At 43.9% G+C, this 108,578-nt stretch overlaps 1 protein-coding gene across 1 annotated transcript; it reads right to left on the bottom strand.

Moving 5' to 3' along the window:
- Positions 1-6,823: 6,823 nt before the first annotated feature.
- Positions 6,824-82,482, bottom strand: LOC126528061 (calcium/calmodulin-dependent protein kinase type 1-like). The gene is made up of 10 exons (XM_050175919.2): positions 82,268-82,482; positions 56,039-56,173; positions 48,956-49,030; positions 41,898-42,036; positions 39,154-39,277; positions 35,968-36,043; positions 30,587-30,699; positions 28,287-28,365; positions 25,207-25,294; positions 6,824-20,278 (listed from the first exon to the last, which is right to left on the bottom strand). Exons 1-10 carry the CDS (start codon positions 82,360-82,362, stop codon positions 20,117-20,119), a joined length of 1,086 nt encoding a protein of 361 aa, XP_050031876.1. The 5' UTR covers positions 82,363-82,482; the 3' UTR covers positions 6,824-20,116.
- Positions 82,483-108,578: the final 26,096 nt, after the last annotated feature.

The raw sequence follows: 108,578 nt of genomic DNA, 5'->3' as shown, positions 1-108,578 counted from the left end.
CACTTCCGTAAGGATTTTTTTACGACATTGCATTCTTGATATGGTGGTAGTAGTATGATGAACCTATAGCAAGGTCAACCCAAGAAAGTTTGCGGTGTGCTGGACTACTACACGTACGTTATTTTTCATTAGAAAGACACGCACCAGTTGAGAAAATAAAATTTTCCGAGTCGTCCTCTCTAGTCGCAGCGTGGGTCGACCCAAAGCGGACTGTGGGCGTTCAGGTCACCGAGTATGATGTTATAAGTTCTTTAAATTGGTCTATCAGATTTTCAAACTCAACCCTGGTTAGATGATGATTAGGGTTAATGTACGAAAGCAAACCGTTACCGACTTGTTAAAAGAGTATGGCACCGACTTCTACGGCTTCAATAGATGCCTGAAAGTTTAGGTACTGACAAGCAACCGATCTATCGGCAATTATAGCCACTCCACCCGAGTAGGCAAGACAGTTATCGCATTCTTTCGAAACACTGCGAGCTGTTGTGGAAAACTTTTTGTGGCATAGTCTTAAGCCTGTTTCCTGAACACAGACTATTTTTGGTTCGAATTCACATAAGAGCTCTTTTACATCATCTAGGTTATGAATACGTCCTCTGACATTCCATTGTAATATTTGCGCAGTCACTGCAGCAAGAATAAATGGTTCTGTGTTCAAGATAGCACAGCTGCTACTTGGCTTTTCACAGTCGCAGTCACTCTTGTGAGTTTTCCTGTACTGGCGCGCTCTAACGAGGCACGCCGATCCTTTGGCGTCAACGGCGCCGAAGGGCTTGTGGTTACCTCCATCGCCTCCTACGAGGCGCTAGACGCCCGCGCGGGCGGCAATGGGACGGGCCTCGAGTTAGGTTTGGGGAGTCACTCCCTCAGCGGCTAGCTTCCCACTTCTCGGATTCTCTCGCTTCAACGCGAACTAAGCGGAGAGAACCCAGCACACACGAAGCTGTCAGCTCTCGGTGCGCCTAGACTGTTCGCACCGCAGATTGCTTTCAAGATAGGGCCCGCGTGACCAAGCTCAGACTCGCCATTCGCAGCGCCGCCAGAGTAGAACGACCCCACTCCCCCTGCTGTCTTGCGTGCGATGGAAGACGGCGCGCTTCTTCCTCGCCTTCCTTCCTCGCGCGCGCGATATCAATCCACCATCCCTCTCGACCCACCCTCGCAAACTTTCACTCGCACCCACAGTATAAGGCGCACGGCCGCTATGTTATCCCACTGTTTTTATGCGGAACATCACGGCGATGGCGGAAATAACACGCTCGAAAAAGCTTTCATTTAGTACGTATTGAGCAACAGAAAGCTGTATCGGGAGTTTTTCATGTTGCTCTACAATTTTCTTATTAATACTTTTCATCTAATTATAACTGTGAAGTTCATTGTGTCATCAAGGCTAATTATCTAATTAGGCAGAATATAAAACAAATAATCTATGTGCAAGCAACAGCAAACATTACCTTGGTTCGATCCTGCTACGTGACATTTGCATATTTTTATCGTTTCGCTTAAGTTACGTGTAACACCCTGTAGGGTGTCCCAGCCAATGTCAGCTAAGCTGTTCAAAGAAACAAAATATTTATATTTGAGAAATATTGTGCAATATACGATATTAAGACCTACGGTGTTCAATCGTCATACCACTGACGACCTAACACTATGTTTATATATATATATATATATATATATATATATATATATATATATAATTCTTTGAACGGCTTGGCTAACGTTAGTTTGGACCACTTACTCCGTGGTTTGGACACACGGTATATACTCGATAGGCAAAAATACCAGTCAACCTCAAAAAGCATTGTGTGACGCTGCACAAGCAGACTGACCAACCTTAACACTTGAAAGATACTAGTTGAAACCAAAAATGTGTTCAACATTGGCAAAAAGAATACTTAAACATTGCTTGATTACTGAGCTATGTACTGTTCATTAAAGATTTGCTGACTGTCTCGTATGACCACCATGAAAAGGCTCTGACCTACACTACCAAAAAAATCGCGGTTGTGCCCGAAAGGCGAAGCATCGATTGCGATAGCAAATTAGTAGAGATATATATACGAAGCAAGGATAGCAGTTTTATCAGCCGTATAAGCTTACTAGAATTTTACTAACTAAATTAACAAGAATTGTGTCACGCGCGCACAAGCAAATATGCACACATCTCACCCGATGACCGCAGAACCTCCCTGTCAGAACGCTGGAGTGAGGAAGCGCGGCAGCAGCTGCGAGCGAATTGACTTTCGTGCTGCCTCTCGCTTCAACGTGAACTAAGCGGCGAAAACACACCGCATACGAAGCTATCAGCACTCGGCGTTGTCGTCATCGCAGATCGCTTTCAACACGGGCCGCGCCATATGCCGCAGTCGCCAGAGTAGAACGCCCCCCCCCCCCCACCTCTCTCCTTTCCCCCGGTGCCTTACGCGCGACGGAAGGCGGCGCGTTTCCTCCCCGATTTCCTCCATTGCGCGCGCGAGGTTGAGCCGCCATCGTCGGCTCACCATCCCACGCTTTCACTCGCGCCACAGCCTACAGCGCGTGGCGACGTTATTAACGCCCTTGGACATTATACAAATCAGGGCGGCGGCAGAAATGCGCCTGGAGCGTCCACATAATTGCTATCGGAATAAACATTTTCGCGATGTGTAATCTTAAAGTGTTCATGTAGCGGCAGCTAAAATACCGGTTGCGGTTGTACGTGCGCTGGTTCGACATGTTGGTGCCGCTGCAGCATGGGTAGCTCGGTCATGTAATCTATGGTCCGAAAGACGTAGTTTCGCCCGGAAGTCGAATCATTAATAACGATAGCAAATTATTAGACACTTAAACGAAGGTTCGTGGCTCTATCGGCGGTATAAATTACAGCAACAAGCATGCTGTCACGCGCGCACACCCAAGCACGAGCACATCTCTCTCGATGACCGCAAGTACTCACTAGCTGGCGCGACGAGCACCGGTAGAGGGGAGCAAACGCCTCGTACAGCCGCTAGCTTCACCAGCTCTCCCACGACATGAAGTACGCCTATTACGCGACCTCCAACACTAGGCGCGGGGAAAGACAGCGCGCACGAAGCTACCGGCCGTCTCGGCTCACTCTTGCATTCTCGCCGCTGGCATTGGCACCCGCCGCAGATTACCTACAGCATAAAGCACTCGGAACACGTATGCGCTCAACCGCGCGGACAGCCATGTGCGCTCACGAGAGAGCTAGAGGCGGAGATGCGTCTCTCACCTCCCCTAGCGCGCTCTTCATCTCGTAGACATCTAACACCGTAGACATGGGCGTGCAGAGACACGGCGTGCGTTAAGCCACAGTCTTCGGCTCACATTCGCATGCTTTCACTCGCCCCCGCCGCATACAGTGTGAGCGCCGCTCAGTCTTATCGCACTTGTACTGCTTGTACTTTATACAACGACGAAAATTTGCCTGGAGTGTCCATAAAAAGTTACCATGGCAATAAACTGCGGGCGATGAAAAATCGTTCGATGACTTCATTGCTTTTTTTTTATAAATCAGTCCTGAACCACCCCTCGGGCTTGGTGAAACAACTCAGTCCGCGGATAGCAAACACTGCTGTGAATATATCAGCCAAGTTTTGCTGTCATAGGCGGTGCGTGAAGCTCGCAAGTGCGAAGTCACCTTTCTCTCAAACGCTCGGTTTTCAACAGAAGCCTGCGTACCAGTTTCTTCTGGACGTTTTATTTTGTAGTAAAGCACATTTCGTAATAAATCGGTTGCTATTGGTAGCTGCGGTTAGCTAGGTAGCGTAGATACTGCGGCCGCCGTGGAGTGCTGCGACGAGTCCACTGGCTAACTGCGTTTGGCTTGCGTTTAGTGCGTCGAGGGCACCGAAATCGATAGTGGTGTCTACCTTAACACCCAAAATGAAATTTGAACTGCACACCATGGTGAAATTTACAAGGCGAAGCGCTGCGGGCATGCCGCGCTCAGCCATAGACTTCACAGTGCAAGGCATTGAAGGAGCGGAAGCACCACAAAGGCAGTGTTTGATTGCCAATAACCCCTCTTCTGCCGGTGAACACATTGAAGTACTTTATTGCAGCAAAGAATTTCTGAAACAGCCTATTTTAAATTGAAACCCATTTCTTTTCTTCGATAAAAAGTGGCTCAGGGTGCCTCTAAATTAGTTTCTGCTCTTAAATTAAAAATGAAATATTTGGTGTCACTGCGACAATCATAAACAAACTCTATAAATCGGGCACTTTATAATTACTATAAAAGCATACAAGTTGGCAGGTATACATGACAAGCATTCAGCCGCAGGCTCACCAAGAAAATAAATAACGCTTCCGAGATTTGCTGTTGCAAACGTGAATGTATCAGTAGCCCTAACGTGAATTTATCCCCTAGCCCTTTGGGCATGCCTCTCTGCCATGAGCCAACTGTCGAAATAATGCGCTATCACTGAAACCTGCCACGAGCTGCTTCATGCAACTTTGCGATGTGTGCTAAGGATAGCATCTGTGATTTCGCCTTGATTCGTCTTTACAGGGTGCTGTTTCCAAGTGAAATAATTGCCAAGATTTCCTACCAAGTTAGTAAGTAATAAAAGTAGAGATTAGTAATCACTTTTTGATGGGCTACTGCATCATGGATTAACTATTATCAGAGCAGTGCCCCCATATATACCATGTGTCCCAGCTACCATTAGTCAATATGTTCAACAAAAAGAAAATGATTTAAAATACACCATGGTGCAAGGTACAATTATGAAACTTGCGCTGTTCGGTCATCAGGTCTGATGACCAAACACTACAGGTCTTAAAATCGTAGCTATCACAGTGTTTTTCTATTGTTCTTTTTTTTTTTTTTGAACAGCTTGGCTAATGTTAGCTGGGAGACGCTACATCAAGCTTTGCAGACAAATACTTCTACATTAAGGAACAACAATTCTATGGCTCCTTGCTTGGAAGACAACTTTAATGGTTTGTACATGCTTAATGCTGTGAAAAAATATTTTGTAATCTTTTACACGGAATGTTTTCCCTTAAAAGGGTTAAATTTTCTCCTCGCATTACCATGCCATACCTTACAAATTTCTACATCTGATAATGCTTATATCTTATAAGTGTGCGGGCAATTAGCCTTAAAAGACCAAACATGTACAAAAAAACGAGGCTTTTTACAAGGCTACGTCGAGATAGTTTCAGAAAAAAGATGGTGTATTTCAATGATCCGAGGTCATTGCATGCTGTTATAACCAAGAATTTAAATCAGCCTGCAAATTTCAAGAGAAGATCTTCATTGAGTGGCGCTGCAGAAGAAACAAATTTATACTTTCAGAACAACAAAGATTGAAGTTTCAATACACACGAGAACCCAGAAAGAGCAAGGGATAAATTACTTCAAACATGTAGTAGTGCCCTCTTGAGCTTTTTATGTGATTAGCATTCTTAGAATACATCATGCGCTTTCTGGTGTCTGCCTATCTATCTATCTAACCGTATCCCTCCAATTTCAGTCAATAGTAGTCCTGAGGTCTAATGGGCAGAGCATCGGGCAGAGTTCGAAACCCAACCGCTGGACCAACTTGGATCATGAGGAATGTTACACTGGGTATGTACGCTATTCAATGAGAAAATAGGTGGTCCAAAATTTTTCTGATGCTGGGCCAAATCAGACTAGGCCATATTATGCAAACAATATCACACAGGCACCCCTAACGGGCTTCGTGGTGGCACCACCAGGCGGCAGGACATGTTCAGAGAGAAGCGCTAGAGGAGCCCCATTTATATACACGCTTCATTCCCGACATGCTTTGGACGGTGTCAATACGGCCTCACTACACTGCTGCAGTGCTAATCGCATTAACGCCAACATACATTGCGAGATATTTTTTTCCTGTCTTTTACTTCTTCATACTGACAATCGTTGATACACTATAGCTGAGATTTCTGTGTCCACACGCATGCGCCTTCACTTGCCTTGCATCTGTGGCACGCTAACCGTTGCTCCAGCCCCTTTTGCACGTGAAGCTGTCTCACGAGGCTGATAGTAATGGAAAAATGAATGCACATAATAGCAAAGTTGACAGAAATGCATAACAAAAAAAGCAAGGCGTTGCTCTTCGAGCGCTGATACTCGGCATAATAAATGTTAAAGAACGCATCAGGCTATCTTGTTGCAGTGTTTGTGAGAATTTAGATAATTTATACCAGAACATAGTGTTATATGTATCAAAAATGCAGTTATGCGAACAAAAGTTAAGAGTAAATTGACGTATCACTAAAGTGGGAAATAAAATTTATGAAAATGTGAAAACAAAACTTCTTAGTTTCGGTTTCATACAGCGTGGCAAATGCTACAAATTGTGATTTTTTTAATATGGCACAAAAGCATAATTACCCTTGCAATAAAGGACTACACGGTGTTATCTCAGAAAATAAAGAATGAAAAATGCCTTTTGAAGAAAACTTATATTTAAACCTAACATTCAGAAGCAACAAGCATTAACTTCTCTATTTATTAGCAATAAAACAATATTCAACTCGTACAAAGTAGCAAATAATTGCATTACAATTACCTACTTGCATAAGGACTTATTCAAAGGAAAGTTATTGTTTATTGCATGCAACAACTGTGAGGCACACAGAAAAAGAAACATAATGGAGAGATAACCCTTTTGCAACATGGATTCCCAAATGTATTGTCTATACCCTCTAGTGTTCTGCTTCCCCTGAGTAGCGTGCCTGGCTGTCAACCAGGCAAACATCTCCAGCTTTTACTAAAGACAGTGCCTCTCTCACATGAGTAGTAACACCGCAAAGTGTCCCTTCATCGACCAATGACAGCATGTAAAAATGGCAAAATTTAAATTTATTCGCTTAAAGAGGCTACAGCAGAGCAAAGAAATAAGGGGAGGGGGAGGGAAAGAGAGGACAGCATATATCTGTGTTAAGAAACAGATATTAAAGCTACAGTTTGGAAGAGGCAATGACTAGTCATTCATTGTTCACTACTTGAAGGTCAACCAGAAACCACTGCAGACAGGGCTCATACATGTCCTGTTTGGGTGTAGGCTTGGGGAGTATACACAATATATTTATATATATATAGATACACATATTTGTATATATTTATATATACTATTGGTAGTATGTGACAAGCCTGTGCACCTGTCACTAATACCAGGATTTCACTTTGGGACGCAGACATACAGTTCAGAATGTGGGTGGCGGGGGAGAGTAGAGAAATTGTTTTTTGCATTTTTTTTTCTTGTGCCACTACATGCCTTCTGTTCAAAATTGCGTCTGAAGAGACAGGAACTTGGCAAATGACACAAAGCATTGTGAATTCTCATTGATAGTGTCATAATACCATCCAGTCGTTAGCACCCTCGAACCTGGAACATTGCATGCTCCTAATTCCAACCAACACTTACTGGCACACCTCGACACAATACAATCTCAACAGCTTCACAGTGTCAAAACGTAAAGAAATGTTTACATTAGCACCACCGGGGGGAATCTTTTATGATGTGTGCAGTTGTTGCCAATGTCCATCAGTAGTTTGCCCACAATCTCGAATATTGATCTGACAAATAGAAAGCGATGTACTCCACTGATTTATATTTGTGATGCAAGTCTAAAAATTACCAATTGACTTTCCAATGAAGCTAAGTAGGAGACTCTCAAGGTAAAAAAAAGGGAAATATTCTGCAAAATATTTAGTGAAGCACTTTTATAATAATGAAATAATGGCAAATATAAACCACTTAGAGCACAATAATTATGTGAGGAGAGGAAACGCTTTAGGAAACTTTGGATAAGTCGCTACCTTCACTCTGGCACAAGCAAACATGGTCACAGAGAATTTGGTAGACACCATATGATCATATTGTGTTACATTGAAATTACATGAAACAGAATATTTTTTCTTTACTAACAGAATAGGAAGCTATAAATCAAGCAAATTATGGCTTTTCATTGCCCTTTCTCCCATAATTACTCTTACTTAAAGCTTGTCCCTTATCCTGACCTATTTTATGCAATGCTGCATGGGAATCCTGGAACATCATTTATCGTCAAATTGTTGCAAAACACCTTTAGCATTAAACACTAGTATTTTCCAACATGATCAACGTAGGTGAGCTTTCAACTTTTGGCATGTGAGAATTAATTTTCAAATCTGGAAATAGGTTCCTCTGCTCTACCCCGCCCAGAAAGCTTTTTATGCATTGGTTCAAAGGCTAGGCTTATTACAATTTATTTTTACTTTGTTTAAAGCCCGCATAGCCCAACAAGAAGATCTGAGGTATGAAATACTAACACGCATAGTGACATTGCGTTTTGATATGCTGGAAAGTTTAGCACTGTAGTAAAACTCTGGGAATACCCTGCCTCGCAGAAAGCTCACACTGGCTGGCACAATCCGTACAGTAGAAGCACACCTTTCAAAAACATTTTCTAGAGTAAAAAAACTAAAAACATGGGCAAAACATCACGAAAGCATTCGATGTGGTTGGCATCCAGGCATTCTTCTTTTTAAATCGTAGATTATAATGCACATTTACAGTGCAGAAAACATGAACCAGAAAGACACATGAAAAACTCAAGCACATGTATTAACAAATTTTCAATTAAACAATAAAAATGGCGCGGTTTTGACATGCTAATGGAGGTTTCGAAACACTTTCAATTTGTTTTTGTTTTTCTCTCTCAAGGTCAGCAGTCGTGTTGCCTTTTCTTCTTATACGTGTTGTCTTCTGCAGTGTAAAAGTATGCCGTGGATGACCAACAAAGACCTCTTGACAAGGTTTAGCAGACCGGCATACGCTCTCACACACAAAGTTATGTACATACAATCTTTAGCGCACGTGTGCAAGTCGTGACGTACCTGCACATCGGCACATAACAGCAAGACTGACACACAATATTTCAATCCACTCGTTATTACTCATAAAGTGCTGCAAGAGCTTGAAATACAGAGCAGTAAGAGTGAACTGAGAGTAATGGCTGCACTTAATGTGATGTGCTGGAAAATGTGGAGATTAACGAGGCACTCGGATGAGCCCCAGCCATCACGTGAACACAAGAATATTTTATATACCAGCTCATCAATTTCTAAAAATAAAGAACACTGGAGAGCAACTCCTTATAAGATACAAAAAAAAGAAAGAATTTCTTTCATCTGCAAAACACACTGCGGTTCTTTTTTTCCTCCCTCTGCCACAGCGCACGCCCACAAGTGTTATCAGCACCAAGTAATAACTAACGACAAAGTGCCCGCTCTTAACACTTACAAAGGCAGGTTGCTCAGTAGAAACACTTGTTAAAATGGCATGCTTTTCAGGCACGCCACTTCATGCCATAATTAAAGGGGCCCTGCAACGGTCATTTCAACACAATCAGTAAGCTGTACCAGACGTAATAAAATTACTGCACGAAGCAGAAGTGGCCACATGGCTGCTCTTATCAACAGACAATGTCTTACACAGCCTTAAACAATGGCCAAACGGGGAAAGCCTCAGGCTATAGCCAACGTTTCAACATGCGGACCTGTTTGCATCAGTTCCTGATGAAGACAAGTCCTGATGAACCTCCTGCTGTATAAGCCTAATGTGTGCCCAACGATCAGACGATCGAAGGAAACCAACGTGGAAGAAATGGGAGGCTAGAGACTTCAAGATAGAGCAGTGCTTCATTCTGGCAAAGGCTGTTACGTATCCGGTAAGGGGCGCAGCACAATCCAAGGCAACCATGCATGCATGATATTGTTGCTAGACTATGAAAGTAACATTCCACACGTGCATGATACTGTTACTAGACTAAGACGGCGGCATTAGCTATTAATTGTTGGCATGTTACACACAAGCAACAATGCATGTTTACAATACACAAAGCCAGAGGGTGCAATATCAAACCCCTTTTCTTTATGGCCTGATGAAGTCCCTTTTTCGAAAGAATAGCTTTGGCCTGAGGCTTTCCTCGTTCGACCACAGCCGATCATTTCGTCTTCATCGCCCATGACCGTGCCGTGTATGCATTTCCTATGTACTTTTTCAAGTTGTCCGCATCATGCTGACAAGGCTATCAGCTGTGACATGTGATCAGAGAGTGGTTAAAGTTTACTTATGCAGTGGAACCCTGCTCAACATTGTTAAGTTCTCCTGGTTGCTACATTGAGTGATCCTGGTCCCTGTGCCGAGTCCCAGTCTTTCTGCAGCCAGCTCTCTCACTAATGACATTTTCAAAGCTCTTACAGCCGTTCTGTGCAGCTCCCTGTAAGACGTAATAATGTGGTTCTACTGTAAAGTGCTTTATTGCAGCAAGGCAATCACCTTATGAAACAGGATAGGCTAGCATGCTAAATCAAAACTGCACCGGGACATCATGGGTCACTGAGATGACCACTAGGGACCATGTTTTCTACATGTTTTGAATGACTGGTGCCACAGTGTGCAAAGAAGTGAAGGAAACAATAAAAGGCAGGAGAACTGGAGAAGTCAAATCAAACAAGCATAATAGACTGCATGTCAAAAATCCAACACGCATAAAAAATAACAGGAGAGAGAGCACAGTGTAGCGACCTATGATTGCGTGATCATCAGTGGTTGAATAGGGGATGTCTCGGGCAGCTATATCCAATGTTTCGACAAAGGAGCTTGTCTCCTACGTCAGGGCAACAATTCCTCGCAGTATGAAGCTGTTGTTGCTCCAATAAAGACAAGTCCCTTTGGCTAAACGTTGGCTCCAGCTACCTGAGACATCACCTGTTTGACCACTCGACCACAAGTCTCAGTCTCCCTGCAAACCCGTTTTGTTTGAGCTACTCAGCAGAGTGTTTCCCCGCACAAACGTCTCCACCATACCACAAATTCCAAGAAGCAATGAATGGCACGAGACAGGACTTGTTGGCAGGGAGCCTTTGATGCAAACAGCGCACTTCCAGAACTACAGAAAGGAACTAAACACCTTCAAGGAAATGCTTTCGGGTAGTGAAGAGGGCAAATGTAATTAAAATAACCTTATTCCTTATTCCACAAATAACATCATGAGGCATGCTGTAGTGGGGGCTCTGGATAAATTTTGACCACCTAGGGTTTTTTAATGTGCACCCCATGCATGGTCCACAAGCGTTTTTGCGCTACACTCCTATCAGAATGCAGTAGCCACGGCTAGGATCAAGCTCGCAATCCCGATCCCAGCAGCGTGTGCAACGCCACGGTCACTGGGCTACCACAGTAAGCTCAGGTTTCTAGTGATGTTATTCCTGCAAAGCACCTCCGGCAAGTTTTTGCAAAAGGGAGTCTTCGTGAGCCAGTGCACTTTCATATGAGAGGTAACTAGAAATTTAGTTAGCCAGTCACAGGGCCCCTTTATAGTATGGCAGTATTTCAAAGAAACCATACAGCGAGTTTCACTGCTGAAGGGCACAAGTGAACACCCCTCTGCGGCACGCACAAATGATCTAGCGTATTCACCAGACGACCTACGGCAGACGACATCAGTTCCTTAACCACACGTGGAGAATGTCAGTACACCTGCCGACCTGTAGCTATACAAGCCCGATGATGGGGGTGGATTACTGCACATTCCCTTCAACAATGAACTAGACTGTAGATGCACATGGACGACTCTCTCCGGCACTTTGAACCGTGCTTGAAACACGTTGGCAAGCAACGAGTCATGCTCCTATATGAGCCCCAGTCTTCTTAAAGGACATGTGAGAACTGTGCCGGAATGATAACAGTAACGAGGCTTATGGGAGGGAGGGCTCAAGGAAGGGTAGGTAAAAGTTGATCAAGTTTCTTGACACAAAGTTGCACATCTCTCATGCACAATTTTCTTGTCCAGCAAACAAAAAAAGAAGCAATGGCGATACCATAAGGACAGTGCTACTTGCCCTTCGGAACATCATATGCACTGTGAAACCCGTGACTAGTGAATCAAAACAAGCGTGCCTCGCAGGTGTTGTGCGTCACCCTCGCAACAAGAAAATGCAACTTTCAATTAAAATATAAAGTGAACACTTTGAGGAGGGTTAGACCCTCAATGCAGGCTATGCTTTGTGACCAAATTCGAATGTGATATTCACACAGCTGACATACACATTGCAGAACTGAACAGGGCATTCAGTTATTTCGCAAATGAGGTTACCAGCAAAGCATGGCTTTGATGAAGAACACATTGGAAATATTTTCTCAGTGTACAGCAGAGAAGAATATGTAATGGGGAGCACTTGATCAAATGTCCTTATGAAAAACCAAGAAAAAAAAACACATGAGGACAAGCTTCTTCCAACAAGCACTTCAGCAGTTAGGGGGTCAAACCTTATACAAGTGAGACACTAATCATTGCTTGAGTATAGATCAAGTGTTCCCTTTCCATATTCAAACAACTGGCATGCTAGCATACAAAATTATCGTCTACGAGAAAAAATGCTTTGAAAAAAAATTTATGGGAAAAAGAAATAGACAATGAAAGCCTCAGTAAGAAATGTCCACGCAAAAATGGGCATGTCATCATGTTTGAGCAGGACAAGCATTAATACCATTTTATGTACAGCATGTTTCCATTGTGTGCTGCATCATAATCTGCACAATACATGTCATACTTTTTCTCATTTTGGGGTATTCGGCTACAACATTATAAGCATATGTAACACGCAAAGCCTATGTCAATTACATGGTGCACACTTATTGCTTCGCTAGGGGATTTCTTCAGCAACGAGCAATGCTAAGCAAGGGCCAGCTATCAAATATAATGTGCGTACAGTAACGCACAAAATGAAAAAACACGCAACAGCTGTCTCTGCCATCTACTTAATTATTATGCAGTGCTACAAAAAAAAAAGCAGAGAAAAGAATAGATGAAGGCTTTATGCGACAAGCAATGGGTCCTATCAAAGGTAACTTCAAAGTGCTTATCAAAGCACGGTATTCAACATGTACAAAATAAGAAGAAACAGAAACAAAGCTATTTACATCATCGCACAGATGTATGGTACAGTGTGGGAACAAAGGGAAGGGGTTGTCGTACGCCTCACCTGCTGGGTAATTGCTGTACAATTCTCTGCAAAGCCGTACATGCCACTTTTTATTTAGTCATTATTATTATTCTGAAAGCAAGCACCCACGAACACACAAATACAGGTAAAAGTGAAGGAAACGCTATGTGAATCGTTTCTCACCAATTTGAAACGGCCCAGGTAACGCAGCGAATTTACGGTAAGAACTGAAACGTACTTTGCAGCACGCAGGCATACAAATAATAAGAAGCAAGCAAGCAAGATCTACGTTCAGGATAATCCTGTTTTGTGTTCAATTCGACTGAACCGCACCGAAACTTAAGGAAATCGTGCATAGTGGCAATAGTTTGTACGCTCGGTAGAATATACTATACTTCGAGGGTAGCAAGCGAACACTTTCAAGGTGCCAACACAGGCTAGGATTTCCCAACCCACCATATCTATGTTCGTTACTTGTGAGGCATTAATTATTATTATATGTACTATAACCACAACGATCAAGCACCTTACAGCTGGTGGAAAGCTTTCATCTGCCCGGAGGACAGGAAACCTGTTTAGTTACGAAAAATAACTAAGCAATTAGTTACGTAAAGTAACTAAGCAATTGGTCGTTACTTTGGCCGCCGTTCATGCACCTTTATTAAGTAAGCTTTCGGAATGTTGGCAAGCTGCGAGTCTCTTACGAGCTTCTGCTAGCCTTTCTGAGCAAAAAAAAAATAAATTCCTATTGCATATGAATGTAATGCCCTTCAAATGCAAAAAGTGAAGAAAAAAAAACAAGGGTCTGAGGAACAATTGTATTCATTACTGGCAAGAATTTTTTGCTAAACATTTTCTCACATCTATTTGTCATCCTCAACAATATGCCTTTGGAATTAGTTACCTTTGACTATTGAAAACACAGTTCTCACTATTTCGCTGCAATTGAGAAATTATTTTATGTCTAAACTATTTTTTACAAATTCTCAGCTTTTCTTTTTCTTTTTAGATTTCTGATGCTAACCTTCTCTCCACTGTACTTAACATCTCAACTCGGGCCAAAAGCTTTCTCCATGTTTTTCATGCATCCCTCGTTAGCCTACCCTCCATTAATTCTTTTTCAAGGTGTTGCCTTTATCACAGGACAGTTCTTACGCAGTGCAATTCAACTATGTCATAACTACGAAACTTTACTCAATGCACGCCAGGCATCACGTGTCTGCCGAATTATTCATGCACTCCATTTGTCCATTTACTTTTCAGAGCCCCCCTCCCTCAGATGGTTTAATTTTGAGACATCCTCCTCTACATTAAATGTTATGTAATACTGTATTGCTAGTTACCAACCTACTGAGCTTGTTCCAGCGGCAGTTATGCCCGACTCACTTTGTTGAAAACGTCTTAAGTGCAAGGTAAAATGTAGAAGCAGTGCCGACAAATGCAACAACGGTCAATTTTGCTGCACTGTTCAGAGTTCATGATACAACTTGAAGCCTGCTTGATTTAGAAGCCGGATATCGTATTCAGACAGCAAACAGCTAACAGGGCATTTTAAAGACAAAGGATGCAACCCGTTCTTTCTTATCTTTTTTTTTTGAATTGGCAGTATTGGCACCCCCAAAGTGTTCGCTAGGGTCATTCACGCATAAGCGCGTGGTGTCAGGTGTTTTGACGACAAGAATGGGCTGCATAAAAAGGTCGGCATGCCGCTTGCGTTTTGCCAGGGGCTTACGTGAGCGCTCCCCGAGGTTGTGTGTTCGACACTGTTTCCTTTCTTGCTCCGCCGCTGCAAACGCCGGCGGCATTGTGGAACAAGAAAGGGCTTGTGGGCTACCCATACCCAATGGGTGGCAACAATAAAGAAATAAAAAAAGCCTGCCACCAGAACAAAAGGGCCGTTTAGGACGTCTAGACAAAAATGCTTTCAGAACAAGCGCCTAAGAAAGCTTAGCCTCGACGAAGCGGATAGAGAAATGAAACCGCACTTCAAGCAAAAGAAAGGAAGAAAAAAAATTCTGAAGCTGACCTTTCCTTTTCTTTCTTCTTTTCGTGTTTAGAAAATTAAACACAGCCACTGGTTACTCCTACACCAAATTTCTTACGAGGGCTCCAAGACAAGTGCGCAGAGTCCTATCCGCTTCTGTAAAACACTGCTGAAACACATGCGAGGGAAAAAGTGTGAACCCTCCTCCTGAAGCGCACACCAGTTTTCGGAGTGTTCTTTATACGCGTGCAAGAAACACGTGAAGAAACGGGATGCCATCAGTGACACACACGAAGGTGAAATCATCGGAACATGCTTTGCAGAGTGTGCTAGAGATGCAAGTGAAGCGTAATCAGAATATACATTGGAAAAAGAAGAAAAGAATACAGAATGTCGCGCAAATGTGCGTAAGAAAACCGCGAGCGTGGGACGAAAAGCTCCTCCTTCTCCTCGACGTTTTCTTAGAAACCTGCAAAGACTGGCATCCAAGCCCTCTGTCGACTCCGTCCGCTTGTCCGTCCAAGAAACACGGCTGTGTGAACACGTATGCCACAGTGCTTCCTGTTTGGCACATATCACATTGCTGCCAAGCTAGACTCCCTATTTGTCTTAGAGAAACGACGGCCACCTCTCCACTCACAAGAAGCAAAAGTTCAGATGAGTGTCAACATGACGAGGCAATGATGATGTTGGCAAACACTCACTTCGGCCAGGGAACATTCTCGCACCGACAAGAAAGGCTTTATGTAACTGCACCAAAGAGAAGTGGATGGCTGATGCATAATTTAAAAGGAACTCGATGAGGAAGAAAAGGCATGTGTCTCCCTTGGAGAAATGCAACTGTGCGTCCACCTGCCTTTGCCGAGGTGGGGGAAAGAGGAGGGAGGTGCTGTAAACCTTCATCGCACATAATGGGCAGTCATGGACTACGATTATGGCAAGCATGGCAATTGAGTTCTGCAGAATCCCACGAGGGTGACAAAGTTTCATGGATGGAAAGATTTGTCATCTGCCCAACACGAGCCCGAAGCTACAAAGGAAACCCATACAGATTTCTAAGAAAAGAAGGCGTTGCAACTGAAGAAAAATTAATCCTGATCTAGGAATCGAATCCAGGACCAACACCTTTCCAGCGCATTTTCTCTACCATCTGAACTAAAGAGGAGGTTAGCAGATTGCAGAGTGGGGCCAAATCTACCGACAACTCGAATAGAGAAACTGAATACATGAACTCGGTTCTGCAGAAATCTGCACGTTGGAGGAGATTTCATGAAAGGAAAGAGACTGTCATTTACCCAGTGGCAGCCCATGCCTACAAAGGATATCCAATACGAGTTTCAAAGAAAATCCTTACAGGTCTCCTTTGTCGCTACGTGGTACTGTCAGGTGGATGACAATGTTTCCCTTTTAGACTAAGTGCTGTACTAATGTACAGCAACTAACATACACTGATAGGCATCTGTAAGCCATTTGATTGTTCTTTATTTTCCTTGCTTGGCTTTTGCCCAAAGCCTATGAGTGGTGCGACCAAACAGAGAAATCAGAGCCCCTAGCAATCTCTCTAAGAGGAACTCCAGCCCACCGGAAAGCCACCTACAACAGCTTGCCGTTGCAGTTGAAACTAGGTACTATAACGAACAGCTGAACCAAGTAAGCTCAATCAAGTGCCACATGATCTTATACTGCCAACAGTACAAATTGCAAATGAAAAAGGGGGTAAAATAAGTGTTGATGTCTTTTCCCCTTCGACAACAACTATGAACGACACACCGTCTACCTGTGGCCACGACAAGACAGGTCATCGTGGTTGGACAGCATGACACAAGTGGTGACATGACAATGTGTACTGCAGACAAGGGGAGCCGAAAACAGTCCGCATGGCATAGGAACGATGAAAGGGGAGCTTCCAAAAAAAAAAAAAAAAAACAAGGCTCCAAGACTCGCTGACACAGATAAATTTCATTTCAAAGCATCGGACCTTCACATGTTGCTTCTGCAGTCATTTCAATGGCCATTTTACAAACGCTACAATGTTTGGCTGTGGCACAACAATGTTCACAGAATTTCCATGGGCCTTGCGTGTCCTCGAGCGCCATACTAAGGCCAGCATCGAGTTTTCTACCAAAGTTATTAAGGGGAACCCGCGCAGTAGTGTCTCTCACAACCACAAGTATGGAAGTTCAGCCAGCATGGCAATACACAAATTTGCCTAAACTTCACCCCTCTAGCTTTAAATGGCCTGCGATTCTGCAATTTTGTCGTTTTCAACAAGACGTCTTACACAAGCAACAACATGCTACGGTTATGCACTAGCACAGGAACTTATTGCATTCACACATTTTGAAAAATATGGTTCCTTGGAGCTTTAGAAAAGCGTGATAAATAACACCACAAGAATGACTGAAGCCACAAGAAGACTAGACGAATTTATGCACCACCCTGCTTTCCCATGGTAGCTGAAACATCACAGTGCCACAGCTCTCTCTATTAACTTCTGTAGGAAACTTTATGCATGTGCGTGCTCTGTATAATTGCAAAAGCCTGGCCAAAGTTGTGGGACAATTCTGAAGGACTTTCAACTGTGCCTGAAGGTGACCAGCTGTGACACAGTCAAGTCGCCTCATGATAAAGCCACACTTAACACGAAAATACCTTCGTCATATCAATAGTTGTTATAAGCAAGTATTCATTACATGCCGACATTAGCAAGAAAATGTCAGATTTACTTTATTAAATCTAATAATTTGTTATATATTTGGGTTCGTTATATCGAGGTTCAACTGTAATGGCTTTGGCTTTTCCTTCGATTCAGCACACGCCTAACAGCACTGCTTGGGTCAGGTTCTTTAATTACCATGGCTTGCTAGTTGCCATGGAAACGTTTAAACCATGCTGAATCGGACAATGCGCATGAATCAAGGAGAGAGCCGTACACTGTCTAAAAAACAAAACAAGCATGCAGCAAGGCATGACAGCCCAAACGTAGGGAACGGCTCATTTGGCAATAGAAGGAGGGAAAGCAACAGTCGACCCCCTAATACATTTTCCCACATCATTTTGCATCTTTAACAACTTTTCATTCCAGATAATGCACCTTGGACAGTGCACCCCAACTAACACTGCTGCATATTTTACACCCGCTGACAAGGCATTTCAGGGCACCTTTCCAATAGCGCCTAAAGAAAAGATGACACAGGCAGGATGCGGATAACATCATGACGGTGATGTGAATGCACACAGGTGTGAGGTAGATGACAAAGAAATCTGATACTTGAGCGCTCTAGAGTGATAAGAAACAAGCATTCACAAGCAACATAGAAACCATAGATGCCTAAACTGTGGTATTATCCCAGTCAATTTTTTCAGCTTCAATCTTTGTATGCGACAAATAATGATGCAATTTGCTTAAAGAGTGGTTCCACATCTCTTGCTGGGGAGTATCACAAACTTCCAAATAGATGGGGCCGGGGGGGGGGGGGGATGGTATGTGCATACGAAACCATCCCAGCACCACAATTATTCACGATGTTAACTCCAACTACTGAAATGTCAAGGAATTGTATAACTTACAGCATTCAGGGCCACAACTTCTGTGCACAGTGTTTTTAACCAGTACTAATTCGCAACTTTAGTTTCTCACATTACATTATGCTGGCTCCACGGTGGAGGTCAGGCAAGTTTGTATGGCTTCAGCGGTGAAAGCTGTCGCACTGACACTGCGACGCAATCTTCATGAGATCCATCGTTAAGAACAGCCAGCCACAATCGTGCTTGAACACAGGAGCAACTGCCGATACATTCAAGCATGGCTGCAGGCACGCAAACACACCGCTAATATTTCCGAACACAGCTTCACTGACTTTGATGCACCAGTAGTCAGACTGGCATACAACTGTGAAAGATTTTTTTGCTCTAATTTCTCTCTTAGCAGGCGACCCGTCATGGTAAGACTTACTTGCCTACTTGCAGCTACAAAAACGTATGGTAAAATCTAGTTTAACGTAGCATTTCCCTTTTTAAGCAACAAGTGAGTTAGCTGATGGGGGCATCACAGTTCACGGCGCACATGAAAAAGAAAACACTACAATATGCTTTGAAAAGGTGGGCAACAGAAGAGGTTCACAGTGAAGCGCATATATAGTATGTACAGTCGACGTCGAAAGCCTATGGACTGCGAAACCTAAAGAAAGCTGAACATTTCCGCTGCTTGGTATGCAGTTTCTTACCCTGCACTAGTATGTGCAACACAGTGTTGAACGGTTTTGCTGGCTACAGTCACAAACCACTCTGAAATTCATTGTTTTCTCAGATCCCGTGGTCTGCAACCTTTTGACTGTACAGCGAGGAACCTATGTGAAAGGCAACGCACATCTGTGTTAGTCCCTGCCTCCTTCTCTCGGTTTTTACCCTAGAATTTAAAAAGAAACACCTTACAGAATGTTCACCGGGAGAAATACTTAGCAAGTATCAGCAAACAAGGTATGAGCAGATACTGGTGCAGTAATGGTCGATTCAATATCAATCGGTAGTTTTATTTTATACTGAACCACCCTGTACTTAAAGGAGCCCTGCAACGCATTGCATTTGCCCTTCCCCTGCATTTCAATTCTTCGCTATCTTTTGTCAACACGTCACTTGCGCAGGTGGACAGCTGAGAAGAAATCCACCACTGTAGAGTCTCGCTCTTCAATTGAGATTGCAGCACATTTGTAGCTGTGCCGTTGAAAAAGGTTCAGAGACAGCCAAGATGATGCAGCAGGTATTGTAGGCATAGCGCCTGCCCCGCCGAGCCCAATTTGATGCACATTTGAAGCAACGAGAGCAGAAGAAGGGCTAAATATGCAAGGAAGCAGCTGCTTCAGTGAGCTGCAGGGCCCCTTTAGGTCTAAACCCCACTGGTCAACTTCTGCAAAGGTTGATGCAATGCAAGAACAATCCACGTGACAAGAACACATGCGTGACAATTATCAACCAAAAGCAGCATTCACTCAACTTCTTGTACGCGCACACACATGAGATGCGAAGAAAACACAGTCAAATGCAGCAAAGAACAGAACAGGAACCATGAAGTGGGAAAGGGCTGACGAGAGTGAATGTGAGATGGCGACAGCAGTCTGGAATGAGAGAGAGAGTGTGGCCGGTGGAGAGGAGGAGACTCATTCGGAGTTAGCGGGCACCGCGGCCGTGGACGAGGCCGCCGCCAGGGGCCGTCCGCTAGTGGACGCATCCGTGGGGGCACCGCCATCTTGGGACGACCCCGTGCTGCTCATGGCGAGCTTCCGCATCTGCCGGATTACCGCTGTTGCGTTGTAAGCTTGCTGCGAGGTGTAATGCAATGCAAATTAGTTAACAAGGTTCTGCCACTTTGCTTCTGCTAAGGCGTTATTAAAAGGGAGGCATAAAGTGACACACACACAATACATTTGTTGAAACTTGTGACATGAAACTGAAAACCATTCATCAATTCTTTTCTGTTTCTTTCGCTTCTATTCTTGTAGTTCTGTGTACTGTTACCACGGTAGTGTGTGTCACAGTGTTAGTCACATAGTTCAGCTTATGATGAGCCTTCATAAAACCATCCAGGTGCCTGCGGCAAGCTTCTAATGACGACTGCCTTGGAATCAACAATAAGAGATGGAGTGGAAGAACTATCACAAAACTTGACTGCCCCAATCAGTTTAATTATATTTAGGTTACATTATAATGCTTTAAGCTGTGTTAATATTTGGGTGCTTTCTGTTGACTAAGCAATGCAAGTCCAGCCACTTGCCATTTATATGGATGGAGAAAAAGTAACCTGGAGCTTTTTCACCTGGAAAATAAGAGACGCAATCTAAAATGAGATTTCCTAAAAACAAAATAATAATCTTGGCTCACTGTAAATAGACATTTGCACTGTAACCTGTGGGGATGCGCGACTCTCGCGCGTCCCCTGATGTTTTTCCCGCATAGCGCATCCCCTGCTATGCTGTTTTCCCGCACGGCTCGCGTGGCCCGCGGCGCTCGGAGTGGTACAAGCGCGGTGCGAGAGATGGCGCGACCGTCGCACCGCGGCGGGGTTACTCGGGCGCCGAGGGACAAGGGGCTGGTCTTTCCCGGCGGGTCGGGCGCACGGCGTGGACGTCCCACGCGCGCGCGGCGACCCATGCTTCTGCGAGACCGCCTCGCGTGGCGGCCTTCGAGCGCGCCTCCGTTGGCGTGACCGAACACGCGAACGACCAGGCGTTGGGATCCAGCATGGGGCGAACATATTCGCTCGCTCGCGGTGAGTCGGACTTCTAGATTTGTCGCGCGCCCATCGGCATGTTTTGTGGATAGCCACTCGGCTAGCTGGCATTGATCTATGAAAGGTGCAATAAATGCCCTTCTGATTGTTTGCACTACTGTGTTGTCGTTCCTTTGTCCCAAGAGTACGGAGGAGAACCCCGTATCTCCCACAAACCAATCGCAGTTCTTAAATGCTTGGCCAATATAAAGGTTTGCGTGTTTACTATACAACACCTTTAAAGTAAAACTATCAGTAATTTTAACAATGACAGTGTGCTACATATGAAATTACTGCTTGGACAGATAGTTTTTGCACACTGACGGACACAATTTTTGAATATGAGCAAGCAAATATGTAATTAACAGGTTTGTTAATTACCCTTTGTCATTTCATAATTATGATATATGCTTATGCATATATTATAACATACTGAATATATACTTGAGAACAACTGTATTCGAAGGCACCAGCATTTTCTTTGATACAACTTGTATGCTACTTATTGGCTTGAACTTCCTTGATAGAGCCTCGAAAGTGGCTGCGAGGTTCCATAAATACACTTAAGGTACAAAAGAAAAACTCAGTGGCTTCCACTCTGTGAAGAAGGATGACCAGTGAAGCGGTGTATGTGGGCCCCTTAATGGCGAACTGCACCTCCGCCGTGGTTCGGCCCTGCATTGAAGTATCTTGGGGATTGGCGCACATATGGGGAGTGCTTAACGCCTGCTTCCCCTCCGCCGCGGGTCGGCCCAGCATTGCACTATCTTTGGGATTTTGTGTCTAATCACGGACACAATCCTGAGAGAACTAGTCCTTAACAGCTTCGCTGTAAAACCTCAAAGAAAGCAAGTGTAAGCAAGAGACGAGAAAGCCAATGGCTTTCAATAAGAGTGCATATGGGAGGCAATGCGGTACATCATGACGCTCAGCTGAGGTGTCATAAGCGGCACTCTTCATCAACATTTCTGTGCTCAGAGGCAAAACATGTGGACAGTTTTATTTTGAGTTCAGGCCTAGTATTGTAAGTGAAGCTTGCCTTAGTAATTTTACAGCTTAAGGTTCTTTGTTTTCTTTAAACGCTCCGTTAGCTGGGCATTGAAATTTGTTATGTGTGGCTGCTGGACTCACTTCAACATTCTTACTGCTAGACATGGGTCTTTGTGGTGTAGAGAGTACATAACTGTGTGCAGGAGACAGTTTGTGTCATTGAGCCTTTAAGTATCAATTTGGAACACAGTGAAACCTTGTTAAACCGTAGTTGGCCGGAGCTCGGGAGAAGTATGTACTAAATGGCAGTACTGTTTAACCGAAATAGCATGAGGTCGCCCACTTACCTGTCAAAAACGTAACTCAGAGAAAGTGCGATGAAAGGGGAAAAAACATGCAGTATTTATTCACTAGGCGCGACAAAAGTGCATTTTCGTTTGATGCCATGGCGGCCTAACAGCAACGACCGCGGCCTCAAACTTACTGAAGCTGCGAGCCAGCTTTTCAGCCAGCCCCCTCTTCTCGGCAAGCACTCACATGGTAGATTCCTCTTTGACGTTGCATATTCTCTATGCACAGGCGCGGTAGTGCTGCAGATGTCGTGGGGCACCTTTTTCGGTGTGCTGTTCTCATCCCGACGATTGCATTCATGAGGCTGACGTAACACGCAGCTTCTGCCACTGTCGAGCCTGAATCACCCGTGCTGTCGCTTTCTGGGTCATCCTCATCACTGTCAGTAGGCGACACTTCGGCAATAACAGAGGCAACGATGGCAAAAAGTCGAACCTCATAGCCAACATCTCTTCATGGTCACAGCAGTGCTGCTGAGGAACTGCTTCGCATCCAAAATGCCACACATCGTAGTGAACAGTAGATCCCTGTCGCGTGCCAGCGCCGACTCCTTCGTGTCACGTTTGATAGCACGAACGATGTCTAATTTTTCTTCTATGCTGAGCAACCAGTGCCTTTTCTATCCGAGCTTTGGCATGACGCGAGCGACATGAGTCCTTGTTCGCACGACGCCACGACGCTCTCTGGCACGGCGCTGAAATGATGTTGATGTCGAGGCAGCTTCACGCGCAAACGCAAAGGGCACTTGGAGGTCGTTTCCCTGATCCATGGTTCCAATCTCTGAGGCTTGTTGTTCTGCTGCACGACCCAATTGAGACGAGGCACTGCCGTGTTTGCGCGATTAAAAGTGGAAACGCTACGCGTTAACCGTTACGTACGCAATAAGCTGGTACGGTTTATGCGGATACAAAACACATTATGTTCAATGGCCGCTGAGTCGGGCATTCGACTTTACCACTTTAAAACAAAACTACTGCATAAGTGGGTACGGTATAACGAGGTTTCACTGTATTTAAAAATTTTGTAAATATTCGTCATAGTTCAATGCGAGAAAACTATAATATTTGGATTAGTGAGATGGAGGCTGACCAAGCTACCGAACACTTCATCAGAAGCAGTATACCAATGCGCTCGACCAAGACGAACAAAAATAACTATGGACACGTACAGTATGCACGACACTTAAAGAAGATACCAATTTCATACTTTGTCACATGGCTTCGAGAAGGAGTTTCAATACACGAATACTGGCAGCTCATAAGATGTACTACGTATATATGACATGATAAACGATTCTTGCAGACACTTTCTTATTTAATCCGAGTAGCAACAGAAATTGTACTCTAATTAGATGTTCCTTTTAACAGTAGACAATACTGAACCTACATGAACAGTGACACCCATGCACAGCACTTACAATAGTAAAATGACGCACAAGCTATTCAATATGTCCGACATACACACATTGATCTCCCCAACCATGCCATCGTTTTTGCCAATTTGTCTCAGCAGCCGACTCAAAAAGCAGTGCCCGACTTTAGGCCCCTAAATTTGGCTAGACTTGCGCGAGTGATTCACTTTGGCTTTGAATCTCAGTATTTGAAAGTTTTCGACATAATCAAAACAAACGAATTTTTGTATTTTTACACATACCATAAGCCACACCCACAACTACAACATCCCGGAATGAAAAAAAAACTAACCACAAATCCATGTGTACAAACTGCATAAGTAACAATATAAAACGCCCAAGTCTTTGCAAATACTATCTCTATTTGCAGACGCATGAATGGAAGATGTCATATATTTGGCCAGCTACTCTGTTCCCCACCTCTCCAGCAACGCTGAAGGTAGAGAATTTTTTCCTGAAAGTGGTTTCACAGCAGGATGAGTCACGCTGCTGTGAAACCACACCTCAAGGCGAAATTCACACAGCCATGATGCCACACCTGAAGTCAAAATTCACAATAGCCCGCACCCTAATTTTACGGCTAAATTTTTAAAAATATTTTCGTTTGTGCGTTTGCAGAATGGAACACGTGAGGCTCGCGTGTAGACAAAAATTAACAAGCGGAATTTGCACGACACAGCATAAACTGCTGGCGTCGCGCAGACAAGGTCCCATTTCACAGCAGTGGGATGATACACGAGGGGCGAATTAAAACGTGCCCATGGCCTCAACCACAACATTCTGAGTAGACTGCAGTACAGCAGTCCGTTTAATTTTGCCTGTAAACAAATTTTCCGTGCAGTTGAAGTTGTAAGAAATGCTGAACTTGCATTTTTTCATGAAAATATCTGAATAAGGTCACTTCGAACATAAGCCAACTGGAGAGTTGAACCCGTTTCCATTTTTGCAAGCAAAGAAAAAAAAAGCTTTTCTTAGATTTGTCAACACCTGGCTCTTACGCAGAGGTCCTGTGCAAATCCCACAGCTACTTAAACCGTTCACTTCGAAATTATTCGGCACTAATTACTATTCACATGAAACCAAGAAACTGATATTCATACGAGCCTAATTTTAAGCAATATAAGATTGAAAAACAAGGTAGTCTATAATTACGTCTGCAACAGAGTCATGGATTCACAAATTTCACAAAAAGAATTGAAATGCAGGAATTCCACAAGATCCGCCCTCACCCTCCATTTGGTCTTGGCGAAGTTCTTCTTCAGCTGCTCACTGACGGAGCCATGGATGTTCTTGTCACTGGCCGTGTTGCCAGATATCCTAGGTGATGTCACAAAGTGTGCAAATTAAGAACTTCTGCCACCACTGTCCACGTACAGTAACCCCTCGTTAGCCCCAACTCAGATATCTCGAAATATAAGTAAACCATTCAAGTTTTTCTAACGGCTCGGTGTCAACTCCACGTACGTTTTACCTCTTACATCAAAATTCTCTTTTTGCACCGCACTTCGGATGTCTCAAAATCTCAACTGCGTGAAGGTCGGGAAATGGTCGCTACCCTAAAGTATCGATACTTTGTGCGCCACTGCGATACTGCCAAAAAGTGACAGGGCCATGAGTTTGTAGTGAATGCCGCTTGATTCTACACCACTCTTACCACCCCCTGCTCATGGCTGGCTGCGATGTCACTAATAATAGTTTCAGTTGAGCGGCACTCACGTTGCACTCCGCTCATATCTCACGCACCGAGACCCTGCAGAGACCAGCATAGATTTCCCATTTGATAAGTGCATGTGGCCGAGACACGAGCAGTGCGCCATTAGCTATGCTGCAAAACGACCGAAAAGCCAAGTTGACAGGCTCTCACCCTCCATCCTATCGGCTTCGTAAGTGCAGCAAGGGAAGTGACCTTGCGCTGTCGGCATGAGTGTCGTCCACAAGCGCACTAATGTTCCCGTTAAACAGTTGTGCATAAATGGCTAGCAAGTGCCAGTCTGACAGGAGTGGACCGTAAACGCTCAACTAAAACACTCTAGTGCGGGCTGAGCGTCACTTATGATCTGACCGAGCGACTTTCACGGTAAACTGCGTGACTAGGCTTTAAACACTTTGATGCCCACGGTGCCACAGCGCTTGCTTGGCTCTGTGCAAGGATCGCTGTTGCCCGTAGACATACGTCGGTTGCCCAGTCGCACAATATCTTGCAAATAGTGATCTATCGAGAAATGTTGCCCCTGGTATATAGCGGCTACTGGCACTTATTTCAAAAGGCTCTATACTTTTGCGAAATTGAACTTATTTTCCGCCTATCTCAAAATCTTCCCCAGCTTCTACCACTTCGAGTCAACGGGACTTTACTGTATGTTTAAACAAGAACAGTACACGGTGTATTTACGCTAACTGCAACTATACCATCATCCATCAAATAAACCATGCTCTTAAAGGGGCCCTTAACACTTCTATAACTAATCACAGAGTGGCCTCACTGCGAAAGGGCATTGCCTCACGAATCGCCTGCCGCAAAAGTTTTTAGACTCCCTCAAGTACACGCATAGTTAAGCGTAGTTTATCGCACCGACGAATGGTGTTCTCTCTCCTTTCGTCTCCACTAGCATGGTGGCCCTGCTTAGAAAGCCCGGCCCAAAATTTCGCCAGTGAGAGGGCTCCTTGTGACACCTCGTGGAGGCTGTGGTATCTACGCTACGCAGCATGTCACTACTATCTTCGAGGCGACGCGCAGCAGACACGGCTACGTGCAACTGTCGTGTGTTGGCTTGCAGCGCAAAGATAAAATGATTTCTACGTCTTTTTCAGATCGCAGACGTATCCATTTTTCGTTTATTTAACTCAAGATTAATGAACAGTATGATCCTGATGAATGTTCTCGCGGTCACAAAATCAAGAGTTAATAACTGCTGGTGGGCTAGGCCACATGTGATGACGCTGCATAACGACATTGCAAAGAAGAAGAAGCAATTTTTCACAGTTTTGGACACGAGATTGTAAATTCCCTGCTGCATCCAGTGCAATAATATCTGGCTCATATGTTCCCAGAAGCCTCGTTTACAGATGGGCAATATTTTCTTATTATGTTCAAAAAGTGTTTCAGAGAACGCATTAGCTATATAAATACATGGGAACAGAGAAATAATTTTCCTCAGCAACCACTGCACCAAGTTGAATAGGTTTGCTTCAATTAAAAGAAAAAGATATATGATCTAGGGGCAGTAGGAAGCTGAATTTTTATTAAGGCCATTAAATATTTACTTCTGGCGAAATTCGGTGAAAATTGCAAAATTTTTAAAAAACGAAAGTACATACCAAGTTTGCAACTCTAACTCAGCAATGAAAAACAGCACCACAATTCTGTGAGCAACACCTAATAATGCATCCAAAGTGGACAAAATTAATGTATTGTACACCACTCTGAAATACACCAATTTGCGAGTACTTTTGCAAAACGCTCGTAAACATTGTAACAATTTCACTTAAGGTCTAAATTCATAAGTCATGTTTGTCCAGTTTAGATGCTCAAAACAGATTAAAGTTTAGAGATCCGCAATATATTTTTCTGGTACAGAGTTATAATTTGGAAACTCCATGCTTAAAAATTTTTTTTTAGCTTCTGATTTTCAGCAATTTTTGTGAAAATATCCAGGCCCTAAACTACAATTTCGCCTCTTGGAGTCACTAAGTTTAACGTCCTCTCTCGAATGCAACCACTCGGCGTGCTTTAAATGTGTGCCCGAAGCTGAGTATATACTAAAGCATTTTTGCATTTGCAAACTGCAGTTGCCACAATGAAGAATCGAGCCTGCGTCTTCATGCTAAGCAGCATAATGCCATAGCCACTGATTGATCACAGTAGGTCTGGCTCAGTCCAACAAAATTCCATATAGAGCTGTAATTTCGTATTCAAGCAACTAATTCTGTTTACCCCTTTCCTTGCCATGTTTCATCCCTTTTCTTTAGGAAGCAAAAGATACAACACATTCGGTTAAAACTTCAAAGCCTTATTTTGGAATTATTCATATTCAATTTAAAAATGACACTACTTGAACACTGTTACCTGCAACAAAGTAATTATCCCTTTCTTGTATTGTTTTCTTCTATTCCAAAATCCAATATATGTGCTAGTCTTAACCCCTTTGAGCACGAAAGGGGGGGGGGGAGGCATGGCTCCCCTTCTGTTTGCGCCGGTGGCCTCATGCGAACTTCACTTACTGATTTGCGTCTCCTAAAGCCTTTTCTTTTTAGCTATGAAGGCGCTCTGATTTTTCTCCATCACTACGTCTTAGAGAAAGTTACTCACCAAGGGTGGGCAAGTGCCTGTCTGCAGGTGTATCTTCGCTCCACATCCACGCAGATTAGATGCCTGATGAAGTCCTTCGCTGCAGGACAGACATCAAGTTGTACAGATCCATCAGTTGCACAGATCCATACATCATCATTGTACAGATCCATTGCAACAAAGGGAATGAAAAAATTGCAGCTGGTGCAAGCAAGGAAGCAACTGATGAAGAGCAAGCCTTACCTTAGACAGAAATTACAGAATGTAAAAACAGAAGCAATATTCTCGGTCGATTACTTTTTTGAGATAACATGGGGATAACATCATTAGACGCAGACTGGCTAAGCCAACAAGCAGAATGCTAGGCATCGTGCCAGATGCCATGTCACACAAAAGTGACGGCATTCATGAAAGTGATCAACTAAGAATATGGTCCCTGGACTGAAGAAACAGACAGATGTGGATGCTGACTAGCAAATGAACCTTATTGCACTGCTTCAATAACTACGAGGAATGCAAACACAAGGTGAAAACAAAAACTTCATATGATTAACTTCACTGCCTTATCATAATACAGGGTGCGCCATAATCACTGTCACGCACTTGGATCGGTAATTGTGCCTCTTGTTCTTTAACGTTTCTCCACATCCATTCTTCAAACATTTCTTTAATCTTTCTTATGTAGTTCGACAGTGTTTCATGCTGGTTTCCTTATCTTTTAGAAAATGGCTGGCCTTAAATCACGTTGCCCTGCAATCTTGTGACTGAACAAGGCCGGACACCCTCCTTCCGAGGCTGCCAAAATCCTAAAAGTTATTCGGAAGATTGTCCACTCTGCTCCCAAATGTGCACATTTAAGGACTTAGCTCGCAGTGGTCGTCCCGTCTCTGTGGTCACTTGTGACCTTAACGAAATTGTGAGGAAGAGAATCCAATGCCAGCCACGGAGAAGCATCAGAATGCTGGCCTTGGAGCTGAATGTGTCGGCTACAACAATGAGAAGAGCCAAGTGAAAACACCTCAAGATGTTCCTCTACCAAGTTCCTGGGAAGACATCAACTGACAAAGGTGCTAACAAAAAGAAAATGGGAAAACTGCCGGCTGCTGTTAGCACAAGCCACAAAACACTTGGCAAGTGTCTTCACCGACAAGAAAATTTTCATGGTAGAGACCTGTCACAACACACAGAACGCTCGCATGCTTGCGCCGACATGGGATCTTGCTGATGCAGCAAGTTGGACAACATTGCAAAACTCATGCAACGTCTGTCATGGATTAAGCTGGGGTAACCACCATGGGCGGCATTGCTTTTGTTCTTGTAACAGAAGGCACAAAAGTCGACACTCACGTGTACCTCAAAGCTTTGCTACAGCCTACGCAACTTTTTTTCTTCTCATGAGTACATTAAGTGCATCGAAATAGTTTGTTCCGTATCAGTAATGAATAATATCGTTAATGTCAGCAAGTCTGCGGCAATAACGTAGCCATGTCTACTTTGAGGGGACAGAAATGAAGATGGATGAGCTTAGCTGCCAGTGACATAGAAACACATGGCAGGTATGCTGCGAAAACTGCAGCATTTGTCTTCACTACTATCCTAATACAGCATGTTTCCGCTAAGGGCGGGCGAATATCTGAGCTGTGTTACAAGCATTGGCATATGAATAGGGTACAATTCTAATGTATCAATGTAAACGTGGCTACTATCGTTTCCACTCACGATTTGTTGCGTGCCCACGACTGCAGACAATAGGAATCAAAAGGCGCCTTTTTTGTTGTTGTTAACCACAACCATTATAAAGCCTACAAATAGTAAAGCCAAGGCAAGTTTGGTCGTAGAGTTTTTTTGTTTCATGAAGGTGTGGAAAGTGATGGAAGGAATGAAATAGGGCATCTGCTTAAGAATCTGTTCGGTGCGTGCAGGCAGTTTTGTGTCTTGAAGAGTCGTTCGCGGAGCATTCGAAAGCATTCAACAGATGGTAAGCGCAATCATCATTAGCTAGATTTGGCACACGACATATCGCTGCGGCAAGTTCGGGGTACTATCATTATGCAGGAAAGAAAAAAAATTGAATTTTGACAACAAAGTTCAGGGGTGCGATCATTACGTGAGTGCAATCATTAGGCAAGTAAACACGGTAGATCCTTCAGCTGCTAGCCGGTATTCTCGTCTATCTTTTTGTTCAGTTCTGCCTTCCCATACTGCTATTTGTGTCTAATGCATCAGACCAACTATGTTCAATCAGCATTCTGCTTTCCTCAAAATTGAATTTTTTTTTCACTAGCACACTCCCTTGCAGCCACGAGAAAATGCTTACTTACCTGAGTCCGAGATTTCATCCCAGTAAGGTGAATCGAACTCAAACTCTCCTTTCAATATCTGAGCAAACAAGTTGGCGTCACTTTCGTCATAGAACGGCGGGTAGCCACAAAGCCTGCATTGAAAGGCAAAAGAATGTTAGAACAGGGAGCCTACAAGGCCAACCACATAGAAAAAGGCGCAAGCATTTGCATTATGCACTTGTGAATGCATATTTGCTAAAAGCAAGCTATAATAATGTGTTTTGCATCTGCCACCATGTCAACAAATATACAAAGCATAAGTTCGCATACTGACTCACGAGCACACTACTCATAGTGCAATGTTCATACGATCAATGATCATATCATATTCAATGATCATATTGAATAATAATATTCATAATGATCAATGATCATAACATTCAATGATCATATTCAATGATCAATGATCACATGAATATTATGATCATGGATGGCAACTACAGAGTCATGAAGGCACGCAGCCGAAGCGCACACAGAGTCAATGCGAAACTACTGCCGCAACTGCAGCCGCTATTGACACAATCATGGATGGCGCAGCACAGTCATGAAGGCACGCGACCAATGTGGTGATATGCGTGGTGGACGCGCATATCCCTGCACAAATAGGCACGAAGCGTTCTGGCATTGCTGTCAATCACGCACATTTCCCCTGATGACTATGGTGATGCTATCTCAGCTGCTTCGTTTCGGTGAATGCCACTTTTGCTGTTTTACGTCACACATTTGTGGCGCACCGTGCTTGCCGAGCTTCAAGAGTTGTCCAAATTAACCAATGTGTGGTCAAATGCGCCCAAATTAACGAGTTTCATTGCATTAAATAATGCCTACACCTGCCGGGACCAAAGGACGAGTTTGAATTATTTGATTTAATGAGAGTCGAATTAACGAGGTTTTGCTGTAACATGGCTGTATAGGCACCGGGCACAGAGGCATTTTCATGTGGTGGCGGTAGCGATGGCGCCTTCATGCAGCGGCCTCACAAAAGTAATGGCATGTGACGGCCAGGCCAGAAGACGCAGCAGGCACAGCTACTAGCTACGTTGGTTCATTTGTTCCATCGTTTCTTATCTGTTTTGTCTTGCTGAAATTCCAAGTGGAACGAAATTTGAACAAAGACTGCATTTTGTGTACACAAACAGTTATTCAAAGATGACTAAAGCTGGTTAGGTCATTCAGTTCCATTGGTATTCATTGCAACCTCAACAGGTGGAATGGCGAAAAGTCTAGATACATATTGTTGCCTGGTAGGCCATGGAATGAACTTTTCCAATTCTACTTCACTTTTGTCTAGTTGTTTTATGTACAGGCAATGCCAGTTGCAACAAGTGGGCCAATGCCAATAGCACTTGATAAATCAGAGTCTTGGAACAAGTATAGGCCTGTAGGGACCATTTGGTCCCTACAGGCATCAACAATAAGCCGATCGGTCGATGTTACATGGTGGCCCAAACTTATTCATTTGTGACAAGTGCACAAGCAGTGACGCTAGCTGTATTCATGTGCGAGGCGCTCATATGTCGCATGGAACGCTACGGCCAGCCTCGCCCACCAGAGCGATGCTATACGCCATCGGACAGCTGTGCTTTTCTATGAAGATGATGAGATTACCGAGCTATCTTCGGACAATTTGGACAAGTGCACATTTTTTGGTTTCGTTTATCAGCTTCCCGTTGTTCCCCACATATGTAGTTTGTTGCTCACATTCTCTTGGGGGGAGGGGGAATACGGAACAGTGTGCGATGGACAGTGGACGGAAGGCAAGGAAGATGAAGAATAAAGGCAGTGTTTGAGTGACTATGTTTTCCTACGTCCACAACCTCCTGCTCGAGTCACATACCGTAAAAACCCACGTACAATACGAGCCCGCATATAGTACGAGGTGAAATCTTTGGGACGCGAAATGGGAAAAAAAAGTTTTATCTGCATATAATACGAGTTAGGAAAACTCGAGGAAAACATTTATTTAATTTGAACTCCGCACTTCAATCGCTGTCTTCCTCAGCCCCAGAGGTACTCATCCTCTGTGCCATCGAGAGCGTTCGAGATGCCGCACTTCTTGAATGCGCGACACACAAGGTCCTCTGGTATGCTAGCCCATGTGTCCACAATCCACTTGCATCTCGTGGCTGGCGAAGCCCACTTCAGCCACCAGGTCAGCATCACTGCAGGCTCACCTGAGCACATCCGATCTACGTAACACCACTTGACCACGTCCTTGAACGGCTTGTTCACACAAACATCTAAAGGCTGCAGCTGAGACGTCATCCCACTCGGGATGACGACGAGTTCAGTGCTGGTTTCGCACAACAGCCTCTTACTGAGTTGGCCAAATGGCAACGAAATGCATCCAGCACGAGGATAAATGGGAACGACAACAGTGCGCTAGGCCGCCTACACCAGACGGACTTTATCCAATCGAGCACAATATTCTCGTTCATCCAGCTTTTCTCATGGCATCTCACGGCCACATTTCTTAGCAGCTCCTCACCTTTAGGCACTGCCTTGTGCTTGAAGATAACATAGGGCGGGAGCTTGGGTCTGTCTGCCGTACACGACAACATGATGGTAACTCGCGTTTTCTCGTTGCCAGTGGGCCGGACATAAACTTGTTTAGAGCCCTTTTCGTGCACGGTGAGGGGTGATGGCATGTCCAGATAAACCGCCGTTTGGTCAGCATTGCCGATTTGCCCTAGCTGGAAGTTCTGGGATTTGCGCAGCAAAATAACCTGCACTGGAAATCCACAAGCAGCTCTTCGAATGATTCGGGCAGCTTTCGCGAAATCAAAGTTCGGCGGCATAAGGAAAATCCAGCATGGCACATGTAGCAATAAATCCAGTGCTTGCTCGCTTTGAAGGCGGAGCTCGGTAGCCCTTTTTATCTTGCAAGCTCCTTAGCTTTTGCCTGCATAAGCTCCACGCTCACAGCTAGATGCGCGGCTCGCTGTCGGCGTACGAACTCCGTCAAGGCAAGTTCGATTTCCGGGAATGTCCCACTCTTCGGGCCGCAAAAGCTTCTTCGCGTTCTGCTGCACGCGAAAAGGGCTTCCTTCTGTCGACAACACCCACTAATCGTTCCCTTGTCGAAGCCAAGCTGCCTCCTGACCGCATTGCTGCCGGTGTCCTGTGTGCCTAAAACAACCTTTCTCTTGAAAGCAGCCGGGTACTGTTACATCTTGGTCCTTCAATGCGGAATAAAAAAGATGCACTTCGCGAAGCGTGCTTTGCACGTGTGCTGCCAAGGTGCGCACTCAACAATAAAGAAACGATGCAGTAGTCACGCAGCAAGAACGAAACCAAGCCGTAGCCCCGCAGCAATAAGAAAGCCAAGCCGTAACCGTGCAGCAATAATGAAACGAAGCCATTGCCACGCAACAATAATCAAACTAGAACTTTTAGCCCCAATTTCTGACTGAAATCTTTGTCAAGATCTGCATGTAGTATGAGGAGAAAATTTGGGAAGCTAATAATAGGAAAAAAAACTCGTATTATATGCGGGTTTTTACGGTAAACAAAGGACCTGTTCATTCGAACGAGCTTCATGTTCCAAGTAAATCGTGGGTCAATGCATCAGCAGGTGTGACAGATCCAGGTGCGACTTTGGCGGCTAGTAGTATTCGCACTTCATCTTGCTCATACCCGCACGTGCAAGCTTTAGATTCTGTATTGTAACACGGGCTGTTTCTAGTTGTGGGTGCAGGAAAAACTGATTTCTATCTCGTTTCTAATATCTCAAACTGTTACCACAAGATGCCTGCCCACACAGTCATCTCATAAGCGCACAATTGCTACGTGTAAGGGCAGGTACATGCAAACAAGTGGTACCGTTTTGTATATGGTGTATTACATGATTTTTGACGGCATGGTTTACCATATGGTATATTATGATTACGTGTCGTGTACGCATGTAAATTTTTTTTCAGACATGTGAAAACTGACATCTCATTCAGCAATCTGACAAACAATCACCACGAAGTTCTCACTCATTTGTGTTTTCTGACTGGCACACGACCGGTGAATTTTACTGTAAGCTTTCACTCATACACCTTATTTTTGCAGTGGCAGCAGGTGCTGGCCTTTTCAAAGCTATACTGAAGATAAGAATTATTTGTTTAAACAGTACTATACAGTAGAATCTCGGTAAACTGGAATTGCTTAAACAGAACAACAATCACATGATTGGTTGGTTTTGCATTAAGACAATGCAAGAAAGAGCTTGGTAAGTGCAAACACATTTTTTCAAACGGAAGGTAAATGGAACTAAAAATATTACCACAAATGAAATTGAGTGGCTGATCTGAGCAGTGCTGCAACAGGCATTGCTGTTAATGTTTGTTTTCTTTTCAGGTTTTCTCGCCTGTTCTCTACGTTACCACCGAGGAAGCTTTTGCAGGCTTTCGTTGGTTTCGTAATTAGTGTGTCTCTATCGTGTTCATGGCTTGCTGTGGTTTCTTTGTGTTGGCAACATTGGTGCGCTGAGAGTTGGCTTATCATTTCCGAGGGCTGCACAAAGACACTTGCACTATCCACTCACAAAGGAGACAGAGATCAAAGTTATCAATGACTTCGAGAGTGGTTGCTGCACTAAAGCAGCAATTTTTGTACTAAATGACTTTTTCTTTCTTTTTTGTAAATGTGTTATGTGCTGCTAGCTCTAATCAGCCTGTTCATGCAGGTAAAAACTTCGAAAAACCCTTCTAATCAGATAAAGCCCTACCTATTCTCTGCTGTTAACAATAAACTATCTGCCCCTTTAAAAAATGATCTTGCTGTCTACCCTTGAGCTCAACCTCTCGGCGAATGAGACTTCTGATAAACGGAGCTTATTAGCCTGGTCCCTTGAGGTTCCATTCAATGAAAGCCCGCTGTATTTGTAACAAAATATTTATTACAGTGAATGGTATTTTGACTACTATACTTCATCTGAGAAAATGGGCAATTTGGTGGGAAACGAAAAAGCAAATTCCCTCTATACTCAATTTGTAACAACAGTTCTAAATATAACTCAGGAAAATGCAAGGATGAAGTTAATAGTCTAAGAAAGCATGCACACACACGTTTTGTATGCACGCATCCCGAAATTGCCATATGCTGCAGGCACGAAAATGAATATGAACAAAGTGAGATTTCACACTGTTTAGCTAGCTTCCTTCCTTAATATTCAAGCAAAATGTTACCCCTAAAGTATGAACTGTCAACTGATCCTGAAAACGAAAAATTTAGAGAGAGCACATGCCAGCTAGCATGAACACTTATTGCTTGTTGGTATCATACTATATCTACATTCGATAATATGGCACCACTGTAAGAAGCGCGTCTCCTGTACATATTAAAATAGTAACATATACACTGAAGTTACTCACAAAATGTAGGCGATAACTCCTATAGACCAGACATCGACAGCTTTTCCGTAAGGTTTCTGAGCTAGAACCTCTGGAGCTGTAAAGAAGCAGCGCAGGCAATTAAATACACGCTTTCAAAGCCTCACGAAATACACCGATGTGAATGAATGAGTAGACAAATATGTGCACGCGCAGATTAATCACAACTCTTGAGACAACCAGCAGTCAAACAACTTAATTTCTCACTGATATAACAGAATCGATGTACAGTAGACTTCCGTTAGTTCCGACTCCGGTTATTTCAATTATTTGCTTGATTCGATCCTGAATGAAGGTCCTGGCAGGTGCCCACGCATTTCTATGTGCCCTAACTTTTATTATTTCGATCCTAAAATTGTCCTTCACTGGATTATTCGAACTTAAGAAGTCAGCACATACTCGCCTGATCCCTGCGACACCTGCAATAGTGACCCCATTAGTGTTAGTGTCATCTCAACTAGGGGTGTGCAAACAGCAAATTTTGAGACCGAATTGAATATGAATTGAATAATGCCAGAAGCAAATCAAACTTAATACTGAATAGCCTTTGCATAAGAACAGCCACTATCGCAATTAAAATAACATGATGTTCACCTCATAGTAACCTTGAAGTTAGCATGTTTCTGTCACTACATATTATCTTATGAAGCGTTTCTTAAAAGAACAAATGGAGCATTAGGTGCAAACAATAGTTTGATGATGTATGGGGTTTAATCGCGTAAGGGCCAATAACAGCCAAAGAGCGCCAGGAAATGGTATGAAGTGTTCCATGGCGTGTTCAATGACAAATGGTCCAACAGTAGTTCCTCTATATGCACAGGACTCTTCAGAGAGTGGAAATGATTGCAGAATAGCCCGTAAAGTATGGCTACCTAAGCAACACAGCCTGCTCCATTACAGAAGTTCTTATGTGTTATGTCTATACTATGCCTGCTGGAGTGAAAATGTACCGCACATTTGCTCCAATTTTATGTTTAATTCGACACAGTTGACATTTCGAAATATTCAAAAAAGCGTTTGAAAAATATTTGCATTTACGAACAGTGGCCATTCTATTTCGTTATTCGAAAGTTTCGAACATTTGCACGCCCCTAGTGTCAACGGAGTTTAGGAGGAACACACATCATCTCCCATCGAGAATTCCCATTTGCGGCCTGCCCTAGGGTGACCTCCAAGCAATAACAGTAGATCACAATTTCCGATGATGATATTTAGCTAATTGTAACATGTGCTTTTTTTTTCGAAGGAAGTTGTGCCAGAAATTGCCTGTGCGATGAAATCGGATACAATACCAAAATTGCCTCTGCAGATTTCGTATGATTTAGCAAATAATACGAATGTAATGGAGCAAAGCTGACTTTAGAAAATCCGGCCATCAGAGTGCAACACACAGCAGGCCCTTGCCCATTTTTCTTGCTAAAAAATCAGGTGCGCACTAAATTTTTACTTAGTTTATGAGCTTTAATGTCATTTCCATGTTAGTTTTATACTTTGAGCACATGGAAAGTGGGTGAGCATTTCATTCGGGGACGTGTTATAATCGGGCAAATACTGCCAAGTGAATCAGTCTTGTGTTTTAGTTTCTTCTGCACCTTGTTTATTTTACCTACTCGATAATTAAATCAATTTTGCCAGTCCTGTCAGGGTCGAATCAATGGAAGTCGACTATATCCTTTATGCAGCTAGATTGTTTCTTTCTTATATGGTGCACTCCAATTAATTAGCAGGCATACTGATTTTTGCTTCTTTAGAAAACATGGCACAATTATGAAAAATGTGCCACAGGAGCAAAATATCAAAGTCCCCTTACGGGTAGCAAGTCCTATGTCAGATAGATCAAGCACTGTACAAATAAACCAGCCCAGAAACATGACCTAAATCTAAAGAAAAATGCTGTGTCGCATTTGTCCAAGCATTGCAAGGCCTGACAGGCGTGAACCAAGTTAAGCAAGATACAGATTCTCGGCAAAAGCAAGAATCAGATTGCATGCGAGCTTATGAAATCGCACTATATCAGGAAGAAGAGCTCTTGTTGTATAAGTGATGCATCACTTCTGTTATATCGATTAGAGACAAGAGTGTTTGACCACTGGTTGCCTCAAGAGTTTCGATTAGCCTCCACATGCATGTATTTGCCTAATCATGAACTCGAACCCAAAATTTATCAGCTGGAATTGCCTCCACTGCATCGTCATTGCGTCTTCATTTTTGTGTGTGTCCTCTTAGTGGCAAATAGGTCTATCATCAAATTGCTAAAGACAAGGTGTACAAGCTCAGAATAATTTGCAGCCAAAACAACTTCCCCCGCACCATGCGTAAATGCGACACGGCAAGACGAAAAAAGGAAAAAGGTCGCAGTCATCACCGAAACAATGAAAAAGACAAGGACGTGGAAAGGCGCAGTTGTAGTCCAACACAAGCAAAGGTGTCTTTATGCTGTTTCCATTGTCACTGGAACGGTGAATTAGCTAGTCCAAACCAGCATTATAAATAACAAAAAAGAAGACGAAGAAGAGCTGCACTTTGAACCATTTGCAGAGAAACTATGCAGTCGTAGCTGAAAATCATAGTCCAAGACAAGTCCATGCTTTGTCTTATACTACGTGGTGATGGTTGCTGCGACATCTGCTACCTGGAGTTTGTACTTCATGTACATGGTCTTTAATGACACTTTGTAGGCACTTTGGCACAAACCACTTTGAAAGGAAATGTTTTAAGTACAATTTATGGCTCTTTTACCGGCCCTGACGTTTTCCAGCTCACTATATTGGTTGCTTCAATGCTGTCCTGCCTTCCAGACACTGTATGAGCTATCAATGTATGTTTAAATTTGCCTGACCACTGAATTATGCTGTTTGGTTCTACAGCAAGTGCTTCAGTTTTGCTACTCTGTAACAAATAAACAAAAAGGAGCTGTCATGGTTCAGCAAAAAGAACATCCAGCTCACAACTGAAAGCTTGAGTTTGAACACCGCCCAGACACAAGGACCTCTTTCTTTTTTTCCTGCTCTATGGCATTTTGTGGTGACCCGCCAACCGAATCCCTACCAAAGGAAGGCATTATTCAAAGACCCGTTCGTGATCTGTATAACGGCTGTCAGCATTAAACGAGCTGCAAACAAACAGACAAGTGAGCAAACAGAAAGAATACGAAGAGAGGTAGCACACCGACGTATCCGGGGGTTCCGCATGCCGTCGCCATGATTCCAGAGTCTTCCATCTTGGAAAGCCCGAAATCGCTGATCATTATCTTGGACTCCTCATCCGGACTATAGTACAGCAGGTTTTCGGGCTGCACAATACCAAAGGCAGTGCACGTCAATACAGCTGAACCTCACAATAATGAAATCGGAGGAGAATGCGAAAAAATTTGCTTTCACAAGAATTTTGTTGCTGTGAAACGAGACAACACAGACAGGTAATGCATCGGAGAAGGGATGTTTACTGCCAAATTCCTTTAGCCTACATTGGCAAGCTTGCTCGAAGATATAGGACCGCATTGCCAACAGTACAAAGTGCACCGCATGCGTCTATCAGCAGTGGCAGCACTGCTGTCAAGCAGTATTCTCGTTCAGTTGCTTACAGAGGTTCGGTCGCTTTTGCGAGATTTTGCGTAACTCGGGCCCGGATGCAGAGCAACAGCGCTTCATGCATGCAGCAGCATTTCTACGGTGCACGCTGTCACCCGGAGGCGCCGACGTGATCGTATCTTGTATAGCCGAAGGCAATCGATTGAGATTACGGACCCTTCACACAAATCTACGTCCGGCACCGAATCCACACGCAATGCCTTCAGGTGGCACCAAAACGAGCGTTCTTGAAGCAAGGCATTCGTATTCAATCACGGCCCGATGCGTAGCATTCTATGCTGCGACTGCCATCTCAAGTGCCATAAACAATTCCCTGTCCGTGGGATGTGGATTTCCTTGTTTTTTGCTGCAATAAGACACACATTACGCACTGCATTAGATGCGAAAAAATCGTCGTCACATGTCGGTAGCAACATGCATGCCACTTCGAACGGGCAATCATCAAACAAGATGGTGGCCATGATGTGTTTCCAGCGCACGTGATTGCTTCCTGTGCTTGGTTGGTTTTGTAAACAAAAATGGCGGAACCCACGCAAGTGTAATATGGTAGTATTTTACGCAGTTTTAGTGCAAAGCAATCATATTTGAGCCCATTTTGGAACCTGCTAACCTTGTGCGAGTAGGTAATATGTACGTGGGGTTACATTCCAGCAAATATTCTTGATGCAGTACTGTAGTACAGCGACATTTCATTGTCGAGAGGTACGAAATGCACTGAATCCTATGGGTGTTCGCCGGGGATACAAAAATAATTCGTTGTCATGAGAATTTCGCTGTAGCGGGATTTCGTTATCACGCGTTTTGACTGTACTGCCACACACAGCAGTGCAACCTTCAAATGCACGAAGGTGGCATTTAAAGGTAAGAACACTCTCACCCAAGATTGAGCCACCCTATATCACAAAATCTGGCAATCTGGTAAGATAGCTGTGGGTAAGCCTATTATTGCATTGTCACAAAAGCAAGTGACTCTACACCTGATATGAATAAATGCATGCCCTTATTTTGCTTGCATCTTAACCGTTCTTTGTTTTGTAACAATTATGGCATAGTTCTGCATGCACATACTTGTGCATGTGAGAACAAAGGCTAGTTAATAGCCAGCATGTTGTTGTGTCACTATTCTTCTTGCATTCCTTTCATTGCCCCTTCCCTTGTGGTGGTACAATTCTAGTGCACATCACAAACAAGCTACTGAGTGCTAAAGCAATACTGTGGCTGATTAGCTGATTGATGGAAACAGGCTAAAAATGCTGCATCATTTGCAAGAGAAAGCATCATTTTGATCAAGACAAACAATTCAGCCTACTTAATGCAGTACCAACATGTTTCAGAATGAGCATACTGCGTGTCAAATACATGAACCTTACACGACTGCAACGCACACGTTGGTTGCACCAAAGGAATTAAGATCATGGCGCACTGCTTCAAACCTGGGAGCCACAGCATAAGTACAAAGAAAAAGGCAGGTAGAAAGGCAAACGCAACACATCGAAAGCGACAGCAAGGTTTATATTTATGTTGAAGCTCTTCAGGGGCTTTTCAAAATATGTAGGGGCAACATAGCACAATGCAGCCCATAGAACAACTGCTGCTAAGCATCAGGAACAGAAAATTGGGGTAAGCAAGTTATCGCAAAGGCAAGTTGAATGTTGAGTGCAAATCTTACATCAGCCAATTTCTGTGATGCAATGGCGTTGAGACATGCCAAGAATTCATCCTGTGACATAGCACCATGTCATTTCAGGATGCCCTAGTAAAGTAACAAAGTTACCAAACTAGAAAGTCAATAGAACAGTAAAGTCAGTAAATGTGAACAGATTCATGTGCACAGAGAAGCATTAACAGACAGATGAAATTTTTCTGTCAATTTTCTTTACTATGTTCAAGTTCCTGTGTGGACTGAATGATGTGAAGGGCTACAACTTCATCTAGACACTAGCAATGATGTGCATATGGGTATTTATGTAAGGTGCTCTGGTTTCTGCTTCTTGCTCCCAAATGTCAAACCAAACTACGGCACACATTTAATTTTTTCTAGTTCATGTGCAGTGCTACAGTCACTGTTCAGCTACTTAGGCATTGTCTGCTGTTGAAAAACAGCTGTTTCCATACATGACTGTCCTTAAGTTAACAGGAAGAGTACCACTCAGTGGAGTGGCCACTTGCCTCAGCCAAACCCGTCAAGCCCTCATGTGAAGCCAACATCCAGTGTCCAACTTGGCGGAGCAACCTAGCTCGATGGCTCTGCCAGGTTTGTGCAAATGCTGCCGGAAACACAACACCAAATACGCACAGACACAACGTGCAAAAGGAAAGTACCTTCAGGTCTCTATGGACAACCCCTTGTGAATGCATGTAGTCTACAGCTTCAAGAATCTGCCGTATCAAGTCGCTGGCGTCCTTCTCTGTGTAGCTCCCCTTCTCGACAATGCGGTCAAAAAGCTCGCCCCCTGTAACACTGCAAGGAGAATTATAGAATTAGTGCCTTTTAAACATCATCATCAGCAGCAGCAGCAGCCTATATTATGTTCACTGCAGGATGAAGACCTGCAATCTTCAATCATCCCTGTGCTGCGCCAACCGATTCTAACTTGAACTTGCGAATTTCCTAATTTCGTCACCACACCTAGTTTTCTGCTGTCCTTGACTGGGCTTCCCTTCTCTTGGCACTCATTCTTTAATTGCAATGGTCCACCGGTTATCTATCCTATTCATTACATGGCCTGCCAAGCTCCATTTTTTTTTCTCTTAATGTCAATTAAAATATAGACCATTCCCGTTTGCTCTCTGATCCACACCGCTCTCTTCCTATCTCTTGGCGTTATGCCTAACATACTTCATTCCATCGCTCTTTGCACGGTCTTTAAAGGGAACCTGAAATGATTTTGACGATTTTCTACAAATGTACTGAGTCGTTAGAGTGGGTCCTTCTGATAATTAATTGACGCATCTAAGCATTCTGCGCAAAGTGCGTTATTTATCATAAGGTTCTAAAAATGTACATCGCTGCCGATCGCAGCATACTGCTCGGCGGAATTTTCCGCCGCCCCTACCCATATGATGTAAATCACCCAATTGACGGCATGTGGGCGAGCTATCCAATTGGCTTCCCAGGGCGTGTCATCAATAATTTTTCCAGCCTTATGGTGAACAAACGATGTTCGTAATAGTTGGAATGTTAGTTCATTTGTTTTTATAAAAAAAAGTAACAGAAAGAGAATGCACAAGAACAATTTTCACTACACTTAAGCACTTCCGGCACACAGCAAGTGTCGTCTGCTAGTGTTACAACGTGCTCTATTTCGACGAGAGCTCCGCGGTCAGAGTTGGTCTCGGACTTTTCGCGAGAACTATGATTCCACTTTGTTGCGCTGTGGACTGCAAAAGTAGCGACTGGCAATATGTCAAGCTGCGACATCGTGTCCCTCTGCAAGGCAGCAGATGAGTGGACTGGCTGCGGCGCATCGGACTGCCGCTATCCGATCGGCACCAGGATTTGCGCGTTTGCGGCCGTCCCTTTACACCAGAAGATTACTAACGCAATAGCGTTTTGCGAGTACGGTATTAGCACAAATGCAAGCACAAGGGGACAGGGCCTGGTCGTGTCCCCTTGCATGTCGTTTCACAGGATGAGCAGAAGCACAAATGTGAATGGTATGCACGGTGCAGCCACCTGGTGGCACAGAGCTCAACCACACACAGTAGCAGTAACAAAATGTATTCTTCTTTGCTGCTGGTGTAAATTTTTCGCATTAGTGTAATCGTTAACACAGTTTATAAACGTTTAAAATGTTTTACACTTGGTTGGAGCAATATCAGCTCTTTGTTTGGCTGGTTAAGCTCTGCGCCAATGGGTGGCAGGACCGTAGAGACCGATCAGGCAGCTCACGTATGTCTACGCTAAAGTTCCTTCATCAGCTCTTGAGTTTATGCCTCCACCGTTCTGACGAAATACCCAGCTAGCCTGTGGCTACTGGAATACCAGACACGTTCGGCGCTGCGACAGATTGCTTGCAATGCACGCTGCTTTGATAGCTCTCGCTTGGGGTCAACTGCCAAGCAGCTGGTGGAGAGTTTGGAGAGGCTTCGCGCGCTTGCTCCTAGAGAACCGGAAGTCGACGACACGACATGCCATCATGACGCAGAGCCAGCGAAGGCGGAGCTTGGCCCCAATCACTCGGCGAACAAGTTGAAGAGAAAATGCATGACTATGGAGGAAGGTAACTAGTAATCGTCCGTAGCTCTCTTATTATGAGACGTTTCACACAAATTGTGGCGCAAATGATTAACTTTAGCTGTACCCTACGTGTCTACAAAATTTGTCCGAACCATTTCAGGAGCCCTTTAACTTGTTCTCGAGCTTCTTTGTCAACCTCCAAATTTCTACCCCATATGTTAGCACTGGTATAATGCATGGTTTGTACACCTTTCTTTTCAATGATAGTGGTAAGCTTCCAGTCGGAATTTGACGATGACTGCCATATGCCCACCAACCCATTTTTATTCTTGTGTAAATTTTCTTGTCATGATCTGGGTCCCTTGTGAGTAATTGACCTAGATAAACGTACTTCTTCACAGACTCTAGAGGCTGACTGGCAATCCTGAACACTTGTTCCCTTGCCAGGCTATGGAGCATTATCTTTGTATTCTGCATATTAATCTTCAACCCCACTTTTACACTTTCTCTGCTAAGGTTCTCAATCATTTGTTCCGATTTGTCCCCAGTGATGCTGAACAGGACAATGTCATCTGCAAACCGAAGGTTGCCGAGATATTCACCGTTGATTTTCACTCTTAAGCTTTCCCAGTTTAATAGCTTGAATATTTCTTCCAAGCACACAATGGATAGCATTGAAGAGATTGTGTTACCTTGCCTGACCCCTTTCTTTATAAGTATCTTTCTACTTTTCTTGTGGAGAATCAAGGTAGCTGTAGAATTTTTGTACATATTTCCCAAGATATTCACGTATGTCTCCTGTACTCCTTGATAATGTAATGTCTCTATGACTGCTGGTATTTCTACTGAATCAAATGCCTTTTCATAATCTATGAAAGCCACATAGAGAGGTTGATTGTACTCTGCAGACTTCCCAATTACCTGACAGATGACATGGATGTGATCCACTTTAGAGTATTCCTCCCAGAAGCCTGCCTGCTTTCTTGGTTGACTGAAGTCAAGTGTTGCCCTCACTCTATTGAAAATTATCTTGGTGAATATTTTATACAATACTGAAAGTAAGCTAACGGGCCTATAATTTTTCAATTCTTTAACGTCTCCCTTTTTTATGATTAGTAAAATGTTGGCATTCTTCGTGTTCTCTGGAACCCTTAAAGTCGCGAGACATTTTTATAAAGGGCCCCAAGCTTTTCAAGCATGATATCTCCTTCATCTCTGATTAAATTGACTGCTAATCCATCTTCTCTTGCTGCTTTTCCCCATTTCACGTCTTGCAAGGCCCTTCTGTCATAGTCTGATAATTATACAATACCTTTCCCTCCCCTACTTCCCCCAAAAAGTAAGCATCAGAAATTAATTGCAAATTGTTACAAGGATTCTGCTGAGTGTCCTAACAGGTCGCTCCCTAAGCAAGCCTGGACAAACTTTTTATATTAAATTACGATATAACAGAGCCTGAGGAAAGCTTTTCGTTGTAAAATAAGTGTTTTAAAGGGACACTAAAGCGAAACAATAAATCAGTTTAGACTAATGGAGCATTGTTGGAGAACCCTGCAGGCAGTCATTTAAAAAAAATAGTTTGATTATTAGATGAGAAAATGAAGGTCCAAGTATCAGTATTTGACTTTGGCGCCGTAACCCCAGCGCCGGTACGTCAGCGTGACATCAGGGATTCCAAAGTATGTTTTCCCATTTGGGCTGCGTTGGCTGAATAAAGGTTCCCGAAACTTGCCATATTTAATATTTGGTTCCTTTGGAACACAATGTAGTCAATCTGTACCACTATATATAATTAGTAGGCCCTAGAAGATGCGATCAAAATGCAAGATGTCACAGCCCCCAGGTGCAGGAACTTAAGTAGGCGTCGCCACCCGTATTTCGTTCTTGCGCTTTTTCTGGCTTACCAAACACCTTATCGTTGTAAGAGTGGTGTTTTTGGTGTTGTAGAACGGTAATTTACTGATGCAGAAGAAAATTTTTCACTTTAGTGTCCCTTTAAACAAATGAAGAAGCAAAGGTTTACAGCAAGATGTATGTAGTAGCAAAAGTATGACATGAGATAGGGATAGCGCTATATTCCAACTAAGGTTTACCGTGAAAACATGGTGATTTATCTAGGTTATCAGAAAGTAGTGCAGCAAGAAGACCGGATTTTAAAAAATTCTCTACATACAAGTATGTTAGTGCTCATCCCAGTCTGACGCCATTCTGTTGTTACTACTTTGCTCTGTTACACCAATGCAACATAATAAAATACCAACCAGCCAAAACTGCCACCAACTGAAGTCAATGAAGAGCCAAGTTACGGGTACATCAAGCAATAGAAGTCTGTGCCTCATTTTTGCTGCTCAACCTCAATCTGCCACACAATTGAAGTATATGAACCCATTAACCACAGTTAAGCTTAATCTCAAATACTCTCTAACGCAGTCACGCTAGGCAACAGAGAAAAGCAAACATTGAGTATAGATGCAGTTAACTAGATAAACAAAATATGTATGGTCAGGTTCTTGTATAACATCTTGAAATTGCAATACACAGTAACTGAGGCCCAGCTTAAGTGTTATTAGCACGTCTGTATAACTAGAACACAAACCTTTGCATGTCATCAAGGTGAAGTGGTTTGCAGCATCAGATCTCTACATGCCAGTGGCAGCCACTTCTATGCTATCTAAAAGCCAAGTCACCATTCCCAGCTGTGGGAGTTTCACCTACTCACGTCACCTCCAATAATTTTTTAAACCAGTGGCAGCAGTGTACAGTCAACGACTGAATTTTCGGACGCCCAAATTTTCGGACATGCCTGACATTTCGGATGTCTTCGCGGTACCGCCACAAGCCCCATAGAATCAATGTATAAGGACATCTGAAGTTTCGGACGCTCGAACCCCACCGCCGTCCAATTTTCCGGACTTTTTGACGCGATGGAAGGTCCTTTGGCTCCTCACGCAGCGCCCTTGCGAAGGAAATCGACTTGCAGCTGAAGCATATCAGCGCTTTGAAGCACAACTAGCCGAATCTAGCCATCACACACCGATTTGGTCTGGCCACACTGGCTATGTTCATCGCCGCACTTCCGCCTTCGGCAGAGTTTCCGGAGCGACGCCATTTCGTTTGTTTGCGCTGGCCACGTTTTGGCTAGCGTGGTGTGTGGTTGTGCTGTTGTGTCAAGTGTGCTCTGCGACGCTAGGCCTAGGTGCTTCAAGTTCTCAAATCCTCAAGTTCGCAACTTGAGGATTTCGCTTGCCTTCGATTGCCCCCACTCCGTCTTCGTCGTCCTCGCCGATGGCATCGAAGCGCGGAAAGCAGTACCGTCGGTTAACGATGGAGAAGAAAGCTGCCATTATTAAGCAAGTCGTGAGCGGCCGATCGCAGGCTGGCATGAGCAAGGAGTTCGGCGGCCATGGACGACGTGATCAACGACCTCCGCTCTGCTGGGGTTTCCATATCCACGAAAATACCTTTTGAACAGTTTGTTGACGCTGACAACGAGCTCGACTTCTGCGCAGAACTGACTGACGAGGAAATAGTCCGTCAGGTTGTGGGGGATTCAGAAGACTCCGATTTGAAAATGAGGAGCCAATGCCTGCGCCGCCTACAAGCGCCGAATTGACGCGAGCACTGTTGACTCTTTCATTGGTGTACAGTGCTGACATGACCCTTGCTCAGATCGAGGCAAATATGATCGCATGCAACCGGAACGCCGTCCAAACAACAATCAACAAGTTCTTCAAGCCACTGCAGCAATAACACCGGCTGCCCGACGATGCACATGTACATAATAAATCGGCATTCGGCTGCATACAGAGTTTTTGAACGCCTCTTTTTATAGCCACTTCACTGATGCTTTGGCAGGGTTTCGGAAGCCTGGTACTTCATCCTTTACCTCTAGACCCGATAATGAAAGAAAAAAGATGCGTTTTTTTTGCATGCATTCATTTTTTCGGACTGCCTAAATTTTCTGACGTTTTTAAGTTCCCTAGAGGGTCCGAAAAATCGGTCGTTGACTGTATTTAAAACTGGCACCATGACACCCATCAAACATTACAGTGTCAATCAAGTTCGTCAGCATCTTTGCTGACTTTTTGGTGGCTTTTTATTTGTCGGAGGAAGCACGTTTATAATCGATGCAGCGCAAACTATGTTGTTTATACCATGCACCGAAACACCCTTTCCTTGTCGAGAAGAAAGATGGAAAGGGGTGCTCACAGATTGCTCGCCAAATGTGTTAATCAAATCTATTTTAATTATTTCTCTTGTAGTTTGTAAGCTTCTTTGACAACACAACATCATTAAAGTGTTTCCCTGTTGTTAAAAAAAGAACCATGAAAAAGACTATACAAGAAAAATTACCTTGACTGACAGACTTGGTGAGCAACATGTGAGCACCCCTTTTATCTTTCTTCTTGACCAAAAAAGAAAGGTGTTTTAGCGCAGGGTGCAAATTGCATTGTTTGGGGTGTGTTGACTATATATACACATGTGCCTTCTGAAAAATAAAAAGCAACTTGGAAGTCAGTGTTGTGTATCTCCTATGTTTGTCCCTCATTTTACACAGTGTTATTAGATGATCTTGAGTAACCAACTGGCCTGAATTTCCACTCCAGTAAGCTTGCAATTTTATTTTCATTTCCAATTTTTCTGCTATGCACAGGACAGGTAATTACAAGAAAATGATTACAGCTGCCTATTTACTTGAAACATTTAAACATGCTTAGAAATCTTCAGAAAGTTTCCAGTAATCATAACTACTTTGAAGAAGTGTGGAGCAAACCACGAATGGCAAAGTAAGAGCACTTCGCGCAACATAAGTCCATTAGGCAGGGTGACAAATGAATAGTACAAAAGTACAAAAGTACAAACTGGAAGGAATTTTTTAACTAGTATACGAAAGGAGCTAACAGATACGCTTGAACAAACAAAAACGTAAAAGAACACAAGGGAAAACATATTGCATTAAAAGCTGCATGACCCAAAACACATAATCTGCACACGGTAATTCAGTGTTCACTAGCTCAAACCACAAATCAGGAAATTATATGAATAAGATATCTAACAAGCTTATACTGTTCACTAAATGAAAGAATAAAATAGAAGTCACAGCAAGTCAATCATTAGTACATTATTTAATTTCATACAGTGATTCAGTGCTCATGCAAGAACATCAATGCCTGAATGACTGAAAAGAATTAACACTTACAGTTCCATAACGAGGTAGACTTTGTTTTTGTCCTCATATGTTTCCAGAAGCTGTACTATATTTGGATGCTTCAACCTGCAAGAACAAAGGCGCACAGTTGAGGTAACAACTCATCTCCCTGCAGCAAGAGCTGCATGTCACAACTGCAGCAATCTCTTTCAGAAACATGATACGACATGCAAAAGTTATAAGGCCACAGTGTAAGGACTGTGAAGAATTAGCAAAAGCTATTTTGATGAAAGTGATCCCCAACAAAAAAACTCATGAGCCATTCCACTCTGTGAAAGTGGATGACCAGCGAAGCTGTGCAGCAAACAACAAAGAGGTAAGAAAGAATTTCGAACAAAAATACTAACAAATTTATTGTCTTGATTGGTGGTCATCGTGATGAAAGGTACGCATGCACATTAAGTTTTATACATTCATGTTCATTCGTGTTATACATTTATTATATGCATTCGTGTTTTCATTTCACGATGTATTGAGGCAAAGAATTTGAGACCGGAATCACCACACTGAATGGCAGTGGACCAGCGCTGTCAGTGCCTTCGCAGAAGGAGGGGCAGTACGGAACGCTGGCATGAACAGATCATTTGGGATCCACTCATACAGCAAACTGTAAAAAGTTAGTGGAGCTTCGTATACCTCCTGGTCCTAACCAGCAAACAGTAGAGAACATTCTTAGAGTAATAATACTGGCAAACTGGTTTAAGCTAAAAAGAAAGTAAGAAGAAATTATGTGGATCCCATGCTCTGTAGGAATGGATATAAGCAAAGCTTTCTGTGCAATTCGTGCTGATTGATGATAATTAACGGTGATATTTATGATGAGTGTTCAGGTTCTTAAGCGCTTAGTGAGATACGAGAGTGAGTTGATGTTACACATTATCTTGCATACGCCACTTGTGTGTCTATGTAGTACACAGAACACACAGCAAGACATATTTGCTTGAGGCGTTCTTGTGTGCCACAGTTCACACCCAGCAAGACGGTTAGCACTGTCATTGCCTCACACAGTGCACCGCATCGTGGCAAAATTGTTTAACTTTTAATTAAATTATGGGGCTTTATGTGCCACATGGGGCTTTATGTGCACGGGGTAATGGGGGCTCTGGGTTAATTTTGACCACCTGGTATTCTTAAACATGCTCCTAAATCTAAGCCACGAGCGATTTTGCATTTCGCCCCTGTTGAGGTGCGACTGCTACAGTCGGCATCAAATCCACAACCTCGAACAACACCATAGAGACAAGGCTACTGTGACAGGTACAGAAGTGTTGATTTGTTGGGCGGCCACTTCTACAGTGTCGTCTGCTCCGGAACTCCGGAAAAACCGTAACTGAACCATAACTTTTCGGTCCATCTTGAAATTGAACCCAAACCAGAACCTAATAGAGGAGCTGCTCCGAACCGGTTCAACAAATGGTTCAGAAGGCCTCAAGGGTGCGCTGGTAGGGCACGTGAGAGGATAACAATGGAACAAGGCTCAAGGCTTCGCTTAGTCGATCAGAAACAATACCTTGACTCAGTATGTCAACTTGAATTCCCTCAACTCAGTTCTGACACTTCTTATGCTGTTTTATGCTGTAAATTTTTGTGCAACCAAGGTTTTCCTTTATGCGAGGAGAAATGCAGGCCCTTCATGCATGCTTGCACGTCGTATCACAGCCAAGGGACTAGAACAATTCTTTTCAAGTTCCTGTTCTGTTTTAATACCTTAAGGTCCTAGGAAATCCATCTGCCAGATCTGAATAATTCTGGGTACCCAATGACATTTTCACACTGTATCTGTATTAGGTAAATTTAATGAATAATGCTTTATTCTTTCAAGAGCTACAGTGATGTACCTTATGAAGCACACTGGGCCTTTATGGTAGCAAAACCCAATGCAGGTCCTTAAAAATATGTTAAATTTTGGAATGTCTTTAAAGAAAATTCTTTACAAGCAACAGTCACACCATACTTTAAGGAGATATACTTAGCCTTCTCATGGCAAAATGAGTATTTTAGTGGTAATTAATTTGTATCTCGCTCGTGTTTTTACCATTCCAGTGTCCATAGCACAGACACACAGGCAGGTAACAAGGAAGGATTTTCGTGTTTCTTTACAAGACGCATGCAGCACTAATAAATTTATTTAATACAGATTACAATGTTATAATTTATAATGGATTCAGACATTAAAAGGAAGCTTTAGCTCGGGGGCTCCTATCTAAATGCATGGGAAAGGAGAAATCGTTTTTCTCAGCAACCGCTGCATCAAACTTGACCAGGCTTGTCGCATGTAAAAAAAAAATATATCTAGTGACTGTTTCTTGCTAATTTTCGATTTAGGTTGTCAATTTTTGAACAGAAACTGGCAAATACCACAAATATTAAGAAAACAAGAATATAAAGTCTACAACCCCGACTTGGTAAGGAAAAACGATATCCCAATTCTGTAAATAGCACCTAATAGTAAATCTAACAAGGATAAAATCAATACATTACAGATGGCTCTCAAATAAAGCACTAATATCTGAATAGAACTTTCACAAACTCCTTGTAAACAATGCAGCAAATTCCAGTAAGATATAAATTGATCTATCAGATTTGTCCACTTTGGATGTTTTAATAGGTGCAGTTTACAGAATGGCAATATCTGTTCTTGGTGCAGAGATACGAATTTGTAAATTTGTGCTTCTATTTTTTTTTTTTTTCAAGCTTGCCAATTTTTGAAAATTCCTTTTAAGAAATTCAGAATAAATCGAAATTCCACTTCCAACATTCACTAGAATTGAACTTTCTCTCGAAAATGCAGCAAGTTTCATTAAAACTGGCCCAGTGTTTATCTCAGAAAGGCATTTCTGAATTTACACGTATTTGAATAGATGACATCAGAGTTGGGCTTGAGCTAGAGCTTCCTTTAAAAGCCAAATCATTCAGAATTTGTTTCAATAAAGATAGAAACACTCAACATTACTGGTGATCTCCTGCAATGACAGTGAATTTTCTGCATTGCAATCTTCTTGCGTGCATTGCTTGGCAATACCTAAGTAAACAAGTCGACTTATCTGGCCTATCATAAGATGAACCCGCCACTGATTCCGAGTGAGGCTAATCCAACCTTTATCATTCACCTCATCTCATTTACGGAGGAATATACATTGTTTTGTCATTTTGTTTTTGCTCTCACTGACTTTGCAATTTGTAACAAAATTCTGCATAAAGGACCTCTGTTCATCAAAATATATAATTTGTTTTTGACTTGCCTAAATTTGCTGTAACATTGCACACTGTTTTAGTGACTGTAAATAGTGTCAACATTATCAACGAAAAAAAAGAATGCAGCAGGAATAATTCTGTGATATATTTCGCCGAAACGGATGCGAAAAAAACATATGTCTTTGAGAACTAGCAATCCCTTCTGTAATACACAAAAGCCCAGTCTACATATTAAAGAACACCTGCATTCATTTGAGTGTCGTCTCACGAGGACACTCAAAGATGAGGCCTCAGTTAGAGGACAAATATTCACGTGTATGTCAAAAAAGGTTCGTGTGGGATAACCTTGGGGCATTCATGGCAGGATATACGAAAAAATAATTGTGCAATATCCTTGGGACATCTGTAATAGGATACCCTAAACTGGACATCCAGTGGAGGTCCCATTTGTATCCAAAATGGCGCATGGACGTTGGGACATGATTCGGATGTCGTATGAATGGAGTGTTTTCACTGGGGTACTAGTGCTTGACAAAAACCCACCTTGCTAGCACAGAACAAAACTGAAATAAACAGACACTCACCAAATAAAATAAAATATGAATTGTGACATTTTGATGCCCAATACGGGTCTCTTGTTCACAATGTCAAGTCACAGCTGTGCCTACGGCTGTGTAACAAAGGACCTGTATGGGCCCCAGAAATGTCATAGTCAATATTTTATTTGATTTGTTGAGTGTAATTTTACTTCAATTAATTAGTGCATAGGGCTGTTATATGCTCTCAACATCTGATGTTGTATTTCAAGGAATTCTGCACATCTGCTTCTAATGACTTATCACCTTATCCCGTGGCACAAAAACAGGTGCTTCTCTATAAAGTACAACTCAACAATTGCTGCTTTCTGCTCACTAGGGTCTGATATGTAATATTATTTCAGTGTCTTGTATTACTGCAAGAAATCTGTAGAGACTGCAAGGAATTGGTCAGTTCTGCCACTTTTGCAAGAAGGAGCAGTTGCGCATTTTGAACAGTTTAAATAAAACGCAGTTTCTTGGCAACCATTAGCTTAAAAGTAATGAAACACTAAGAGGATTTCAATGTCTTCATGACCCTGATGTCAATGGTCGTCTACACAACACCACAAAGAGTGCTGCTACAAGATAGTTAGAGATATGAAAGAAGAAACTGAATGTGTTTCACTGAACAGCACACATACAGGTAGCACGCTTTTTGTAAAACCAGGCAGCTGCTAGCTGCTTCCTTTTTGTTTTCCAGGCAATCACAGAGGCAGCCATGAAATGCTTCATTGAAGAATGGGTTCAAGAATAAGTTTACGACACCTCAATGGCATTTATTAAAAGCCTGAAGAAGGTGTACAGAATGAAAGTGGTAAAATGAAGCAATGCTGCTATGAATAAAAAAGCTCACCAGCTAATAATGAAAAATGTCAGCATCTACTGCTGAGCCTGCTTCCATAGAACTCAGAGGTCTAGTATAGCTATGTTGAGGTGTGGCAACATCGAGAAATCATAAGAAACAAAAGCAAAAGTCATACATAAGATTATGTGAGCATTGTGTCCCTAAGCTAAAGCTTCAAGAATAGTTGATAAATGAAAATGATGTCATGCACCATGTCTGCAAAAATTTTTTATTTGGGGGGGGGGGAGGGGGGGCACTTTCCTCTTACTGGCAGAGAATTGCAACAACTTTTTACGTGCACACATCCATGTCAGATTCGTGGTCTTTGTATTCAGGCCTATCACTGCAAAGAGCGACAGACAATAGTTCTGCACTAACTAATTAATTTAATTATGGGGTTTTACATGCCAAAACCACTTTCTGATTATAAGGCACGCTGTAGTGGAGGACTCCGGAAATTTTGACCACCTGGGGTTCTTTAACGTGCACCTAAATCTAAGTACACGGGTGTTTTCGCATTTCGCCCCCATCGAAATGCGGCCGCCGTGGCCGGGATGCGATCCCGCGACCTCGTGCTCAGCAGCCTAACACCATAGCCACTGAGCAACCACGGCGGGTAATAGTTCTGCACTGTGACAGAAGCACGACACACAGTTCAAGTACAATTTATTTTAAGCATAAATATATACCGGGCAATGACATGCTCAGTGGACAAAAAAACCTTGTAGTGAGGCATAAAAATATGAGCTGACCATCTCATTTGGCAAGAAGTGCTGCACCTGTGTATAAAATGCAGCTGTCTTACAAGCAGATACAACCTAGGCCACACTTAAAAATTAGGAACAACTTTCCAAATAATGTAAGTACCTTTCATGCCTATAGCACTCTTTTTCCACACAGGTCCACTCTGCTTTACCTCGTTCCGTACCACGCCCATTGTGCATCGAATGGCTCGAAACGCCGATTTTGAGACCTTCCGCACTGCTCACGGACACACTGCGCTGTCTGACGTGAAGGAGGAGAACTATTTTTTGTTTTTCTAAGCAGTTCGCTTTTTTTTTTTCTACAGACAGTGACTTTTGAACAAATTCCCAAGTTTCATCATCGTCAAAGCTTAAGAAGCAAGAATGGCTGCCTCCGGGAGCCACGTGCATGCTTCGAAAGATCGCAGATCTCATGATTCCGCTTTATCTACGGCTCATTTTATCAATGGATCGAGCAGCAGCTAGTCTGAGAATGCTGCACCTTTTGTGAGACCTTAGACTCTGAAAGCGATGACGATGCAAACCAGCCCGTAGTGCTTGCAGTTAAATTTTTGTAGCAGAATGCCTGTTCAAGAAAATCCTGATTTTTTTTCGGAGATAGTGCCTATGAGATGGCAATACATCTTGTATATCTCATCATTTTTGTTATGTACTTTTCTTAGTAGATACAAACGTGTCTTTATAAACTTTGTTCAGTGTTATTCCACAATCTCAATTCTGGCAATTGATATCTTTTTATGATACGTATCTCGTTAATAAAGCTTTTATGCGTAAAGAGTGCCTTCATTCTGCTCTTTGTTTATGTATTAAATAAAATAGTCAGTACAGTAGTTCCTTCAGAAAAAGATATCTAGCATAACCTACAAAAAAACACCTATTTTCCCCATGGTAGGGAAAGAGTTAAGCTATGGCTAGCAATAGCTGTACCTGTGCATGCATACAAACTCTCCTTATTTGTCTGAGAGACGCCAATCCTGCCGACTGCACAAATGCGGCCATAAATCGCCGTAAAGATTGCCCTAACTCCACTGCAAACAAAAAAAAATTCAGGACACGTCATGCCGCACAAATGCATTGTAACTGCCCTAGGTAGCTAGCCGAAGTCAGATTTAAATTCAAGCCATTTGTGTGTCAACGATGTAGGCCTAACTCAGATCACCTCAGATTGAGGCATCCGTTGAGGAGTGTATGGGAAGCAAAGGTGTATTATGCAATGCATTGTGGCCGGCTCCTTTAGGCAAGCTTCAGCTCTACATAGTCGTGTTCTGCGGTGAACCATATTCAGAGTAAAAAGGAGCCACTGTCAAGGGACATAGTATGCATTCCTTAACTATATATGCATGTGCCTTCTCCAGTCAAGTGTACAAGCACCGAGATGTCTAACTATGCTGGCATCCATTCAAAGCTGTTTCTGACATTGCTGTAGCCCAGAAGAGCGTTTTTGTTTTCTTTTCTCACTCCTGATTCTATCACCCATTCCAATGAGCAATGATAAGGCATTTGTACAGATCAGACAGACTACATGCATAGTAGCTTTGAAACATTTGACAAAGAGTGTAATGCTTGTGATGCCACTGATGACTTTAGACGCTGCATCGGTACATGCACAAAGTCAATAGTAAATTGCCGTCATTTTCAGGCACATGCCCAACTGATGCTTTGCACAATTCCATGGAAAACATTCACCACTGACCTTCTGAGAACCTTAATTTCGTTTTCGAGAGAGTCCTCTTTTCCCTTGAGGGCCTTTTTGTCGATGCACTTGATGGCGTGCATGACTCCTGGCGTGTCCTTACTCTCCGCAAGCACAACCTGGGAGAATGCCCCACTGAAACAGACAATGATGACGGAACTGAGCAGGACATTGGTTTGGAGTGTTCGATGCAGCACAAGAAAAGTTTTCAGTTGAAAAGCAGCGAAACAAGAGACACAAACACTCTCACACATATCCAATTTTGTTGTCATTAAGTCTGTCATAACGTAAAACTATTTCACTCCGAGCTGATCCCAAATCTACCATTAGCCCTGCATTTAGCAATATAAACATATTTGCGGGCCGCGCCCATTTGACTTGTCGTTGCTTGACAGACAGGCACAACAGCCGTGTCCCAAAATACTTTTGATGAACCACTCAAAGCGGAACAGTTTTACATTATCGTGACCTAGGTTTTCATCATATAAAGTATTAACAGAGTGAGCTCAGTGCAGCGCAGCTTTAACATTTCACACAACATGCATATGTCAATTCATCAGAGCAACCAAAAGAAGAGAGGCAATGAGACAAGAAGCAAAACATAATTATAAACAGTAAATGCAGATGTGCTGCCAAATATACCGGTGCACCATTGTTGAAGTAAGCTGCTTAAATGCACGAGACTTTTTAAAATCTGTGGTATCAAAGCTGCTCATACGCGCACACTCGTTTAATGCTCTATAGACCTTAAACTGTAGTTAAGTACACAGAGTTAAACGTAGGCCAAATAATATGGTGCCAGGTTCAGTTCAATGTTAAAAGTTGTTTGCTGTGGGCAATTTATTCATCAACTGTGAACAGCCACGTTGTAAAGGAATGGAGGCTTTATATCAATCAGATGTTGCAACCAACATATCACTAAGGACAATGGTAGGGGCATGCAGCTGTAAAAAAAAAAAGTATTTTATAGCAATCATAATATACTCAAAGCTTTGATGAACACATGCTACATCATTGCTGGCCCATGACCTGCATGGGTTCACCAGCCAGCCAGATAGCGTGTGAGTGCGCGCACGTGCGTGTGCGCATTTACTTTCATCTGGCACCAGCTGAACAATTCCAAAGCAGCAGAGATGTTCAGTTTCAGTAAAGTCTCCTACTCTCACAACAAATGGAGAAGGGAAGGGATAATACCACAAGCAAAGTCACAAATAAGGCTGACGCAAATCATCATTCGTCTTTCCACGGCCCCTTACATACACTAGTAACGTAAACAGCTTTCTAATATTTTTGCAAGGGCACTTGTAGTTAGTCAATGCCGGTGGCATTGCATAATGAAAAGCACAAGAAAGACAAGGACTAAGAAGAGAAACTGACATGACAGGCACCTGTCACGTCCATTTCATTTCTTAGCCGCTGCCTGTCTTGTGCTGTTCATTATGAAATTTTGCCAACCCGCACAACTTTCCACACTTGCTAGTGCTCTCTCTTCCTGAGCTCACTCTGACATGTTTTAACTGCTGCAGCCACAAATGGGTCCTTATTGACTATCGCCATAGGGCATATAGGACTTGGGCCGTGTTTGCGCAGCTTTGCTCGAAGATCTCTAAAAGGCCAACGACAATGCATTTTCAATTGGACTAAACTGGTAACAAATTAGCAATATACTACTGAAGCAATCTTGATAAAGTTATAGGACTAGGAATCGTCTGATTTTCTTATTATTGATTATTGAGCCTTTAAAATGCACTTGAGCAGACAACGCGTACAACAAGGTGTTTAGCGCATATGACATCAGCCTACAGCACGTTTCTGAGAACTTTCAGTACACCTCTAGCAGACATGAGCTGTGCCTGATTTTGGAAGTCACGCAGAGTTATGCGCATTCTGAGTTGTGCATAACTTCTGGTAAACGGTAATGGTGGCATTTATAGTTTTTTTCTATTTTGTCTACAACTGCATGTCTTTTGTGACATCCTCTCATGATTAACACATCAAATTTCACACAGAAGCTGTTCTATATCTGCGCTATCTGAAACTAGGCTTTCTACAAAGCCAAAATTTTCGTTTGCAGTTGGCCTTTACGCAATCCTAATCAGAAACGTCACTTTCACAGCAATCCCAAGGCACTGCTGAGGGAGAATTTGCCCACAAAAACTCCTGACATGAGTCCTTCAACAGCAAAGCTACAAGTGAGGCAGCGAAAGCCTACACCTTACTTCAGGTTAGTTCAGCACAAGTCCAAAAGGTGGGGGAAGTTTGTAGTTCCATGCTACTCTTGGGCAAATCATAATTTTTCCTTCCATAAGACCCTGGTCATTCAGTTTTGTGGCGCTGGGCCAGAGCATGATGAAATGTGATCCTCAACAAGGTTGCTGCATCTTCTGCCACACACCAAAAAGCTTTGAGCAGAGGACACACTTCCATGTGCCATTCAACAGGTGTTACACACATCTTGCTGGTCATGTTAAACTGTGAATATCATCAAGTGCCTGGGACGCTAGCGTGCATGTTTCCATTTGCCTTAGCTGTGCACGAGCGGTGCAGATTCAGGCATCCTCAATAGGGAATATGCAAAATTTTGAAAGTCCACTTCCCAGCACATGTCGTTTGAACCCCACATGATGAGGGATGTCCCCAGAACAGTGGTTATACAGCACAAGCGCACAAGCTGTTGCTGCTATCCTAGCCACCATCTCTCTCATACTATGTCCTCATTGTTTGCAAGCCTACCCTTGGCTCGATGCTGCTGTAAGCATGAGGCCAGCCATGGTGGGTAAGGTAGCCCAGTGGTGTGGAAAAGCCTACTTCTAGTATTTTGTCTATCCCATATTGCATGTACTCATCGCCAACCACTGTGAAAAAAGAACTTCATTTTCAGTCGTTGACCTCATTGAAACTGTACTGGAGTGACTGCGGGGACAGTTTTAGTATTCTTGAGACACCAAACCTACAGCTCGAGTAGTGTAGCATCAGATAGCTTTATATTCATACTACTTTTCATTTATTATCATCATCAATAACTCCCTTCTTTTTCTTTCTTCATCCTTCCCCTGTGCAATGTAGCAAGGCAGGGCCAAAAAACCAGCTGCTTATTTTCTAGATTGTCTTTATCGAGTACATTGTAGTGTATCAATTATTGAACATTGTAAACAAGCTGTCATGTACCACTCTGTGATGTCAACATTGTCACCCGGATGGAGTGAGTCAACTCAAGTGATATCCTAATGGCAGTCAGGTATATGTCAGCCACAAATGAGCACGAATGAGTCGTTCATAGGGAGTTCAACAATTGCCTTTTTCTCTACTGCTCCTCAGAAGAGAACAAATGCTCTGCAAACTCACCACCTTGCTACTACTAAATAAACCACAGCCCATGCAACCATCCCACAATCAGGGATCATCAACAATTCTACAGGTTCCAATTTCTGGACCTGAACATATTAAGGAGAAAGAAAAAAATCAACACATTCTATGGATACTGGCTTTCACTCAGATATGAACTTCAAGTTTCACTTAAATTCCACGTATCTGCGTGTAACTCATATTTTACACCAACTAGTGAGATGTAGTCTGAGTAAGTCAATCACCCAAGTCAACTGCAATATGCTAAAAGGCACCAAATTTATACTTTCTATGGCTAAAGAATTATTGTCTTCAGCTACACTAACCAATGCACAAATAAATTCATGAGAACTTGTTGAGAATTCATGAGAACGTGTTGCTTTCAAAATGAGTGAGGTAGGCTTGCACATTCAAGACAACAGAGTTGCGAGATCACATGAGCTCATTACCTCCAAGACAGCTCCACGGTCCAAATGCAAATTACAAGTCACACTGTCTCGACTTGCAACATATGAACATCTCACACAAGAGTAGAGCCATGATAAGTGGGCGTAACTCAAATTCACCAGGATAATCATCCATTCATGAATATCGTGGCCCTAAATGCTGCAATTATTAGGCTCACTCGAAGGGACATAAAAGCAAGCATTCAATGAACCTAGATGTTAGACAGCACAGTCAGAAACCTCACATCGCTTGGGTATACGAACAGACGAATTAGTTACAGCAAAATAATGACTGAACAGAGCTGCACAATTCTTCTGCAGTTCAAATTGCCCAAGGCAAACATGCTGCCTTAAGAAGCTGCACCAGTGATTGTGGAGGTCATGCTCCGCTGCATGCTACTGGCTTCTTTGGGTCAAGGGCACCAACAAAGCGAGGTGCCGCAATCCCACAGAAATGGCCATAAAAGCCAAGTGACATGTGGCATCTTGCATAGATAAATTGACTAAAACTGTAGAAGCTGCACTTTATCTCCTGTTTAAACACAATAGCCTTTTTCATCACGTGCGGCTGACAACAATTTCAGAGTATTAATTAAGACTTGTCACGCCCCAGTATCTGTTATTGTACTCTTACAATACACCTACCTAGTCCGAGATTTATGCTGTTTTCTCATTTACAAATTTTTTCTAATAGTGAAAAGGAAGCTTTGCATGGAAACCTTAATTGACACAATAAGCTATCACTTTAACTTTACTTAAAAGCACTTTTATCATCCCTTTAACCTAAGAGCTCACACAGCTCTGCAGTTTCATATATCTAGGTGGTAGTGCAACAGCACGCAGCAGGTTTCAAAATAATGTGACCTTACACTTCTTTTTTGCAACGTCTTTCATGTGAATAAATGCTGCAAGAATGTACTATCATGGTCAATTGAAACACAAAGGCAAAATTGTAAAGTAGAACATCTCTTATAACACTCAAAACGACACTCGTACAACACCAATGTTACACTTGTCAAAGACAAGACGGTACCCAGGCTAAGCTTACAAGCCAAAATAATGCCAACATTATATGAAGTTCCAAAAGTGTAAACAAAGGAAAGTGCTACAGTTGGCCTTAACTTTTTTGAATTTTACTTATCCACAAGAGTACATCATGCATAAACTCTGCGCTTTTTACCGTGCTGCAATGGTTAGCATGGAGCATGCAACTAAAGCATTGCTCTAGCAGTATTACATGAAGACAAACTTTGTCTTCTACCCAAAGACATGAAATACACATTTCGTTTCAAGTAAGGCAAGTTCAAGTCGAACATATAATGAAAGTGACAAATATAACGAAAATGTACCTGTTTACACACAAATGCGCATTACGAGCTACACAAGAACAGGAACTTTATATTTCGCTGAAACTACTGATCAGAATCCAAATATTTTAAAAATGTAGAGTCGTAATGTCAGCAATAATGCAGCTACAGTATTTCGAATCAGGATTTTGTATTGATGATTTGTAATTCTGAAGCTATACTACTATACCAAAGTTGAAGAGCAACAAGTGCCATCATAACTTTAGATATAATGGCTATACAGTATTAGCACAAATATGCGAGGAGGAATCAAGTTAAGATGAGAAGCTTGAGAGGAAAAGTATCATCTATTCTACAATACCAGAGAAGAAGTTAAATGGTAATGTGTTCTTTTGGCATGCAGTGCAACCAGTGTAAAGTAGGTAATATTGAATCCCTGCAATAGTACATTCCAAACAGGATCATATGAAGGGAAATGTACCAAGTGCAAGAGTCCTTTGTTTCATCACATCTGTATTAGTAGGGCCAGGACTGATGTAGCACTTACTGAAGAAAGTATTAAAAATAAAGAAATAATAAAATTACGGAGTTTTACGTGCCAGAACCATGATCTAATTACGAGGCACAGCATAGTGGAGGACTCCGGAAATTTGGACCACCTGGGTTTCTTTAATGTGCATCTAAATCTAAGTATGTGGGTGTTTTCGCATTTCACCCCCATCGAAATGGGGCCACCGCAGCCGGGATTCAATCCCACGGCCCCATGCTTAGCAGCCCAACACCATAGTCCATAAGCAACCATGGCTGGTAAGAAACAAAATCTCAAAGAGGATCATGTTTGCAGCGTTATGATATAGTAATAACTTTGGCTCTGATGATGCAATAGATTCCATGAAGCCCTTGATAGATTCTCTGCTTCACTAAACAGTCATACTGGGGTAATCTGAAGTATATTAGGAACATAACAGAAGAACAACATTACCACATGCAACTGCTATTTTTCGTGCCAGTATACAAAAAAGAAATATATTTGCATGTCAAGATATTGTGAAACTGGCTCAGATTCCACTGGTGACGTTTAGAAATGAAGAACTCTTTTTTTAGTTTGTTATTTCAATCAAGCTTGTCAAGCAATGCAGCACAACTAGATACCAACTCAAAGATTCACTTACTTCCTCAGTGTTTTTTTTTTTTTTTTTTTCTCAGGCGTTGAATCACAACTACACTACACTTTTGGAAACAAACTGGAGAGAGAGATTTTTTAGTGATGAACAGAATATAAATCTGACATTTACAAGGAATTACAGTGCTTAAATAAACTTACACACGGCAAATTCAAAAGGAATAGAAAAATTGTTTGATATATCACTACTATTTTTAGTTATAATTAAAGTTATCACAACACATTGTTGAAAGCTTTACCAATCTGATGATTTCCCTCATTTGCACCATACTCTGTGTTCACACATAACCATTAAGCAAACCAAATACCAAAATTTTGAGTCACAGAAGTCGTATGCAGTGGTGCAATGCTTGTTGATGAAGGCTCTTCAGGCAAGTGAAGCATGCATACCCCTGGTCACAACTCATGAATGAGAGCACCTCAAGCAAGAGTCTTGAATATGCAATTTGCAGAGCTACCAGAATGCTTTAGCTTGCCCACATAAGTATTACCTATCACAGAATGAAAGGCTACTGCACATGTGGAAGGCAGTAAGAACGCTGGCAGCAATATCTTGTGACATTGCCCAACCACGCATTCAAAACATTTTTGTGCTACACGAGTGTTTTGGTCAAAGAAAACATTTTTAAAAAGAAGTGTGCACTGATGATTACATCGGCGCTGAAGCTTTACACCAGCAGCTAAGTGAAATATTGTCAATTGCTGCACCAATAGTTCGGTGTCTTTTCTGGTTAAACTCTAAGCCACAACATGCCACCACCAATGCAGCTGCTGCCATTTACGTCTCCGGTAACCCAGCATAATGTGAAAGGTATGACACATACAGACAAAGTGGAACTCTCCCCTACTGTCCACAACCTACATGGGCCTCGTAAGTGTTCACGACATTTCCACTTAACCTTGGCTTCAGAAAACCATCTCACCCTCAGACAAATATGTCCCAAACAGGCTTGCGGGAAGCCATGTGAAATGCAAGCTACTGGATCCATAACACAAGTTTGAGACCTTGATTACAGGGGAACACAGTAGCAATGCCATCAAATCCAGTTATTGTGTGGGAAGATGACCTAACAAGTTATCGCCGAAGCTGCACTTTGGAAGCAGTAATCATTTACACAATAGGCCACATGAAAGACAGGGTTGCTATCATATCCCACATAAAGGGTGTCTCAGCTAAGTCATGTACATTTTTCAGATACCACCTACTTCCTACGAAGCATGAAACAACGAAAATCCCAACAGCTATTTGTTAATGGAAGGAGATCATTTGGATTTTGCTCAATACAGTTTGCAACTTCTGTTTCACATGTAAGGACTTTAAGAGTTGGCTAATTCATCTTTTGTTATTTAATCACGACCTCGTAGTAGAATGCATTTTTTTGCTCAAGAGGACAGGGAACAATACTGGCTCAGTTGCATTCATGTAGTGCACACCCGGACATTCTATAGCTCGACACAAGCTGGCACAAAAAAAAAGTTTGCTGCAACTCCCTCTATACCACATTCAAAGGCAACCAAGAAGATTGACACTACATACGCATATCTTGAAAAACAAATGAACATGCACCTTTATCAGGAAACTGTGAGAAGTGAGCATATGCCCCTGTACTATTCGACAGAAGCTCAGTGCTTCACTAGCTTATTCCAATATGCACAGGAACAAAAGTTTAACACTGCTAAGGGAGACAGTGAGATACCAGCCTTTACTTCGGTTACTTATCTGTGGGGCCCGTAAAAATTAAAGGGGCACTGCAACATCTCAAAATGCCAAATGGTGCACCATCATACTTTGCCCAATCAGCTGCAATGGAAGTTGAGTAAGAAAGTATGTGTGCTGTGCAAACGCATTTGCATAACCTAGACAATCATCGCAGATGGGTTCTGCCGCCAATTTTGTAACACAGAAACCATTGAGGATCTGCAGATAATACTGCTATGAACATGTGAGTCAAACATTATTCCACTGCACATAGCAGGGAGCCTACCATCTTGCATAAAAGATCAGCTGTTCTCTCCTGCAGCTTTCGAAGCACCCTCCGTGGTGCACCGCCGAAGACATCACAGACCCTTTCAATAGCCCATGGACTAGTGCTGCACTACGAGCATGTTGGTATGCCACCTTGCAATACTAATGTACCACAAACAAGACGCAAACGACAAGAGGGCACTGCGTGTTACAGGCATATATGAACACACAAATACAGGGAGCCGCTGTATCTGCGTGTTCACCTGCCCTTCTATGCCCGTCAGGGGCGAAGCCGGGGGGGGTGCTTATGGGGCTTCAGCCCCCCCCCGAAATTTTTTCGTGCTGTCATGCGCCACCGACCAAAACAACTCCCGGCGCCAGAAATCATGCTGATTTTGTCTAGAATGTCCTTAATTCACGCTCGAAAAGACATTTTAGCGTGAACATTGCTAAATCGGGCTGGATTTCGCGGCAACGCCCATGTATTGGGAGTCACATATCATAACGCAAGGAGCCCCACCGAGCACAATATTTCAAGGGCGTTTTGAAGGCGAGCGGGCTCGTCTCGGCATCTCGCGGAGGCCGCGGAATCTACGGAGCGCTTGGATTTCAATTCTGAAACTTTGTGGGCATAATGTTCTCATAACATTTTGATGCGAAAGGTCCATTGACATTTTCAAAGTCGTGCTTTAGATTTTCAATTCCGGAACTGTTTGGGTTTAATGCTGTTGTAAACATTTGACGCCAAAGGTGCATCGACTTTTCTAAAGTCATACATCGGGCCATACAACAAGACAAACCGAATCAACATACTATCAGACAAGTTGACAAAGCACGCAGCGAGGTCCGATGAGACAAAGCGTTGTGGTGGTTCATTTGTGCCGTCAGGTCACAGAAAAGAATATAAACATTTTTTTTTCACCTGCGCCAAAGCATCCATGTCAAGACACTAAAGCCACCATTGTAACTAAGTTCTTATTTATTTTTCTACCTAGACTTTTATTCGCGAGGATATATTGAGCCCCTTTGTCATTTCCTTTCTTTTTTTTTTTTTGTTCTCGCAACCCGCGGGCTGCCGATCCAGCCAGAGCGCATGCGCTTTTCTCGTGCTGCATCGATAACCGCGCGGCGCACTTGGATGCGCGTTTGTTTTTCTCTGGCCGACTGCATTTTCGCCTGGCAGAGTTTTGGACGCTTTCTGGCTAGCAGACGAGAAAAAGAAACAATGCATAGTCACTTGCCGCCAGCACTGCGGGGACTCGATGGATTGCAACGTGTTCGCTTGAGCGCAACCTCTCCGGAAAATTTTGTCTCGCCGGTGTAGGATGCCGAACAGTATGCGTATGGTTTCCTGTGGACCAAGCGTCACACGTTTTCTTCGATATTCCTTCGGTAGCCACACTAGGTGCCCAAAGTAGGCATTCGATTGTAGCCCAACATGCTGTCCTTTGCGCTATTCTATTTCACCGCCCCCCGCCCCACAAAAGAAAAAAGAAGACATTGTTGCGGCGCAGCAAATTTTCGAATGGTGAAAGTTCGATTTTGTTACTTCTCTCGCGGAAAGTAATGGGCCACGGAACGCTTCAGTTGCTGGATACTATTATATTATTGCGATAGCAGCTATATGAAGACTAGAGGCGTATTCCTGCCGTTGCCCTCATGTTCCGTATAAGTAAAGGCCAAGGGCGATAACATCGTGACCGCGCGCGCATGCTCTATGTGCGAGTGAAAGCATGGGGGGGAAGGGGTGAGCCGACGGTGGTGGCTGAGTCTTGTGTGCGCAAGGGAGAAAAGCGGGGAGGAAGCGCGCCGCCTTCCGTCGCACGCGATACATTTTGGGAGTGGAGGGAGGGGGGCGGGGTGCTGTGATCTGTGAATCTGTGGTTTCGCAACCTGTTTATTTGCCTTGTTTGACGCATAATATATAGTGACTTTTTCTTAGGCACGTAGATTTATTGGTGACTTATGCGTATATTTAAATATCTTGTTGCGAGGTTTTGTGTATATGCGCAGTGAACATTGTTTCCAGTGACAATTTTTTTTTGCCCTGTATCAAGCTGTATCTTCACATTTGTATATTCCATGTATCTTCGCATTTCTAATGTACGAAGGCGAGTCAAATGAAAGTGAGAAAACCCGCCCCGCGCAATAATGGTTGGGTTCATTATTTTCGAGGCATGTGCGTAGCACATACGCATCTCATTTACAATTGACATGCAGAGGTGTGGTTAAATGTTCTTTAATGCTCTCATACACTGGGTTGAACATGGGTGTGTGACATAATGGACACTCCGAAAGTTGAACAGCTTGGTGTCGTGAGGTTTTTGACAAATGAAGATGTTTCCCCAAAAGAAATTATTTGCCGTATGGCTGCCGTATGCGTTGAACATTGCGTTTCATTGGCCACTGTGAAGCGTTGTAGCAAACTGTTCAAAGAAGCACATGAAAGTTACAAAGACGATCCATGGCCGGGCCAATGCCACCGTGCAATCACCCCGAACACAATTGAAAAGGCCGTCGTTCCTCAGTGGCTATGGTATGGGCTGCTGAGCACGAGGTCGCGGGATCGAATCCCGGTCACGGCGGCTGCATTTCGATAGAGGCGAAATGCGAAAACACCCGTGTACTTAGATTTAAGTGCACGTCAAAGAATCCCAGATGAGGGTGACGACTTTTTGTCTGCAATTGTGACCGGGGATGACTCATGGTGCCGCTACTACTAGCCTGAAACACTACGGCAAAGCTTACGGTTGAAACATTTGAATTCACCACTCCCAAGGAAAACAAAGGCCGTCATTCATGCCGGAAAAGTGATGACTTCTTTTTAGATCGTTAGGGGCCACTATTGATCGAATTTTCTAAAGCTAGAGAGACTCTAAATCGTTTCAGATATTGTGAATGGTCGGATCGGCTGCGTATCGCAATTAAGAGCAAACGACGTGGAAAATTGAGCATTGGGAACATCTTGCTTCACGACATTACCCGTTCCCACATCGCTGATGTGGTTAATACAAAACTGGCAATGGGAAACGCTGCAACATCCCTCATGCAGCCCAGACCTGTTGCCTTGCGTCTTCCACATTTGGTAAAATTTGAAGAAACTGCTCAAGGGAACCAGATTCGTGTCGGAAGATGACGTGCAGTCATTTACGGATTTTTGAGGCAGCAACCCAAGGAGTTTTATGAGACGGAAATTACACGACTCGTTAGTAGGACAAGTGTCTAAATACTCATGGTGACTACTTTTAAATAAAGTACCCCGTTTGTCATATATTCGCATTGGCTCACTTTCATTTGACTCGCCCTCGTATATGTTGCAGAACTCCTGCTTTTTATATGTGCTCTCTGTTGCGACTATAATTTCGGAGCAATTACTCGGAATACACAACCGGTGACAGCTGCTCCTGCGCAATACATTCTAACAAAGGAAAGCGTCATTGGGATTTTCCCCTGGTCGTTGCATATGTACGAAAATGTACACAAGGTTGTTGAACGACACACACACACACACACACACACACACACACACACACACACACACACACACACACACACACACACACACACACACATATCTTAATCCATCGACTAATTCTATAAAGAGGAGGCCGAGCTGCAAAGTGAGCCCCCCCCGAACGAAATTTCTGGCTACGCCACTGATTCCCGTGTCTTGCTTTCACTGCACTGGCATTCCAAGCTCATAGAGGGCCAGCCATTGGGGCATCGATTACAGGTGCACACAAGCGTGCACACCCAATCTTCTGGCGAACTGGAAGCAGCAGTCATTAACGCATCCCGCTCGTCCCGCTACTGCTCCTTTCTCGCGTTTTGGTACCTCTGTCAGGTGCCAACAATGAAGGGTTAATACTAGTGCGCCCCAGAAATAACAAGCATAAAAAAAAAGGTGAGAAAGGAGCAATGTGCAGAGCATTGCTAGGGGCATCATCCTAGTTGAAAAAAAAAATGCTGCATTTAAGGGGTTTAAGAGACAGATATTTGTGCAATTTATAGGAAGCTTAAGCTGGCCAGAAGTGAGTAAAATATAGAGAACAGGACAAATGCTCACACACAGGAATGCCTTCATGTGTCCATCTATGGAACCCAGAATAGAATAAATTACCTGCTTACGAAGCTAAAGATAACACTGCAAAGTAGATGTGTCTCACAAAAGTTGCATCCTGCACTCTAAAATACACTCAGCATGGATATAAAAGTGATATGACATTTACCAGATAAAATGAGTAAAAAAAATAATATATGGTTGGACCATGCTCTCTTTCACTGAGAATCTTCTAGTTATACAACTAAACTGAAGCCCAGGACAATCGTGATTTACGTTACAGCAAAGGAAATTTCGTGTGAAAGAGACTTTAAGAGTAAGCATTACCCCATAAGCTCCTATATATATATGTGGGAACAGAGAAATCATTTTGTTCTGTATCCAGTGCATTGCACTAGAAAAGTTTGATAGAATTCAAAATATAAGTTTAGGATCTACCAACCGTAGGGAGCAAATTATTCATTTAGGCCATCAAACTTTTTTCACAGAAACTGACGTTTCAAAATTTACATAAAGTGACATATCATGTTTACAAGTCTGTAACTCATCAATAAAAAATATCACAATTTTATAAATTGCACATACTGAGACATCTAGAGCGGACAAAATTGATATATTACACATCTCTTCGAAATATATACCACTAACTTATGAGTAGGCCTTCTGTGAAACATCACAATTTCACCTAGGCTGTAAACTCATATATAGGATTTTTTCATTTTGGATATTTGGTTTACAGAACTGCAATATCTGTATTTTGTGCAGATACAGATCTATAAATTTCATACATCAATTTTATTTAAACTTACCAATTTTAGGAAACTTCTGTAGAAACTAAGAAGTCCTCAGGACTCAAACAAAGTTCTTGTCATGTCATGTTCTTGTCATGTGTGTGTGTGTGTCCACACCTGACCTTTCATGCCAACTTGGGTCACTGGCATGAACAAATGGCTACTGTGTGTGGCTACTGTGCTAAGGGAATCTAGTTCAAAGGCAACCGTTGCACCAACTTGAATCACTAGGTATGTGACAGTGGGTACGTGACAGCGGGTACGTGCTGCTCGTCAATGAACCTCTGGTGCCAACTTGTGTCACAGGGTATGGGTCACAGGTTATGTGCCACTGGGTATATGCCATTCTTCAAAGAACATGTTTCTGCCAACCTTGGGTCACTGGATATGTATCACAGGCATATGTGCAGCTTTTCAATAAACCTCTTTGATGCCGACCTGGGTTACAGGGTATGTGCCAGTGGATGATGTTCCACTCCTCAACAAACTTCTTTGAAGCCAACTTGAGTCAAAGGTATGTGTCACTGGGGGAGTGTAAACGAGTATGTGCTGCTTTCCATAATAATCATCATGTAAGGCATATGACCACCAATTAAGCACCCATCATAAGATACCCTAGTAACTGCATTAACATCACAAATCATCTCCAAAGGATATATGCGTAGCCAACTTTTTTAGTAGAGAGATTGAAGTTTGGCTTCAGTTAAATAGCCGCCTCTTAATAATGGAAAGGTGGAGAGGTTAGCCTAAACATATGTCTCATTTATTACCCTCCACTGAGGAAAGGAAAAGTAGAGAAAGATAGGGACATAAGGGGTAGATGATTATAAGAGGGCAACACTTTCTGAGCCAGTGATTCCTGCAGAAATCAATGTTTTGCAGAAAATATTCCCCGCTAAGAAAAACAAACAACAAAATTGTTTTCATATATGTGTCATCAACGCTAATCACAATTTGTTGACTTTGCACCGCAGATAGATGTGGCTCTCTCTGAAATTTCACAGATGTCCTTGCATCACATTACGCTGCAATGTTTAGCCTCTGCACTCTGTTTCTGGAGCTTGAAGCCTAATGTAAGGAAGCTGCCTTGGGCGGCACCAAAATTGTATTGAAATAATCTGCAGTCATATTTCATGCCGTTATGACAGTGAATTAAGTTTGAATCATCACACACTGCTTACAAGACAATGGGTTTTTGGCAGCTCATAAGAAAAACCTTCGGTTCATTGCCAAAACCTTCAGTAGGAATTTCTCATCCTCTTTGCCTGACTTTCGTTGTTTGGATGCATATAACATAAAATATTCACTTCAGTTAAAAAATTAGGACCAGAAAGGGGTCACGGAAAAAATGCATGATGCTGCACAGATTCGCTAGCAATGCTCCTGGCTAATGGAGAGTAGCCAGCATTGCCTGGCTACCCCATTTGCCATGGTGCAGAACACAACCATCATCAACATACATACTTTAACAAGAATATTACACAGTAAGTCATTAGAGCTTCAGCTTGTCTGTATACGTATTACCCTTTACGGAATAGGGCGCTACCGAAGATACGAACAGCAGCATCAACACTAGTAGCTACATTTTGTGACGACTTGTCCAAACTCAATGCGTTAGACACATTTTTGTGTTGCACAGGTGTTTCTGTCGAAGAAAAATTTTATGATGGCTGCACAATGATGATTACGTCAATGCCGAAACGGTACACCAGCAGCAAAGTAATACTATATGGTTGGACCTACCTTAGCAGCGCTGTGTCCATTCTGGTTAAGCTCTGCATCACAAGATGGCACAACCAGCCTTGCGTTTGTAATTCATTTAAGGACAAGCTAAAGCTCGACATGTCGTTTGAAAAGAGACATGGGTCTGAGATAGAACCTTGGGGTGTACAAGGAATATTAACAGCACAACAGATGATTAGTAAGACTTGACGTTGAGAATGATTCAAACCCTGAAAGAATCGGTATGACTACACACAACCTGTGCTTGTGGAGGAAACAAAAGGTAGTACTGACTTGTACATGTGCTTTTCTAATGAATGTTATACATCGCGAATGAAATATTGCCCTGATCACAATTTTGTTATATTGGGGTTTGATAAGCAGTAGTGTTGTCTGGTTGGTCAATACATATTACTTTAGAAAATTTGTTAGACCAGTCATCTCTCAATAATCCAGCAGTTCAAATATATATATATATATATATATATATATATATATATATATATATATATATATAAGCAGAGTATAGAAGCAGAGTATGTATTACTCTGCTTCTAACTGTAGAAGCTGAATTATTTTGGTGCTGTTGTGCGTCAAGACACTAGTTATTATTTTTTCTAGTGAGATCTCCTCCTAAGATATAACCAGTTGGCTTTCATATGCTGTGAATATGCACTGGGTCAAAAAACATATCTGAGATATGTTTGAAATAAGTACAATTATAAATTCTCAGTTTTATAATCTGGAGTACACTGTAATAAGCTCGCTGCTCCTAAGATAGCTACTGAACCTAAGCTCTACTCTCCAGCAAATGTACCAGCTGTTTCACACAAACTTTCGAGCTGCGTTGGCCTTTGCATAGGTGACTCACTAACATCTGTTGACTGTTATAAAGCCAGACAGCAATTGTGAAGCGATTTGTCAATAGAAATGTAACCTTTAAATCAATATTTCAGGCCTAATGAACTTGAGGGGCAGAATAGCATTTGCACTCAAACTCAACAGCTGGAGCTGTTGCGAGTGAACTTCAGAAAATTTCCACGGCACAGATTATTTCATAGTTTTTTGTGGATACCTTTATTCCTACATGATGAAACCAACATCTTGCAGCTGCAATGGGCATTTGTGGATACCCACTGCTTATCCTGTCATTACTCTCCATGGCAATACAATGCAAAACTAATGCTGGCGGGAAGTCTGCCCAATATGACAAGTTTATGTAATGCACTTTTTGTCATTTCTTGTTTTCTTTTTTTTACATTTGGTCTTTTTATTTATTTTTTTTTTTCATTGGGCAGCTGTTGAGTCCGCACTTACAATACAAAACCTCAATTTCTCATGTGATCAACAGATCATTATTAATATCCATTTATAACGCAGTCAAGTTGAAAACGCACCATGCCATGTGAACCATGCATACAGCTTCGTATGTGAAGCCGAAAGATGGCCACATCCCGAAATTTGAAGGTAGTAGCCGCAAGGTAATGGTCCAACCTGCGACCATCAACCACCGACACCAAAAATGGAAAAAGGGCCAAAGAAAGCTATCCACTGCAAACGAAAGAAGGGAGCAATATAGGCTGGGCATTGCTATCGATACTGCACCAGCAGAGTTCAACTGGAATGGGGAAAGTAAAGGCTGCACTCTTTGTGTACGTTTGTTCACATCAGGTCCTTTTCAAAGACTTCGTCGGGGATATGTTTTTCGAAAGACCTCACACTATCCCAACATGTTGCTCAGATTTCAAGAAAAGATGTTTCACGGCTTCTTTTTGACAGCAAAAGAAAAAAGCATTACCGGCAGAGATGAAGCACTTTGTACATGAATTGCACCTTTCAAGCTTAGATCTCAAATGCAGTGTAAAGGTAATGCTTTGTGAAGCAAACCCGGTGCTCAAACTCGACAGCTGCTATTGCCATTTAGTGAGCACTCCGAGCTGCATTGACGCACGAAACATAGCGGAGGTAATAGGCTGCATAAATGAGACTGTCTTTGATAAAATATTTTTACTTAGCTCCCTGCATGAAGCACTAATCAAGGAACGTAAGACGCCATTATTCTTTGTGCTGGTGTGGTGAGCCTAGAAGGGAGAAATTAGCAGGAGCGTGTTTAATTCCACGACCAGTCCACGTTTGCAATGTAATAAAATTCCTCAATTTAGGTCCTTTCTAACTGACCACCAAAGTAGAGCCACTTAAACGCTACATATGAGACACATAAATTATGAACTACTGGCTAAGATAAAAGCACAAGGAGGTTTTGTTTATTCGAGGGAAGTAGACAAAAGGCAACTTATTTATCTAAAACTCTCGACAATTATGTGTCGATGCAAATTCAGGGCCTTGATGCTGACTGGTTTGCTAGCCCTTCTTTGACAACTGATACCATGCACACTACCACGGGAAAGCAGTTGTGGAAGTCCCCTTAACAGCTTCACTGTAAACACATTCAGGGGTACACAAGGGCTTCAAAAACCATGAAAGGATATATTTATATCCCCTACAAAAATCTGGATACAGCAATTATAGAGTGCAGTAAAATTTTTAGTCCTTGTTCAGACAGCACATTTCACAAACCATGTGAAGAAAATAACTCCTATGGTTCCTCTTTCAGCCTTTACTTCCTCCTCACAAGCTCTTCAGCCTTACTTTTCACCTTTGCCAAAAGCTTTTTGGCTTCTCAACCTGTGTAACATCATTGATTGCTCGTGCTCTCTGAGCATATGCATTCACCTGGAGCAGCTGAACCAGCAATAATTCATTCTTTTTTGTTCTTTACAGCAACAAGTGTATGAGGGACATTTTCGAAGTTTAGAATGACCGTGGCTACCATGACATTGAAACCGAAGCCCTGAGGCCCCAGCGAGATAAGTAACATCACAAAACTGTGTTCTTGTTTGGCACAACAAAAGCAGTGGTAGGGACTCATTAAAGCTAACAAATGTTAGGTCACAGTTAAGTTCTTGCTTGTGGAAAAAAGACTTCGTTGAGCACATTCTCCATAGACGCACACATAAAAATCATTTTATGGCAAAGGAGTCTTGCAAAAATGTGCATGGACGCGAGTTTCCCAAAAGGAAAATGCTGACACACACCCAAAAGCAGCATAAGTCCACACAAGGCTTTCTTTCTGAGGAACCCTTGGGTGATGTGTTTCCTTTGTAGCTTGGTGCACCTTGGGGTGGACGACAATACTTCCCTTCCTCGAAAGATTATTTTCAAACAACAAAGAAAGCAAGCTAGTAGAAGACCACGACAAAGAAAGTGGAATTGGAGGATGAAACAATGGAACAGCGCAGTGCTTCAACAGCTATTCTCAAAGACTCAAACAAAACAAGAGGAAAAGGAAGAGCAACATGCAGTAGTCCTCCACAGTTCTACAATCTATCACTCTCACTGCTCTTTCCAAAAAAAAAAAAACAAGCATTTCCTTTCTCTCTCTCTTTCCGCAATATACAGCTTGTTCTCAATGCTACATCTGTCTGACCTCCTAGACTTACTTCATGCTACAGCTCTCTTCCTAAGCTTCTGTGAGGTACTGAATTTCTGCCTCGCAGACGATGCAGCAGTCTCAACCTTCCTTTTGTTCTTGCCCAGGTGCAATGCCAATATCAGCTAGCTACAGGTTTAGGTCCAGAATTTGCTATTTGTACAGCGATGTGGAGAATGTCACATCCTTGTCCGAAATGGACAATGAAGAGAAGCACCACATGAGGTCAGACCGATAAAGTATTTGTTCAAAACACTATTTATTTCACAGTGATAGGCCAAATATTGGAAGACCAACTGAAGGTCAAATTTTTAACTTTTCAATTTCGAGCACAACACCACTGCCAAGTACAGTCACAGACAGCCTAAGCTGAAACAAAATAACAGCAGACGACAGACACTGCAGGCGCAAGAACGGAAAGCTGTTCAGTAGCATAGCAGAAGAAACTAGCTGATTCGCATGGCGGCAGCAAAGGGCACTCTCAAACACGTTTTATCTCGTCGCAGCTTTGCATTCTCATGGCTCGGCCCTGCCGCTAGTATCTGTCTGCTGTTATTTTGCTTCAGCTTAGGCTGTCCATGACTCTACGTCTGTGTGATCTCACAGATTTCAAAATACTCCTGCTCATATTTGTGTCGTGGCACAGTCAGAAATCTCAAAACTTGTCAAGTTCAGCCACTGCCTTTTTTAGAATACACTGCGGCAGAGCTCTACTGATAAACACTTTACCAGGCATCAGAACTTATGACGTCGTGAAGGGCTGGTGCAATAACTTCAAGGCAGTGCCGCGAGCTGTGCTTTGTTTCTGTGTATTTTCTAGCTTATGATTTTTTGGCTCTCCCCAAATTAGGAGCAGCTTTCTTGCTGCTCTATAACAACAATTTACTAGCAGAGACAAAATATTTTTTTCTTTTTAGCGTCTGTTCAGAGATCGTCCAGGAGAAACCCCGATCCATGAAATGAAATTTATTCGCCACCTGCAAAGCTGCCCACTCAGATTCTTACGTCAAGGCCCCCAAAGAAATGGTACAAAGGACTGCACGGCAAAAGCATGTATATGATGGTGGTCTTACTGTCAATATCATTTCTGCACTGCGTGATTAGCAAAAGTTTGCTCTACTTGAAGACAAACTTAAATTTTTTTCTTGAGTATCCCTCACAACAGATAAAGAGAGTCAAGAAAGTCAAAAGTAAGAATCTTGAGGCATTAGTACTGCCAGTCTTTTTTTTTTAAAGAAACATAATCGCTTTAAACAAGCCTTTAAGCAGGAACGCTTTCCTGTGTATCGGTCACTATATTGTAGTGTTGAGCAAAACAAGAACAAGGCAAAAGCAAGAGCCAATGTTTTGACAAGTGGACTTGTCTTTTTCAAGGCGACATATATTCCCCTCGGCACAGTATATATGGACACGGTTCTTCTAAAGAGGAGACGGGGTAAGGCGGGTGGGCGAGGCAATGCCCGAGGGTGTGCTGGCGGCGGGGGTGTAGAATTGAAAAGAAAGGGGCGCTATGCAATGTTGGTGAAGGAATGTGAGGTTCAAGGCACTCATCGTCTTGAATTTCCATTTCCCGCCTTCCCTGTGTTTCCCCATATTGCAGTGTTGGCATTCTTCCCATTCAGTCTCACAATGCATCACTCCTAAAATATATCCAGTGCTATGTCTAATCCTACATGTGGGATGTGTCCACTATAGCTGAAACTAAATCTCAGCACACTATTCAAAGTGAGTGTGGCCAATTAATACTTTTCAGCTAAGAAGGAGACAAACATAGAGCTGTTCAACTGGGGTATGAAAAAAAGGAAGAGCATAAGTAATAGAGAGCTATAGTGCATCCAGTATTTCGGTATATACAATGGTGTTTGCAGATTATTGGGTTACTGCAGCTGCAGCCGGTCAGTGGCGTCACCTGATGGCACAAAGCGCGACCAGACAAACAAACAGCTATTGTTGCAGTAACCAAGTGTATTCTACCTTACTGCTGTATAAATTTCCAGCAGCAGCGTAATTGTGAACATGTTGCCTTCTTAGATGTTCTTTCAACAGAACACTCATGGTAAAAGAAAACGTGTCTATAAGGCATTGCGGTTAGATGAAGCATATCTAGATGCTGCTACCAGCGCCTGGTAACCCGGTATTATGCAAACGCCATTGTGTATACCAGAATACAGTACACGCTGAAACTCTAATACCAGCCTTTCATAAATTCATGTATTAGCTCTGGGATGAGGGTGGTCAGATCAATTTCTGTGAATAAGTGGACAGGCACCCGAGAACAAGTGCACATAAGTATGGTGGCCAATGCAAAAATAGCACATAATATATGCTACACAATTCATTCCAACATTATATTGAAAATCCTGGCTGTCTCATGATGGTAAAGTAGATAGACTGCGTGATGAGTTGACATCTTTTGAAAGATGCGTGAACATCTCAAGAAGAAATGAGAAAATGCTGTTAAGAAATAGATCACGTTTATTGAATGCAACACTACCTTATGTTAAGTAATGACTACAATAACTTTCAGGCTGGTCCTATTGGGTTTGGCAAATGTTACGCACTTCAATCATTGCTACCACAACCCCAGGCCACACTGAAATTTGACCACATGAAAGAACACAGAAATGAGGGAATCTACCTTTAAGCAGATACTATGGCTCAAAGGAATGCGAATGCCAAAAAGCCTGAACATGACGCGCTGTAGTGTGAATGATACAAATCAAAATTAAGATAAAACACAGATGCTTATCTAGCATGTCATATGTATTCTATATCACATCTTTCACACGTGATGTTTGGTCAATACCAACCAATCCTACTTTCTATTCTGCTAAACCAATATGCCCAAAAGAATAGCAATAAGAGGATGGAGAAATTTGCAAGACACGCAGTGAAAAGAACAAGCCCAGAGTAATTTATATCACTTATAATAAGTGGAACTGGCAAGCATGTTCATGGTGTAAGTAAATAGGAAGTGCTTCTTATGAAACTTTAGGGCAGTGGAGACAAGATCCATAAAGCTCAAGCACTGGAACACAAGGTTCACTTGATGGCATTGTTGTGTGTGCAGCACTATGCAGCACAGTACTGCACAAATTAATGCTGTTATCCCCCACTAAATCTTCCCACTGGTGGCTTAGGGCGCATACTGAGGAAGGACCTATTGAAGAATCCTTCACAAGGCTCATAACCAAGTGCACTGGACGGACTTTTCCCTTTCCCTATCAGCTACAAGCATGGTGTTGGAATATACTGTGCACCAATGATAAGACAATTACCTAGCACATTGTGAACATTATTCCCCCCAGTTCCGTTTGATATTAAATAAGTTGTGCTGAATATTGTGCTGAAATGTACGACATACATTATGTATCTCTTTTACAGCACAGTGAATTTTTCTTTAGAAGAAACGCTGTGAAGCATAACTAAATCAACATACACTGGTAAAGTATGCTTTCATACGATCTACCGTCAATCACTTGGCAGGAAAATGCTTGAGTATTACTGGAGAAAATTTAGGCCATACTTTCCATACTTGAGTTCAGCGACAGTACCTCAGTGCCAGTACATTGGTGTGATGGCATGGATTTCAAAGTATTTTGTCACATTTCGGTCAATTAGGTGCAGCAAGGCTCTGAGAACTAGCAAGGTAGAGCATCTGGTTCTTTCAGAGCACTACACAGTCCTTAGATGGTAAGCAATAAAAAATAATCCAGACTCTCACAGACACAGTCAAAATCCACGATGCCGTTTCAAGCAGGAGCAAGAACTTCAGAGTGGCGTCATCACAAGTCTCTTGTTTTTACATCTTTCCTGACTTACCAACACTCCTCTCATGCTAATGATCACCATTTTGATCCCACAGAATTACGATTTACTAATTCAGCTAAACATAATGTCCCTCTTCAAGGTCCCTTTAAAAATGATACTGCGAATGAGAAATGAGGTGTCTTTTTTAGTGTTTTTGTGAATATGCAAGCTATGCACCCCTTATCATGGAAGGGATGTCATTCAGTGCTTTGTCAGTATTGATGACCATGGACCCAGCAACCCTTGCACAGAACTCTTCAGCCATATCAAGCTACGAGCGGCGTTGGTAGTGCTAAGGCCAGAGCAACAAATGGCTTCCTTTGACGCGGACATGAGTGAAGGCCCCTCACCGTTCTCCATATGTGCGAGGGCGATCTTCGGGGATCAAGCAACTGACAGAAAGTTTCCATCGCTTGTCTTCCAATTTATCCATACGAGGCTGGACTTTCTTTTATATGCTTCGTGAAGCCCTCAAATCCAAAACAGACTTTGAGCGCCAATATCTTCTCTCCGCCTGTCGGCGTGCCGCACACAGCCTCTCGAGTTATATATCCGAGTCTGTTCACCTTGCTGACTTTGTAAGCGAGCAAAGGAATGCTCTCATTTCTTCTGCGACTGCATCTTCGATACTGAGTGAAAGGCTTTCTCATCATGCGGCATCCATATGCTTCTTAAGCCTTGACCAATCAACTGCAAGCAAGACAGTAGAGGCATACTGCTCAACTCCACTAAACTTTATGTATGTTAGAATATGGTCGTTTCCATGTGTCTCTATGTCCATAAACCATAGGACGCTTGAGTCAAAGCACCGTGACACCAAAGTTCAGTCCAAGCAGCTACTATAGGTCGTGCCTTGCAATAAAGAAGGGCTACCGTCATTCCCATAGCACATATCATGATCAGCAGCAAAGGAGGCAAGACTGTTGCCTCTGGAGTCAATTTTAATGCTTCCGCATAGCTGAAGATGCATGTTAAGGTAACCTGTGATAACCCAGGGCCATTGGTCTAATAGTAATATTTTCTTAAGTCTGTTGCTGTCAAAGTGACCCGCTGGAGATATGTAGGCTCCAATTAGTGTAAATGATGCAGCCTTCTTTTGGACATGCAGGCAGACATATTGGTTGTCGTCATGAGGCTCTATCGCGTTAGCGACATATGTAGAGTCCGTGCGTATGTAGAAGATTACTTTGGTGCATGCACTGCATGTGGACAAGACGAAAGATTCGTAACAAGACAGTCTCTGAGTGGAGTTCATGTATTTGGTTCGCAAATGACCAGTATGCGGAAGAGATTTGTAAAAACGAATTGATGAAAGTCTTCTATACAGCTCCTGAGACCTCTGGCATTCCATTGAAAGATCGATGTACCTTTAACTTCAGTGTGGAAGGGGACTATTGGTCGAGCCATGGTACTTAAACGATGCTTGCAAACATTGGATTTAGTGCATAGAGTATTTGCAGAGCACTTCGAGCTGCTGGTGTTTGCAGCTTGTTCAGTACCATGCGGATTGTATTAATTAGCGATTGCAGTATGATAAAAGAGATACTGCAAATGAGAAATGGGGTGTCTTTTTTTATTGTTTTTGTGAATATGCAAGCTGTGCACCCCTTGTTGCATATTAAGGGCCTCCCACTTTTAGCTTGGACCCCTTTAATTTCTCTACTCTGTGTAGAAATGAAAAGACAATACACTGTAATTGCCACTGCAAGCCGTACATAACCACACTGAAAGGTAACTAAGCTCACTAATGTACAAAGGCCATCAACACAGTACTGACATGCAATTCCTACTCTTAGCATGCCTACACTCTACACTACCGTAATGATATGCCACACCACAGTGTATTCTATAAAACTGCAGTGTTCAAGGAGATTTCTCAGCACTGTAAAACAGATGTTATAAGCAATTACAAGAAGCATCACACACAATACAACTGCATGCCCCCATTCCAAAACACAGCCTTAACCCTGCATGCAATGAGCTGAGAACTGCCTTTTTTTTTATTAGTCCAAAAAGGACAGGTGCAAATGCTAACACATCTTGGCTGAAGGCTGCTGTAAGCACATCCATTAACACATTCCATAAGCACAAATTTGAAGTTCTGTATTTTTTGCATGGTGCCTATATGCCCCTGTAGCCATGTGCAATTTCAATTTTCATTGAAGTCAAACTACATTAGACTTTACAGATATGAGTGAAACAGAGCGTACGTGGGTATGGCAGCATCAAAGTGAAGTACTGTACACTTGAAAATAATATGTAGCAACACATATGATGTGAATCGAGTTGGACTTGGCTACATTAACTCAAGCACCGTGACAGGTATGCAATGAAGCATGGCGCGCCTCACAGGTATGATCACCAACACCAGATCTCATCTTCAGTCGCACATATCTGGGCCATGGCCAACATGCCCGTGAGCTCAGTCACAAAGCATCGGCGCGAGGGTTGTTTTGGGTGCCGGCACAACACGCGGCCTGCCAAGATTTCTCGCGCCCCGGCTGGTGGTGTCAAGACCGCACGTCCTCTCCCCTGCTATTTTCTGCCACCACGCTCTGATTGCGTCGGTCGCAACACGGGAAGCGCATATCCACAAATAAAGCGACGCAAATGACAACACATTCGGTCACGTTCAGTGTCTCTTGTTTGTACCTGCCAAAGGAAACAAAACAGGTTGGTGTGGCTGATGCGCGCCGCCGCCGCGGGTGTAATGATTTGCCCAAATGTTAAAAGCTACGACGATAAGATCAAGGCCAACTCTTGTTACACTAAACTTCTGGCAATGCCCACGCCAGAAAATCCCACAAGAAATTGAACATTACGCGTGTGTGTGTGTGCGTATATATCTATATATTACTTCTAGGAACTGATACACGGAAACAACCGGCAGAGCAGTCCTTTCCGACAGGAAAAACCGAGCGCATGTAATATCGAGTAGCCTGAAAATAAAACGTCACGACTTTCCCATGTCATCGTGATGATACGCGCAATGAGCGCGACAGATTTCTCGTGCAACCGGCCACGCTCAGCTAGCTATGCGCGTCACAGCGCGTTTTCTGGATTCGCGCATTTAGGGGCATGCCTCCGCACCCCAGGACTGGACGTGATCGCTGCGCCGCTGACGGGATGCGAGTAGCATATATGATAAGGACCGCTCACGGATAGCGGCGAAATATGTTACATAAACCGGCCCGCACGCTTTCCCGTAGGTGCATTAAAACAGTAGACGCGCCTCCCGTTTTTGCTTTTATCATCTTTATTTTTTCTCTCTCGCTCTGTCTCTGTCTCTCTCGGGGCAAACCCGATTAGCAGATCCGCGCGCAGCTCCTTTCTTTTTCAAAGCCGCCGAAGCGGCAATTCCGTGCAGCCAGTCGTCTTTCTCATCCATCCCACGCGCGCCACTACTTCGTCGGGTTGCAAAATAGGTGGGCTTGTCTCAGAACCAACGCCCGCCTAAATTCATCTGCGAGGAGTGGGGCATTGAGAGCATGACGAGCACAAAACGAGTAGCACACGGGCCACATTTTATTTGACAGAGCAGCGCATCCAGTAAGCGCGCGCACCGACGATGAAACCACACGGCTGCAGCACGGAGACTGCCGTACCCGCATAGACGCGTCGATGCGCGCACCCGTGCGCTTCCGAAGGATTCAAAAGAGAGCGCCCGTACGGACGAAATCGACTCGTACAAAAGCTGCCACGGTCCGCCCTGCGGTGGCAGGACGCAAGGACACGGGGTTTTTTTCGCGAAAAACGACCCCGTCCCTTGAGTTCACCAATTTCGCGAGGCTCTCGAAAACGCGGCTTTCGAACCGCAGCGCGGGTCGGCCAAGCAGCTAGAGGAGACGCATCAGAGGGGGGGAAACGTCGCTCCGCGCGTGTGTGCAGGATCCGGTGAAAACGAAAGTTTCCTGTGCGCGATATATTTCGCCTCCTTTTCCGCTGGCCGCACAGGGTGCAGGGAGAGAGGACACGCGGGCATCAGCACATTGCGCGTAAGGCAGCGAAAATTAAGATGCGCCGAGAAATAAAGCACACAGCGAGAGAGGCAAGCAAGCGCCGACCGGAGCGACGGGAAAAAAGCCGAGAGAGAAGAGCGAGACACTCACGTTCCGAGCAGATCCTTGAACTCATATTTATCCTCGACACTGACACTGTCTTTGTCCTTCTTTCGTTGCGAATCCTTTTTGCCGAACAGCGGCATGTCGACAGCACGGGGACGCCGCGTCGAATTACACCGAAAAACGAATCCGTACTCCTAAATAAAAGCCGCCGCTAAACACGCTACACCGGACGCCATGAGTACACTTTCCTAAAAGAGCGAGCGCCATTAGCCGTGACGTTGCGCGGAGCGCCCCCGGCGACGTCACGGTAAAGCGTTGGTGACGTCGCCAGGCGCAGCGGCTGCGGCTCGATACTTTGCGTTTTGTTTTTGTTTTCTCCTGCCGCTTTGCCGTCGGAGCGCGCCCCAAGCAGCGCTGAGCGGCAAGTCGCAGTCCTGGCTGCTGTGCTCTCTTCGGGGTCTTTCTTCGTCGGCCGCCTCGGTTTTTGTTCGGTGCAGGAAGACGAACAGGCAAAGGCGGACCAGGCAAGAAAGAAACAGAAGGGGCTGCAGGCCGCGAGCGCTGACGGATTTCGCTCCGTCGAGGCGCATACAAAAGGAGGACTTATCGCGAGGAAATAGCAAAGCCCGCTCCAGTCGAGACGTGGTGTGTCCTGTATTTCCGGCTGAACGGGCGTGGTTTTTTGTGGCACCGTGTCATTCCCCTTTTCCCCTCGGGCGTGGCGTAGAGAAGAGAAATAATTTGAATATAATGGACTGGCGAAAAGTGCGCGCGCACCGCTGCGCCTAAGAAATGGTTGGATAAACAGTGCGTCACTGCATGCGGGCACTGCACGACATAAGCACGCGGCAATGAGCTCGGGCTCCCACATTCTCTTCGCCTTACCTTCGGGATCTGTGTCATGGGTCCGAAATGAAATGCGAACGGAGGGCATGATGAAAGACCGACTCACTTTATGTGTATCACTACTTTGGCCCCGGTATACTTCATTTTGTGCACGAACCTTCATCTGAGGGGTGTTTGAATTCCAACAAGACTAAGGCGTAGGAAAGGGAGATATATATTGCACGTTCTGGCTCGCATACTTTGTCTCTGTAGTTCGTCTTGGGGTTCATATATATGTCAGCACGCAGCGTCTTGTTGGCGTTAGATGTTGGCCACAATTTAGCAAATGCCACGCTCGCAGGGGCACCAAAGCAGAGATCACAGCCGCCGTCATCGAGACAAAAATTGTTGCGCCATGCACGACATATGCCACCTGTTGTTGCATAGGTGGCGCTGTTAATTACTGAAGTAGCCCAAATTAGAAATCAAAGCAAATTAGGAAATCTTCGAGCATCATGCGCTATTTCAATAAAACGTGCACGTGCTTCAGTTAGAGATACCGACGAGCGGACATCATATGAACAGGTTTTCTTCGCGCATTAGTGCTTGATTACGCAGTCTGTAAAACTGTCGGCATTACAGAGGTGGCAACTTCAACTTATGCACCTGAGTGGATACAGCCGCGGGAGTGCACATGTCATGAAAGCATTTCTTGAAGTTAATCGAAGTTAATTTCCAGGATGACACCATGCAGTTTCGAGATATTATTTCCCAAAGTGGGTTGCGACGGAATACAAGGGCGTTCCAGTTACTTTTGTGCTTCACTGCATAAACGAGCGTTTTGTTAAAAGCGTAAGTGGAACAACAGTCTATTGCTGAGGGTGAGTCTGATGGTGCACATCTCCAAACCGGTGTCTGAAAAATCATTCTAAGTGGCTACGCCGACAAACTCACCGGCTAAAATTCGTAAATTACAATATGTGCACGCCGTAACGTAATTCATTCAGAAGTTAATTAGCAAACTTTTGGTAATTTCATTTGAAGATGTGTTTGCATTTTTCGTGCAAGTAATGTCCTCCTCTCTGAAAAGTCCAGCGCAAGGACTAGAGTATGCTATCGGCAACAAGCGATTTTTAAAAATGATATGAAACTCAGAAATGAATCCCCAGTATACTATACATGGCATTGCTGCCAACAAAACCAGTGCATTCGCCTGTCAAAACCAGGCAGGCTGAAAAATAAGCTCACGCATCCGTAAGGAACCGGGACAAAGGAACGGGACCATGGCGAAGGAATTCCTCTTCGCATTTAGGAACAAGAGCCCATCTCAGAAAACAGAAAGGAGCTCGAAAGCAGCCACTTCAGGGCTGTACTTGCCAGGCTGCTAAGCGGACAGACAGCGACCATTTTAATTCTCGTTCCAGTTCTGACAAAGCTGTTGAAGAATACAGCTTCACGAAGAGAGAGCTTCGAAGCCAGAAACGATGCCGGCTACGTTGTTGTCCAAACAAGATGGCGGCTGAGCAGGACGCTTGGTAACTCGACAGGAAGGTCGTCTGCGCGGACGAAAACGCAGTCACACTTTCCTATGCGCTTAATGTATACAAGTACGTTGTTTCTTTTGCATTAGTTCGCACGCACAAAGAGTTAAAATGCAGAGATAATATGTGCATTTCTTGCCTTTTTCTTCACGCTGCGTGGCGTCACGTCACAGTGACGTCTTCCAGGTGGTTCTCGACGCGTTATATTTATTACCTACGCTCGAAACTGTTTTACTAGCTGTCTACGTAGACTGTCTCTGATGCTGGCCAGAATTGGGACACACTCTAGGATGGAAAAGAGCGCGGAGACAACGGCCTGCAGCAGCCTCCTCGCAGCGGTGGTGCTGTGGGCAGAAGGCATGCACAGGTAATAAGAAGCCGCGTGAAGCGGCCCCGCGAGCAATGTCCAAAAGAAATCAAGCGATTTGTTCTGAGGCCACGAAACCTGAGATGCACGTCACTCCAGAAGGCGCGAGTGACGACACATTGCCTCAGGCCATGCTGATTCGTCTCCTGAAATGGGGAAGTTGGGAAACGCTTCAGAGTGGACCGTTCCCCACCGCTCCAGGCGGCCAACAGTGGGGAGCACCCCCCCCCCCCCCCCCCCCGAGCCGCCACACGAAGTCAAGGAGACGACCGCAGGTAGAAAAGATGCCGTTAGCGTTTCCCATGATAGGGCTCCTTGTTTTTCGGATAAATCCAAAAAAACATCCGATAGACACTCGCCGGTAAAATTTTTGACAATTCGGATTTATCCGATAAACTCCCATTTTAACGGCCAATATGACCCTGTTCCGTTCCTTATCGAAAGCCTTTCGTTAAAGGGTTTGTTCTAAGCGGTCATTGATAGACCGGCCGGTTTGGCCGATATAAAATTTACGTCACGTCAACAGTATCTGGTTGACCGCACCCATTGTACATTTACCAAAGGGCTTGTCGCCACCAGGGCGCGCGAGGCGGATGGATGGATGGATGGATGTTATGAGCGTCCCTTTTGGAACGGGGCGGTGGGTTGCGCAACCAAGCTCTTGCTACTATGCTGCCTAATATCCTACCTAGGTTAACCAATGAAAAAAGAGAGAAAAAAAAGAACACTATGAACTACCGCGTCCAAACTTTCTGATCCCCTATTGCGAATTGTGCTTTTGTACGTCTCCGTCTTTTGTCGTTTCCCTACTTTTCTTCCACCAATCCTCCAATCGCCTCTTACTAATGTCTATTGCGGACCTGTTTGCTTTACCACTGCTCCCGCTGAACCCAAGGGCTTCAAGGAGGCCAGTGGTGCCTAAATCGACCGCTGGGTAGACGTCTTCACATTCTAATAAAACATGCTCCGTCGTTTCCCTAGCTTTACCGCAGCAAGCACATGCTTCTCCTTCCTTCTTATATCTCGCTTTATAGGTGCGTGTTCTAAGGCATCCCCATCTCGCTTCGAAAAGTAATGAGCTTCCCTTTGAGTTATCATAAATGGTTTCTTTCCTGATTTCGTTTTTTCCTCTTAAGTAGTTACTCATGGCAGGTTTCTTTTCCATTGCCGCCACCCATGAGATTAATTCAGCCTCTCTGACTTTCCGCTTGACCTTCCTTGTTGCTGTGTTGCCCACCCCACAGGCCGCATACTTGCTGGTAAGCTTCCTAGTTCTTTTCCTCCACTGTGAATCAATGTTTTGCCTGTACAGATACCTGAACACTCTCCCAGCCCATTCACTTTCTTCCATATTCCTCAGCCGTTGTTCATACTCAATTTTACTGCGAGCTTCCCTCACTTCAAAACTAGTCCAGCCCATATCCCCCTGCACAGCTTCATTTGTAGTCTTCCCGTGAGCGCCCAATGCGAGGCGACCCACTGACCTTTAGTTCCCGTCGAGTCCTGATTGTACCCCTGATTTAAAGCAAACAACCGCATTTCCAAAAGTAAGCCCTGGAACCATTACACCTTTCCACATACCTCGGAGGACCTCGTACCTATTGTATCCCCATAGCGCTCTGTGCTTCATTATGGCTGCATTTCTCTTCCCCTTGACTGTTATGGTTTTTTTCCTGTGTTTCCATATATACATTGCCTTCGTTTATCCATATACCAAGGTATTTATATTCTGTTACCCGAGGTATTTCTTGGCCCTGTATCTCCACTGTCTGTTCACTGTTTTCATTGAATACCATAACACCTGATTTTCTAACACTAAATTTCAAACCTAAATTGTTGCCTTCCTGTCCACAGATATTAGCCAGGCTACATGTTGATATACGGCCCCCTGGCGGCACTCGAGCGCGGAAAGCCTGCTGGTGGAAAGCATGGCACGCTCACGTGACGTATTTCTGTAGCGCGTGAACAGAAATTTTAGGCAAGCAAAATGGGAAGGAAACGAAAGCTCTCCAGCGACTGCGTAAAGGAGTTTATTGATATTGAAGAGTCATCGTCATCTGAAGCAATCATTGTGTGCAAGTTTTGTCGTGTGACAGCATCGCCAATGGCAAGGGCGCCTTGAGAATTGCTTCCATCAAGGACAGCAACCTCTTAAAGTGTGCTTGCGTCTATTGCAACAAGCTTTAAGGTTGTAATACGCACAAACGTGGGTGTATTGTATTCAAATATTTGCGCTTGTTTGTATATGTGTCTGTGCGTTCAAACCTTCCAGACAACTAAAATACGCTTTGTGTGTTCTGATGCTTTCGTGTTCAGATATCATTTCATCTAAGACTTTGGAATATTGAGAATAATGCAAAATTAAACTCCGAATTTCGGATAATTGGGGATTTACAAGAAATAAACTCCGATAACCGCCGAATTTCCGCCAAGGAATAAGCTCCGAAAAACACCCTCCGAATTTCAAGAAAAATAAACTCCGAAAACACGGAGGCCTACCCATGGCTCGTGACTGGAGCGAGAATGGCTTACTGGAGGAGCTAATGGGAGCGATAAGTCAGCTTGTGTTGCAGCAACAATGGAATAGTTGAGCACGTCTACTTCTGGACAAGGGGTTACTCTGTAAGTGTCCACCTAGTGGAGCTGTCCATTTCGTCTGCTACTGAAGTGCTGATTGGCTGGAGTGCCTGTCTTCTTCTCAAGCGCACCCCAACAGAGCCAATCAGAACTTCAGCAGGAGACAAAATGGGCATTTCCACTATATGAGTGGACATTTACAGAATATTCCCTCAGGTCAACTGGACCCCGGCTGAGTTGCACATTAAGCATCAGCTGCTGAAAATCAGTGCCCATGAAAGAGACTTCTACATGGTGCAGAAAAAAACGAACTTATTACAGTTAGCATAACTCGTTGCTGGACGAGTTGGTGCATCTTAATACAGTCTGAAGGGTGCGAACACATGCACATGCAATTTGTAGCGAGGAAGAAAAATGAGAGATCCATTTGTCTGTATCCTATTTGCCTTCGCTATACATTGCATGTGCGTATTTAAAAAATGTAATTTATTGCAGTGACCAATTACTGCCCCACTAAAGTAACCGTGCAAATGCTAAAATAGAATCGAACAGTTATGCGCTACTTTCCACCCGAAACTTACGAACAATGCACAACTACTGTAAATACGATGAGCTGGCCTGGCTCCTTCGCACGTTCTTCTAAACGAAAAACAAGTAAATTAAATTGGAGCTTTCCTTGCAAACCCTACCGGACTTTCCTGACCTTGGGTGCTGGGTTCTACTGCTGTACTGCAAGATAATTCGTACGCGTGACAGCGCTACACCATCTTTACCGTGCTTACGGGTGTCATGATTGCTTGCTGGCACACGAATTTGTGACGAAGCTATGCGGATCCCGCCAGCTTGCGCCGCCGTACCATCACTCGGAAAGACTTCAACTGGAGGTTGAGCCGCCTTCAAAATTTTTTGGTTTATGACACTAAATACTAATTACTCTTGAATTACGTACGCACGTACGTAATGATCTTAACTACACAGGATCGTTGTTTCCCAAATGTATCTCTTGAATGTAATTGATTATTTGGTTTTCTAGCTAGAAACCTGAAACAAGCATTAGATAATTCGTTACTTGCGGATTATCTATGTCTCTGACTAGAACAGCGTTTTCTTATATGCCTAACTTATCTTGGAGCTCGCTTGTATAGGAATACTCTAAACGTGTTACTGTAGTTTGCCTAAATGTTGCGCACATATAACTGACCCCGACTACCCGTTTTCAAATGCTAGCAGTGTTCTGTACTGCAGCCTCCTGTAAGTGGCGCCTAATAATAAATCTAAAGCGGACGAAATCAATGCAGTGCACACCGCTTTCAAAGCAACCACTAATTTGTGAGCGGGACTTTTACAAATCTCTCGTAACCATCGCGACAACTTAACGTAATCTGTAAGTTCATAAATCAAAATTTGCCGCCTTGGATGCTCTAGTACATGCTGTTTGATGAAACGATATCTGTTTTTTGGCAAGAAGGTTGCAAGCCCGTGAACTTCGAGCTTCTGTTCTTTCTTTTAATCTTCCGATTTTAGGCAATTTTAATTCAGATCTTAAATTAAAATTCAGATAGCCAGAAGTATTAGACTTTAAGTTTCTTCGACAAATTTCGTTCTAAGTGGTCCAAAAGTCAAGCCCGCAAAAGCCCGCGAAAAGCGTCGCGCGAGTAGCCGCGCGTCACCTTTCGCGGGCTTTCTTGCGCGGGCTTTCTTTAAGGCTTGCACAAATTTATGCAGCACGCATTGAGCGACAGAACACCGCTGCGTCAAACGCTGCCGTTTCCAAGAAAGCTTGCAACGTTTCGATCGCAAATGAGAACCGCACGAACTGTCGAGTTCGACGAAAGAATGACGAAATGACAACGAATACGACTGCATGCAGCATTTAAAAGGCGAGAAACACCTTTAGAGAGTAAAAAGAAACGAATACAAAAGAAAAACAATCTTAGTTGTGTTCGCCATGAAGCGACGAGGTCTTTCAATATTCATCGGACTTTTTCGTCACCGACGAGCTGCATTTGCTCGATTCTCAGCGTATCGATTCTCAGCGACGAGCTTAAAAGGTGCCCATGACCACTGAAGCGCGTAGTCCGTCCTTTCCGTGGCCGGTTCTATATTCGTAAAATTAACGCGCTAGGGAAAAATAGAGCCCCAGACAGCGGGCACAAATTCCAGACACATACTGCAGCCGTGCGGGTAATAATAGCGTCAGTTACGAAGCTAAACGCGGCCGGACGTGGGTGAAAGGGGCCGGCAAAGGTCAAGGAACAGAGAAACGCGAAAGTTGATTAAGCGGGGCATGGAGGCTCTGGAACATTTCATCGTCCAGACGGATATAACGAAGGAGTGGAGGATAAGCAAGCTTTGTGTGGGATACGCAGGAAGGGCGCAGTGGTTATAGGGGGCGCTTGGATCGGCTGCGACACGTCTTTGATAATTAATTGTAGGTGATAGTAATTTAAGCTATTAAGGTCCAGGTGCGAGCTGTCATAAAATTCTGCCATGTATGAAAAACAGAGAAAGTCATGGGAAAGCTCGCTTTGCGTTTTGTTTCTTACCGTTGCCAGCCCCGCCACTTTTGTGGTGGGGCTGGCACAAATAAAGTACAAGTAAAAGCAGATATGCGAGCAACTGTCCCAACACACTCCAATAATCCAATGTTTCCCGTTCCTTTTTTTTTAAAGGAGTTGAAAAATATTGCTGCGTCATTCTTTCCGTAACCGCACGGTAGCATGCCGCACGTAATACTCGATTGCTCACGGAACATTTCAGTAGTGAGCCTATGGCTGACTACTACAATAGTTGAAATAATTTCATCTTTGTACAAAGATAAACGTAATTATCGTAATGTCTCTACGTCAGCATGGCTTTGTCAAGCGAACTGATAACAGTATAATAGTAGCGCCGTCTGAAAGCTGAAGCAGTGATTGCGATAGCAAATTACCAGACAGATATAACTAAATTGAGCAGCTGTACGTGTTATCTCCAGTGTAAATTATAGTAAACATTCGCTTGCTTATTGAATTAACAACTTTGGTGTCGTGCGCAAAGCCAAACATCAACACGTCTCACTCGATGACCGGCCGAGGAAACTCGCTGTTGGAACGCTGGCGTGCTGAAGCGAAGCAGCAGCGACAAGTGATCGTTTTCTTGCTGCTTACAACCGCTACGCGTTTCCAGATCTTGCTGAGCTAAGTCATGCTATGCTATGCTAGTTATGCTATGCTTCCAGTGTAACTATGTATTACCAACCAGCCCAAGCCTATACTCTTCTTGACACTATAACTGAGCCAGAACGGTGCTGACGAAGCAGCAATCCTCCGCAGCGCTCGTACCCTGCGTACGCCGCATCAGCGGAATTTCGCCTGGAGTGTCCCTAGAATTTCTATCACAAAAATAATAAAAGAAATTTGGCGAATGTCGACTAAAGCTTGACTAAGAATGCAAGGACAATATGGGGATGGAACAACCTCGTGATCTTGAATACAGTACGTCGCGCACACGTGTCACAACATACACGTTGACCCAAATGATAGCAAATGCGAGAGGAAAGGAAACTGAAGCAGCTCGGTTGGTCAACCACCGTGTGTGAGAGGTGCTGCCATTGAGATACAAATGTCTACAATAGTTCCGTCATTGGAGCCTTACGTGGTTTTACGATTACTCTTGTAACCGCGGTCAAAAACGCAAACGAAGCTTAAGCGACACGGTAAGTTGCCGAAGGCCCATGAGAAATTTAAATAACAGTCAACAGGGACAAGCGTTCCCGATTACAAAAGATACAAGACGCGAACGAGCAATAGTCGAATAAGTAGCGTAAACGGTTTGATCGCTACAGACGGCTGACAGGTAAGCATTAGCTCACCATTATACTAACATGCATCCAACAACGTGCAAACAAGCAGCAGTTTAACAAGTCGCCGCCCGAAAGCTTCGTTACTGCGTTAAATGCACATGCACAGCATTTTTTGGCACGAGCAATATGCCAGCTTAAAAAACGTGTGGCAGAATTCAGCAGCGTGGGCAGCCAACCATCACATGCAGCAAGTGCTCCGATCTATATAGAAATGCCTACAAAAGTTTAGTCAACCCACCCCTACGCTGTGTTGCGACTGCTGTCGCAATCGCGGTTATACGCAAATAAAACGTAAACGACAGACGACGCTTAAGCGACTAGGTTAATTAGTGATGGCGGGCGCGTGACCCAAGTTTAACAGCCAACAGATACAAACGTTCCCCATAAATAAAAAAGTACGATCACGTGAGAAGAGCACTAATCTATGTAGCGAAATGTTTAGATCATTACAGGAAGCGGAGACGTAAACTTGATCTTACCATCATACTTACCACGTGCAAGTGGGCAGCAGTGTAACATGTCGCCCGAAACTTTCGTTATTCCGAGAACCTCGCACAAAGCTTTTTGACACGAATGTACCAGCCGTAAAGACAAGCGCGGTAAAATTCAGCAGCGCGTTCGGCCAGTTAACCATCACGCGCAGCAAGTGCTTCGATTGTGACGCAGATGCCTACATCCGCATTCCACGTCCCAAATTCGCGTACAAACCTGCAGGCCTATTCCTTCATTCCAATTACAGCGACCAGCTGTTTCATCGAATTTGAAACCGTGATTTCCACATATTGTAAGAATCTTATTCCTCCCCGTAACGCCCTAAATGCATTCAGATTATTGAAATAAATAAATAAATAAATAAATAAATAAATAAATAAATAAATAAATAACAAGTTGAGATAATCCGTCCTTATGCAATTTTACGATTGCTATCGCGATCGTTACGCAAACAAAACGCCACTGGCAGATGAAGCTTAAGCGACACGGTTAATCACTACGAACGTGTGTCAGAAAGAGTCAACTCAGGCAAACCTTAATAATAAAAAATGCGACCACGTGCCAACGAGCAAATCGACGCAAACGTTTCGAGCGTTACCAAGCTGAGACGTGAAGTTGACCTTAACACCATACTAGCATGCATCCGTTCACGTGTAAATAAGCAAAAGTCTAGCAGGTCGTTCAAAGGCTCCGTTGTTCCGACAACGTGCACGACACTGTTTAACAAAAGCAAATACCAGCCCTTAGACACCCGCGGATAAATTCATCAGCGCGATCGGCCATCACGTGCAGCAAGTTCACCGATCGCGATACAAACGCCATTAAAACTCCCATTATTACAAACGTATACAATTTTACGATTACTTTCACAATCACGGTTACCAAAACAAAAGGCTGACAGCACAGGTACGAAGTTTAAGCGACACGGTTAACATTACGAGCACGTGACAGAAACAGTCGACTGATAAAAACTTTCAGTATTACGTACTAAAAACATACGACCACGTGCAAACGAACAATTATGTCAGCGCCAATGTTTCGATCGTTACTTACAGCTGAGGAGTAAATTTCACTTGATGTCACCCCCATACGAGCATCCGACCACGTGTAAGCAAGCAGAAGTTTAACAAGTCACCCGAAAGTTTCGTTATTCCAAGGAACGTGCACGGCACCGTTTGGGACGAGGAATATGCCAGCCCTAAAGACAGACGGGGTAAAATTCAGCAGCGAAGCCGGCCATAATGTGCAGCAAGTGTTTTCAAAAGATGAAGCGCCAACAGAGACAGCACACTAAGAAGAACAACGACAAGACAAGGCGCCTTGCCCTGTCTTTGTTCTTTCTTAGTGTGTTGTCGCTGTTGGCGCTTCATCGTTTGAAAGCTATGAACCAACTGGCCGCACAACGTGTTCTACTGCAGCAAGAGCTCCGACCGCTATACAAATGCCTACAAAAGTTCAGTTATTCCAACCTCACGCACACACAATTGTTATCGCATTCGCGGTTACGCAAACAAAACGCAAACGAAGCTCAAGCGAGGCTATTACGGAAAGTGCCTGTCGGGAATATAGTTACTTATATTATTTTATTATTAGTCGCCCCTGTTCACGAAGGACGCAACGGAAACTCTCGCGGATCCATCCTGTGGGCTGCATTGTAAGAGTTTGCGGTTCTAAAGTTTCGCATTCAGAAATGTCTTTTCGGCGGATCTCAGCGCTGCACAGAAACAATGTAGCACTTGGTAAGCTCGGAAGTTTGCAGAAAAGCAGTACGATGCGACCAGACGCAGTGTTGCGGAAACACAACGGATGGTCAATCGCTGATTGATGTTACCCTCCATGGCCGCAAACCACGGGGATGTACATACAGCGCCCGGCATTCCATTACGCGCGGACACGACGACACGCTAGTCGAAAATAGTTGCAGGGCTGCTAAGAGAAAAACGCCGACTCCAAAAAAATGTCACGTACCTTTTGATAGGCGTCGGACGTACAGGCGCCGCGGAGATGGAGATCCAAAGGGGATGACGAAAACGTTACCTGAAACTGACAAATTCTCACGCTGGAACTGATGAGCACGTGACAGAACCATCACGTTCAGAGAAAACGCGTACACGAAGCGCACCAAACATGACCAGAAGAAGGGCGAAGAGATCCAATGAAAGGGCGGCGTTAAGTCATGTGACCGACTGCGCGCAAATCAGCGCAAAGCATACATGCAGCAGACAGTGGTAATTCGACTAGGTAAAGACAGTCACTGCTCTGTTCTGCGGCAAGGTTGCAGTCGTTGCAGTATACTTCGCTTTCTCTGCATATTCGAAGAGCGGGACACGATTGATTCAGTTACTCCTTGGGGTGGGTGGCAACGCGCAGTTGTTCCGGTGCTCTGCCTACCACTTTCGGACGTTTCCTCCCAATATGCTATGGTTGTTCATTGCAACTTCTCCCTTCATCGTCTTCATTGGAAGTTTGATCCTGACTGTGGAAGCTTCATGTTGCTGGCTGACATGTTGTCTTTTCGGAAGAGCGAGCGCTGAAGGTACTCGTGGAAGAGGCTTTACAATCCGCTATATGATCACGTAGTACATGATGGATTGTGTGTGTTGGTCCCACATATCTCGGGTGTGGGACATCCCGTTGAAAAGATCATCCTTCGGACCACCACAGGATTAAATTTTGGGATTTGTTTAGAACCCAGAAATTCAATCCTGTGGATATCTGAAGGATGTCTTAAACAGTACGACCCGAAATAATGCCCTCATGTCATGCACTGGACATCATTACCGGGACTTGGACGTTCGTATCTAATCGGGACACCCAGAGGACATTCGTGGTCCAATGGTGAGCGCACAGCGGCCACTAGTGGGGCGTCTGTCGTCGCGCCACTACATGCATATCTTTCTTTTCCAGACGCTTCACTGCTATATCCGAGCTCAGTACATTTATAATAATAATAATAATATGTTGCATATATATATCTTGCATATTTAGTTATACGCATCATAAGCTGGGAAAGCACTTATAATACTCATATTGCGTCTCTCCAGACAGTTCAGAACCGAACCACAAGAATAATTCCTTGCAGTCCAGGCTTTTCTAATGCCAATTCCTTACTACACGAGAATAACATCAGTGGCGTAGCAAGAGGGGGGGCCGGGGGGCCGTGGGCCCCGGGTGCAAAGGGGCCAGCGGGGGGGGGGGGGGGGGTGTCGTTTACGTTTACACCCCTCTTTCCGCCGGCTACACCCATGGGGGGGGAGGGGGGGTGACAAAGAAGACCTATGGGCCCCGGGTGCCAGACGACCTAGCTACGCCACTGAATAACATCCTCGCCATTTCTGGACTCACTAAATACAACCTAGCTACATATGAGCTACCATTGATCACATTTTTACCATCTAACCTGATGATTCATAGTAGCGCCAGATTCGCGTTGAATAACAATTTTCTTTTACCAAGAATCCGCACTAACTATGGTGAACAGACCGCAAAATTCACTACCACATCAATATGAAACACTCTTCCATTCGTAATGAAAAACTCAAGATCTTTACAGCAACTTAAAAGAGAAATAAAAATGCATTTATTATTGACAGATTAACGAGAAGGTTTACTGTAGTCAGTTTTTGTTCGCTTGTTTCCTTTTATTTTTTTTTCGTTGTTGTAAATAAACTGTTGGTTTTTTCTTCCTGCACCGTTTTTCCTGCTACCATGAGATACGCTAAACATTGTTATTATTTGTAATGAATTCTGAATTTTTTTCTGTAATGGTCTTTTCTTGTTGCTTGTGCACCACGTTATTATATGCCACTGTAGCTTCGAGGTGTTAACTATCGTAACTGTTCTTGTACAGGAGGTCCCGTTACAGTCTTTGACTATGGGACCTCCTCTTGTATACTAAATACTTGTAATGTGACCCAACATCTAATAATAAATTCTGATTCTGATTATAATACTCACCGCTTTATCCGACGCGCATTCCTGTATGCGGTGCGGCTCTACTGATGCCGGCACCCGGACGCGCGTTCCGACATCCTGTTAGAGCATCCTTCCAGGCTGTTGTAATGATAGTCCATAAAAACGCCGGTTCCTGGCTTTGCATTCTCACCGTCGCCATGGTCATCGGTCGCTTCGGACCTCTTACGCGGGCTGCGTTGTGGGTTCTTCTTTGGTTGTCGTTCGATAGCTACCAAGCAAAACTTCCTTGATACTGACCCCACCGCCACATGCCTCTGCCGGTATTTGCCACGGGAAAGCCGACGAGCGTCCCTTAACAGCTTTGTTTTAATATGGAATTTTCTGAGAGGGTACAGTCAAGCGGTGTAATAATTGATACCGAACCAAACAGAAGTTTAGGCCTAAGCGTTTCGGAAAAACAAGCAATCTGAGTACTCCACGTGCTATGGGAATCGGTTTAAGCGAAGATTTCATTGGTGCTTGTTGGGAATAATGATTACGGGATGACGGCGCTGGACTGCCGAGAGAGAGAGAGAAACAACTTTACTGGTCCATTATGAAATGAAACGCGTTAAGCGTCTGATGGGGTGGCTCCCTCTTCGCGGGCTCCATATGCTTCCAGGGCCGCCTGGCCCCTGTGGATCAGTCAACGGGATGCCAATGGTATGACGACGAAGGAATCACAAAGATATATAAGAAAAAGCATCTCTCAGTCAAACAGTCCCGAGTCCATTGATACATCCGACCACCAACACCCACAGCCTCAAGTGAGTTCAGCATGGCCTCATTGGCGACGTTGTCACATGCTCCTTTGACATCTAGAAAAAGTGACACCGATGGGCACTTGAGGCTTTTTTTTTTGTTCTTGGACCGAGGTAACGATATCAATGACGTTGTCGATGGACGAGCGACCTCGACGAAAGCCCGCCATGACGTCCGGATAGGCGTTGAATCGCTCGAGGTACCATTCCAAGCGAGCAAGAATCATTCCATCACTTTGCCAACGCAGCTCGAAAGCGCAATCGGACGATATGATGAGAGCTCAAGTGGAGAATTTCCAGGTTTCCGAATGGGGATCAAGCGGCTCGATTTCCATTATTTAGGAACGGCGCCATTCTGCCAAGACTGATCGTAGTAGTTGAACAGCTCATCACGTGCGTCATGTCTAAGGTGGCATAGGGCAGCATACGTGATGCCATCAGGTCCTGGTGACGAAGAACGCCTCCAGGTCGCCAACGCGCATCGAGATCTTCGAGTGAAAATAGCACGTTCATTTCTGGTACACGTGCCTCAGGGATGTCATTCAATGCTGCGTCAGTAATGATGGCCACGGACCCAGCAACCCGTGCACAGAACTCTTCAGCCACTTGAAGTTCCGAGTAAGTTGATAGAGGGCCAGAGCAGCAGAAGGACTCCTTTGACGCGGAAATGAGCGAAGACCCCTAACCATTCTCCCTATGTGCGAGAGCGATCATCGGGGATCAAGCGACTGACAGAAAGTTTTCCATCGCTTGTCTTCCAATTTATCCATATGACGCTGGATTTCTTTCGTATGTGTCGTGAAGCCCTCAGGTACAAGACGGACTTCGTGCACCAATACCTTCTCTCCGCCTGTCGGCGTGCCGCACGCATCCTCTCCAGTTCTGTATTCGAGTCAGTTCGCCTTGTTGACCTTGTAAGCGAGCAAATGAATGCTTTCATTTCTTCTGCGACTGTATCTTCGATATTGTGTGAAATGCTTTCCCGACATGCGTCATCCATATGCTTCTTAAACCTTGACCAATCAACTGTACGCAAGACAGTAGAGGAGCATTGCTCAACTCCACTAATCTTTATGTATGTTGAAATATGGTCGCCTCCATGTGTATCTATGTCCGTAAACCATTGGACGCTCGAGGCAAAGCGCCGTGACACCAAAGTTCAGTCCAAGCAGCTACTATACGTCATGCCTCGCAAAAAAGAAGGGCTGCCGTCATTCACGTAGCACATATCATGATCAGCAGTAAAGGAGGCAAGACTGCTGCCTCTGGAGTCAATTTTAGTGCTTCCGCATAGCTGAAGATGCGCGTTAAGGTAACCTGTGATAACCCATGGCCATTGGTCATTAGTAATATTTTCTTAATTTTTTTTCCGTCAAAGTGACCCACTGGAAATATGCAGGCTCCAGTTAATGTAAATGACGCAGCCTTCTTTTTGACACGCAGGCAAACATATTGGTTGTCGTGAAGAGGCTCTATCACGATAGCGACATATGTAATGTCCGTGCGTATGTATGTGCGTGCGTATGTGCGTGCACCGCATGTGGACAAAACGAAAGATTCGTAACCGATAGTCTCTGATCGGAGTTGATGTATTCGGTTCGCCAATGATCAGTTTGGGGAAGCGATTTGCATAAACGAAGCGGCGAAAGTCTGGTATACGCGTCCTGAGGTCTCTGGCATTCCAGTGAAAGATCGATGCACGTTTAACTTTAGTGCGTAAGGGTTTATTGGTCGAGCCATGGTGCTTAAACGATGCCAGCAAGCAATGTATTTAGTGCATCCAGTATTTGCATAGCACTTCGAGCTGCTGGTGTTTGCAGCTTGTTCAATATCATGCGAATTGTATTAATTAGCGATTGCAGCATTACAGCATGTCCCACCTGTCCTGGTCGCACCGATCACCGACAGTATGCGCCGGGGGTTGTCCATCAAACGTTTGCTGTGATGCTGTTGGTGATTGCTGTCGTTTTGGTAGGGCCGGCCAAGATTCGGCAGATGGGGTCTTCTCAGTGGCCTTGTTCTTCGTGGTTCTTTTCATATTACTTGGCCTAGGCGGCAGAGGAGGAGGTGGCGTTGTAAGAAGAGGCATGCGCGTCGCAGAGGCCTTCCTTCAGGAACGTCGGGCGACGGGAACATCGCTTGGTGGTTTTATCGCCGGCTTCGCGATGAGATGAATGATCTCTCACCATGTTTTCCAAGATGGCCATTTCCTTCTAAATACGCGGGCAATTCTTTGATGAAGCTTCATGTGACCCGCCTCAATTCGAACAGTTCATTGCAGTCGCGACAAATTTATCTGCAGTCTGGGGCTCGGCGCAGAGGGGGCATGCTGCCTGGTTTTCGTAGTCACCGTTCACGCGTCCCAGTTTCATGCGTTTGTGGCATTAAAGAGGCTTCTGAACGAAAGGTCGCACAGCATATCTGAAGTGTCCCACCTTAACATGCGAGGGTATATATTTACCCTTGAATGCAATCTTCACGGCGCGTGAATTGCCTGGCCGAGTAGCATCAACAATGACCTCATCATTTGCCGCCTTTACAAGAATCGGCAAGTCGTTATTAAGGATGGCCACGTCTACGTCGTAGATAACGCCGGTGACTACATCATATCCTAGAGGGATGTAAGAGCGCACCTGAATGCCGCCGAGGTTCGTTACGCTTCGTAGAGGGGTCATAGCAGCCGCATGCTGCACATCAAACGCCAGTAGACTTTTTCGGGTGTTCACTCGAATGTCCGATATTTCGTTTGGCACCAGGGCTTCCAGTGATATCGACACAGAGTGCCTGTTAAGTAGCTTCATGTTGACGTTAGGAAGCACGGGCACAAATATAATGGTATTGGCGTCCAGCTTCTGCGTGTGCCTTAGTGATTGAGTGCCTGACGATGAAAACGTCCTGGTGTTACTTCTCTTCGCTCTGCGGCTCTGTACAAGCTGCAAGTCTTCATCGGAAGGGTCCTCACTGCTGAGTAAATAAACATGGATGGCCTCGCTGTCGCTCTGTTGACCGATTCGCTTCGTGGAAGACCAGTGATTCACTTAGATTTTCACAGAAATAAACCGTGGCTAGAAAGAGCAGCACAATTTCACAAAATAGCTAGCTGTTTACATATACGTTATGCTAAACTCTCAGAACATCCTGTCAGTACACATAGGTGTATTAAAAGATAGCTGTTTATTTGCTTCATTCCTCAGAAAGGTGTGTTCAACTCTTGAATGGAGTCATGGCACACTACAGCTACCTCTGCATATCAATATCAGTTGATGTGATAGCATCTATTTGCGTTACAATTCTGCTATCTGCTTGTAGAGAGATGGTGACTCTGCCCACGTTTTCTGGCCACGTGTTTACTGCATTCGAAGTCACTCATACAAAATAACGCGACCCGCAGGCTTTCACTACAGCTTCGCACCACCATGTAAAAATAAGGCAAAGCTTTATTCGCCAATGAACAAACATCCTCGTCACATTGCTATTGTGGCAGCGTCTCTAGCACAACGATTGTGCAACGTATGCATCTTCGTTAATCTGAACAGTTTCCGCTTATACTGCGCCTCGGTATATCCGTCGCAACCTAGTTTCGTAAGTTACTCTTTCCTCGTTACTCACGTTATTCTGCAAACAGGCGTGTCCAACTAACGGACGAAAGCGTGACATACTTATAGGCGGCTGTGACAACTGGGGCGTGCGTCGCCATGTCGCGACGCGCCGCTGCGAGAAGAAAAATAACGCGGTGTGATGTGCCGGCGCCCCCCCCCCCCCCTTCCCTCCCTCGGAATCGATTAAATCGAGCAAGAGCGTAGGCAACGCTCTTCTTGCTTTCCGACGTGCGCGTAGGCCGGTGTCGGATTGCCGCAACAAACGTGGGCGTATTAAGCAATCCGCTGGGTAACTTTTGCAGGTTGAGCAGCTCGTATCAAAGTATCTCTTCTCTACTTGGTTATACGCGTATATGCACTAAACATTGCAATCAGGATGGCAATGAGTAGGAACTTATGAATGATTCAAGTGACCATTGCAATTCGCCTCGCGATGTGCTTCCCAGCGAAGCTTCGACCCTACCGCCAATGAAAGTTGGGGCCTATGAAATGCTCCAGCACTTTGTAAATATATAGGCACTCGTTTAAGCAATCAACCTGTATAACTAGCTAACGTCAGCATGCATCGGTTAAATTGACTTAGCCAATCTGTGCGTGTGAGACGTTGCGACCAGAGTAGTGGGACGACAGTATTGGCTGACTGTCTAATAGAGGTGTTGTTTTTGTGCTGTGGGGCGAAGCTGTATTAAAAGGGTAGGCATCACGTAAGTCACTTCGCGCAGGCGAGCTTGCGTGTGCTAAATACGCGGACGGGGAACGCGGGCTTGAGCGTGCACCACCGGCAAACAGAAAAAGGAAAAGCGGAGTTCAAAGAAAAAAAAAACTAACAAACTTAAACGCTATCGCATGAAGTAAACACGCTATGCAAATGAGTTGCAGTTAGAGATGCTAAAGAACGGCAGATCCTTTTTATTCATGCACAGTATGCATCAGTGAGCGGGAGCAGATGCTTGGGGAATCAGTTTGAAGAGGGAGACAGCGAAAGGCTTCTACATTACGTACGAACACGTAGTTGAACTTGATGCAGCAACGTCCTCTAAGCTGACTATTCTGAACTCTGTATTGGCACATGGCACATTTGTAGATGTCGTGTTGGATTTTCCGTCTTGCGAGATCTTCCCTTGCCGGTCCCTCAGTCACAGCTAAAGATTAAACGTTTTTAGTGCCCCGTATCACGGCTATGCCACGTGTTGCTGAGTCCATAAATTCCCGGATTTTCGAGTGATGATTCCGCATACTTTTTGAATGCTAGACTCTTCTGTGACCGCGAAAGTCTGGCACCTGCGCAGACATATATATATATATATATATATATATATATATATATATATATATATATATATATATATATATATATATATATATATATATATATGGAAAGCAAGAAGAGCAAAGGCCAGGAGGTCAACCAGACCAACACCCGGTTTGCTACTCTACACTGGGGATGAAGGAAAGGGGAATGGAAAGCGGAAAAGAGGGAGCACTCAGTGCCCGTGGGACTTGTATAGCACAGCGACGCAGTAGTCATTAGCGCACGTATTAAAGCGTCCCCTGAAATGTCCGTGCCTGTCGAGGGAACGCCAAGCTCGAAGCAGCGATGACTGAACACGCGCATAAAAGCAGTTCACGACGAAAGCCCATGATGGTCTGTCGCTCTGCGAGTTCGCGTGCGTTTCACAAGACTCCACTTCTGTTCCTCCCTGTTCTTCCCTTCGCTGGTTAGCTGTCACGTGACAGCAACAGATAAGGCAGTTGGGCAGCGGAAAGGCCGACGCCGTAACCGCGGAGTGCACCTCCCCAAGTTGCCGAATGCGACGATAGTGGCGATGGCGATGCGCGTTGCGTCAGAAAACGAAATGCGCCTGCCCCGCAAGCGATTTAGCGCGCCCTAGTACCTGTACCTCGTTCCGTGGTCACGAGTATATATACGTCCCGCTCCCCGAACCAGCCCAGACGTCGTTATCAACGCGCCAGCCCTGGCCGTGCTTTAGTCACGGATGTACTGCCTCTCTCGCTCACGCTTTGTTTCGCGGAAGCACCGAAACACCGCAAGAGTTAATCACCCTCCTCTCTCTTTTCCACTCTCTCCCGCCGTGTCTCTTTATAGCCCCTCTCTTTTCGTATTTTTCTCTCTCCCTCCCTCTCCCCACGCCCTGGGCGCTTCTCCTTGCCTGCCGACTGTGTTTCTGACTCGCAGCGGCCAAAAGCACTGCAGTGCGAGTCATATGTCCTGCTTTTCTTCCGCTCTAGCTGTTATTCTTTGTATCGCTGCTTAGCGGCTAAGGTACTAAGCACCCAGCGGCCACAATCGATTTTTTTTTTTCTTTCATGTTTTTTCTCTTTCTTTTCTTTCATTCTGTCTTCTCTTGTGTCGTCTGGCTCTCGTCCTTTCTCGCGTCTCGTTCTCGCCATCCCCTCGGTGACAGGTATTCCGCTGCCATAAATTATCTGCGCCCATATCGCCGGCAGCGACGCTCTGCTTTTCGCTATCTCGCTATTTTGTTTCATTGCTTTTTTTTTTTAAACCACCCACAAAAGCGGTCTGTCTTTTTTTATTTTTCAGTGTACCTCAATATAATGGACCTCCTTTTTTCTTTTGTAGCTCTTCTTATAATCGGGACCTTTGTTTTATCATCTATCGCTCGTGATAAATTGCTGGAGTATCGGGAGAATCGCAACGCCATTATCCCGTTTTTCGATTTAACGTAATAAAAGGGATAACTTGGACTCTTTCGCGACTCGTGCTGAAAGGAAGCGGTGTTTGGCGTGTTTATAAACGATATCATTGCTTTTGAAAGATGGGTGCTAACCCAGATTGGTGACGCATCTTCCTATGTCGCGTGGGATGCGGCAAAAGCGATAGAACGAATTACCTCGGCCTTACACGTTCAGAAAAAATTTATTTGGAGAGTAAGGAGGCAACCCTCGATGTGGGCGAATGTCAGCAACTTCGGAGAGAAGGGTTGACGACGTCCATAAATTACCTTTTAACATGCAATGCAGTTTCCACTGCCCAGTAATCAGGATTTGTTATGGTGTACACCATAGAGGAAGAAGGATAAATGAAAAGCACGGAGGTTAACCAAGACTTATCCCGGTTGACTAGCTTGCATAGAAGAAGGGGGAAGCGCAGAAAAAGATCAAGAGAAAAAGATAAATTCGTGTTCATCTGACGTAAACAAAATTCTGACCGTTACACTACAGACGGCAGCACAGTCCGGTTGCCCTCGGAAAGCACATCAGCGCTTTTGTGGGCTGCTGCAGCTGTGATATGCGAGGCCATGGTCCCAAAGTCTCGTAAAACGAGAAAGGTCTTCTGTCTAGCTGGTTAATAAGAGTGGTGTGGAGGACAAGCATTTCATCTTGGAAGGACAGGCAATAGTAGAGGAGGTGTTCAGTATTTCATCCTCCGCAGACGTTGCATTCAGGGCTATCGATCATTTCAATCAAGAGTGAGTATTCATTGGTGAATGCAACGTCCAGGTAAAAGCGACAAAGTACTATTTGTTCACATCGGTCAACATCATGTAGCAGGCGCAGTTGCTTAAAAGGGTCGAGTGAATGCAACCGGTGGGGAGTAAAGTCAGCTGTGTGCCACTTCTGTAATGTCACGTCATGCGCTATAGCGTGCTTAGCTGCTTCGCGTGTTTGAGTTCTCGATTAGGGAACAGAAACGAAATTCGTTCATTCGTGTGGTTTTTCGAGTGGCTTCGTCGGCGAAATCGTTGTCGAACATACCACAATGACAAGGCAGCCCTGAAACACGATGTTGCGTAGAAACACGACGTTGTATCCTTTCGTGGTCACGTGGTAGTGTAGTTCTCGTATCTCGCAGGCGAGTTGTTGACAGGACCCGCGACGAATAGCTGACACCGTAGTGCTGCCTTGAAGTCACAGAATATTGTCCGCCGATTGGCCATAGAACTGCACAATTAATTCTGTGGTCTGGGGTAAAAAAATTAAATTATGGGGTTTTACGTGCCATAACCGCTTCCCGATCATGAGGCACGCCGTAGCGGAGGACTCCGGAAATTTCGACCGCCTGGGATTCCTTAACGTGCACCTAAATCTAAGTACATGGGTGTTTCGGAATTTTGCCCCCATCGAAGTGCAGCCGCCGTGGCCGGGATTCGATCCCGCTACCTCGTGCTCAGCAGCCCAAACGCGTAGCCACTGAGCAACCACGGCGGGTGTGGTCAGGTGTAGTCAAGGCTTTCATAAGGAACCATTTGGCGAGGTAAAACTATAACAGCAATTACATACGTTATCGCAAACCAAATAATGAGCCTCTTGGCCACAGTGCGAAATGTGTCATCACGGCTTCGTCTGGAATCGCTCATCATTCAAAACTGTACTGACAACAAATTTAACAGGACGGGTGGCAATCTTTACCCCATCTATGCTAAATCACTTCGTCACATATTCAAGCACCCCGGGGTAGACCAGCGGCTATTGTGTTGCACTGCTGAGCTCGATGTCGTGGGTTCGATCGCGGCCGCGTTTAAACGTAGGGGACATGCTAAAACACTTCTGTACTCTTTATTCATTTGTTAATGCTGCGGTATTCTACAAGACCTTAGCAGGGTGGGTATGCAATATTCAAGTAAACGTTAAGGTGCAGGGACACGTTAAAGAATCCTAGACGGTCAAAATTAATCCGGAGTTCCCCACTACGGCGTGACTCATAACCAGATCGTGGTTCTCGCGCGTAATATCGCAGAATTTACTTCATTTTATAATAATAACCCATTCAAGAGCATTTTTAAAGCTGTTTCAGCGGAGAACTTCTTGCAGACCTATTCCCATTCGGCGCATGATGAAGGACGGGTAAGACGAGACGCGCATGACTCAGCTGCTGCGAGGCCATCGCAGGTAGGCAGCAATATATTTTTTAACCTTCTGCAGCTCTTGCGCACGAAGTTATTGAAAGTGCGCGAATAGTTTGGGCGACGACAGTGAATATGACGTTCCCTCTGGCACCAGCACTTTTCAAGTGTCAGAATCGCTTGCGGCGAAAGAGGCACGATTCAGTGGCGGCTACGCCCCTCATGGAAAATACTGCGGCAAATCATCGACAGTTTCTTGTTGTGGTTCTTGCGAGAACTGCGCATCTACGGGAAAGCCTTCTAAACGAGCTACTCGTGCAAGCTCCCACGTCTGAAGTGCGTGAGTTGAGGACAGAGCATCCAAATGCTTCAAAGGCACCTCGCGCAATGCACCGAGGCGACGCGTACTTTTTGTGTGTGTGTGTGACGCGGAAGCAACGGCAATGAGGCGTCTTCATCGGCGGCGTCGGATGGTTTCTATGCGGATGTGATTTCTGCGACTCGGCAAGCCAAGTCGTTCAGCTATCTTGAACTTGGCGGGTTTGAGCAGGGTCGGTCGTACGGAGGTGCAGAACGTGCGGTGCCGTCTGCAAGAGTTCCTGCAAACGTCGGCGGACAGCGACGCCTTCAAGTGCTGCGGGTAAGTGATGCCTTGCGGTACCGTGCTGCCCTTCAGGATGAAGGCTTCATTGTTTATCAGCGACAGAGACAGAGCTCAGCAGCAAACTGGCCGCGTCGGACGACAGCCCTCGTAAGCGTAAGGCGCTTTTACGTGCTTCGGTTGAAGACCTACTCCTGCTTGATGACAATATGACCACGCTGAGTCATCTTTTCTCGTGTAAGACCCTTAGATGCACACAGCTGGCAAAAAAAAACAAAAAAAAAAACACGGCAGTTCCAGTTCTTTTCATGTGTCAGTTCTGGAAGCAGGTTTTGAACAAATTGAACGATGTCATTGTACGGGCCCCGAGGATCGATTTTTCTGCCGATTTCAAAGGAAGCACAGCAACCACCGTCCTCGGCCAAATGATTTGTAGTGTTTGCTACCAAAACGAGCGTGACCTTTGAAGAAGAGGAAATGAGTTTCATTCAAATGTAGCCACAAGTAACTGTGACGTCATATGTCTTGCCGAAGCTTGGCTTAATGAACGCTTCACAACAAGTGAATCCATTCCGCGAAACTTCCACCATTTTTCGTACAGGTCGAAACTACTCCACTTCAGTGTAGCTTTCTTGGTGGTGTCTTAATAGCTGCGAAGGATAGTTTCAAAGCAAGGCAACGATGGTACCTTGAAGTGTCTACCGGAAGCATTCTGGTTTAAATGCATTCAAGCGAAAAATAGAATATTACGGTTGGATGCTGTTATTTTACTCCTAGCATACCTTCTCGCACTTTTGCTGACCAGATAAATTCGCTCGCAAAGGTTCTTAATACCATGAAACGCCAACGGCTATATCTTGATGGTTTTAATGTCCCAGATGTTACATAGAGTAACATATCGTGTGTCTGCATCGGAACACGCTAAATAGAAGGAAGATGCCCCAGTCTCATTTGCTTCGTCCTTGTCCTTAGTGCAAATGAACAATTTTATTAATGCTGAATGGCAACATTTTAGACTTTGCTCTTGTTAATTTTAACACTGATGGCATTGTTCAGATTAGTGATTCCCTTGTTAAACAGAATATGTGGCATCCGACATTCCAAGTCATCTTAGCACTGTCTGCGCCGATGCGTTTTACTTTGTGTGCCGCTATGTTTTATTATTTTTCATTTTGCGACTACTTCGGTATTTTTGCACAGAAACAGTATGCTGTGCAGCCCTCATCATATTCACCCTACCACCACCCTCCTTCCTCTTCACATCCTATCTCTCTTATTCCCCAAACCCCCTCCCCAAAGTGGGGTAGCTGGCTAGAGGTACATCCCTCAGGCGGACTTCACCACCTTTCTGCCATTAAATATTATATATCTCACTCTTAAACACTTTGAAAGCCATGATTGATCTCCAAGTTACCATACGACAGATGGTAAACGATACGGAACGTTTAATTTGTGCCGCAAAGAATGGCATTGATCTGAACATACCAAAATCGGCGAGCAAAGAAACAGCAATATCTTTCTGGTTTTCATTTGAATTGCGACGCATGCTCCGTAAAAATGCTGGGGTTTCATGGTTGGGACAAATAATCGCGTGGCGAGAAATTGTGTCAGCACCTCATTTACTTAAGAACGCAGTGAACATATCTTTACCGTCGTTATAAAGATAAGTACTTGGAATATGCGCAATTCAGCCTGTCAAGGTGACGAGAAGAACTTCGGAAATACGCGAAGGAATATAAATGAGCCCATGTGCCCGTCGGAAGCGTCACGAGGTGACGTCTCCGGACGTCAAATGAGGTGACGTCTCATTTGGCACTGTCTCTCCTGATGCTGTCGCTCAGGCGTTCGCCAAGCATTTTCCTTCTCTGTCGTGGCAATTTGGGCCTGTTGGTACGCATAGTAAAGGTTCTGGATAGGGCAACAGCGTCAGAAGAATCCAGGAAAGACGCTCCTCATCGACACCAGACGTGACGGACATGTGCGATGACACATTTTCTTTTCGGTGAAAAAATAGCCGTCTATACGGTGACGTCATCGGATGTGGCGGCTGCTATGCGGTCACAGAAGTCTAACACTTTTTTTTTTTTTAGCGTTCCATGGTGTCCAAGCTTTTGTAGGGAAACGGCGTGCGTGTTCGTTTATATGGAGCCTCTTGCGTAAATTGTGAACTTATCGTTAGAGCAAAGATTGCTTCCAAATATATGGAATATATGGTGACCGTGGGGAAGTTGTTGTAACAAAGAAATTGTCCTTTAGCTTCAAACGCAAAATTTTGCTGCGACAAAATGTCTTCATGCTTGGGGGATCTACAGAAATCAACCTCGTGTTTTCACTAAATGGTGCTGCGCCGATTGCTGTGGGCGGAGGTCCTGTGTTTATTTTGACTTTTCAAACCATATTTTACTTGACGATTCATAACATTTTAGTGCACACGTTAAACGCGTATGGCGTGAGTGATTATCCTTATTTGCTCCTTGATAGCTATTTGCATCAACGCAAAAGTTTTGTTCGTGTTCAGGAAGTTTATCAGAACCATTCGTATATCGCGAGCAATGTACGCGTATCCCAGGGTTGAATTCTTGGGCCTACTTTTTTTTAATGTGTTAATAAAATGATCTCGACCCCTGCATTATAAAAGTCAGACTACTACTGTATGCTGACGATATAAAACTGTTGTCTCATTTTAAAGAGGTTAAAGACCACCATGCTTTACTAAGCGATGTTAACTAAGCGGTGAAGTGGTGCCGTTCTAACGGCGTACTTACAGGTTTAAAAAAGAACACGTTTTTAACGTATTTTTCTTGAACAAAACGGCCCTGTCTATATCGCATACACATTGAAGGGCACACTGTTGAACAAGAAGTATGTAACTAAAAAAAATCCGTGTGTTAATTTTGATCGTAACCTAAAATTCGGTGAACGCGTTAACCACATCAATAAGTGCATCTTCTAGCGTTCTTAGTTGTGTA

Source organism: Dermacentor andersoni, chromosome 9 (assembly GCF_023375885.2).
Source record: "Dermacentor andersoni chromosome 9, qqDerAnde1_hic_scaffold, whole genome shotgun sequence".
NCBI lineage: Eukaryota > Metazoa > Arthropoda > Arachnida > Ixodida > Ixodidae > Dermacentor > Dermacentor andersoni.
The sequence above is the reverse complement of the archived record's forward strand: the minus strand, read 5'-3'. Positions and strand labels throughout refer to the sequence as shown.

What these genes read in the sequence shown, in the direction of transcription:
- LOC126528061 (XM_050175919.2), bottom strand. Translation starts at nt 82,362, where the DNA reads ATGCCGCTGTTCGGCAAAAAGGATTCGCAACGAAAGAAGGACAAAGAC. An exon ending in GGAGTTATCGCCTACATTTT is followed by an intron (nt 30,700 to 35,967) that starts GTGAGTAACTTC and finishes CTTTCAATGCAG; the next exon opens with GCTTTGTGGCTACCCGCCGT. An exon ending in GGATGAAATCTCGGACTCAG is followed by an intron (nt 28,366 to 30,586) that starts GTAAGTAAGCAT and finishes TCTGTCCTGCAG; the next exon opens with CGAAGGACTTCATCAGGCAT.